Source organism: Channa argus, chromosome 10 (assembly GCF_033026475.1).
Source record: "Channa argus isolate prfri chromosome 10, Channa argus male v1.0, whole genome shotgun sequence".
NCBI lineage: Eukaryota > Metazoa > Chordata > Actinopteri > Anabantiformes > Channidae > Channa > Channa argus.
In genome coordinates, this window is record NC_090206.1 from 9423877 (window position 1) to 9567615 (window position 143739).

General features: G+C 38.3%; 10 protein-coding genes across 22 annotated transcripts in view; 5 read left to right on the top strand and 5 right to left on the bottom strand.

Annotated features, from left to right (window-relative positions):
- Positions 1 to 184, top strand: part of LOC137134119 (cytoplasmic polyadenylation element-binding protein 4-like) — a 9860-nt gene extending 9676 nt beyond the window's left edge. For all 3 annotated transcript variants that reach the window (XM_067518613.1, XM_067518615.1, XM_067518614.1), the window contains exon 12: positions 1 to 184. This exon is cut by the window's left edge and continues 2714 nt beyond it. The gene's annotated coding sequence lies outside the window, so the exon portion shown is untranslated.
- Positions 185 to 9210: 9026 nt separating this feature from the next.
- LOC137134601 (homeobox protein MSX-2-like) lies at positions 9211 to 13910 on the top strand. The gene is made up of 2 exons (XM_067519543.1): positions 9211 to 9769; positions 10397 to 13910. The coding sequence occupies exons 1-2, from the start codon at positions 9226 to 9228 to the stop codon at positions 10843 to 10845; spliced, it is 993 nt and encodes a 330-aa protein (XP_067375644.1). The 5' UTR covers positions 9211 to 9225; the 3' UTR covers positions 10846 to 13910.
- An 8112-nt stretch (positions 13911 to 22022) lies between these two features.
- On the bottom strand, positions 22023 to 28911 carry LOC137134496 (D(1) dopamine receptor-like). The gene is made up of 2 exons (XM_067519412.1): positions 28578 to 28911; positions 22023 to 28316 (listed from the first exon to the last, which is right to left on the bottom strand). The coding sequence occupies exon 2, from the start codon at positions 27981 to 27983 to the stop codon at positions 26874 to 26876; it is 1110 nt and encodes a 369-aa protein (XP_067375513.1). The 5' UTR covers positions 27984 to 28316; positions 28578 to 28911; the 3' UTR covers positions 22023 to 26873.
- A 12405-nt stretch (positions 28912 to 41316) lies between these two features.
- Positions 41317 to 43348, top strand: pin4 (protein (peptidylprolyl cis/trans isomerase) NIMA-interacting, 4 (parvulin)). The gene is made up of 4 exons (XM_067519568.1): positions 41317 to 41475; positions 41703 to 41770; positions 42242 to 42361; positions 42878 to 43348. The coding sequence occupies exons 1-4, from the start codon at positions 41439 to 41441 to the stop codon at positions 43034 to 43036; spliced, it is 384 nt and encodes a 127-aa protein (XP_067375669.1). The 5' UTR covers positions 41317 to 41438; the 3' UTR covers positions 43037 to 43348.
- A 444-nt stretch (positions 43349 to 43792) lies between these two features.
- Positions 43793 to 51257, top strand: faf2 (Fas associated factor family member 2). 2 transcript variants are annotated; one of them, XM_067519565.1, is made up of 11 exons: positions 43793 to 43948; positions 44823 to 44891; positions 45058 to 45192; positions 45594 to 45670; positions 45759 to 45897; positions 46042 to 46127; positions 46366 to 46457; positions 47643 to 47820; positions 48106 to 48277; positions 48828 to 48971; positions 50045 to 51257. In XM_067519565.1, the coding sequence occupies exons 1-11, from the start codon at positions 43886 to 43888 to the stop codon at positions 50225 to 50227; spliced, it is 1338 nt and encodes a 445-aa protein (XP_067375666.1). In that variant the 5' UTR covers positions 43793 to 43885; the 3' UTR covers positions 50228 to 51257. The 2 variants fall into 2 exon arrangements, with proteins under 2 accessions (XP_067375666.1, XP_067375668.1); XM_067519567.1 differs by lacking the exon at positions 45058 to 45192.
- A 193-nt stretch (positions 51258 to 51450) lies between these two features.
- On the bottom strand, positions 51451 to 63669 carry rnf44 (ring finger protein 44). Of its 7 annotated transcripts, XR_010915448.1 has the most exons (12): positions 63336 to 63663; positions 60076 to 60268; positions 59155 to 59377; positions 58743 to 58937; positions 58159 to 58332; positions 57854 to 58015; positions 56197 to 56312; positions 55909 to 55996; positions 55621 to 55742; positions 55430 to 55529; positions 54427 to 55345; positions 51451 to 54197 (listed from the first exon to the last, which is right to left on the bottom strand). XR_010915448.1 is itself a non-coding variant. In XM_067519558.1 (11 exons), exons 2-11 carry the CDS (start codon positions 60180 to 60182, stop codon positions 55283 to 55285), a joined length of 1350 nt encoding a protein of 449 aa, XP_067375659.1. In that variant the 5' UTR covers positions 60183 to 60268; positions 63336 to 63663; the 3' UTR covers positions 51451 to 55282. The 7 variants fall into 7 exon arrangements, 6 of the variants coding, with proteins under 6 accessions (XP_067375659.1, XP_067375661.1, XP_067375663.1 ...); XM_067519558.1 differs by having other exon boundaries at positions 51451 to 55345; XM_067519560.1 differs by having other exon boundaries at positions 51451 to 55345; positions 58770 to 58937; positions 63336 to 63660.
- A 2811-nt stretch (positions 63670 to 66480) lies between these two features.
- cdhr2 (cadherin related family member 2) lies at positions 66481 to 78875 on the top strand. Of its 2 annotated transcripts, none has more exons than XM_067519555.1 (31): positions 66481 to 66556; positions 67353 to 67433; positions 67517 to 67576; positions 67693 to 67832; positions 67939 to 67989; positions 68076 to 68165; positions 68377 to 68466; positions 68647 to 68769; positions 69169 to 69315; positions 69917 to 69992; positions 70087 to 70196; positions 71027 to 71242; positions 71340 to 71489; positions 71620 to 71781; positions 71871 to 71929; positions 72045 to 72288; positions 72489 to 72731; positions 72830 to 72899; positions 72983 to 73567; positions 73672 to 73743; positions 74268 to 74317; positions 74423 to 74574; positions 75075 to 75171; positions 75294 to 75382; positions 75515 to 75586; positions 75848 to 75983; positions 76719 to 76843; positions 76958 to 77071; positions 77167 to 77250; positions 77598 to 77661; positions 77740 to 78875. In XM_067519555.1, exons 2-31 carry the CDS (start codon positions 67379 to 67381, stop codon positions 77884 to 77886), a joined length of 3873 nt encoding a protein of 1290 aa, XP_067375656.1. In that variant the 5' UTR covers positions 66481 to 66556; positions 67353 to 67378; the 3' UTR covers positions 77887 to 78875. The 2 variants fall into 2 exon arrangements, with proteins under 2 accessions (XP_067375656.1, XP_067375657.1); XM_067519556.1 differs by having other exon boundaries at positions 77743 to 78875.
- On the bottom strand, positions 78853 to 83641 carry LOC137134614 (G protein-regulated inducer of neurite outgrowth 1). The gene is made up of 2 exons (XM_067519557.1): positions 82472 to 83641; positions 78853 to 81991 (listed from the first exon to the last, which is right to left on the bottom strand). The coding sequence occupies exon 2, from the start codon at positions 81959 to 81961 to the stop codon at positions 79829 to 79831; it is 2133 nt and encodes a 710-aa protein (XP_067375658.1). The 5' UTR covers positions 81962 to 81991; positions 82472 to 83641; the 3' UTR covers positions 78853 to 79828.
- Positions 83642 to 83790: 149 nt separating this feature from the next.
- On the bottom strand, positions 83791 to 84916 carry LOC137134620 (adipogenesis regulatory factor-like). The gene is made up of 3 exons (XM_067519573.1): positions 84591 to 84916; positions 84348 to 84410; positions 83791 to 84169 (listed from the first exon to the last, which is right to left on the bottom strand). The coding sequence occupies exons 1-3, from the start codon at positions 84667 to 84669 to the stop codon at positions 84066 to 84068; spliced, it is 246 nt and encodes an 81-aa protein (XP_067375674.1). The 5' UTR covers positions 84670 to 84916; the 3' UTR covers positions 83791 to 84065.
- Positions 84917 to 85064: 148 nt separating this feature from the next.
- Positions 85065 to 95267, bottom strand: sncb (synuclein, beta). Of its 3 annotated transcripts, none has more exons than XM_067519572.1 (6): positions 95107 to 95267; positions 94016 to 94149; positions 90062 to 90091; positions 89702 to 89787; positions 87336 to 87419; positions 85065 to 85875 (listed from the first exon to the last, which is right to left on the bottom strand). In XM_067519572.1, exons 2-6 carry the CDS (start codon positions 94134 to 94136, stop codon positions 85849 to 85851), a joined length of 348 nt encoding a protein of 115 aa, XP_067375673.1. In that variant the 5' UTR covers positions 94137 to 94149; positions 95107 to 95267; the 3' UTR covers positions 85065 to 85848. The 3 variants fall into 3 exon arrangements, with proteins under 3 accessions (XP_067375673.1, XP_067375670.1, XP_067375671.1); XM_067519569.1 differs by having other exon boundaries at positions 85065 to 85878; XM_067519570.1 differs by having other exon boundaries at positions 85065 to 85878; positions 94016 to 94146; positions 95107 to 95264.
- Positions 95268 to 143739: the final 48472 nt, after the last annotated feature.

The following is a 143739-nucleotide window of genomic DNA, read 5'->3' on the forward strand; positions in this document are numbered from 1 at the left end:
TATATTTTCTTCCAGTTTAATTTACGCTACAAACGGACATCAGTTTTTATAGTTGGTTTGTAGTATTGAAGTAAAACAAAGACCTTATGTCATTCATTTGCTGCCAACTGTTTGTAACTGTATGCATACATTTGAAGTATTTGTAATGTGAGATGTTGAACGAATAAACAGCTGTGAGGAAGAATTATAGGCATAATGGTGATTCACAACTATTGAAGCTTAAAGGTTTTGAGTAAATGAAGGTCTCAGGCCAAATGCTATTGTTGAGTAAAGGCACCTTATTTAGAATATCTGTTGAATTATCATAAATCAGGTCAGATGTACAGTACTTATAGATTTTTGTGCAGCTGTAGTGACTTCTCTTTAGTGCACATGAAAATTCAGGCATTTGTGTAACTAAACCTTTTCTAGTCTGATAAATGTGTTTTCTAATTAATCGGTAAATTTTAAGCAACAAAATCTAATGAAGCTGGCTCAGTTTCTCTCAAGTACCCTGGAACTGGCTCCTGCTGACACAGTGCTACAAACAAACTGGAGTGAAGAAGAAGAAATCCTCAGAGGTGGACACGTGGAAAAGTGTTTTGTTTTGCAGTCTGCCGTGTAGGTGTGAGAAGGGAAAATGTCTCCAGTTAAGACTGTGCATGTTCCCGGGCTTGGCTCACAGCAAAGACATGAACCTCAAGTGGACCAGACCCTGGGCCAGGCTGAGCCCCGCTCTCAGTGTCGGAGGCCAGAGAAGCGCGGGAAGAAGCGGGCTAGAGGAGAAAAAACTCAGTTCCTTTTAAAAGTGAAATTGCCAAAGCTCAGCAGTAAATCTTTGACCGAGAAGATGGACAAATCATCGCCAAGATGGAGGTTCGCCGCAAATAAAAACATCGCAACTGTGGGCGGAGGAGGAGAAACCCCGTGTAATAATGCTGTTTGCGTGTTACTGCTAAATTAACCATAGCTCATTTGATTAGCTATACAGCTAGCTGGCTAACTAAAATTTCTGCATGTGTGTTAGCTACAATACAAGAAAGCCGTTCCTAGACTGGGGGATTTACTGATAACTGAAGAGGGTACAGGATGATACGAAACACTAGCATAAGCATGTTAGTCTTATTTTAATGACTAGTTTAAGAACAGCAGAAAATTAGCTGTCTGGCTAACACTGATTTTTGACAGAAACACAGTCTGTGACATAGGCTGGGAAACATAGCTAAGACTGTGTTCCTCCAGCAGTCAGGCTATGCATCAAACATGTAATATTCAGGTCTGACTTCCTAATCAACTGAATGTGTGTAGGACTGCATAAATATTAATTTGTAATCTGTTGATAATCTTATAAGGTGCTGCCTCTGACTGTCACTCTGTCGGTGTGGATGATTTCTGCTTCTTCCAAGGACCCACCAGCAAAGCAACAAACCAGCATGATAAGGTGGGCCTCGTGCAAAGTTTATAGTATGAGCAGAAGACCCTAAAAAAGAAAAAAGAATATTTGAATACTGGTAAAATACTGGCACAATATGTGTGTCCTGGTAAATGGATGCAAAGTTTAATCCATTGTTAATGTTATCAGCTATACTGTTCCTACTATAATGAGCCAATATTTTCTCAGAGAAATTGCTTAAAAAAACTGCTACATCAGCTCATTATCACCCAACAGTCAAACATAGTTTCCTCTGTACCCATGAATGACACTAGCACCTTCTATTCTTCCTTTGTTCTTTTCTTGGGAATTTGCCCCTTATTCTGAAAAGGACAAATATTCAGTTCTTAGGACCATCTCCAAGATGCTAAAGGAGAACCAACTTATCAGACGGAGACTAGCTGCCCTCAGCCAGACCAACTAAGGCTGAAATGACTGAAATGGCCCACAGCCATAACCATTTAGCTCTATTGTAAAATATTTTTTAATAGTTGAGACATTTAGTTCCTTAAGCTGTTGTTGAAGCCTATGTTACAACAAAGAACTTTTGTGGCTCATCAGTATTTTTGCTCTATGCTAATGTGGAGTGAAACCATAATGGAATTGGCATTAAATAAGTTTGTCATAGAGAACATGTTTTTTTTTTTTTTTTTTTTTTTTACACAATGTTTAAAGGACAGTGTTATGGTATTAAAGTAGTCCAGTTTGAAACCCTTGTGCTAAATTTTTTATTTGAATTATCTCAGTTTTCACTTACAGTTAAATTACTAGGTAGTTCAGTATAGGGTCAGAGCAGTACAATATTTGGTATTACAATATCTTGTATGGTAATATTCTTTTATGTAGACATATCAGACATCGCAACAAAAATAATAACACTACAAACTGTTTTCTCAACAAAATATAGCATGTTGCTGCCACTGAACAGCACTTTTGGGATATTAGTAGCTATCCACCAGAGGGCACCAGTTTATCAAGTATCTGTGTCTATTGGGCTGCTCTGCAGTTTCTGGTCAGACAACAAAAGTTGACTGTAGCTTGTCTTGAAATCTAACCTAAATTGCCACTTTGTCAGTTTCTTGTACAAATTATAAAAAAGAAAATTTTATGATTTTGAAAGAGGGACAGAAGAAAATGTTATCGATGCAAATTTTACTTTTTTAAAATAAAGAAGGTTATGTTTTTGTTTGTTTTTTTGTAATGTAAACTCCTCATACCATAAATTCAGCTGGTTAAATGATATTGACCTGATATTGACCCAAAGATTTCGTTGATGAATCTGCCGCCTAAGGCCTAAAGTATTTTATCAGGATTTACATTAACAAATCAACTTGAGAGCAGCATATGGCTGTGATTATTTTAACTGTGAAATAACTGTTGTTAAACCATGGATGATTTACTTTAAATTGTTCTGGAGTTTCTTAATGTTTTGATCGATGAGCCTCATTGCCTCTGTGTTTAGAGGCCAGCTGTTTTACCCTTTTCTTCCCCTAACATAACATGGCAGTCTAATCAGAATTCTCACCAAAGTTCATAAAAGTGTTGCCTCTGCAAGTATATGTGTTATAATATAGAGCACTAGATGTCTTTATAATATTTTAACATTTTAAAATTACCTTGTATATTTTGAAAGAGTGTTTACACATTACTTTTACTGCACTAAAGTTAATAGAACAAGCAGCTCATGTGGACTGAGTGTGTAAAATAATCAGAAACAAATCCATAAGTGCACATTATATTGTACTCTTCAGCAATTAGAGCGGGTGGTTTTGCACCAGTAAATAGGTGGTTTACTGAGAGTGTTTTTACAGCATTGTGGATAAATGACTGTTGGAGGGGTGATTAGTAGTTAACAAGGCTTTTTAATCAGAGCTGTGGTCTGAAAGGAGACTGGCTGACTGTGGCACTGTGTGCACTTTGAGACCACACTGCTGAGCCTGATGACTGGCAGTTTTCTGTGTTGTTTACATGGATGGATGTTGTGCAGTCTAAATCAGGTTCTTTGTGTTAGGCCTGGTTCAGAAACGTTTGTAATCAACAGAAGCACAAGATGTGCTAAAGAGGAAAAAACTGAAATTTAATGAGTTGTAAAATGTAAAGTAATTCATTATGTTGCATACATAATTGTATTTGGGCCCAGCTGTGAAAGCATGCTTTCATAAAGTTGCCTCTTGTTGCAACGCTGAGATGCTGAGTTTCGTTTTGGACCCTAAGCAGCTTTCTGAGGTTAGACTGCATGCTTATTCAAATTTTGATATCCTAGATAGCAGTGGCGTGCTACTTCTGTTTTTGATGATTCGCTGTGTTTTAACACCTACTGTACCACATCCTGATTGAAATGGCTTAGTGTAAGAAACAGGACTTGATAGTGTCAGCAGATTTGACAGATGTGTTATTACATTGCACTTTGGCAGGAAAAACTCCTTTTTAGTGAGATTACCAACTATCCTGCAGCTGGTGATGAAAACTTAGTTATGACTTGTTGCATCTTTGCAAAGTCATATTCCTAGTTTCGAGTCATTTGGGGTGACTGTTAACTGTAGTTGTTACACCTTCACTGACTTAACTTGTCAAACTGTCTTAAACCAAAACAGAAGATTGAAAATCTCCATCCATCACAATTATAGAGTAAATGTTGCTGCTTTTTTTTATGGCCTCTTGGGGGCAGTGAAGTAAGCCATTAAAAACATCATGCATACATTAAAATGCATGTTGAGATACTTTAACTAAAGTAGAAATACATAAACAGGCCAAGATTGAAAGTAACAAAAATATTGATTGGAGTAGATCCAATGGTAATAGAGTAATGGAGGCTATGACCAATGATGGCAAGAATGTTTTGTCAAGGTAATGCTGTACCATTGGATCTACTGGCAACAAAGCTATGTGGAAGGCCCCAATCTAACCTCTAAATCATACTTGTGTTTTTGTGTACAGGGTTAAAGGACAGAATATATATGAGGCTCTGAAGTGGAAAAGCATGCCAAACATGCGATGACTAAAATTTCCCAGGTGTTTACATTTACATTTAGTCATTTAGCAGATGCTTTTATCCAAAGCGACTTACAAGTGAGGTATAAGGCAGCAAAAATCTAAGTCAAGGAGAAAACATCAAGCGAAGCGAAACAAGCGAAGTCCTTTCTCAGTTGTTAATGTGTGAAGTCTGAAGATGCACGAATGCAAACTTTCTCATGCCACAGCTTATTTTCAGTAGCATGATTTTAGGATAATATTACTGAATATTTTCAAGGCTTGAGTTTGCAGTAAATGAGGAATATTTTTTATATGCTTCCACACTATCAAATTATAGCAGAATGTATTTCTGCTGTATCAAATACACATTGCACATTAGCATAAAGGTGGTGGAGGTCTGCAGTTATTGGTGTCCAGCTGGAACTTTGTCCCATCTCCACAGAGGATCTCTGGAGCTCAGAGTGCCCATCGGGTTCTTGGTCACCTCTCTTACTAAAGCCCTTCTCCCCGATTGCTCAGTTTGCTCAGGGGATTAGCCCTTGGAAGAGTCCTGGTTGGGCCAAAGTTCTTCTATTTGACAATTGTGAAGAATCTTTATTGTCATCGTTGAGCACATATATTGCACATACATGTTACAATGTAATTCTTTCTCTGCACCTCTACCTCTACAGAAAGGTCCTCTGACCTCATTGCTTTTGTTCAGATACAGTATGCATTGCCAGCTGTGAGGCCTTCTACAGACCAATGTGTGCCTCTCCAAATCAACTCCAATCAATTTAATTTACCACAGGTGGACTCCAACATTTGCAAACATTTCTAAAAATCCGTTTTCACTGTCATTATGGGTTACTGAGTGTAGCTTAATGAGGGGGAACATTTTTAAACAACTGTAATATGACCAAAGAGCCTAAAGAATAATAATTATAATTAAAAACCAAAACACAAAAGAAAAACATCTGACTATCTCAAGCATCTCAGGACAAAATTATCCTCTCACACTGAAGGTGAATTCCACATTGTCCATGGAAGATTCAAGGTATAATTTTCTTCTGCATTTATTAATTGTGCAAAATTCCCTCAAAACTAAAAAAAAAAAAATTGAAACTAGGGTACTTACGTCAGTGTCCTTTTGATTGTACTTGACAAAAGATCTGAAGTGAAATTTTTATTTTCATGGCCAAGTCTAAATTATATTTCCCACCATGAATCCCTGACAAGCAAAACCGTGACACTGATTAAACCTTCATTTAAATCTTCCGAGATGGAATTGATGTTTTGTTTTTGTTTTTTCGAGGTGTGAAGTTAAAGATGTACTATTCCAAGTGGCAATGTCACACACGTTCAATCTGAAGAACAGGACTGCAGCTTGAAAAAGTGCTTCCTTACCATGTGGTTCAGCTTTGGGAGTGGTGGCTCTCAGGTTTATAACAGGACTCCCAAAGTTTGTGAAGCCATGGAAACCAAACGCATCTGAAACGTTTCTCCTCAGATTATGCAGAAAAAAAAATCTTAAGAGCTCATTTTACTGTTTGCTTAAATCCATGCTACCCTGTACTTATAACAACATTAAACATCACTTATCTTGAATTTGTTTATGGTTGTGTCTTTCATTTTAAGGGCAGTTTATTATGACTGTCTCCAAATGAAATATTGATTAGCTTTTGATTGGCCTGTAATGGCCAGAGTAAGGAAATCTCTGTATGTATGTGACAATGGCAATGTGTTTTACTCAACTTCGATGATTCTGCCAGTCCTTGGGATATCGTCATTCCTAAAGTATAAGTAAATTGTAAAAAATTATTTCCATTTGCATGTTCACTGCCACCGAGTTGTGAAGACAAATATTTTATATACACAAATATTCAGCAATATCACAGCAATATCAGTGTGAGCTCAATGGTCTGCTGCTCAATGGTCTGCTGCCCCATACAGAGACTGAGACTATCTTTATCAAGCAGGGTAAATTTATAAACGCATCTTTCTCTATTCATTGTAAATCTCCATCCAGACTAAAACAAAGCTTTGGTTAAAAACACTGTTATATCGATACACAAACGTGGTATGTTACTCTTAGAAGCAGCCAGGCTGTTTTTTAAATTTTTTATCTTGATTCACAAAAGTCTGATTTATTCTGTTTATTCTGTTTATTGGTTGGGTGTTCAGGTTATACCTGCTCTGTCAGTAACTGGTGATGAGCTTATAAAGCTTTGAGGCTTTTCCTCTCTTTGTGCTGCAAAATGTCCAAGAAGCTGATTTGAATAATTGAAAAAATATTACATTTTTTATTGCTTTAGTAAAAAGAGAGGTTATGTATATGTCAGTAAAGTAATGAATAGATTGTGAAAAAAAAAACATACATACATATAAAACCTTTATGTTAACCTTTATTCTAATCTGCAGAGGTATAGAAGACAGCCCAGTTGTACAACAGAGTTACAGAGTAGAGGCTGTGGTGCTTGTCCTGCAAATATATGGCATTCCACTCTCACCACAATATGCATAAACAATAAAAATTAATCAAGCAAACAATGCTAGAAATTTGGCATTCTGTTTTTTTTCTGTAAATGGACCACTTGCTAAACCTTGCTAAACAAAATTTATTAAAGATTTTTCTTTTGGGGGGCACATAGAGTACTCACAAAACGTTTTATATAACTGCTACTTAAGAATTCAAAGAAGCATTCAAGATATACTATAGTTAAATAAAATCTTTAAAAAAATCAAATGTTCAAGTGCAATACAAGGCATCATATCTTCTTTTCAACACAAGTAGTCAAAAAGGAAAAAAACTTTTTCACCACTACCCTTTTGTGTGGACATTGCATTGAAAATGTAGAATGACTAGGTTGTGCGCATGCGTGGGAGATGCTCGGGAACCATACAGATGTTTCAGCAGCAATCAGAACCTTATTCTGCAAGAACAGTTAAACAGTTAAGCAAAAAGTGTAGGAATTACATTTGCTTTAATTTTACCAATTTTATTTCCTTTTTAATTTGCTCTGGTCTTTACTGACACCTGTATTTAGTATCTTGACAGGACATCTGGTTATTATACTGTTGTTCCTAATTTTAGTGCAAAGAATGAAGTGAAACAGTGAAGCACTGCAGTACCAGTGACATTTGGAACCATGGACTTCATCAGTCATTTTCTTTAGATATTAGCTTTGATAAAATGTATTAAAAGTGCCACTCACTGAAATGAAACAAGCATCAGAGTTTTGGCATGTTCTGCGACTATAAATTAATTTTGTTGTTTAAGAATCTTGAACGTCTTGTAAACATATTTTTTCAAGAATGTGAACATGCAACAAATTATTGATTCATAGCTTATTTTCAAATATTTTACTTTATTTTACAGTTTCCATAGTAATGTGCTAGTTTTTGTGCACTGGAACTATATTTTACAGGTAACGTGGTTCCAAAGACATGTTTTTATTATCTATTTATTTCAAATAAGACTTTATCATGTATACCCTTCAACTTTGTTTCCTTTTAAAAAAAAGTGCATACACACTCACTTCAATGTGTTAGCACACTTTATGTACCCATCTGAGAGGAAGCACAGTGAAATGACAAATGAGGCCCCCGAAATGATTTCAATATGTTGACTGAAGAATCATCACAATGCTGTGTGAGCATTTTGTTTCATATAGAGCCTAATGATGTTGGGACATTCAGGAGTCATGCCCCTGATGCAACTGTAATCCTGGTGATTACAGAGAGCTCACAACCTCTCAAGGACTGATCACAGAGCTCTGGACAGCTACTCCAGTCACTTCACAGGTGGCCTTTGTATGTGTGGGCATCTGTATATGAGAAAGACATAGACAAGGAGACAGACTGGAGAACACAGACGTAAACTGGGAGCAGACTATGGCACAGCACACAATGAACATGTTAATTTCGCTGTGCAGGTCTCTTCTTTGCTGAATGAATACAAAATCTCAGTTAAGCTAACATTAAGCCTTCGGCTGTGAGTGTCAGCTTTTTGGCTGGTTTTCAGAACTTTACTTTGCCTCATCCCACCTGAGGCCGTGTTTAGGAAGACTAGAGCTGCTGCCGTACATCTCATGATGTTCCCTAATACTCTTGAGCCCCACAGGTATGAGCTTCAAACAGGCACGAGACGCCTCTGTCTCCACTGACAGAGCAGAGACTGGGACTAATCGCAGCGGGCGCCACACACTTCAGGAAGGTAGCAATTTTCCATCATTACTGTTAAATCCTGCTTAAAAGAACCGGATTCCACCGACCTAATTACAAGGTGTTAATAATAACAATCTAATGACAGTCATTTTAAAGCCTGCCCAAATCCATAATCCATCTCCCAACTGACTCTCACATTTAGGTGTGTGCTTACCGTACAGTGATGTCTGAAATTTAAAAGCACCCTGATGCTTATTGATTGTCATTGTGGTTACTTGCACAATGTGTGTTAAGTCCTATGGAAGTGCTTGAATTAGGAGCTTGTGGAACTACAGTCACTGATGCTTTTCAACCCCGCTGCTCCTCATGCTCTGAACACAGCCAGGCAATCCACCAGCCTAATTGCAGGATGGGAAAGGTTTTAGCAGACATTCCATTGATTCACATATTTAAGTAGATCCCCCCCCCCCCCCAGAAAATAGCAGGCCTTAATTCCTATGCATCAGTTCGGGACATTAAGACTATTTTCCATGTGCTTTGAGTGTCAAACAAAAGTTTGCCGTTCGCAGAGCGGTTGGTTGCTGTCAGTAATTATAATAAAACCTGTGAGCTATTTTCAAAAGACACTTCTCCCTGTGTAATTAAATGAGGATGCTGTGACAGCGGTACTGACGTGTTGCTGACCTGCAGTCTAGATGGGAGGTGTGCGCCACCACTGGAATCCCCAAACACACCGTCCAATCACAAATCATCTCCGGACGCTTCATTGGCTGAAAGAGCTGAGTCCCTCCCAGAGTTTTCCCAGCTCCAACTTTGGGAGAATGCTCAAGTTATTTGGAAATTCTCTTCGTGTGGACTCTGTATGTTTGCAGCGCATAAGCAAAAGTTATGTGTCCTCTGGCTTGGCATTAAGTATCGATTCCGGCCCCCCAAAAGAAAGCATGTTTTTCCCTGGAGAGGGAAGAGACGAATTCCCAGCAGACAAGGATGTAGAACCACTGCGGCTAAAGAAGCGCACGGCGCAGGTGTCCCGCCTGCCCTTCAGCGTCAGCGAGCTAATGTCGGTCCGGAGGCGACCGAGTGGGACAGAGAGAGAAAAGGGAGGAAACGCTTTCAGTGGAGATTCAGGACCCAGGCCGCATGAGATTTCCCAACAATTAGCTGTAATCAAATCAGAGCCAGAGGAAGTGGACAGTGCGTCTTGGAAATCCAACCCCATAAAGATGCCCGCATCACCTCGTAAGTGTTCTTTTTTATTTTTTTATTTTTTTGCTTTAATGACAAGCGATACATCACCCAGCCTTGAATCAGCGAGGGAGAGAGTTAGGTAGGAAGGGGGAAATCAAATTTCTCAAAGTTCATAATTGATCCATTTAAGGAGAATTCTAATACCAATAAATCAAATAATGAGACCAGTAAAGGGAAAAACTAAAAAAAATATAAAACAGTAATTTATTTTAAAAATAAATTTGTCCTTTATTGTTCAATTTTATAATAATTATAATTATTAATCACTTAATCTAAAAAAGAAAATAAATTGCCCATCACAATTCCCCAGTGACCTGATGATCAATTGTTTAAAGCATCCGAATAATCAGTTTACACTGATTTGGAAAATAGCCTTTGAATTTGCAAAACCACCATTTTGAAAAGCATCAAACAGGAAAGTTTTTAGCATTTCCCCTTGCTGGAATATTCAATTTGTTTTGATTTATTTATTTTGTCAAATAGGTTTCTGTGACTTAAGTAACTGTTTAGGCTCCTTTTCAGTGATTTTGATGTTAAACAAAGTGAAATATAATTACAGTTTAACTGTTTTCAGTTTGGTCAAATTTCGGCCTCACATTTTTTCTATTGGTCCTTCAGGGCAGCTCAGTCCAGCCGTCTGCTCCTTGAGGAAGCACAAAACCAATCGCAAGCCTCGTACTCCTTTCACCACCACACAGCTTCTGGCCCTGGAGAGAAAGTTTTGTCAGAAGCAGTACCTGTCTATCGCAGAGCGGGCTGAGTTCTCCTCCTCCCTGTCACTATCCGAGACCCAGGTCAAGATCTGGTTTCAGAACAGACGAGCTAAAGCTAAGAGGCTTCAGGAGGCTGAGGTGGAGAAGCTCAAAATAGCAGGTGGAGTTGGACCCAAAGCTGTATTCCATCCAGGTTTGTCAACTTTAGGTTTTCCTCTCAGTGTTAACATGCGGGCAGGGTCAGCAGCACTCTACGGACTGGGTTGCTCATACGGCTGCAGCCCCATTATCCCGGCCTCACATCTGGCAATGTACGCCTCACAAGTTGGCTACAGCTTGTTCCACCTCTCCTGAGGAGAAGACAGACATCTTGATCTGCATCTTGATATGTGTGTAAAAAGGAATGAAAAGAGTGATGCAGATGAAGAGCACAGTGATAAGAGACATGTCTTCAAAAGACTCGAAGTGGAGCTGAAGTTTCTTCATGATCTTGAGTTACAGGGGCATTTTATAAATGTCATCTTACCTTTTAAGAGACTCTTGAGAACTAAGGTATCAGCATCTTTTATACAGTTCTGTGCTGTTGCATATATCATAGCCTTTTGATTTGTTGTTGTATAATTCCAGCATCAGGACTTTTATTCTTGATTTGTTTGCCTTGAATATGCAGAGATATTTTAGATAATACTCCTTTTAGAGTAACAGGCTACAATTAGAGAATGGTATTCTGGGAAGTTGAAGTGTGTGCATGTCTGAAAGCCAAAGTGCTCAGTGGCACATATTTATTTGTCATGACCCTAACATTCATACATTATATGATAACTATGTTTTCCAAAGTCAGAATTGAATGTGTTGACATTAAATTAAAGCTTTTAGTTAAGTCTAGTTTTTTTCTTATTGCACTTGTATGGCATAGACAGTGGTTCATATGGGCTAACAGCAGCCTTGCTGGTATGCACTTTTCTAGTGATACACAACCCTTAATGGATGTTTCAGTTGCTTGTGACATCCAGCTGCTTTATATCTTCTCGTGCACTGTGTGCTCCACCTTTGAATTTTGTTGACATGATGTTATAAATTCCATATGAAAATGCAGCAACTCCCAACATTTGTTTCCCATGATCCTTGTGTTTTCTTATTTTTACTTTTCATAACTGGAAATGTACAGATGTTACTAAAACAATAACAATGGCGCCATTTCATTTGTGATCACCAGTAATACGTGATAATATTTTTCTGTCTGTAGTTGCATGTCAAAATCTCTTCTATGAACAAGAGCTGTTCAACTCATTAGCCTTCGATTAGAATGGATTTAGTTCCAATTCAGAAAGATTGGAACTAAATCAGTTCTGCTCCCTGCTGCACAGATAAGTAGTTTTGTCTGCCCTTTATGTTCTATGTTGTGTTCATAAAACTTTTTTTGTTAAATCTGTTGAGTTTATACTAACAAACTGTTTAGTTATCAGCATCACAACACTAAATCACTTGTGCCTACAGCACTGAAACAATCTTAAATATTTTGTATGCATTAAAAATGAAGGGGGTTCCTCTGTGATAGTGTTCTTAATCTAATGTTAATGCTAATGTAAAGAAAACGTTGAAGGCAATGTTGTATGCAATGAGTATTAATGTTAGTGTCTTTTTAAAGCCATGTATCGTCTGTCAAAGGATTTTGATTAAGGTACTTTTGAAATGAGGGACATATGCCGTGAATAACCACAACATATTAGTGAAACCACTGAAGAATTTACTGTATTAATCTGCTTAAAGCTTCGCATTGGGCATTGACATCTTGTAAAACAGTACGTCGGTCTGCAGCTCACATAAACTACGCACTGTGTGATTGGGTGGTCCAAGTTTAGAGGTGTTTCCCACTTTCCTTTAAAGATGTGAAATCGTGTTTCAAAAAGAATTTCTTTCAACTCACTCTTTGATACAACGAAGGTAAAGATCTGTGTGGCGTGAGCTGTAATGGACTCAGTGAACTTTGTAACACGGCATTAGAGCATACTGTCCCTTTGCAGTTAGTGTTTTAATTGTCCTTGTTCCTGACTCCAAAACCCTGTGAAATTATATGTGTAGATTCAGTGATAGCAGAAAGGGCATTTATATGGTCTCGTTTTCTTCCTCTCTCCTTCTGTAAACTTGGAAAAAAGCTTGTTACCATTAGCACATATTTCACAGCTCATTTGCTCACATGCATTTTGAAATTAAACCCAGCATTAAGCTGATAGTCAGGTCTTTAATAGCTTTGATTGCCCAAGAACCACAGCCTTTATTTTCAGATATTTGTGTGAAGTCTTACTGGAGGAAATGATCCAAGCCAAAAGTGGATCAGCTGACCTATGATTATAAAAAAGTCTTAAAGTGATTAAAGACATACAAATAAAGCCATGTAAAAGGAATCAAGATCAAACAAAATAGACGTACAAATTTTCTCATAATGTTATGGCAATAAAGTCTGTCATTTAACTCTAATAATATCTAATCAAGGTTTCTCAGTCAATGAATGTTCAAGTCATGCTGGGTTGATTATATCTTCAGCCAAGTGAACAAGACATCCAGAAAAACTCACATCAGACAGGTTCATATTTTTTCAGGGACATCACTGTCATCAGTGTCCTATATTTAGACATGCGCTAATCATTTCTCCTCTCAATCCTGGTCATAAAAGAGTTACCCTCATAAATGTATTACAATCTAGGAATACAAACACTATGAACCTTAGATGTCTGAAATGGACAATGCAGGTGCATCTGTGTATTTGGTGGAAATTTTGGTACTGAAATTACTCATTTTGTCTGAAAGACAATATAAAGTATTGTATGTAATGACTGTTCATTTCATTTCTGTTCCCTTTTCTTACTTCACCATTAAGGTAAGTTCAAGACAGTCAATTACTACATGTATAGCTATGGGCACGAGTTATTTTTTAAAATTATGAGTGTACATGTATTGTCATTATTATTATTATTATGTTGCATGAAAATGCTTTAATGTCAGTGGTCTGTTCTAATGAAGAAATGCTGTTTGAATTGTACATAAAGGTGCCCGAGGAGTGTTTGAAAGTCTGTGATCCCTTGGGCTTGTCTCTATTTCTGCATTAACATGACCTAAAACATGAACGCAATTGTATGCAAATTCCTCATTAATTGTAGAAAACTATATAAAATATTTTCAGGTGGCTAGTATGTAAACCTCTAGAATCATCAATTAAGTTGGAGTTAATGGGGTTTTAATCAGGTTAGAGTCTGTGAGGCCTCACTTTTTTATGAAGAGAAATGTGTTTTCACAAAGTTTGATCTTGACAGCACATGTTTGTGGAAGTGTGAACCACAGTGGTGTGCATGGCAGCGATGCAAGGAGGAAGTCACTACTCTCCAAGAACTTTGCTGCATGTCTGCAGTTTCCTCAATGCCAAATGCAGAAGTCAGAAGGCTCTGACTGAAAAACGTTCTCTGGATGGATTAAACTAAAGTAGAACTTTAAACCAGAATGAGAAGAATTATTTCTTACAATGATCAAACACTGTATTCCAGCACAAGAACCTTATCCGATCTTTGAATTATGCTGGTGGCATTACTATGATCTTTACTGTTGTCCTGGACCCGGACGGCTTATCATCATTTATGGAGCTATGAATTTTGAGTTACACAAGTAAATTTTGCCCCCCCGCCCCCCGAAATAAGTTAAGGTATGCATCTGTAACCTGAAAAAACAGAGTCCATTCTATTGAGATCCCACACTTTGAAGGAGTACTTTGAAGCCACTTTAATATTATCATTTAAAATCAATTTTATGAACAGAGGTGCCTTTATGCAACATATTAATTAAAACAAAATGCAAGAATCATAATGAAGAAGAGAAGAGGTTCATTATACGGTAAGAACAGAAGGAAATGCACAATACCAAATGTTGTTGTACTGTCCAGACCACAAAGACACACTTCATTTGTCCAATCCAGTCAAAGTTCATAATATCAACTAAATATTAAAAAGCATTTTTGCACAGAACAAGACTGTGTTTTGCAAACAAAGCTATTAAATACCTTACAATCTGCTCAGTATTCAAGCACTTGTGTATATTAATATGGGAGTCCTGTTCTTAACCTTTAGATCTTGCAGTTTGGTCATAAATCCACAAGGTGTAGCTCCCTCCCATCTGTTAATGGACTGATTTTAACAAAGCCATACACCTCCTCTCTCATATGAATAACTATTTCGGACATTTAAAGGAAATTGCAGAGCACACCTTAAGTAACAATATATTATGTTATATAGATCCGTCCTCTCATTTGTCTTAACACATTTTCACAATAATAAGTAGCCATATAATTACTTATGTTACACGGGCATTTGATTTAATTTGACTTAACTTGATTTTTAAATCAGTTCAAAAATGCATTTAAGATAAGACAAAGCAGTCAGAGCCACTGTGTTAAAAGAGAACAGCAGTCAGTTTGGGATTTCTCACTGCCCCTCTCTACTCCTGTCTCAGCCTGTTAGGCACATCTGAGATTTGGAGGAACACTTCACTGTCTAACTGCATGCAGTACGCACACATAGCGGACAGACAGAAATGTTTTACAAGAGTGGCAGTAATGTGATGTTCAAATATGACAAACAAAAAAAGAGTGGGGTTTTGTGAGAATGAGATTTGTTTTTTGTATGTTTGTTTTTACCCCACACACCTTAGACCCCAGGAGAGCAAAGCATTGACATCTGTATTGTTCGAAGTGCTGTAATTAGAAGACATGCTTTCATCTCATCTTCAAAGCTGTGGAGCAGGTGTGTGTCCCAGAACAATCTCTGCTTTATTCTGCATCTTTGTTGTGGATTTTCAGGTTTTCCATCTTTTTTCTCTGCTTTTCTGTCCCAATTTTATCATGAGTATTTATACAGAGGAGTAACAAATTCAAGGAGAAACCTGAGTAAATGAGGTTAACATTTTGTAAAACAAGTTTATACTTCTAAAAGATATCCCTTCACTTGGTTGTTGATGAGATATCTTTTATAAGAATTGTGTTACATTCCTTAAGTTCCTGAGACCAGGCGTGCACAAACTGCAGCACCAGGCTTAGATGCAGTAACAATTGACAGATTCCTCACAAGGGAACATTTGCTTAACTGACCAACATGAGTTCATGCACACACGTCTATGTTCATCATTCATGGGGTCAACTCACCCAGGCTACAGTAAAACAATATAATATTTCCATGAGTTTTTCAGAAACAAAAATTAGTGGAAGCCGAGAGAGATTAAGATATCAGTTATACAATTATGCTTTTATTGTAGCGTATTTATGTGTATTCTAGGTCATACAGTACATGTATGCTTTGCCATACAATATGATATCCTGACCAGAAGTCTAATGTAACTGTCAGTTTCTATCATATGTGTTTGTGTGGTTCTGATTCACTCAGTTACTCTATCTATGTAAAAGGCTGGGAGAACATATCCCTCCGCTGCCACTCTGGGGACCAAAAAAAAGAAAAAAAGGTGGGGTTTTGCTAAATGCACTGTAACTTTGAAAGACACAACTATATTAAATTTAATACAGTACAAAGACATACCTCTACATTTCAATATTTGCAGGCCAGCTCAAAAAACTTTAAGTACTTTATAAGTACTCCATAAGCCCTATGTGCCCGACTCTAACCCCCAAATCAACATTAAATCAAGTCATCACTTTAAAATTGAGTCTTTTAAGGAAGGTATTGTTTTAGTTCCCATAATATAAGTAGTATATGGTTTACACACACGCACATACTCACACAGAGACAGACTTCGTCCTCTGTGCTCAGAGTAATCCCACCTCTAGCAGTTCCTTTTGTTTAGTTCTTTCATCTGGTTTTAGAGAGGTTTCCCTCAGTCAGGTCGGCCAAACATGACCTACTTAAATATAAAGACACACCTAAAAGCTTTGGCTTTGAGGTCACAAAACAGAAAGCTACGTCTGGAGTTACGTCTTTTTTTTTTTGTTAAGCTCTAAGGCACTGATGAGAGCAAGGATAAGAACTCATCACAGAAATGAGAACAGCACACTCCAGGATATAATCCATTTTTATATTTGTGCTATTTAAGGCTTGAAACACATCTCTCACCCTCTTTTTGTCTGTCTCTTTCTCGGACTCTCAACCCCTGTGGACTTTGTTCCCAGGGTGGTGTTGTTGGAGAACTGCTCCCACCCCTTTAGTGCACCAGCCAGTGTGTGGTCATAATCATTTGTGTCTACTCCTGTGAAGCCCTGATTGTGAAGGCCTGAGATAAACACACATGGATTCAACATTGTTCTTGACTTATGAGTTTAATTAACAACATGAAGTTAAATGTTCTGTTTGTAGTACTGCGTATTAGCCCTGTACAAAGCTGGGGACTCCAAATTTTATCACATAGACTTATGATTTCAGAATTACAGCTCTTTCATAACAACTCGAAGTTCCATACAATTGAAGCATAATGGCACCATTTTCAGGCCTGTTTTGGCTCGAAACACTCAAATATGTGGGCACACAGCAGTTTGATCACAAAAACATCGGGGGTAGGATTGGGTAGAGTGAGGCACTAAATAAAAAAAAGTTGTGGTCTGCCTTAAGAAATCAATACTTCGTGAACAGTTTATACGACATACTCACTCATATTTCACAGGAGGAAAGTCTGGATGTAGTCTACAGGTTTAACTCACCCATCGCCTATGGATAAGGGTCGGTCTTATAATAACTGGTTGGGTAAGGTGCACACAATTTAGACAGTTTCACAGGCAACAGGTCTGTCTACCTTTGTGGCTACTTTGGTGGATTTAAGGTGTGTTTTAAAAACTGGACCTGTGCAAGACTGAAAAATTTTTTGTTTTCCCCAAATTTGTTTTACCATAAGGCTGCAAAGTAAGATACATATAATGACAGAGTCTTTTTATGGTCTGAAGTGCCTTTTCTACACAGTACACTTCCATGTCAACTGAACAAGCACCTTGCAGTGAGATCCATACATTGTCTTGTGGGAGGTTTATACCCTCCGTCTGTGGCTTTTCAGAGCAGGGCCATCTGTAGCCCTCACCATTGTTCCAGATCTATGCGGCTGCTCTGTCTCCTGAGATTCAATGAGTAATCAGTTTCCCCCATTGCCTCTTGTATTAAAGGAGCTCTAGCCCTCCAACACCTTCTGGTACTTTAATAATAAGCTTGCTAACATAAAATATGGAAGAATGCTGAAAATTCAAAGAAGAATGACAAATTACTTTAGAATTACATTGGATGATGTTTTGACCCCAGGAGTAGTTTTTGTATGGTTTAATTTTCTAGTCATCACACACGCACACACACACACACACACACACACACACACATAGTAGTGCCTGTCTGCTCAGATATTGAATTATTGACAAACAGAAGGTGAGCTATGCAGGGGAGCCGATTTTCAAAATGGCACAATTTAAAAAAAATTACCATAGTCCTCAGAAAAATCATTCATCCCTACTTCCTCTCCTGTTCAGCATTAAGTACGAAAACATCCGTTTGAAGAAAAAAAAGAAATCCCTTGTTAACATAAAGAGCTACCATTTGCCTTTGGTTAAAATTAATGCGAGGGCGGCTGTAGCTCAGTTAGTAAGGTACACAGTCCACAGTCAGTGGTTCGGTTCTCAGTTCTGGCTACGTGTCAAAGTGTCCTTGGGCAAGACAAGTTGTTCACAGTGGGTCAGTTAAGCACCTTGCATGGCAGCCACCACGATTGGCATGTTTGAATTGGTGAACGAAAAGAAACATTGTAAAGCACTTTAGATAAAAGTGCTATATTTGGGTGTATTGTCATCTGGCATTGTTTCCAGAAAATGAATTATACACACTAATATGACTTATATTAGTCATATCACTAATATGACTTATAGTAGTCATATCATTTCAACGATTTATTGAGATTATTGGTTTCCATTGCATGTATCCTAATGACTTTGGTGACCTCCTAATTTTTTCCTCTAGCTCCTCCAGCTGTTACATTCATTGCCATTAAATTTTTGAACAGATATTTATGGCCTCCTCCAGCTGAAATGTAATAATTTAATGTAAACTATATCAAGTCATTTGTATATGGCCACTTCTGTGGATTGTGACCCACAGTACTGACCTCTGTAAATTTTACTTTTGTACTGTAGTTTTATATTGTTCTAATCAACAAGTATTACTAACATTATGGCCACCTGTGCAAGTTAATGCAATCCAATAGATTGACTTTGCCATAAATTCTACTTTATAAGGTTATAATATAATAGTTTTCAATTTAAAACTGTCAGAAAAGTAATATGTCTACTATGTGTTTTTAATTGATTTCATAGTGGAGCCATACTGGTGTGCATTAAAGGAAGAAGTAGTTCTCATGATTTGGGCATCCTGTGGTGTCTTTAAACAAGCGGGCTGAACTGAAGCTGACCTGTCCTTGGACCTCTGTGTGGAGGAGCAGCAGCATAGAAAGAGTTGCTGAATTGTGAGATTTCTTTCATCTGACTGTATTATTTCCTGTTTTGTCTGCTACATGAATGTGTAGAAAACGAAGGAATGGGCTATTCTCTTGTTGTTTTCTTTGGTAAGAAAAAGGGTGCAGAGAAGTGGTCAGCCACTCTCCTAATGATATCACTGAAGGTGAGGGAAATGCCCGAGTTTTCAGCTGGTTGGTGTGGCCTGCTCAGTTAAGTGGAAGAAACAAAAGTGGTAAAATGTTTCTCAGCTCTCTGACTGTACGATTAAATGGAAGATCCAGATTTCTTGTTCCCACAGCTCCCCAGCTGTGTCTCTTATGTGTTTGTGTGAGTGTGTGTGCATGCGTGTGTGTGAGTGTGTGTGTGCCTGAGCATGTTTGCATCTGCTCTAGTGCAGTCCCATCTGAACTTTCCAGAGGGTAAAAGAGGCCCCTGCTGTGCTCTAGCCTGACAAGTTCTTTCCTGAAATAGACCAAATTGTGTCTGCTGTCTGCTTCCCCCCTATAGAATTGGAAAACAAGCACAAATGCACAGTTACAACACTGTTCTGCTGCAATAAGGATTGTTTTAAGTGTTTCTGTTCTGTCTTTATCTCCCTCCCCTCTTCTCCTTCCTGCTCTTTATCTGTCTCTCTGTTGGGGATGTTTGTTCAGCTTGTCATTGCTCAAGTGGGATGTCTGTTGCTGAGTGGTCTTCTGTAATATCCTCTCGCTGTGTTAATCCCTCTTTTCAGGTGCACAGCATTTAACCTAAAAATATACCTGGCTTCATATTGTACCAGGAGTCACCTGAACTCCTTTTTTATTCAGGGTTTTATTTAGGTTTTATTTTTCTTGCCATGTGTGTCATTTTCTCCAAATAGAACAGTATTTCATTGTAATGTTTACTGCAGTTAAAACATATCTTAGTTTCTAAACACTTCTAAGTTGTTATGAGCTATACAATCATTTGGGCAACTGGACTGGAATTTCAACTCAGACACCCCAGGGTTTGTTGCTGTTTTGGGTGACATAATATATGAGAGTAAAAATATGGAGGTGGCACAGTAAGATAAGCCAGTGAGAAAGGAATGAATTCTGCACATTCTGTGGGTGACTGTGGTGCAGGAGATAGAGCGGTCGTCCACTAATCCCCCCCCAGTTGCTGGTTCAATTCCTGCCAGCTCTATAGCAGCTCTGAGTATCAATAGGTGAAAAGCGCTACATAAATGCAGACCATTTCCATTTTTGTAAAATTGTATGAATCATCATCCCGCGTGTGTTCATCTGGCAACTGAAACTGCAAACAAAACACTTAATCATTGCAAACTATGTGAAAGTTGCTTCTGTAATGGAAATATCAAATACGTGGTAATATCTAAATAACTAGGTAATTTAGCTAATAGAGGTGTAATAGTTTCAGAATAAAAATGTAACATGATTATTATGGTGATTACCAAATTATAAAACATTATCAATTTATTCAAGTAATAACTCAGTATAACTTAGAATAAGCAATTGATATATCTATCTATATATCTATTGATATAATATTGGTGGCCAAGATCACATGCATAAGAATGTAAAAACTATACACCCAGAGCTGCATTAACCCTGTTTAACTTGGTTTTAAAATGTGTTTGAGAGATCCATTTAAATTCCAGATATGTTAAAGAGAGCTGTAAAATCCAATTGTAAAGAACCTATTTCTATTTAATTTCATTGTGTTGTCTAAAGTGGTAAAGCTGAGCGACATCCTCCACCCACCCACTGAACTTAATGAGTAACTCTGGAGATAGTCTCCGTGGCAATGCTGACACATGCTGAGGGAGGAAGACCACAAACACAATCAGATAGATGAGGTATTAAGGTCAGCAACTTAATAAATATAATAATACAGTTATTTCACCATTAGATAAATTTTACCCGCATTACCTTGTTGGTACTAAAATATTACACCCTTAATATCTTGTTACCATGATATTATTTCATTACCATGATATATTTATTACAGTGTTTTTTCTAAAACACTACGCCACAAATACCTTGCTATTACCGAGGATGATCTCCACTCAGGGCCATCTTTCCCAGACAGCAAGCTAAGCTGCAGCCCATGGACAACACAACTCATCATCATCCCTGGATTATTGTTCATTGTATCATTTCATCTTCTTTCACTAACAAAGCTTAGCAGTCATTTTACATGCCTCAGTGGTAGTTTCTATTTCACATAAAGTGACCAATATATCATATATGTCATAATTTCTCCGGAGAATTTAATGCTGCCAAAGAGATCAGATTTTTAGAGTGTAGTGAGATGTTAAATTAGTAGTTAGATAAATGGATCACTGAGGATGTTTACTGAACAGCTGCTGTGTTCGTCTTATAAGGAAGCCTGCTGCTTTTGTTCTGCTTGTGTTAATTAAGATAATTTCTTGCTTTCATTCATTCTTACTTCCTGCCACTGACAGATGGGGGCCTGATTGAATAAGCAATATAATAAATGCAGATGTGTTAACACAAGAGTGACTGAATGGTTTTATTACTATGATAATTATGTTCGTAGTTACTTCACCTCAGCACCTATGGAGAATTTTAGAGCAACATGTTAATCAGTGCTCTTCACCATCATTAACATCATCGTCACAGGACCTGTTTTTTTTTTTTGCAGAACTGTGTTTTACTTTCCAGTAAACTCATGCCTACACCAAAGCACAATGGGAGTGATTTGTAGTGTAGTCTACATGTTTAACTAACCCATTGTAGTGGAACAACATTGTACAGCCACTATAAAAAACAATTGAATGTAATTTTAAGAGGTATGACAATATTGTTGATCAGTGTTGTTAACATATTAAAGGAATAATTTAACATTTTAAGAAATGTTTTATCTGTTAAAATTTAACCTAGTGCCAGGAAATAGTTAGTTTTGTTAAGCATAAAGGAAACAGCTAGCCTGACTTTGTCCAGACGTTGGAAAATATCACTAAGGTTGCTTGTTTTATTAAATCTTTTAAATTAAGAGAAGTTAATTAAGAGAAGAAGAGAAGTTAATATTATTTTTATTAAGCACATTTACATTTAGTGATTTAGCCGATGCTTTTATTCAAAGCGACTTACAAGTGAGGTACAAGGCAGCAAAAATCTAAGTCAAGGAGAAAACATCAAAGCAAAGTCAGAAAAGTGTCCTCAAGCTACCACATGTCGAAATGTCCCTGGAGGAAGGGCATCCGGCATAAAAACTGTGCCAAATCAACATGCGGACAAATGATCCGCTGTGGTGACCATGAACTCACAGGATAATCCAAAAATAACAAAAAATTAAGCACATGCATAACCCAACTGCAACAGCTTACTCCTATTTTACATGTTGATTCAGACTAACACAAAAGATATAGCATGTTAAATAAATGAACTTTAGAGGTTCTAACAGGCAGATTTTGTTACTGTTGATCCAGTCTCACTGTTTCCCCTATTCTTGAGTGGCATTGAGCTTTTCATCTAACTCTTGGTAATAAAACTTGTGGTTGCTCATCCCTAGCTGTTGTGCCCTCTCTTCGCCCTGTGTGATAATCATATTTCTCTGCTCTCCTCTCTGTGATTCTCCCTTTATCTAAGTTCCCTTGCTCCTTTCCCAGTGGTCGGGTCAGAGGGCCTGTCCTCTCCACTGGAGCCAGTTGGAGTGACGAATGGCAACAAGGCACTGCTAGTGGCCCGCAGCACAAACAATAAACAGAAAAGAGTGTTGGGGTGTGTGATAAGAAAGAAAAATAGAGAAGAAGAGTGAATGAGAGAGAGAAATGGACGACAAACACTAAATGTCAAAAGATGTGGAAGGCAATTTCTGGCAGAGGCCCATATCTATTTTTGAAGCTTTGGCCCAAATTGCTTAGATCAGATAACTTTTTACATATATTTGGAATTTATTCCACTGTTTACAGAGAAAACTTCCCCCAACCCTGAAATTAACAAATGTTTGTGCCTTTCAGTAGTGGCTGAGGTGTAAGTGCTGTGCTGATCTCTTCTCCATCAGTTGAACATATACCTGTACCTGTTTAGTGAACACACACGCACAAACAGTATGACATGAAAAGTGCATTCACATCTGTCTGCATTCCTGTATGTGTTGATGCAGTTTGGCTGAAATCACAGACCCAGTCACTCGATTATTTTTATCTTGGTGTTTTGTGTAGTATTAAAAAGGCATAAAGCTGAGGTGTAATTATTACGGCTCTGCCAATCGTGAGTACTACATATTTCATGGAGAGTAATACAAATGCTAGCAAACTGTTTAATTGCATTTGAATTCCCCAAGATGCCTGCTGAAGTGAGAGGGCGACAAGGAAATCACTGACTAAATTAAAAATCACATGGCCAGGCCAGGCATTGCTGCACATATGCAAACAGCCTGTGACCACACATAGACAGCAGTCTGACTTTGGTGATAGTTGTAGGTTATTTACAGAAGTTCCTTTAAAAAGTTGCCATTGCTTGATACTTACATAAGACTCTGTCTGTCTCCTTGCCCCTTTCTTTCTCTCTCCCTGTCTCAGTAAATCATTTCCCCAGGGCCAGTCATTACCATCATCTGAAGTTCCCACATCTAGCATCACTTCTCAGATGTGCCAATCTAAGACAGTCTCACTTTGAGACTATTACAAGCTCCACTGGAGGAAAAAAAAAAACACCTGCAAAAGGAAATGAATTTTGCATATTTACAGAGTGCGCGTGACTTTGCAGGGACTCTGGGTTGGGCGCTGGAGCAGGTGACAGTAGTGCTGCACCAAACACATATTCAAGCACACATGCACACACCCTGTCTTATCGCCACCTCACCCATCACTCTGAATGATGTCACTCAAATTAATTGCTGTTCCCTTCTTGTGGCACGCTTGAGGAGGTTTCACAAAGCTAGGAACAGTCCAGGGCCCAGAGAAAGCAAGCTTTAAAGGACTGTGTGTGTGTGTGCGTGTGTGTGTGTGTGTGAGTGTGTGTGAGTGTGTGTGAGTGGGTGTGAGTGGGTGTGTGTGTGTGCAAGAGAAAGAAAGCAAGACTTAACACAGTATTTACAGTTTTTCAATTTTCTAATGAGCATGAGCTTTATGACATTTATGTATCGGTTCTCACTTTATCTGGCAATACAAAGCAAATGTTTTACACTGAAATTCGGTGATTAGAAACATGTTCATTAAACAATGACAAAATGCTGAATTCAACTTTTATCTAATATTTAATTTATGAAGCAGAAGGCAGATCTATGGGTAAATATTAAGCAAAAAGAAAATCTATCACACATCCTTGTCACTGCTCTGTTCTCCCTCCACGTTTCTGATTTCCCTCAACATTCATGTATCTGAATAGAATGTGCAATCTTAACCTTCTGAAAATTATTACCATCTCTTTAACCTTGTATCTTGAACGACCCAGATTTGTTTCAAGAGTTCAGTCAATCATTTGATGGTGCAAAACAACTTGAATCCAATGAATGAAGGAAACAAAGCAGTGGGGATAAAGAGTCACCACAGTGATTGGTCAATTTTATTATTCGAGGCTATTCACACATCCAGACTGGCCCTTTCACTTTACCAATCATGGCAATACATCACGGGGCTTAACACACACGAGCACCAGAGTTATGCAAGAGTGACATTTCAGATATGAGACACAGCTGGTCCAGAAAGGTTTTCTTCTTTAGACTCTGGTGTGAAATATGCTTTAGGAAGTTTGATGTGTGGAGGTCAAAGCTGAACATCCGGCCACACACACTCCATATGACAAATTTCATTAAAATGGACTAAACAGTTTTTTTTCTTTTGTATCAATAAATGCTTCCACATGACTGAAAACTCTTTCTTTAGATGGCTTATGCTGTTAACATGTGTGCAATGTTCAGAGCTCAACAACTTCATTTAAGAAGCTGTTTTTAGCCAAACACACACACACATCGACAGCTTGTGTGTCATCAATGCTCACTCGATAAGGCTACCTAATATACCTTTAAATAAATAAATAAATAAAGTGCACGAAGTTCTCTGTTTTTATGCTAAAATGTTACTGTATACTTTGCTTTATAGCATAAATTCCAGAATTTTTATCAGTCACGATTCCATTAGAAGAGCAATACTACTTTGTTAAAGTTACTGTGTGCAACGTTTTCATGTTTTCTGGAATAAAAAATACTCTAACACTAATATTAATGGGAAGAGATTTGTTGGCAGCCTCCTGTGACATAGACTCACGTAACACACTTGGAGCAGTTCAGAGATTTTTACTATAAAAGCATTTTTTTTAAGGCTCAACCTTCTGAGCACTCAGAGAATAACAATTATTTCTTCTTGATTAGCTGGTTTGATACTGAACTTGATAATAATGACTACCTTAAGGGCTGCACAGAGCCTAGCAGAAAGTAAAGCTATATGAAAACAGGAAGAGGGAAAGCTGGGAGGAGCAGAGACGAGTGATCCTGTTATGAGTTGCACACTGTCGGTTATGTGAGGAACAACTTTTTGTCATAGCGTAATTTGCAAAATGTGAATCTGTGTATTCTGAGATCTGCAAACACAGTGCAAAATTGGCCCCATTTTTTTTGTATAAAAATAGCATATAGCAATAGGTATTTTGACTTTGTGAATTTCTGACACATTACAGCAACTTTATCTGTTCACAAAAGGCAGAGGCTTCAAATGAATGCAAAGTTTATTTTACAACATAGTTCGGGATTGGTTTATGAATTTTTAATTCCAACTATATATTTGTTTGAATTAATTTTGTGCCATCAAGCATTGTTAGTTACATGTTTAGTGTGCTCACTTCCCCGTCCAAATAAAGTACCTCCAAAATGTAGGCTGAACAACAGGCTGCTTTATAGCTTATCTGATCGTGTTTCTCATCCTGTTAAATTTCACTGTGGTGCTGTCAGCGCCCACACATGTCAGCAACTCTGGTGATTACAGTTTTATCATTATTGATAGCAACACTAATGAAATTATAAAAATGTGATGCAAATTGTTATAAATCAAGTCTGTCCCTAAATAATTCAGCTTTAAAGCTAGTTTACTCAGACACAGATACACTGTTTCAAAGTTTCACAGCAGGACAATCAATGCAAAACATTGGCTCAGGTCTTCGCCTTCTCTTTAAAAAGGTTATCAGCTGTAAAAAAGATAAAATAAAAAATACAGCCCTCACAAAGTAATGTGAGACACTCATACGTAAAACACTTATAAGAAATTAAAAATAAGTAATTCATGAGGCGCCAGTTGAGTAAATTTGGTTTAAAGTAATGCTTTGACATATGAATATGATATCAATAACAATTCTGAAACCATAACAGCAGTGAGACATAGGCAGCAGTTTGACAAGCTGCATTTGTCATGTCTGCATACCTGTCCCCTCCAAAGTAAGGGTGGACAAATGTGCATGTTCATCTAATGATTTAGTTCACTGCAGGAATCACAATGAGTAATAGTGTTTCTGTGTGCATTGTGGATGCTGGGTGTTACGATGTATTTAGAGCCGAATGTTTTGACATTGTTTGTGTCTGTGCACGTGTGTGTGATGGTATTGAAGAGAGCAGTGTCTGACAGTATTAGGGTGTGTGCTGCCCAGTCATGGGATTATCTATCCCAGGGGCGTGTCATCACCGCTGTGCTCCCAGCTCCCTGGCACAGCAGCGGAGAGTCTAAATCCCCCAAATCCCCTGTCCTCTTTCAGGAGCTTCAAGACACGGTGAACACGGCAAGCTCAGTCTGCACACAGGCGGGCCACTTGCCTTATGTAAACACGGGTACATATAGGGTCACCGTATCCTTCAGTCACACTAAGAGTTAGCAGAGAGAGCAGCGTCCTCATTTAAAGCCGATCAGACCGGCCTCAACAGGAACAGTTGTACTCCTAGCATTAAGGATGAGTCAGTGCTGTGAGAGATTCATGAGTCATTTCTTGTTTAGACTGACCGTCTCTATGTTAGGGCCTCCTGGATACAGTCTATGGCAGCCCAGTAGGACGGAGAAGGCCTTACGGAAATCTGCATTGAAGGCATAGATGATGGGGTTGAGGGAGGAATTAGCCCAGCCGAACCACACAAACACGTCAAATGTGGTGGGGCTGATGCAGGGGAACGCCTCCCCTCCGCTCGGCTGCTCACAGAAGGGCACCATGCAGTTAAGGATGAAGAATGGAAGCCAGCAGCACACAAACACCCCCATGATCACAGACAGTGTCTTCAGTACCTTGGTCTCCCTCTTGAACGTCATTTTGAAAGAGCTCTCAGACTCAGCGATACTGGACCCTCCACTCATACTGTCGTGTCTGTTCTTGGCACTTTCAGCAGCTCGCTCGAGAGCAGAAATCCTCCTGATCTGTCTGTGAGCGATGCGATATATTTGGGTGTAGGTGGCCAGCATGATGGCCACAGGGATATAAAAGCTAATAAGAGATGTCGAGATGGCGTAGGTCCTGTTTAGGCTTGAGTCACAGTTCTCTGGGATGGCGTATGATGTAGTGTTTAATCCTGAGGACCCAGTGAGAAGAGTGTAAGGTTTACTTTGGGCCTTGTGCCAGTTGAGCTGAACAGGGATAAAGGAAATTAGGACAGACAGTGTCCAGGCCCCGCTGATCATTACAAATGCCACTCTGGGTGTCATCTTTCTTTCGTAGCGAAAGGGACTAGAGATGGCCCAGTAACGGTCCAAGCTTATCACACAGAGGTTCAAAATGGATGCCGTGGAACACATAATGTCAAAAGCCACCCAGGTGTCACAGAAGGAGCCAAAGGGCCAGAAGCCAGCAATCTCAGTCACCGCCTTCCAGGGCATTACCAAGATGGCAACCAAGAGGTCGGACACAGCCAGAGAAATCACAAAAAAGTTAGTCACTTTAGAGCGCAGATGTCGAAATTTGGTCACAGCTGCGCAAACCAGAGTGTTTCCCAGCAAGGTGGTTAGAATGAGCAGTGAGAGGAAACAGCCGGTAATAACACGACTCGATGGCGCCTCATCCAAAAACCCATTGTCGATGACAGTTGTGAAGTTGGTAAGATCCATTCCTGAACATGTGTGGCCTGGGGAGTGTTTTCTAAGTCATAGTGAAGAGTTCTGCTACATTATATTCACTGGGTTAGAAGATATGAGGATCCAGAGCTGCAGCCTTGCAGAAAACCCCCATCATTGTATCTTCTGCTATATGATGATGATGTTTGGAGTGAACCCTCTCTGAGCAGGACTTGCCCCCTGACTTTGTAAATTGGGTTTGACACATCATGTGAACTGCAGTGGTGAAGAGATAGTGGTAACTTAAGATGGAAAGTGTCTTAAGAGAAATGACTGAAGCTCTTAGATGTGTCCTTTTTGTATGTCCCCAACAAGTCATCTGCAGCCCTGTGGATAAAAGAAAGTAATTATATAACACTTTATATCTGTATGCATATAGAGGTAATAGTTTTAGAACAAACATTTACTTTGATTTCTTGATTATGTAAAAATATACTTGTAACCATTGCAACGGCCTATGAATGTATATTTATAATGTATAAATGAGCAGAATGTTCTCGTTTCCCATCAAGGACTCTAATCAACACCTCACAGCGTGCAAAATATTCCCCAAATGGGTTTTTAATTTAAATTTAATTTTTATCTTACCATAATCACCTCTGACACACAGAGACGAGCTCAAGCTTGACTTTATATTTCAGTTTAAATGTTGCAACGCTTCCAGAACAACTTCACCGCCAAAACTACATCCAATGCGCATTCAGCCTCCATGCGGAGCAAAACAGCCTCCAAACCACTCCGATTATATCCTAGATGGGCTCCTCCTAGCTGACTGTTGACCACAAGTAAATAATACACACACACACACACACACAACAGGATTCAAATGTCACTCTTGCTGCATCCTCCTGCAGCCACGGCGCGCGTCTGTGGCCAGATCCCGGAATCTGTGCGCCCGGGCTGCTCACACCGACGCTCTGACGTTGTCCCATTCAAGAGAAAGTGAAGTAGGAATGAAAGCACGTGACTTTGACCGCACTCTCTCTCTCTCTCTCTCACACACACACACACACGCATACACACACACATATTATTGTGATGCAGCAGGTAAGAGCACACATGAATGGCTTCATGTGAACAAATCGGTGGGTATTTCATTGTGTGTTTTTGTAAACTATAATCCTTATGAAAGATTATAAAACAGCATCGGGACAAGGGCCAAACATACAGGGCAGTGGGTTACTGAGGCCACCTAATGGAGAAAGATAACTGTTACTTCACTTAAAATCAAGCAGATGAAACAAATGAAAAAGGAGAAGAACACACAAGTGATTAAACGTTTGGTCAAGATTTTTATTAATGTACAACGGATTTTATGAATGACAGGTTTACTGACAGAATGGAGATGACTTTAAGAGGAAGGATTTTTCACCCACCTCTGCACAGTTTCATGTGCAGAGCAACGTCACAGGATTTCTCGCTGCTCTCACTGATAGATTGTGTGCTGCTTGTAATAAATCCTGGTATTATCTGACAACATACACCTCTAGATGATTTTTTTCAGGTCAAGCTCGGCTCTTGCTGAGCACCATGGAATGTAGAAAACATTTGTGACATGCCAGCTGTCACCTAACATAGATATAAGTCCTCTGACAGAACAAAAATAACAGGCTTCACCTTTTCCCCTCAGACATCCACTCATAAGACATTCAGAAAGATGCAGCTGAGCAAAAATAAATGAATAATACACGATTAAAGAAAGAAAATAAGTAAGAAAATAACTGTAAAGATAAACTATATCTTACCAAACATAAGTTTAGTTTTACTGATAGATAGATACTGACAGCCAAAAGGCAGTATTCAATTATTAAATTAGGACAAACTGATATTAATCAATTGTTAACAATTTACAATACCTCAAAATTCGATTTTTTATTTTTTTACTTTCTTAAACATGTAACGTGTCAGCAAATTGGTTAGCATGCTCTGCTCTCCATCTCCCTCCAAAACATCTTTTAAATTTCACAAAATCTGCAAATTATTCAAAGATCATTTTGTTAGTTCTTCTTTGTACGGTCTCATGTTCTTCTTTCTTTCATTAAGTCTATGTTCCTTCCTTTTCCCTGGGGCTTTTTTGTGGCTCAGCTTCTGAATGATGCCTTGCTACAGGGACATCAAAGACCTGGCAGCTAGGCAGGTTCAAAGGTCAGTGGTGAGACCACAGGTAGACAGGCAACCTGCAGTGCATTGTGGGTCCACTTCAGAGCATCTCTCTCCACCTCTGCTGGTCTTCTGTGTTCAAAGGTAAATCTGCTTTCCAGACATTGCCAAACCTCTGAATCTGACTTTTTGTAACAACATAGTGAGTCACAGAATGACTGCAATGTTCGAATAGTAAGAAGTGACTAACGCATGAGAGCAGAAAGTCTCATCTGCAATAATTTTTCACCTGTCAATCATGTGGCTAGAGACGTGAGCTGAAAAGGATTCAAATTTGCTAAAAAGCTTCTAGAAAAGAGGTTCATATCATAAAAATACTAATTGTTTCTTGTATTATGTAGTGTGAAAAGTGCCCCGTGACTCACAGAACACAGAAGTTATAAGTAAGACAGCTGTAAAGACAGCAGTAAATGCTGAACTAAAGTGAACTAAAACCTCAGGCCACATACTGTGGTTCACTGCTGTTACTGTGTGTGTGTATATGTGTGTGTGTGCGTGTGTGTGTAGCCCTGCGTGTTGACATGTTCATGTCTGTGTGGTGGTGCATTGGCATGCACACATTACAAGTCATCCTGCTCACCTGATGGGTAGAACTGATACAAGTGATAGTCATTCACTTTAATTCGTGCCTGACATTTGTGTTTCACTCCACTTCATACTTTCACAGAGAGCCTCAAACAGGGGGTGGGGGACTTTGAGTGTTTTCTAATTGTGTCCGCTCCTATATCAGCACTTCCTCTTCCCCTCCCTTGGCCTGTTTTGGTGCTTTATTTCTATGTAGCCCACACAATTTGTAGCTGTCTGCTTTACAGGTACTGTCTGGTACTAAGACCAAAAATCAAATTTCAAAAGTGTGAAAGAAATGTTGTCCAAACAGACTTCAAAACACATTTACAATTCAGAAGAAATTATGAAAGTAGTTCATTTATTTCACATCAGCAGCCCAATATTTCTCGAAGGAAATAATATTGTGAATATTCTGTTAAAGTATCCATTTAGTTGAACTCATGACATGTCTGAGAAAATACGTAGTTTCATATAAGTTATTCATTAATTAATTAGATAAATAAATAAATAAATAAATACATTGTAAAATAAATATGCATAAATTATACTATTAAATACACAAATTTCATTTTTGGAAATAAAAACTGTAAAATGTCTACCAAATACATTCACTGGTCATGTCTATATTTTTTTTAAGTGAAACCATTAAAACAAGCCTACAGTCAGAAACAACTGAAGGTCCCCTTCAGGTCCTGGGAGTCGAGGTAATGGGTCTCATGCTGTTTAGTTTCATGAGGAAATAACTGTACTGCTTAAAAGGCATCGAACTCTTGGTCATTCGGCAACGGTGGACCTGAAAAAGGAACAGAAAAGGTTTGGATTTAGCTGGATACCTGCTACCAACACGGCAGCGATTAAGCAGACAAATTCTCATCAAATCAGTCACAAAATGACACTTACATTTATCCCATCCTCTCCAGGAAATTTCATTTTTTGCAGGATTTCCATAAGTCCTTCAATGTTTTTGGAGGATGAATGCCCTTTGACTTTCTCAAGAAGCTGATACAGGTGCTTGATAAAAACACCCTCACAGTAAAGCTGCAAGAAAAAATTGACAAGGCACATTAGGATATCATATGTCTGAGCTCAACAAGAAGAGTACCAATGCCAAGCGTTGACCATTCAGACAGCAGATAATGCAAATATAAAATACTTACAGCGTTATTCTGCATTTCTCGTGATGGAACATCCACCTGTTTTTATAGGAATAGAATATTAATATAGTTATTTCATTTGTCACTAGGTGACTATTACTAAGATATTAACAGTTACTGTGAGCAAAGTATGTGAAAACCAATACATGACCTGTAATGAAAATAAAATAATGTTAGACTGCAATAATAATATCAGTGCATCATACTTACAGACGGGGGGGGGACTTTATTTTCTTGGAGTTTCGTCAGTGCACTTTTAATCTCCTTACTCAAGTTCATGCCTATGCGCATGCTGTTGCAGAGAGGCAACAGGACAAAAAAGGCAAAGAGGAACTTCATCACTGCAGCGTTGTCTCTCTCTTACGCTCTGTCTTACTTTCTTAACAGCGTCTTGTTGTAGTCTTGTGAGATACTGATAATGATCAGTGTCTGCCCAATCTTTTTATAAAGAGGTCTGCAAGGAAAAGGAAGTCACTGATGACAGCAATATACACCTACCTGGAAATGCACATTCTGCAAATTTTATAATGTAACGTGATATGCATGTTGGCGCAGACTAGGCCATTTCAAAGTTTTGAAGTTTCTCTTTCTGGCAAAATATTGGGAGACCAATGCTAGAAGGTATTTTCATCACGTGTTATAAAGGACTTCTAACTATCATGTTTCACTATATACTGTAACAAAGCAATCTTCGTCTCATAATAACATGTCAGTGAGGACCTAAGGGAACTTTGTTTCTTTGTCTCGGCAAAAATTAACACACCCGTGTGATTTAGATCAATAAAATATCTGAAAATAGCCCTGTAAGATATCAGCCATCACTTTATTCATCCCAAAAGAAATTACTTACATAAAGACAGCAGTTAAAATTAATTCACACCAACAGCGACAGTAGCACTAAATATAAGACAATATTATAATAGTAAATAAATGAATGAAAGAATTAAACTACCAGTATAACACAGTGTGTGTGTGTGTGTGTGTGTGTGTGTGTGTGTGTGTGTGTGTACATGGGAGGGTAAATAACATAGTATATCTACCTAATTATATTATACTACACAATAATTACAGTAAAAGTAAGATACTCATAATGTCACTGAGTGTTTAATTTTAAAGTTAGGTTTACAAGTATCCTATTGCATTATAGTCTATGTTATAGTAGAAAATGTCAGCTTTTTTTATCCAGAACAGGACACCTTACACTCTCTGTCAAACACACACACACATGCACAGACACACACACAGACATACAACCACACACACACACACACAAATACGCAGACATACACACAAACACAGACTCACAAATACGAAGACATACAAACACACACACACACAAGTGTCATGAAACCCCTGTCGTTTTTCGCACTTAAAGAAAGAAGTGACGATGTAATCTATAAATATTCAGTGATCAGTTGCACTCTCGTTCATAGCCTGGACTCACTGTGGTAGGAAAGTGGGTGTAGTTTCTGCTAAACTTTTCAAAGTTCATTTTTTATTCACGAGTCAATACTGGAGGCAATTAATTAAGTGAATACTATACTTATTTGCTACTAAAATTATTACAAATTACTGTGACGAAGCATCATTGAGAACAAACTGTAATGCGTTATCTGAGTAAAATGGAAAATGTGAATGTAACAGATGGACAACCCTTTTGCTTTCCCTACATCATCCTCTTCATGACTCAGTTTCTGTGGTCAGAAAAAAATGCAAAATGTATTGTTTTAGACTATTACGTAATTGTTTCTAGGCTGAATTTGTATGTTACAGACGGAGGTCTGAGGGGAGAATCCCACTAGACTGAACTGAGAAAGTTCCACAAAACTAAGTATATGTTCAGTGTGTGACTATTGTTACTTGAATTAATATTTTTGGATCAGGTGAAAATGTGCAATATGCTTTGCTTCTTCATTTGAACTGGTGTTTGTAGACAAATTCATGTGTTATACGTATTTGTATGTCTCATACATTGTTACACATTAAAACTGAGATGAATGAAGCTTTGAAAATAAGATAAGGAAACTCTAATATTTATTACTTTTTATTTTGTCTGCTAACAACAAACTCACATAGGCCATGACATACAATATACACTTAATAGTGCCATTCATTGCTGACTAAAAGGAAATGATGTAGACCTTACCTGTTTACCATGTGTTTCACTTGCCTCCAGCTAGGTCGCTAGGGCGTCACGATCCTCTGGCACTGCATGCTGTCCGTAGACACAATGTTTTTTAATATCTTTCTCCTGGCACGAAAGAAAAATGACATTGACACTTCACACAATTATATGACCATGAGGTCCCATTGATGTGACTTTAGGCTGTCAAACTAAACATCTGTGTGAGTTTACTGCTTTTCACACTGTGCAAGGTGAGTCTAATGAAGTCTTCTGCAGGTGAGCATATTTTGGCCGGTCCGCACAATTATTAAGGGCTGTTGGAGGGTTAAGTCTAGGTTATATGGTTAATGTTATTATTAGGATTTGGTTAGGATTAGAGCTTTAGTAAAAACTAGGGTAAGAAATGCAACATGTCAAAGTCTTCTTGCAGTCATAGAAAGACAAGTGTGAGTGTGCCTGTGTTCTGTTCCCAATCTTTTAACAATGATAATAACATAAAACTGCCCACTGAACTCTTTCATTGCCATGGCAGGAGTCACACTGTCAGATCAGATCAGTGGCTTTCAGCTTGTCCCTCCAGGGGTCGCCACTGCAGAACTTGTTCCACACATTGATTTGACATGAGTTTTTACACTGGATGCCCTTCCTGTCACAGCCCTTTCACTTATTTCTTTTTTTATCCCGGCTCAGGATCGGCACCAATGTGGCCCTTGGTGGCTGGTTGGGATGAGATTCGATCCCGTGGCCTTCTGTATCTAAACCTGATACTCAGAAATGTCAGAAATGTACATTTCTGTTGTAATCTTGTCACAATCAGCATGTCTGTTTAACTCAACATTCATACAAGCCCACATATGCTGCTTCTTTAAGTTAGGTTGATGTCATGCTCATGTATGTCATCACGTGTCAATATGAGCTTATAGAAACTTTCCTCGTAGAGTCAAACTCTGTTCAAATTTTAAATGATGCTGGGCAGAAAGTATAGTAACAGTAACATAAAAATATAAACCAAACCTATATTTGCGTAGGACTTCAACAGAATTCTCTTTACATTATTCTCCGACTGAATACTAAGAATGGCATCCTGAAACTAGGACAGAAAAGGTTAACATGCTCAAAATATCACTGTCAGTTTCAGGCCTGCTGGAATAGAAGGCCATTGGTCTTTGCTAACCAATATCTCCAGAAGGAAGGAGATTTTAGCTCACATCCACAGCAAAACATAATAGCTTTTAGTTCTTGACCTGACTTGATTCAAACCAAATAACTTTATATAGTTTGCTTGTTGACCACAGCTGAGATTAGAAGTGCTTTAAGCCAAACTCATAGGTAAGGTAAAAATGACGCCATCGTAGGTCGGGATAAGACACAAAAATTTAGTGGATGTATTAAATGCATGCTTTCAAACAATCACCGTGTACTGATTGGACATAGAAAAAAAAGACAGACTAAACTGAAGAAGGAAATTCTGCCCTCTGATTCATCTCTGCACACCTGAAGAGAGTCTATAGTGGGTGGATATGGTGGTTCACTAGGTAGACACACTTTGGCAGCCTCCTCACATTGTGGTGGGAGGGGGCTTTTTAGGTACTTTTTCAATAAAATTAAATTAGGAAAATGTATTTGTAGTAGCAAAAGAATAATGCAAATTACACAAGTTCAGTAAGAGGATATATTTTGGCAAATAATAATAATATTATGGCATTCTTATTAAATATTATAACTGCCATATATCAGCGTGGTAGTGTGTCCTTGTGATCATGTTAGAATGAAACAAACATTAGCATTAAATAGACCAAACTGAGGGAGAAACTTCAAGACTTAAAACAAACAAAAAACCTGTTTCAGTGAAACCCAAAATGTGGTCTCTTACAGGAGATAAGAAAGAAGCCAGACGGTGCCATACAGAAAATGCTGTCATTCATTTCATAAACTATGAAAGTTAAAACATAATGTGAATTAAACACATTTTAACTCAAACCCTCCTCTTTGTCATTAGTATTGCACTAAATTGAAAACAAGGTCAGGATGGGTCATTCTGAGGGTTGCTGTGATAAATAAACCACAGCTTGAGTTGAACATTACCCTGTTTCTTAATTAAGAATAATGAATAATCTACCTAATGCATTTCTCCTAAATGTTACCTGTAATATCTTTTAGATCTCCATGGACATGTAAATGCATGACTCACACTGTATCTTCTGTGTCAGTGTGGTTGCAACATTTTTGCAGCTGTCATCATGGAAGTTACTGTGATGCTTTGTCTCTAACACCATCAGTCGATCAGAAGTCAGATGAGTGTGCAGATGCTAATGTGAGGAGGGCTGATGGGAACATCACTGTTCTTTTGCACACCCAGGGGAATCTTTGCACTGAAGGAAATTCGCAAAATGGTAAAAAAAAAAAAAAAAAAAAAAAAAAAAAACAATGACATGAGAGGTGTCCCAATGGCATCATTGTTCCGACACCTTCCAGGTGAAAATTTTTGGCGGAACCTCTCCTGTCATATCCCACCGAAACTCGAGTTTACAGGCTTCGTCAGTGTTTGGGACTGTTCAGTGACCTATCCATGGCAATGGCTGTGGACAAATATTGCCCAGGAACATCCCCATCACAAATGCATGATTGACGTTGTATGTGGTTGGACTTTCTGTTCATCTGGAAAACACTGCACCTGGTTTGCCCGTTTGGGCTGTAGAACTTTACGAAGGAAAACATCATCACAGCGATGTGTGCAGTAACAGCGTATGGAAAAATGAATGTGTGTATGAGTGAGCTCTCGGAGTGGGGCTTATATTTTGTGTTGCTAGTAAATGTAATGTGGGTGAACATGAGACTGCTGACAACAAGTATGGGAAATCTTTGGTCAGCTCATGAGAGATGGCGTGTTGATAAAATGTGAATCTTAAATTTCCGTTGTGACAGCCTTAAACTTGAACTTGGCAAATGCGAACCCTAACTTACCAGTATATATACACCGAAAATGCAGGACTATAAATGTGTTTATGAGAAAATAGAATTCTTGTAAAGTCTGTGTCACACCTTACCTGTCTGGTGTGTCACAAAGTACCGTGACTGTGCATGTGTGAGAAGAGTACAATAACATTTTTTTCTGGGAAATTGATATTTTGTTAATGAAAGAACAAAAAACAGGTTTTCGTTCAAACTGTAGTTGCATTAGGGGTTCGGATCTGATAATGTGTGTATAGTTGCTTTAAATAGAACACTCCATTTAACAAACAAATCTGTTAAAAGAAAAACCAAAGGCCAAACCAGTTATTCTTAAATTGGGTTTTGTGGTTTCTAACCAAAATAAAGTACATTGGCCAAAGATTCCGTCGCCACAAATGGAATCTGAATTACCACCTTGTGGTAGCAGGCCTTGGGCAACAGTCAAGTTGCATTTTACATGTATGTCTGTCCAGATTGTAATCAGTTCATCGAGTGTTTGTGCAAAAGCAAGTTTGTGCCACATGTAATAAAAATTCCCTCCAGCCGTTAGATGATGAGAATGGTATAGACGTAAGGTCACAATGACCTTTGACCTTTGAGAACTAATGTTTGGTATATACATAATCTTAGACAAACCAATTTCACAGTTTTACAGGTGAACATTTTGTTAAATGCCCAGTTTTTAATTTTGCATTATTATGTTATCAAAACATCTTTGTGGTGAGCTGCAATTACCACATAACGTGTCTTGCTTTGTGCTCTTATCTCAATAAGAGGCAAAGATAAAAACGAAGACGAGGAGTTTCATTTTAGGTGTAGGTATAAGAAAAAATGAAAACAATATGAAACATTAGGATATGCAATCTGAAGAAGAAACTTTCAATCCAAATTAAAAAAACTGGTAAGTAGTACTGGTTAAAATCGTAATGCTTTTATATCATGAGGTAATACATCTAAGATCAGCAGCTTCCAGCTTGTCCCTTCAGGGGTCGCCACAGGAATAGGGTGCCCCTTGGTGGCGGGCCCATGCCTGTTGGGATGGGCTTCTAACCCACGGCCTTCTGCATCCCAACCCACTGCTCTACCACTGAGTCACCAGGCCCCCTATCATGAAGCAATACATTTTATTCAAAAATAAAAAAACCTTTTGCTCCTTGCTTTTTTATGATAAGAATCCAATAAAACAGTAAATATATGCATATATATGTTTATTTTCATAATAAAAAAATTTTCTATTCATATCTTTCCTTTATTAGGTAGCTTTAGCTTTCCTCAATGCCACCAACCATAATGTTTATGACGCAAAGAAACTGGAATATTTACATCACATGCACAACCGCACTGCAAACGCTGAGGTGTCCTCTGGGAACATTGTATGAGAGAAAGAAGAGATGTGTTACCTAAGGTACCAACTTTGCAGGCCTTATTTTCTAAAACAATATTTAGACATTCATGTTAAAAAAAGTATCACATGGTCATTGCACTCAAAGCTTGCAGAGATTGCTTGAGTTACTCCTAACAGATCTATATAGAATCTCAAAATGGTTGTTTTGCCTCAACAACAGTCCACAATTCAGGATAATCAAAGATAATCCACAAGAAAGAAAATCAGGCATTTTTACTAAGCAAATTATTTATATGTGTAACCGGTTTTCAGAGTAGTTGAGTACTTGTCAAATGTTTTCAGCAGTTGTCTACACAGCCTCCTGTATTTTGATGGCATAAATGGTAGAGTAGTTTTATGATTTAATATGGCAGGAACATTAAACTGTAGGAAATAATTCTAATTTTGTTAACATTGTCTTTTGACTTAATGTTTCTTTTCAGATAGAACATTTTAAAGCACCCAATGTTATTCATAAATAATACTGCCATTTATAAGAAGATATTTCCCTTTCCATTTTAATAAGAATCTTCAGTTGATGAAGTCAAGACTGACAGAGGATTATATATGTTTGGGGTAGTTTTATATTACTTAAGTTTCCACAACAATTTAAAATATCAGAAATAATACTTTGATACTAGCTACCCATTGTTGTTGATATGTCTATATTCTACAGTTGCTGAAGTCATAGTAATGATATTCTAAACTTTATTATTATTATTATTATTATTATTATTATTATTATTATTATTATTATTATTATTATTATCATTCTGGCTTCCATCTTCAGTGCATTTTTGCTGCCTAACTACTTCTGCATACTTTCAGCTAGTAACACCGTTCAAACTTCTTTTATGCTTTTTAAGATTTTTATGCTATTATACAAGTTATTTCAGCAAAAAAAACACTTCAAGTTTTTTTTTCAACTTTCATAAAAAGGAGCATTCAGATTGCATTTCCTTTTTGTTTTTAAATTTTTTTTTGTTTTTTTTTTCAGGAAGAACTTTTAGATAACGGCATATTTTATCATTTGTGGTATTGTTACACAAGTGAAAACTCTGAGAAGGACTTCACTCTACATATCTAGCACTATATTACCAGAAAACTCTTCATTGGCGAACCCAAGTATTCACTCTGTCCATCTAGAGATGACAAACTTTTTCCTTTAGGAAAATCCTTAGGGTAGAGAAAGTTGCTGTAGTTTTGTTCTCTGGCACACAACACACCACGATCCTCATCCTCTACAACACTGATAATGGCCTCAATACTGTTTTCTGTCTCTGCCCATGTGTGTGACTGATTGAGAACATTTGGGGCCAGTGTGTTGTCCATGTCTGTGTTATTTATTTCTATATTAATGTCACTGCTCTCCCCTCTGACTTCAGTCCCAGGTTGTTACCCTGGGTTTAACAGTGACCTTGCATGTAGGCACTCTTAAGTATACAGTCAACCATTGGCCTATTTTCTGGGTTGAGAAAAAGATTGCTTTGTATCAAAGAGGAAATGAACATGTCAGGGACAGGATCGTACTCTCCGTTGGTGATCTTGTAGAACAGGCTGAGGAGATTTGTAGTGCCCAAATGTCACACTTGGAGCTGTACAGTACATCCTGGCAAATCTCTGGACTGAAAAATTCCTCTGTCTCTCATTTTCTTTGTCATCCAATGTCCCATCATCATAATAGTTCATCACAATGTAAATAAAGCCATCGTCAGAGTTCAGAAAGGCATCACTGCATTTGACTATTGAAGATTTCAGCCTCTTGGAGAATTCCCCTCTGTCTTTTGTTGTCATTGTGTATAAAAACAGTGTTGAGGTTGGGAGCAAAGAGATAAACAGGACAGCTGTAAACACATGTAGCTTATGTGTACGTTCTAGTTGCCGTGGTAACCACGATACTGATGCCTTGACATCGAGTAGTAAGATTTAAAGTAATAGATTATTTTTGTGACTTTTGTAAAATACATAAAGAATCTATCTACCTTAAACTTTTTTTCACTGTGTATAATTTAACTAAATCTGAAATTGATATGCAATTTGTTCAGAAGAACATTAAATACATATACACAATATACACACTAATATATTTTACATAATGTTGTATTTGGTGGACAGTGGAATGTCGATGAAGATTTCCGATAAAGTTGATTGATCACGGAACTTCTTAATGGACTCTATGCACCCCGGGCCTTTTCAAAGTTTGCATTTTTTGTTTGTTTGTTACACCTTTGTATTATATTGGTACGCATTGGAACCGTTTGTTATGAATAAAGATTTGTTACAAAAAAAAAAAATCTACCACAGTTAAAATCCTGATACTTTTCACCCGAAGAGTCGACATCGTAAAGGTTAGTTTTGTTTTTCAGTCTCAGTGAGTTGGAGGCGTATTGTCGAGAAAAGACGAGGGCGTTATTCGTATCCTATAAAGGTGTTTAAAAGACCTGCTAGGCCGACTGGTGTGAAAGGCTAAGAACGACGTTTTCAAAGAAATATATCATTCCATAAATGTACTATTTTTTATCCCCGTGTAGCATCCCAGTCTCACAAAAGAAAGCCTGGATTGTTAGTAGCTTATTTATTTTCATATTTATCTTGTAATATATTCCACAGCACTAAATAATAATGCATACTTCAGACATTTATTAGGGCTTTCACTTTGCATTTTCCGAAACAGTTTTAATTTGATCTACTTTATGGTTATTATGGCACGACATCTGTTCAGGGATTAAGACATTTTTTGACCAATGTTTATTAATGCACATGCAAAATAAATCATAAAATATACAACCTCCATTGTAACAGAGCTAGTGACATGAAAAAGAAATGACAGGCAATCTGTCGACAATATAATACGATACGTACTGGTCACTTTGTTCTTATTTATAGAAATAAATAGAAGAGGGCTATAATACTGAGGAACCGTACTTTTACATGTCGCACATTTTACACTAGGTGGCAGTGTGGACGTTCACTGCCTGTAATCAGCCATTAACGAAGAACCGCTGGCGCAGGTTACTGCGCATGTCGATCACAACATAGCATGGAAGCAAGCTAATAGTTTTCATTCTTCTCTTTATTCTCCCAATTTCACTTAACGCTACTCCAAAATGCCACCAAAGGGTAAAGGTGGCAAGGGTGCTAAAGGTTAGTGGCCCATTAGGTGTCAACGGTTTGTCGTGCGTTGTGTACGTTTAGCTTAAACTTTGGTCACATATTTAGCCCGTGGCTGTAACTGTAGTGCTTTAATATGTCTTATCAGTCCAAGTCCTTATAAGTTATGGATTTATATATTCATACGTAATATATTATAAATATAATTGTTTGTTGCGGATTAATAGTTGGTTTAACAGTTGAACTTTGACACTGTGTAGGAGCTGCTTCAGGAGGTGCAGATGCCGATAAGAAAGAAAAAGCACCTAAAGGAGGCACTGCTGTGAAGGTAACATTTACATTTCCTTGCAGCCCACATCCATGCTACCAAAAGAGGATTTATTTGTTGGGTCCACAGCCTGACAGCCTTTGTTAAGTGGGTGGTGGAGTAGGTGACTGAGGATTTTTCACTTGAACATTGATTATAAGTAACCGAAAAGATTAATGTATAGACACGCACATTGCTGTGTTCTGCTTGAGAACAACTTCAGCCTGTTGTCACCTTAAAATCAGTTTCTTTTTATGATTGATAACAGTTTTAATCCTAAAACATTTTCAGAGCTACAGGATGAGCATAATAGCTTCACAAACACGAGAGCTAAGTCACAGACAGGAGCACTAGTATCCCAAAGTTTTGGGCAGTTATCTACATCATATGTACAGAGGATATACTATTGGGAGGCTCTTATCATGTCTATTAAGTATAACAATACAGTTCCTAGATGTCTTATCTGTGTTTTGATGATGTGCTTTTCCCCAGGTCCGACATATTCTCTGTGAAAAACACGGAAAATGCATGGAGGCAATGGAGAAGTTGAAAGCTGGAGTCCGTTTCAGTGAAGTAGCAACACAATACAGTGAAGACAAAGCCAGACAAGGAGTAAGAGCAGACATTCATCATTCTGTGTGTTTTTGGTCCGTTGTTGAATTTATATATTTGTATGATTTTTGTTAGCTCGTGTTAGTTCATTCAAATCTTTGGAGTTTGTGTTTTCCCTTTTAAGTGTGGCTCTAGCTCAGGAGGTTAAATTGCCTGTCCACTAATTGCACGGTCTGCAGTTTGCTTAGCCGGATACTCCTTTCCGCACTTAATGTAGTGTAAACGATTTCTTTCCTGTGTACTTTTAAAGACTTAAGAGAATAGATATCAGAAATTGATTTTTCCCTTCCTATTCACAACTGCCCCTGAAAGCAACACTTAAACTGGTGCACTCTCAGCTAATGTGAAAAATACTCTTTTTGGTCAAGTTGAGATAAGCCTTTTTACTTGTTGGAATTAACAAAAACAATAATGATAATAATTTCTATTATTATTATTATTATAGAATACTTCTCTATCTTCATACCCATATTAGGACAAGGTGCATGCAATATGTATCTGTTTTGTCCATGACAGGGTGATTTGGGATGGATGACCCGAGGATCAATGGTTGGGCCTTTCCAGGATGCTGCGTTTGCCCTACCTGTCAGCTCCATGGATAAACCTGTCTATACAGACCCTCCTGTCAAGACAAAGTTTGGGTACCATATCATTATGGTAGAGGGGAAAAAGTAAAATTCCATGGTCTGACACTGGAAATTATAACATGAAAATTCCTGTTTAACATAAAACTCATTTCCAGATTTTGCCTTTTCATGCAATGCTTGCTTTTGTGTTTGGCATAAAGCTTAAAAACAAGAACATGTCACCTCAGAGTAAAGTAGTGGCAGGGTTAACTTTGTTAAATGTCCACACACAGTGAAAATACCTGAAGGATTGTCTTTTTATAAGCTTAACATGTACATTCACGTAACTCACTTGATTTTCAGTTTGATAAAGTCTGTAGAACTGCCCAAATAAATGCATTTTCACTGATGATTTACAAAATATGTAGAGTTAATTTTTGTGTGTATGAGAGTGGCAGAGAAAGTTGTTGTGGAAAAATTATTTCTAATGTTTTGAAAAGGGATATGTTGTCATTACAGTGCTGTCTTATTCTGAAACTGAAGAAATAGAACTAATATTTGCAACAATATCAAAACCTTCAACTCTGATGACCATTCACTTACCTGTGGAGTTACTGATTCTGTTAGTCTGTAAACTAAGTGGCTAACATCTGTTCAAGCTGGTGAATATGAGCTAAATCATCATTTTGAATAAATATGGCATTTACTAAGTAAAGGTGTAAAAAATTGGATGGTTACTTCAATTGTTGCAACTAATGATTTTATGAATTATCAGTTAATCGGCCTATTATTTTCTAACCTTGACCAAACACCTAGACGCTAACGTGCCGCACAGAATCTGGGAGCGTACATCCACGCAGCTAGTCGGCAGTGTCCCGCAGACGTCGTGACAGAACAACCAGCATCAGGAAAAGACAGTTGACGTTGTTACGCTTTGCTAGATGATTGGCGAGGTAAGATGGCGGCGCCAGAGGAGCCAGAATTGTCTCAGGCGCAGACTGAAAAACTCCTTCAATTTCAGGTAGACAGACAAAATGTAAAACTATCAAGGCTCTGTTTGACACGTCACGTGCTAATGCGTTATCGTTGATAGGGATTCAGTGTGAAGAGGTGGGCTCGTGCGTGCTTTCATGCTTTTAGCGTAGTCAACTTCGATATCGTCCCCGTCAACTTCAGCCACAGCTAACGTTAGCAAGCCTAGCTAACATTGATTAAGCTAGCTAAGGGGTTAACGGTATTTAAGACCCGCGGGCAGCCGTAAACAGATTAACGCTTGTCATATTTTACTCAAAGACGCATACCAAGTCGTACATTGTTAATTACCATCACTTATGCTACGTTTTCATGCATTTTTTGACTTTACGCCAACTTAGCTAACCTTAGGTTTCCGCTGACGCTCCCATAAACACTTAGCAAAGCAGTCATGACCCAGCTGTCACTGAAGTTTCTCAGCAATAAAAAAAAAATCTTTGCTGTGGAAATTGAAATTATTACTTTTAGGACGATGAGACAATCCCTTTATTTGGAACTTGGTGTCGCTTTTACTAATGGCCCTCTACACAGCTAGCCGTGAAAGTGTGTTATTTTGGAGAGCTAGCTTAGCTAACCTGTCATTTTGCTTGGAGTACAGTACCTTCAGTGTATATTGTGTATATATTTTTCCTGTTGACTTTATAGCATAACAAAGGAATTGCTCTGATATCCATGTGCTAGCTAACTGTCCACCGTGAAGACTTGGTGACAATCAGTCAAAACTAGCTAACTTCTTTCATGAGGAACTTGGCACAACAATCCAGCAGCATAAACCAGTAAAATGCGCTATAACTATATGCAGAAACGTGAATTTCCGCTTTAGGAAGAAACAGCCCTGTCTGACCTTATTTTATGACTAACAGGACCTAACTGGCTTGGAATCAATGGACCAATGTCGTCGAACATTAGAGCAGCATAATTGGAATATAGAGGTAATGTACTTTTAACTCCCAGAGGATTTCCCGTGGATTTTCATGATCCCATGGTTTTATTTTTGTCTATACTCTGTATGTCAGCTTCCCCTTATCTGCTTTTCATTTCTTGTACTTATTCGGGACAATTGTTCAAGTATGACAGGCCTAATCTTACACGTTTCAGGCTGCAGTACAAGACCGACTTAATGAGCAAGAAGGAGTCCCCAGTGTGTTTAATCCTCCACCCTCCAGACCATTACAGGTCAATACAACAGACCATAGAGTATATAGTTACATCGTCTCAAGGCCACAACCCAGGGTAGGTCTGGAAGCTGTGATGTGTGCTCTTCAGGATGATATCACTGGATTGCTGTATAATATTTTCACGTAACCAAATTATATGTTTTTACTCACAATAGTTATTTGATTTGTAGCCATATTTTGTCTAGATTTTCACAATGCACTAAATATGTATTTATTGGTTGCGCTCAGCTACTGATGTAAGAAAGGATGTACATTTTGTACATTTTAGAGATCTTAAAACTAAGTTGTTGTTTTTTTTGGGGGGGGTTTGTTTGGTTTTTTTTTGCTAGGTGATTTCTCATTTTCAATTTCCTTTTTATGGCACTAAATGTAAAGTTGCTCTCACTCAGGAACTCTTTGTGCTTCTGTTTTAATTATAATATGCAGTGTTGGTTCCGGTTTTGTTTTCTCTTTTAGGGATTACTAGGATGGAGTTACTACTTAATAATGCTACCTTTCAGATTTACATATTACACACTTCTGGACATATTCAGGTAATCAAAACACATTTACCTAACCTTGTAGCTGCTGGATGGAGGAAGGTAATTGATCACTGAATTGTAACTTTTTTTCCCCTGCAAGGTTTGCCCTGCGGTTCATCAGGCCAGATCCCCGTGGTCGTGTGACTGACCCTGTAGGAGATGTTGTGGCTTTCATTCATAGTTTTGAAGAGAAGTATGGTCGGTCACACCCTGTATTTTATCAGGGAACATACAGCCAGGTAAGTTCATGCATACATGTAAATGTTCAGAGACTGGGCAAATACCCAATTAGAAACACATTTTTTTCTGTTCCGAGTCAACTTCAATTTGCTCATTAAACCTGCTTTGTGATGCACTGATTTTGTTTACTTTGGTATGTGTAGGCACTGAATGATGCCAAACGGGAGCTCCGCTACCTATTAGTGTACCTTCATGGGGATGATCATCAAGACACTGATGAGTTTTGCCGGTATATAATATTCATATTCCTATGCTACCTTGGTGTCAGAATTTGTAACGTAACTAATCATTTTTAGTCTGTGTTTGTTTTCACTCAAAGCAGTTTGCTTGGTTCTGCTACAAGATTTGATGGCACAGAGACTTTATTGTGTATTTATAAATGTTGATAATTTCTTTCTGACTGTGCACATGAAAAATGACGACCTGGTAAATGGTTTGTTTTGTGCTACTGATCTTTCACGTCCTAGCTCCACGTTATGTACAGAAGAGGTCATAACCTTCCTCAACACGCGAATGCTCTTTTGGGCATGCTCAACCAGCAAGCCCGAGGGGTACAGAGGTATGCGGATTATTTAATTCACCACTTAATACACTTGTTGTTAACGAAACATGGCTATTTGTGGGCAGCTATGGCATACGAGGTAGAGCAGTTGTCCACCAATCCCAGGGTTGTTACTTCAATTCGTGGTTTCACGTGCTTAGTGTCCTTGAGCAAGACATTGAAACCAAAGCTAGTTGATTCTAGTGAGTGCAGGCCATCTACATAGCAGCTCCTCATTGGTGTGTGAGTGAGTGTGAATGGGTGAATAAGAAGCAGGGGAAGCACTTACTGGCCACTTTTATTAGGTGCACGTATGCAATCCAATACAGCAGCTCAATACAATATTATATTTTCTCACTTTTTAAGTTGAAACTGTCAAAAAGGTGATAATTCTACTTCTAGGGTCCATTATATTAAGAGATGGCTCTAATGTTTTGGTCCCCTCATCAAATTTTATTTGGTTGGACAAAACATTAGAACCATCTCTTAACAAAATGGACTAAGTAACTAACTCCACCACCCACTATGATCTCAATAATAAAGAGATAATAGAATTATTATCTTTCTGGCAGTTTCAACTTAAAAACTGAGAAATTATAACATTGTAATAGTAGAATTCATGGCGGAGCATTAGTATTAGATTGTTAGCATTAGATTGTACAGGTGTACCTAATAAAGTGGCCGGTGAGTTAACTGCAGACCAGCTTCAATTTAATACGATCTTGCATGGACATTTTCTGTTTTAAAAGGTATGAGACAAACTCAAATGGGAAGATTAAATAGTTTCCCTCCTTATACTTAAACTAATGCAAGACAAAAAAAACTAAAGTGAACAGATGCTGGTCTTTCACTTTTTTATATTGCTAAATATTTTATGTGTTAAATAGAATAAAGCAATCCAAATGGAAAGTCTCATGGAATATATTTAATAACCAGGACAGTATTTCTAGAAAGTCATGTTGAGTTTCTTGAATCTTAATTTTCAGATACTTTGTGTGCCACATAGTAATTCTACTCACTACTATTGGGTTGGGCTAGAAGAAATATAGAACTTAATATTTTTGGCACATAAGACAGAAACTATTTGCATGCTCCCTACCACTAGTACTAAAATGATTAACTGTGTGTGTGTGTGTGTGAGTGCGTGCCCAACCGCCAGCACAATGGAAACAATGAGACTTGACTGTATTTGGTGTGTTTTAGTTTCTCAAGCCTTGCGGGAGAATACCTATCCATTCCTGGCCATGATAATGCTGAAGGACCGAAAGATGACAGTGGTGGGAAGACTCGAGGGCCTCATTCAGCCAGAGGACCTGATCAATCAGCTCACCTTCATCATGGATGCCAACCAGACATATCTTATGTCAGAACGTCTTGAACGGTAAAAGAAATCAATAACTTGTTTTTAAACTATACTCTGTTACCTACAGACATTTTATCTCCCTTTATAAAAGGAAAACTGGATTGAAGTTTAAAAATGTTGCTATGGGGCGAAGCTTAAAAGTGTGGCAGTACAGGACCTGTGTGACAATCTGAGTAGATGATTAAACAATTCAGGTCATTTTTAGTCTGTTCCAGTCCAGCCCTTTGTTTTAGTACAACAATCTGCTAGTGCATCAGAAGAGATTAATAGTGCCAAATTAAAAATGTCATGTTTTTGTTTCAGGGAGGAGAGGAACCAGACTCAAGTGCTAAGGCAGCAGCAGGATGAGGCCTATCTGGCCTCCCTCCGTGCTGACCAGGAGAAAGACCGAAAGAAACGGGAGGAGCAAGAACAGCGGAGGCAAGAGGAGGAGAAGGTTCGGATGAGTGCTCTTGCTGAGGAGCGAAGAAGAAGAGTGAGTCTTATTTTATTTATTTTTCACATGCTAGTCTGCACTAGTTAAGCAAATGTATAGCCAGCCTTAGGACCCTGTGTGCGCTGAAGATTCCTTTAAACTATGTGACCCTAGTGTACTCCGCCTTATTGGAGATTGGCTTGTTGATGGGCAGGAACCTCGACCCATCTATTTCATTCTTCACCTACTTACAACACCCACCAGTAATTAAATTACCAACTACTGTTTCTAATGAGTACAACTCAACACATGCATTGTGTTGCATTTGGATGTGAATTGTGAAATTTTGACACACAATTTGCCTGCTTTCTTCATCTACAGCAGCCTCCTTTTTGCTTTTTAGACTGGTTCAAAAAGTCGATTATAGCGTTACAGAGCAACAAAGCAAATTATTTCGGCTTGCATGAATACGACAGAGTAATTGCTGCACATAGTCTGCCCCACCTTTTGAGCTCACGTGCGACCCCTTGGTCTAGCCCTACAGACCTTGCTCTCTTGACATGCATAGAATTCTTACTTTTCATGTTGTGAATTTTTGTTGTGACTTCAGACACTAGAAGAGGAGAAGGAGAGGAAGTCAGAATGTCTTCCTCCCGAGCCGCCTGCAGATGATTCTGAAAGTGTTAAAATAGTGTTTAAGCTGCCCAACGATACACGAGTAGAGAGACGATTCCTCTTCGAGCAGTCTCTGACGGTGAGTACCACAGTGTGGTATCTGATTTATCAATCCTATGCAGCGCTTTTCAATAGTTAATATCGGAGTTGGTTTAAAAAAAAAAAAAGCGAGTCACAAGTGGTTTTCATTCCATCCAAACACAGCATTAAAATAGCGAATAATGTTTTGGATTGGAACATATTCCTTAATTGTTTCTCTACTTCTCCTCCACATGATCTGCCATTGATAGTTTGCCTTTGGCACCCATTATATTAATATGTAAGGAAATATTACTTGAAGGAAATTTGTGCATTAGTGAGTTGTCATACTCTTGTAACTGTTGGCAGATCTGTATTATTAACTAGTCTTAAATGGTCACTATTTACATTTAAAAGGTAAAACATCCGCTTAGACCAGTTGTCCCTAATGTTAATTCAGTGATTATATTGTCAGGTGTCTGCATCATTTAAAATGTTATTCATGAAGTAAATAAATCAAGCAAAATGAACAGCTAGTTTTGAATTAGGTCCTTCAGTATTTTAATTGGGTGGCTGTTTGAAAATAAGTGTACCACATTCAGTAGGTTGATAATGTCTTTCTGTACATATGTAATAAAGAACTGTTCTCGTATTTATTTACATTACTATTTGACAAATATTTCTGTAAAAGGTTTAGTTCAGTCTGGTTGCTTTGTTGGGTTATATATTCAGGTTGTGAACATTGAGCAACCACCCAACTCCCTTTTCAACCTATACATTTTTGAGTTTTATACCAAATTTTAATACCTTTCATAAGTTTAACAGTAAATATAAGGATGATTCAAATTACTGGTCAAATAAGCACATTGTTAATTTATATTGGATAAATAATTGTACTTCTAATTGTTTTTCATTAATGAACACCAGTTTCACAACAAATTAAATTGGCTAGTAATTGATTTGTCTTGTCTAGAGCATTGGTGTAGCGCACTGCTTATGTTCCACGTTTCAGGGGAGATAAAATTTCACCTTCGTAGACTCACTGGTTTGCAACTTGGTATTTAAATATTGAATTTATACACTTTTATTTTTTAGAATTTTCACTAATTATCTGCATTTCTTTGTATTTCACAGGTAATATATGACTTCCTTTTCTCTTTGAAAGAAACCCCAGAGAAATTTCAGATAGTAACAAACTTCCCTCGCCGAATCTTGCCCTGCCTACCAACTGAAGAGCAGCCCAACCCTCCCACACTGAAAGAGGCGGGACTCAGCCGCTCCGAGGTCCTTTTTGTTCAAGACCTTACGGACGATTAATAGATGCCTCCTCCACATGAAAACACATTTTCCTCCAGTACCCAACCACACCTTTTTTTTTAATTTGTTTAATGGCCATTGTGCACAAGGGATCATTGAGAGAAAATCCTAACCATCCTGCATCCAGTCCTTGTTTGGTTGTGTTTACAGGGTTCCCAATAACCTGGAAAGTCTTGAATTTTATCAAATAAATATTTCTTGGAAGTCCTACCCTGTACTCATCTTTGTATCCATGTGGACACAGAAGTTTTATCGTCAGTACTTGCTACCAGTTAATTCTTGTCCTTCCTAATCAGCAATTGTTGCAGCAGATTAAAATCTACTCACGTATGGTGTATTGAAACATTAGCATACCTTTGTGCAAAACCAGAACCATAACCCAAATTAACCGTGTTTAGGCAACTAAGGAAGGTTGTAACAGTATTTACTGTTACATACAGGATGCAGCATGGAGAAGTATGGACTTTGTGATGGCATAAATGCTAAACTTTTTTGTCAGAGACTTAATGTTTTATCTGTTTGTTCCAATCCAACACCCTTTTTGGCTTAAGCTTACCCATGTTTTCTTGACAATGACTGACAGCACAGAACTGGTCTCAAGGTGGATTTGGTACCGCTGTGATCGTTTCCCCATGTTGTGTTGAGAGCACATGCAGTAATTCAGGGAGCAGTCTGGTGGATTTGGACATAAAGGAAATATGGGAACCCTGTTTTTAATGAGCCATGACCTGTACATAAGGTATTTAAATCCTCCAAATTTACCTGAATTATAATTTTTTTGATGTGTCATTAAGTGGCCACATGCAGATTGGTTACTATGTAAAACAGACTGCCTCAAGCTTGTTAAGTTTAAAAAGGAAATATTTAACACAGGCCACAGCTTTTATATGTGGCTTTGTCTAGTATAGTACAAGTCTGCCCATAGTGTGCCTGTGGTTACTTATATAGATGCCTGTTTGCCTGTAACATCTAAATGGGCTCATGTAAAGATGTAATTTTCCAACTATAAATTAAAAATGTTTTAAAAATGTGGGTTTGAGAATGTACAACACTTCCTTATAGAATGTGAAGCAATTTTTTCCCTGCTCTGTAAATTGAGAAATCAACAGAAGAGAAACTACTCTTTATGATAGGTGATTTTAGTAGTATGACACCTAGTGGCATTTTAAATAAATTTTAAGTGGCAACTTTTAATAGCGTCAAGTAAAATAAAGCAAATGTGGTATTGGTATACATCATACATTTATTAGTGAACAACCCTCTCAAATCAGCCACAACAATAAAAAAAAATATGATTGCACTACTTGGTAAAGCATAACTAGCAACTTTCATTTAAAAAAAGTACAAATATTAAAAATTTTAAACAGTATACAGATGTATATATAATACACTAACTAGTTGTGTTAAATGCTACAAACAATGATTCCAATGGAATGAAAAATTATAACATTAATAACCATTTTCTATATATAATATATATTAGTTGTTTTCTCCCCCCACCCCCCAATACAAACATGGAAAAAAATGAGGTAACCGTAAATGTGCAAGTACCAAAGCAAAATATTTGCCTAACACAGAACACATGCCCCTGGCTCTGTTGGCGGGTGGGTACTCTGGTGTTCAGGCAAAGACCCCTAGTGGCCAGGGAGAGTAAGAACAGTAAACCCACCACAGCAAAAATCATTGGTAAACAATAAATGGCGTCTACAGAGCAATCAATCACAAACCCTAAATAAATTTTAGCTGCTTATTGGAACACATTTTTGCACCACACAAGCTGTGAGATTATTCATCAACTCTTAACAGAAAGACTACAAGACTCTATTCTCAGTTGTCATAAAAATTACCTCATTACCTAGGCTTTAATGGGAGGTTCTTTTTATTTAATAGGGTAGCTGAATATTGTCAATTAAATATTTACTCCAAAAATAACAGTGCTAACATTAACATGAATTAAGGTATCTATATGTGAACAATACATTTTAAGATATTAATACACTGAGAGCAAGAGCCTGATAGGCAGGTACAGTACTACACTGAAATAAGTATGACAACACTTTATTCATTTTTTTTTAATCCCTTAAACTATATTGATTTTCACTGACATTGTTTAGGGCTATTAGTATAACATGCTTTAAGAATACATGGGATCCATGACAAACTATTGCATTCACGCAAGTGAGTTTTCATACCTAAAAGCAGAACATCTAGCACCTTTTCACTATGGCTTTTGATAAACTACAGTAGTTTCAGAGCATGTAATTTTCAGTCGTTAGGGCAATAACAGTAACACAATGTATGTAAGAAGTTCTGGATTCAAGACCAGCTTTTTTTTCCTATAAAATGAAGTTAGCGCAATAAAATCTTGTAGTCATTCAGTTCTATTACAAATGTGTGCAGTACAATGCATGGCAGTTATCAGCTGAGCGTTAAGATCCAAACCCCCAGAACCCAAAGCCAACTAGAATTAAAAATCAGTTGGGATCTGGTTGACAAGCATGCATATTGTGCACCATTAAATAGGTCCCCACCAGATTTTGAGATATCCTCCACTATAACACACTTGTTTTACTTTTTTTTTTTTAAAGTCATGCAAACACCTCTGGCGTAGATTTGGGAGTGAATTAGGTAGGATAGTGTGCACTGTGGCACATTTAGAAATGAGTTCACAACTGCTATGTTTCAACATATGGTTTGAGTACAAGAACATAAGTCAAACAGGTCTGAGTAACACATTTGTAATGAGTTGCAGTGTACATTGCCTCTTTTCAGTGAATATTAATAACATATTTACTGATCTTTTTTCTTGCATGCCTGTCTTTAAAATGATATCTACTATTTCAGACAAAACTGAATATTATAATTGATTACATTAAATCATGGTCTGAGGAAAACAACCAAACTAAAGTCAGATATACCCTTTTCATGGCATCCTTTTCATTTGAAATGGACTGTTCTCCTCTATTTTTTAATATATCATGAGGCCCTGAGTGATATTTTTTACTTACAATATATGCCAGCGAATAGATATGTACACATAGGTTAATTCTCAAAGCTGTGGGTTTAACTCATTAAATGGCTTCTTTTTTTCTCTTAAAGGTGGCACACATCAAACACTCACATTCACTTAAGAAACAAAAGTAAGGAAAAAGGCAACGTACCTTTACATATAAAAGCAAAGGTTACAAATGCCTGTTAGTGCTTACTGGGATAGTTAAAAGACAAGAATGAATCCAAAGTAAGGGTTCACTTTTTGTTCTTTTCCCTCCCACCCGAAATATATCCTGTTTTAGTGTGAACACTAGCAGGGAACTAGAAGTCTAACAGTGTTTCTACACTACTGAACACTCCAGCTCGGCTGATCACGGTGGGATACAGACAGTGGGTGCGTCGTTGAGTATCACCAGTGACTTCTACAGGTTTTTTTTTTTTTAAAAAACATTCTTCTGTCTTCAAACGTTTATCTAAAAGCATTCACACTGAAGCTATACATTTTGCTCTTTTACAACACCATTACCATGGCCTAAGATAGTGACCTGACCAAGTTACCAGAATATAACACATACCATACACAAGCAATGTTAGTGCTCCAACTGTTTCCTTCAATGTATTTTCTCTAGAAGATAAAACCAATAAATAAACCTTTTTTTTAAATCGCATACTTTTTAAACAAGTGGAAATGAGAAGGTATTTTCAGGTTTAGTAATAGGTTTGTGCTTGTCAAGGTCATAAGAAGGCAGAGCTGAAATCTTGAACAGTAGGCTATATCTGTATATTTGATTTAGCTCACAAACAACGAAATAAAAAGCCCAGTCTTCCTTAAAAGGGGAAGAAAAAGTTCATTTAAAACTCGCCACTCACTGCACATATTGCTTTCTGCACAGGCCTCAGCACAGCCTTCAGACGAGGACTTCCATCCTTAAATGCAGTCAGGGTGGAGCCACATGCTAGTCTTCCCTCATGGCGCTTTCTGAATAAGCAAGCAGTTCTTTTAGTATGCTTCTTCGTCTCTTTTTTTTCTTAAAATTTGATCATTTTGGTGGCAATGCTTGATTAAAATATTGCTAGTCTGAATCAACAGTTCATGCAAATCCTAGCATGCTGCCCTGTATCCAGTGGTTACACAATGCATTGGCTCTGTGAACAGGACAAACACAAACACACGCATCTCACTCACACTCACACACACAAACACTTGCCAGAGGAACAATGCTGACGTGAAGGGTGGATGTAGCACTTGTGCAGTTATGCCAGATGACCTCGAAAAGATGCAGTCGTTAATCCATGACTGCTTTTTGTACAGATGTGTGTTCCAGAGTGGATTATCTAGGGTAGAAGTTCCCCCACAGTTGCATGTCCCATCAGGTGCAGTCCACAACTTCAGGCTTAACAGAATGTGCATTTATCCAGAGCAAGTCACACTTTCACAATAGCATTGGCAAAATTTAAAACAAATAAGGGATAAAACTGTTGAAATTATCAATACATTATTGCAGAACCTACATTATTAACAAGTCACTTTGCCCAACACCGACACAAACATGCATCTATGGTCAGGCGTCGCCTCCAAACATAGATACCCACGTTGTATTCCTATTATTTTACTACTAATTGCACATGGTGTCCAGCCTTTCATCCTCCAGACTCCCGACTCACCTCTTCAAAAGCAGAACTCCTACTATTCATGAACACCACAACCAAATCCACTAAACAAAAATGAAACCCTGTAAACAAAAGCAGCAAATAATGCATTGTAGGGAAAATCTTTGGAATCTGCAAAGAGGGGGCAGAGAAAGAACTGGCTGGCAATCCCAGAACTCTGGCTATAGGCTGCATTAGGCAGTGGGTTTCATGAGACTTGAACTATGAAGCACAGCAGAGGTACAACAGGCTCCAGAAACAATCCTGAATTACTTATTATTTAGGAAGAGGACAGGAATAGTGGGTTGGTAAGCTATATTTACTGGAGGACGCAGGTTAGGTGGCAGGTGTCCCCAGCTTAGGGGCAAGCCTCTGGTGTGTGCAGCTTTCCAGTTCAGCACTCAGAGACAGTTCTCACTCCACCTCACGGTGTACATCCGAAGCATCGGCTCGGCAGATAGGGCAAGTGCGATTGGTCTGAAAATCGAGAGAAACGTCAAGTGCAGTTCAAATGCATACAAAACAGTGTAAACACTAAAGTTAAAAGAGGCATCAACTTACCTTTAACCATTTATCCACACACTTGGCATGGAATTCATGGTTACAAGGTAATACCCGAAGTAGCTGCCTACACTCGAAGTCACTAAAGCACACAACACACCTGAGAGAGGAGAGTATGGAGTAACTAGGGTGTAAAAACATCTGTAAAGACTTCATGTAAATGATTTATCAAAAAAGTAATAAAGCCTTACAATGTTTGTTCAGATAGATGATTCTCCGAGTTGAATCTGTAGGACGGCAGTTGCTCTATGTCGGCTTTTGTGAGTCCACGTGGTTTCGCTTCACCCAACCGCTCAGCCAGATTCAGTAATGCCTACATACACAGAACAATCCTCATTCAATGTCTTTTGTCTGTCAGAACATTTATTACTTATAATGTACCTATTGGAATGAATGGATGATTCTCAAGGACAACAGTCACTTTAGTCAGTGAGATAGCACACAACCTAGTTTGGTTTTCCTCCAACCACCACACTAACCTCATAGTTCTCCATCTCCACATCATCCACATCCAGGTCAAGACTAATGGCTGGGCCCACTGCTGTTGGAGGCACAGGAAGCATTGACCTAAGCAGAAAGAAAGATAACCTGGTGAGCAAATTGTAACACAATCACTACAACCTGTTCATTTTTATAAAGCAGAGATACACAAGCCCTAATGGCGTAAATTCATTTTTAAAAACAACAATAGCTTTCTGATATAGTGGAACCCTCGGCCTTCGAGGGTGTGTTTTGTACTACAGGATGCTTATACTGTAGTTACTCACAGGAAGTAAGGGAGGAAGCCTGGGTAGTAAGACGGAGGAGGCGGAGGAGGAGGGAGCTGCTGCTGCAACCGGTATCTCTGTCCATTCACTCGCCGGGGCAACACGTGGGGATATGGCTGAGGAGAACACACAGATTTATAAAATTATGTAAACAAAGGCTTTTAATTTAAGCGATCCATGTTCTTTCATTGTTACTTCATAATGGCAGAAACAAAAGCGATCGAATATTGAATGACAGAAAGTTCAATAAAACCAGCAGCATTGACCATTTTCCCAATACAGCTATATTGGATTATGACAGACCAGTGACGCTGGAGGAGGCATTATTGGGTATTTTTGGAACACCCCTGTCAAAGCTAGCTGTGAAACACTAAGACTAGCGAGAAAAATGTGTTACCTGGAAGGACCTGGAAAGAACATTACTTTTGACAGTTGGCCACTTTAATAATTTAAAAAATGAAGATGACAGCGTTTTAGATAGTGATATTCCCATCAAACATCAATATGAAGATAGTTTTATCAAACATCAGGCTACTCCCCTTAAATAAAGAACTATGTTAATGCTGATTCCCCTCTGTAACCCCCCCAAAACAAATGTAATAAAAAAAAAAGCTAAATATAAATAACTATGAAATTATGTACAGCAATATATGTACAACAAAAAAATTCATTAAAACATTTTATCATTTATTTTTCGTCCTTTCATCTTATCCTGAGTTCAGGGTCGCCACAGTAGATCATTTTGTCTGCGTGTTGATTTGGCAGTTTTTATGTTGGATGCCTTTCCTGACACAACCCTCCCTAATTTCTACCGGGCTTGGGACCGGCGCTGCATGGCTGCGGATGGGGATGGGCTTTTGGAGGTTTGGTGTCTTGCCCATGGACGTTTCGACATGTTGTCGGGAAGAGTGTGAACCTCTACCAACTGAGCCAAAAAATGTAAACGATTATTGTGTCATATTGAGACAGTTGTCTTTATAGTACAAAGTCGTTTTTTCCTTTTTTCTACTTTTGTTTTGATGTGTTATATTTGTGCTTAGGCTCTGAAAAGATACACCGATCAGCCACAACAATAATACTACCTGGTGGGTTTTATATTAAAAATCAGTGTTTTTTATAAAAATAATATGGACCAATAAAAGCTGACGTATCACAGGTTAACCACCTATCAGGACATAAAATGGTTAAAATCAGCTCCAACTTTAACAACCCTTATTTCTTAATCAAGCTGCAGATCAAATATGCCCATTTCAAATTTAATCTGTCAAATTTTAGAACTATCTATCTTTTTCAAGGTACTTATAAACCATTTCTCCACCTGTCTCACAGTGCTACACAGCTAAATATATCTGTGAGGTTTCCAAACTTTGCATAATGTATCCCATAATTTACATCACTGCCTTGTCAAAATCTAATACTGTCATATTTGTAAAATGGTCTATCGACAAGACATAGGTTAGTTTAAAAGGATAAGCTGAAAATTCCTAAACTCAGTGCTCTTTTAGAATGTTCAAGACCTGAAGATGCCCTGGGTACTGGATCGCCTCCAGCTTTCTAAAAGGTGTGAAAAAAAGGATAAGGAAAAAAAAAAAAAAACAATTAAACTTTAAGTGCACTGTCATTGTACCTGGGAAATAAATATCTGAAAACGTCTCACCACTCCAAAGGGAAGCTCCTGATGCAGAGGTTCTTGAGGAAGATACTGTAGGGGCAGAGAAGGAGGCAGCGCTGGTGGGTGATGAGAGGGAGAGTAGGAGAAGGTCCCTAATGGGTGCTGGTCCCCCCTTAGGTCAACTTCATTCTCTACCCTCTGTAGAGGCTAAAAGTGAAAAGGTGGCTGTTAAAACCGATGTAAAAAAAATAATTGTGTGTGTATACAGTCACATATATATATTGATTACTTTCTAAACCCACTGGACTGTGTTTTCATCAATTAATGTGTACATAGTATAAACTACCTACCATGCGAGGGTGCTGAGGCTGTAAAGGGACAAACTGGCTCAAAGGAGTAAGGTGCGGCGGCTGGTGGGGGGGTACAGATGGGGTTGGGTGCAATACAAAATGTTCGCTGGAGATCAGCGGTGGAAAGGCTTGATAAGACACTGGCATATGCTGCATGGTACATGCCTGTATGAGCTAAAGAGAGAGAGACAAGAAGGGACATAAATTTATGCATGTCCATTTCCTATTTTGATTTTGGTTTCCATCAGCATTAAAACACAAAGCTTTGAAGCAGACTACACCTAACCAAAGCAAATCTGCCCCTTACATTCACAGTTAGGCACTTACAATGAAATCAGGTTATATGCATGTAATGAACAGAAATAAAGAACACCTCACTATCAGTCTCATGATCGTCTCCACAAATAAAAGAGGAAATGTGCAACACAATCATGTTTTAGTTGCTTAACAGGTGTTGCTATTAACTATACTAACATCAAGACTACGTTAAAAATCCTGATACTTCAATGCAGCAGCTTGTTTGTTAGTCAGTAATAGTGACAGATTGCATGGCAGGTATGGTGTGCTACATGAATTCCACTGACATTTGAGCTCTTCCTTTTCAAACTCACAGGAGGAGGAAGGCAGCAGAGCAGAGAGAGCTGTCCGCTGAACATTACCGAGCATGCTGGGAGCTGCTGAGTGTTGCACCCTGGAAGGGGCTGCCCGGTGTGGATGGGAAATCCGTGGGTTGTCACCGTCGTAACAGTGTATGATATTGGAACGGATCCCTGGTGCATCTTTAAGAAAAGAAGTGGGAAAAGGGAGATGGGGTGAATGCGCAATCTGTCTAAAACCTGGTTGTCAGAAAGATCTAATCACAAATGACTATTCAACACCTGCGTGTTTCATTTTAAATATGCATATTACTGAGGAATACATTTAGACAGGAAATACAGCAAATCAAACTTCATAAATGTTACAGCTTCTTTACCCATCAGTTAGTTCTTCTTTTACCTGGTCATGTAGATCCACCATGATGGGGCTCTGCTGGGGCATGTGAGCAGCAGGGTGAAGCATGCGTGGTGGTGTGCTGGTGTGGCTGTATTGTCTGGACTCATCTAAAGGAACCTGTTGGTGATGTTGGGAGAAAAGCAGATGATGGAAATTCTCATCCTGGCCCAGGGACGTGTGCAGTACAGGTCTGTCTCGTCTCCCCCACTGGCGTCTCACTGGCGGGCTACAACATAATATAGAAAACATATAATTGCCACAGGTGGTATAATGTATTACATCCTCAGACAGACCCTTTATAATTATAATCTCTCACGTTGATAATTCTGCTATGTGTTTATTGTTGATGTCAAAGTCGGTAGTGGAGTCATACTGAGGTGCATTATAAGAAGAGGTGGTTCTAATGTTTTGGCCCCCACATCAATTTTAAATAACGTGATGGTGTATTCTTTCCCTAAACTTTAAACAAGTCCTACTTAGAGTTTGGATACATACTGGGAATAATTTTGTATGTAGCAATATCATAGCTGCATGTTCAATAAATGTGATGTTGATGTAAAATCATTTACATAATTGCTATCACTGAAGAGCCACTGATTTAAACAAAGAGCCAAAATAATTAGTCATTATTAAAAACTTGCAAGGAAAATGTAATATAGGCAAATCTTTAACAATATTCAAATGTACTACCTTTGTTATGAACTCTAACAGGTAGCTACATTTCTAAATTTGCATTTAGGAAAAATATAAAGGCTTTGTTTTGTTTGCTTTGTAAGCCAGTATGAGTCACACACAAAGTTTACATTTAGGTCCTATTTTAAAAGTATCTCAATCCTATGTTAAAGCATCTAAGGCAGATATTACTAAATAGATAAAACTCCTTGTCACTAAATGTGTTCAGAAAAAGCAAGGCAAAAACAGTACCTTCTCCTGAGATGCACAGGGGCGTTACAGGGCTCTCCAAAGAACCTCCTCGGGTTTAAGGGGGCTGTTGGTGGCAGCCTATTTACTGCTATTTCCCATGGTCGCATTGGTGACGTCGTGCAGACGAGTCACACTATGGGAAAGGAAACCGTACAGTGGAGGCACTTGTAGGTTGCCTCTGATTGTCTCAACCCTGCAGAAAACATACAAACAAAGTTAACATTACCTATGGAAAATTAGATAAACAAAATATCATGGCAATTATTATTACTCTCTCTTTTCAAACAGGAATATCAGACATCAAGTGAAATGTGCACCGTTTCACTCACATTTTAAAACAATGTACCCAAAACGTACAGAGATTTTCGTAACTGGGTTATATGACTCCCCAAAGTGGGATTAGACATGATAGTGCAAACCAGAATTTTATACAGTAAAATAGGGACTAAAATCAATGAAGTTACCCTTCATTGATTTTACTCCCTATTTATTGAAGACTCTAAAAGTATGATTTTAAACATAATTTGATAAAATGTTTAATAATCCATCTTTCAGCTTTTCTTTTTTCATATTTATTGGAAATGACTGAAAAGTGCCTCACCAATTAATTAAATAATAGATTTAAGCAAGACGTTCAACAAGTGCTTTGTGAAATAGAACTTTTATTAGAAACAGTTTGCACTGTTAAACCACACGGGTCAGTATTCACACCAATTACAACACAAATTACAGTGTGTTGTCTGCTAAAAGTACCTACATAGAAGTAGGCAATTTTTATCAATATTCGTGTAATGTGAAATATAGAAAATTTCATAAAACTCGGTTGAGTTTTACATATTCTTAGTGATATATTTGGCATTAGGATAATATAACGTTATGGTCATTACCGTTACATGGGCTGTGTAGAGCTGAACCAAAATGCTAATGTTTTGTGTATTTGGAAGAAAAGAGGCAGCATAATTAATGCGGCATATTCGGAGAACAGAGTAAATAGGGGTCGCTGCAGCTTGCCTGAACAAAAACATGGAAAGCCATGTGCTCAAAAGACAAAGCAACAACAAAAGATGTGGTAAGCAAGCGGGACAGCTCGCTGCTGCACAGTTTAAAAGGCCATCGTGCCGTTACGCTGTTGCTTATATATATTAGCAAATATCTACACATATCGCTGCAGAAATAAGAAACATTATCGCCGTGGCAGCCGTTGGTTCTTTATTGCCAGGGCAAATTCGATGTCCCCTGTTGAAGGAGAGCAACTAGCTAACTTTAGCCATGCTAGGCTAACGCTTTGTCCAACATAGCAGATCTCAGCTGCAGATCCGTTAATAGTTAACGTTATGTAGCTAACGTGCTAATACGTGGTTAGGTCATCTGTTCAGTTACAATTACATATTCTTATTTCACGTGTTAAATCACAGACAGAAATATGCGTTGCACAGACAGGATTAGCTATGCGACTTGGCCACTAATACAATCAACATCTTACTTTCTTTGCTAGTTTGCTTGCTCGGAGAGAAAGAGAGATGGCAGGTGTTTCAGCCTCCAAAACGTCGTGTCCCATCAAGTTATCGTTGCGTATAAACGTCTGTCCTCACCCAACGTAAACTAACTGAAAACCAATCGACTGTTTCCTCCGACAGGTTTTTAACAATGTCCCCTACGGAGCTGCTTTTTTTTTTTTTCTTAGCTCGCTAACGCTAGTCAGCTAACATGTAGCTAACAACTGCTGCATAGGGAAATTAGTTTTTCTCGAGAAACCGTAAAAGACTTATCCGTTTTCATCAGCGTTTACCTGAGCATGAACTACAGTAAAAGACGTGAAAAATAACGTTAACTAAACAACGACAGGAAAACATTCCTTGGCGCGTGTGTGTTCCTTGAAATGCATTGTTATGACGAAGCCCCGCCTCGCGCTCTGAGGAGCCAATCAGTGCGCTGCAAACACAGACAGCAGCCGTCCAGACGGTGCTGGCTGCAGTGTATCATAACAAGCAGCTCCCGTTGTAGTTTATTAACAAAAGGCTCCCCGAGAGGTTGCAGGTTCACCACATACTTGCAATAAAACCTCATTTAACTAAACATACCTAATCCTAATAGTGAGCTTAATGACAATATGAATCATCTTAGTTATATACTGTCCTTATTTTCACTTAATGAAGCTTAATCAGGGAGCTTATAGAAATAGTTTTTGTCGATGCAAAGTACTGTATAACTCGAAAGAGCTCGCAAGTCATTCCGTTTTGTACTACTTTTATACAACAAATTAGTATGTAACGTGTCATTCATGTAACGAGTTTGCATATTATAGCAATTTCTAAAATATGATGTGCATTGTTATGGATTGAACTATCCAACAGCAGAAGTTCCAGACCTAGAGAAAACAGTTTAAACTGTGGCTCAACCTCAAGGTGTATTACACTTACATGTTAATGCATTAATAACATTCATTCAACAATAAAGTTGCTTCTAATAAAATAATGTAACACTCATCCACTGATAGCTGCTATAGGCACAAAACAATTTGTACGGATCTAATTGTTAACAAACTGAGCATCATCAACTTATAACGTTTGAATGTCCCAATTTGTGTCCATACAAAAACGTTAGTAATTATTTATTAATTTATTATATTCAGATCACCAACAGTATATGTTAAGGGTTTTATTTTGTAGAACACACTGCTTTACCTACATGTAGGTATATGCCTTTATTGTGGACCATGGTGTGTTTTGACTCTAACTAGAGGCCACAGTGTCCTACCGTCGGTTATGTAAAATTGTACTTGCATGATCAAGTGAGAAAAACAATTTATTAGCTATTATATGGATTTCATATAGTTAAGTTTTTAAGCGATGCAAAATATTCCATTTGATTCTGCACTTGAGAATAGTCAAGCTTTATTGGGCCTTACATGGGCTACCATTCAGGCCCAATTTGTCCTGTAAGAGTTAACAAATAATGTCTTAGTCTGTTTTATATGCTTCTCTATAAAGCGCTGGAACATGTAAGGTCTTTTGAATGCATCCAAAATGATGCACCTATGTTGAAAAGATGACTAAGGAGAGGAGAAGCGGTATGCAACATAGGCTAAAGGTAAATATTACAACATCGCACTCGGTAGCAGCAAAACAAGGAGGGGCTGGAGGTTGAGCAGGATGACAGCTAATGATAATAGTCCGTCTAAGCACCTCTCTTAAACACGCGCCGTAAGAGTCCAAAATCTAACCGAGACTAAGCAATAACAAGAGGATGATTGTAGTTACCTGATTGTTAATAAGCAAACATCAGATCACTGATATTTTCTTGTAATGTTCACATCTCGTTAGGCTAAGTGCGGCATCCTATGGTCAGCTGTCTCGGTGTGGAACATTCCGTGGATTTCACCACTGTTGTAAAAAAAGGTGCTAAACCCTAGACTCGCACATTAGCAGCACATACTGTCCAAATATTGTGCAGTCTAATGATTTGCAATCCCCCAAATTACTTCCATAATCGCCACTCTTTGGTTTTCAAGATGGTAATCCAGCCTCGGGGTTGTTTTGGTTTTCTGCAGTTCCCTGTTACACCCCCATTTCTGCGTATTTCGAGAGCAGACAGCACACGCCATGCTGCCATTTTTACCGTAATGCACCGAAAAAAAGTTCTTCAGCTTAACTCAAAAGATCATTTATAAAAGTTCCTATAAAAAAAACCCTTCATTTATGCAATGGGATGCAGTACCTGGAATATTTATTTCAGTAAAATTAGTAATACTACACTTTAGAACAGTCCTGCATTCATTATTTAAGTATGTAGAGAATCCATTAGGCTACGGGCAAAGATGTACGCTAAATTTCAAGTACAACAAGTTACATTAGTTCTAATGCACAATTGCCATTTAGTACTAGTGTAATGTTATAGCTCATGTGTTTTTTAAACTATAAAGAGCTGTTGTAGCATGTTGAGGTATAGCTATTTGTAGCTACTTTACTGCAAAATTCAACCAATAATATGTTGTGTTGATCGTGTGTTTCTATGTGAACTCTTATTACAGGAATTCATTACTTCTCGCTGTCAAATAAATTAACTTGTGTCATTTCCCTCTCAACTCTACCTCAATACAGGCAGGGTTATGTACTTCTGCTTTCCACAACTGTTCCTCTGTAATGTGTGTAGTTGATTATCTAGACAATGTTTTTTGTTTAAAGAAAATATTCTTAGGATATATCTAACTCCCCTTATTGAGTAAAATACATGATTTCCTCCATAAATCCCAAAAGTGAAGGTATTAACAGACGAAGGAAGAAAGGTTAGATTTATGTGAGCTTATGATTTATGATATATGATTTATGTTAGATTTTATAAATGATATTAGTATTAGCACATATGTGAGGGCTCCCAACATCCTGACATATTGACATGAGTTTAATGAAATTAATTTCATTTTCACCCCAAAATCATATTTCCTCATTCAGAAGCCATTGTGCATCACTACTTATCAGGACATTGTTTTATCATTTGGACTCTGTGGAAAGACAACACCCAGTATATTATGTTACAGTTATGTTTCTGTTTACTGGAATTGCTATCGCAGTGTTTTATTACATCCCCACCCATTTATATATTTTTTTATTCCTGGGTCAGAAGTGGCAGAGTTGTTTCCACTGCTGTAAGTCATAAACCAAAGTTTAACTGCACGTGTAAGATTATGTGAACAAAGTTCTGGAATGTCTGCCATCAGTATTCAGACTGGCTAAGCTCTGAATGATCATATCCCTGTGGTTTAAAACACATTTCTGTTGTTGTTTCCCCCTCAATAACCTGTTTAAACACCTAGTCGTACACTCAATTGGGATTTTTAGAGGTAATGAAATATAACTTATTTATCAAATATCTGACCCACTTTTCGGGCACTTGACACATTTTGGTTATGTGAATCCATTATAATAAGAAATGTATTAATACACAAAAGGGACACCATCATAATTTAATTCTCATCCAGCAGGTCAAGATGAAAGATTATCAATAACCCAATAAGTTTTTTGATCCTTTGATTTTAATTCAATTCAATTCAACTTTATTTATATAGCGCCAATTTACAACAAAGTCATCTCAAGGCACTTTACATAATAAAGTCCAGAATACACAAGTATGTAGAAGCAACCCAAAACATCCCCCTTGAGCCAGCCCTAGGCAATTTGACTATGGGAATGTCAGTGTTCCTCAGCACACCACTTTAGTCCAGAAATAAATATTTTAACAGTAACTAAATGGATTGTCACAATTTTGTAAAGATAGTCAAGGTTCCCAGAAGATGAATAATACTTAAGCTTGGTGTTCCCTGACTTTTCCTGTATATTTCCTATATATTTCCAGGTATATTTTGTGTCTGATGCTAATTAGAAAACATAAGCATGCTAACTTGTTCAAGTTAAATGGTGAATATCTAAACTAAACCCTAAAACTATCTTAGCATGTTTGCAGAATTAGCACATAGCACAAAGTGCTGCCGTGTTTAAGTCTCTTTGAGCTGCTACTATGGCTGCATAGTGTCTTATTGTGTTCATGTTATGCAAGATTTTTGAATTAAATTGATCAAATCCAATTGCATATATGGGGATGGAAACTTAACCCTAAGCCCTATTTTAGATATAATTATGTTAGGGTTAAGGTTAGGTTTGCATGTCCTTATAAGCCATTTCGTTTTACATTGATGGAAACTTTTTTTGTGTAAATATTAACTTACTAACGTGTGAAATTAAAATGGTGACCTTATACCATCAGCATGTTAGCATTTGTCTCAAAGCACTGTTGTCCCCATATACAGCCTCACATTTCAGCTTTTGTTTTGAGGCAAATGTCTGATTATGAATGAGGCCAGTGTGTGATGCCCTTTAATTTAGAGTGCAGGTCAGACTGGGAAGGGGGCTTTACTGGGAGGCGTTCATTAGGGAGCTGCATGGCTCTCTGCTTCCTAAAAAGAAAACACTGGACCAATGGTAGTTCTAATGAGATGTTTAAAAGGGCCCTGATCAAATCATGTTTCTTAATGAAAGCAAATGCGCTGCTGTTGTTGCTAGGACAACAGAAGAACCCATTCAGACACAAGAGCAGTTCACATGCTCCTGGGGTTTGGGTATATACACTGGTGAGCCACTATGGCTCAATGCCATGTATTACTAGTGACAGGGCTGGCCAGCCACTGATGGAGAGAGATGTTTGCTGCATGTGTTCTGTCTCTCATTACTGTCCAATTATGTAGCTGTGTGTGAGAGCAAAGAATAGTTGCGTTTGGAAAAGTTGATTGTTTTACATTTTGCACTCAAATAGTCTTGCTAGTCTTTGGTATTTCTTTAAATGCTGCCTCACTGGCAGTGCATGTCTTGTACGTATGTGTTAATCATTTATATTTACAACTGTGCGATGATAATCACTAGGAGGTACAAGAGCCAAAGGTCTCATTCAGATGCCAGTAACTGCGAAGCTTCTCTGTGATTGCCATCTGGTAAGTCTAACGGCTGCATTTTAAATTATATTTGGCTTTGTAAAGTATATGTATTACTGTATGTATTTCTTTTAGTCACTATATAGCTCAGTTACTGAACACTGAATCTACCTCTTAATATATCTATTTCTACTGTAAATGTGCTGACAATGAAAGACAGGAAATGTGTCACCCTCTTCGATCTTATGTTGTAAAAGCTGTACAGAATACTTAATAATGTCTGCATTCCATTTTAGTAAGCTTGCAGATACTTAAGAGATCTTCAGGAATCAGGCATTACAAATCGGTGAATTCTGATATTTATCATAAATTGAGTATTGCTCATACCTTCCAAAACCTGCCTCAAGTATTCATTTCTGTATTTCAAATTAAGTACAAACAACTATAGTAGAAAAAACATTAATAATAAAAGAACTAATATATATGTGTGTGTGTGTGTGTGTGTGTGTGTGTGTGTGTGTGTGTGTGTGTGTGTGAAAATATCGTTACAAAAAAGAACTTAGCAAGAAGTTAGCAATATCTTTATATGAGTATATACACACGTATTGTCTCTTTATGGGCTTCTCTGTAAATGAAATACCAACATGCAATGTGGGACAATATCCTGGCCAACATTTATACTACCATGAATGCAAATGAACACTCATTGTAACTTTACAACTAATGACAATAGCAGGATGATATTATTTGTTTAGTTACATGTCTTGAAAACTACTGGATGAGTTGCTGAGACGTTTGGTTAATTTATGGTATATAAAGTATTGATTCTAATGGACAAATGATCTGTTTTTCTTAGCGGAGTTGTCTATATCATTTGCATACATGGAGAAGGTAACAGGACTTGTAATCCTGTTGTGCCTTATCAGTTTAAGTAGTGGTAAGTATTCCAGTAATTTTACTATATTTTGTCCATATCATTTTACTTCACTACCTGAATCTCAAATACTTTGTGTTTTAAAGGTAATAGAAGTCCTGAAATTGAAAGTAAACAGTATAAAGTGTGTGAAGACACCCCTGTAGGTATGTGGATGTGCATGCGTGTGTAAAATGCTAAGAACTACATTATTTCACTTTTGTGATATTATGCCTTAAGAAATACTACACACATTTTTACATTTTCTATATTTCTCTCATAGGTGATGACGCATTTACTATAAAAGCATCAGACCCAGAAAATGACCCACTGGAATATTTAATTTTAGGCGTCAATGCTGTATACTTCTCTGTAAACAAAGATAATGGTACTGTCAAAGTCAAAACAGAGCTAGATAGAGAGGTATGGTATAGTGGAATGAGAGCACCTTACATTGTCAACAAATTCATTTTAGTTGTCTGTGTATGTCTATTATCTATTTGTGTGTTTTAAAATATTTTTATTATAGGCTGGTGATGTATTGCCCCTTGATGTTCAAGTCTCGGATGGTTTCACTTCTGTAAGTAATATTTAGGGTCAGTATGAATCTTTAATTTTGTATTGATTTCTGTATTCTGGTCTGTAATGCACTGTAATGTTTTTCAGACATCAGCAAGAATAATTGTATTATTGTTGGATGCCAATGACAACAAGCCCAGATTTGAGAAGGCTTCATATGATGTCGAGATTCCAGAGGTGAGTTAAACATATTCAAGTTTCCTTGTTGTTGATTTTTTACCTAATGTTTTACCCCAGTTTGTCATGTTGTTATGTACACAATTATGGAAAACAAATTATGACAAAAAGTTGCCAGTCCATAAAAATGCTAAGATTAGTTTACAGAGCTGTCAATGCTAGAGAACATTCATTTTTTTTCTTTTGTTCTTATCCTCTACCAACTCAACAGGATGCTACTGTAGGTACAACTCTGTTTAGGGTGCAGGCCACTGATTTTGACACTTCACAAGCAGGTGCCGTTCAATACACTATTCAAAATGTAAGTTTACTCAAGAAATTAATTCGCATCTTATTTTGATATTATCCATCATTCCATTATTTGTCACCACTTATCCTATGTGGGTCTCAGGGGGGCCAGAGTCTATCCCAGCTTTCATCGGGCTAGAGGCAGCGTATATTCTGAAATTACATATAGTTTATTAACTTTACTGTTTCTTAGGTTATTCCAAGGGACGGATTCAATTTGTTTGGCATCGTAAAGACAACTGGTGTAGTCACATTACAGGGACATCTGAATTATACTTCACTGAGCACTTTCTATCAACTGACGATAAATGCATCTGTAAGTATAATATTTGAGTTTGAGTCTTATATATTTTATACTATTATTACCTTAATGATTAATAATAAAGAAAAAATGAAAGTAGAGGAAGAAAAACATGATTTCTCGAATTCACAGCCTTTCCCTTTCCCCCCTAATACTCAGTTTTAAACATTTTTTAAAAATTATGCAGTGAGTGGAGTTATGGAATTAGGGGGTTCTCTTTCTTTGTGAATGTGATCAGTTTGAAATTCAATCAATTTCATACACATTTCAATTAATATAAATTAAAGTGTGACATAATTTTTAATCTCTGAATTGACAATCAGTAAAAATTAGTAGTTTTGTAACGTATAATTATTATTGTGTCAAACACAGTGCAAGTTTTAACTTTCAATAACCTTGTGTGTACCTAAACAGGATGGTGGAGGCAATTGTTATTATTCTGAAACCAAATACCAATCAAGTGTAGTTAATTCCTTCATTACGGTTTTGGACATCTCAGACATGGACCCACAGTTCATTGGTGTCCCCTATGAAGGGAGTGTTGAGGAGAATTCTGATGTGGTAAGTGCCATACTCAAAAGGTTACAGAAATTGTGCTTAAACAGATCAATGTGTATTTTCAAAAAGCGAATGAGATTTAAGTTTTATTATTAATAATATAATTCATTGTATTTCAGCATCTAATTTAAAAAAAAAAAAATACCTTTGAACTGTCACAGTTCCTGTATCTGCTTTGTGGATGAGCTTAAAAGGGCTGAAAAAGACCACAAAATTATACTACCATGCTCTTGATTAGGTCTGTGTCTGTTTTGCATGTAATTAGTGAATTTTACAAAACATAAACTGATGACAAGGATTAACATTCAAAGTACAGACTAGTATAGACAGTGATATGCTGTCTAAACAATAGCAGAAAAAAAACAGAGGTACAAGTAAAACAATAAAAACATTTTAAAATGTTACAGGATTTTGATAAAACATATTTACAGTGACTCTGTGAATGTTAATTTGACAGATAAAAATGATATATTTTCTACTAGTTTTGTTGTCTAAGAGCTGAACCTTTCATATCTAAAAAGCCTGCCTTTAGTTGCCATATTGTCTGCATGTAAGAGAGACTTACAACTGCTTATGGATTCAGAAAATTCACTTGTTTTGACAGGGCCAGACTGTGTTGAGAGTGACAGCTATTGACAAGGACACAGGAGTCAATAATGACATCATATATAGCATTGAAGGTGAGCTTCAACGTGATTAAAAAATTAAGTTACAACCCTATTTTTTTGTAACAGGAGCCTAAGAAATATATTTTATCTTCTAACTGTTTGACAGGCTCAACAGCAGATGGCCTGTTTACTATCTCAAATGATGGTGGCGTCATTTCTGTTTTCTCACACATTGACAGAGAAGTTACTGGTGATACAGTTACCCTGACTGTAAAGGTACAGTAATTTGACTTTAGTCACTCTGATTTACGTGAAAGTTCTCCTGTTCTCAGTATAAGTATAACAAATGTGCACATACTTGAAATATAGATTATGTTGCTATAGAGAATTTGAAGTTGTCAACATGCTGTGTAGAATTTGTTTGCGCACAATGTTTGTTTAATGAGATTTTAATGGTCAAATAATACCACTTCCATAAAAGTCCACTAAACATGAAGCTAGCAGACACTTAGCTTACATAGCATACAGAGTGAAACCATGACTCAGTCCAAATTTTGAAAAAAGCTATTAGTTGTTTGGCAACATTTTGATCTATATCTTGGCCAGAAAGTAATAAATCATATTAATCATTCATTAAGGTGTTTTTTAATTACAGTGAAGGTTGAACAGTAAGGACATTTTTGAAATAGGGGGTTGCACACAAGGGGATGAATGCGAAGTCAAATGGTGTTTAACCCCACACACGGTGATTGTCATGGTGAGGATCCCAGAGAGTGAGGCACAGTATTAGAGCAACGTCTAAATGAAGCTTTGTACTTTCGTTGGCCCCCCGTCACTGTTTTAATGATACAGAACAATGTGAGGAAGGATTAAAAAAGGCAAAAAAGAAACTCCAGTGATGTTTGTGAAATAAGCAAATACTCATGCTGTGGCTAATGTATAGTCTCTCCTAATGATCAGATGTGCATTAACAAAGTTTGGCTCATGAATTTTGATGAGTCAGTGGTGTAGTACTGTACACAGGGGATATGACATTAATTTGAGAAACTCAGAACATATATTTTTGTAAAATTAAGAGGCAGTAAAATTATGCTGTTCTATTTTAGGCTAAAGAATCGAAAGAAAACAATATGGGTATGGAAGCCAGTACCACTACGAAAGTTCAGATCAACATCATCGATGTAAATGACAACAAGCCAGAGTTTTACAGGTGCGGAGAAGATAAGCTCTCCTGTGTAAAGGCGACTGAATTCACAGGTGAAGTTTTTGAGCACTCACTGGGGTCTATTAACATCAACATGACCGTCAGAGATCTGGATAACGTAAGGAAACATTTTTCAACTAAACAATGACGTGTTACCATTTGGAACATGCTCTGAGTGACATTAATAAATAGTTATCTTTCTTGGTTTTTCTCAGAATGCCCGCACTGAGCTAATTCTGGAAGGACCTGACAAAAACGTGTTTTCTGTAGAACCTAAAGTTACTGTGTCCGACAGCACCATTCAGCTTCTGGTCAAGCAGCCACAGGAACTGGATTATGAAAAAACACACATGATGACTTTACATGTAAGAAAAATTAAATGTAGGACATGAGCCTGTGACAATAATATTATTGTTTGCATGTTGGTTATTGTATTTGTGACTTCTAACCGTTTACATGTCTGAAGGGTTTGCTGTGCTCGTGTATTGGTTTTAGGTGATTGCCATAGATCAAGGAGAAACCAGCTTCAGTTCCACTGCTACAGTTACTATATACATCAAGGACACCAACGACAACAGCCCCACATTTCCAAAGGAAACGTATAAGTTGACGGTGAATGAGAATTCTCCTGATGGGACCATAATTGACACAATAACTGTAAGTTCTAAATGATCTTTTTCCGTATATATAGTTTAAATTACAAGTCAGAAGCTTTTGAATAGTACATAAATTGTATTTTTCCCCAGGCAGAGGACCCTGACACAATGGATCAAAACATTACCTACACGCTCCTTCCAGAAAGCATGTATGTCTAAGTTTCAACAAAACGTTAGTTCTTTGGGTTAAGGCAGCCCCTGTGTGCTTTTTGGTGTTTGCTAAATGAGACACCAATACTAAAGAATCTGTTTTTGCGATTTCAGACGACTGCGTTTTGATGTGGAGCCACTTACAGGCACAATTTATGTCAAAAATGGAACTCTGCTGGATCGTGAGGTCAGATCTCTGTATCCAGTGACACTTCAGGCCAGAGACACAGAAGGCAAGACTGGCATCACAATGTTAGAGATCACCTTGACTGATGTAAATGACAAAAAACCGGTCTTCAACAGAGACTCTTACCTGGTAGTGGTTAAAGAGGGCCAAGAAGTTGAGGTTAAGATACAGGTAACTATGAGATAATAATAAAGGATTAGTTAATTCTTCCATCTTACAGATTTATTTAACAGAATGTCTGTTTGAATTTATTCTTTGTTCAAAAAATGGTTACATTTATAGAGCATAGGCCTGCTTTTAATGTGTCAATATAAAGAAAAATGTAAGAAAATGTTTTTTTTTTTACCATTCCTTAATTCTAATTTGGACAGGCCACTGACGAAGATGACCCTGATGAACTAAACAGCCATATCGTGTATGGAATCCCGCACACAGACAAGTACAGTGATAACTTCACCATCGACCCTGACACAGGTGTGTTGAGAAACAAGGGTGAACTGGACCTTGAGGCCCTGGACCCAGAACTGGATGGAAGAATAGAACTCAATGTCACTGCAACAGACAAGGGAACTCCCCCATTGTCCTCTACGGTCACAGTTATTATAAATTTACAAGTAAGACATCTGAAGAGTATAGAAAATGATAACTTCTTTGTTGTTACTCATACTGCCTCCTGGTATAACTGACAGTGTTTCATTCAAATCTTTTCTAGGATGTCAATGACAACACACCACAATTCAGTGCCTCCTTTTACAATTTTGCTGTTAGAGAATCAGACAAAGGTCAGTACTCAAGATTACAAATGGGTTTGTAGTGCTCAGAACCATCTGGCTGGATTTTAACTGTATTTCTCCATGAAAATCAGGTGCATATGTGGGGTCTGTTCATGCTGAAGATTTGGACCAAACTTTGGATTTTAATCGCATTACTTTTAGCTTTGCTAAAGGAAGCTCTGGAAGCTTCCTGATTCGCAGCTTTGCAGAGGGAAATGGTTACAGTGGAAACATCACCTTAGACCCGGAAGTTGAGCTGGACTATGAAAGCGGTCGCACACAATACAAGTTGCAGGTAGTGGCAGCAGATCTGGAGCAGAAGAAATCTGAAGTGACAGTAACGGTTGACGTGTTGGACGTGAACGATGAGAGGCCTGAATTCAATCCAACAGATCCTGTGACAGTGAATGAGAACACCACCATCAGTGAGGCTATTGGGAGATTCACAGGGAAGGACAAAGATGGAAACTACTCCCTGGTCTATAAGCTGGAGTCCATCAAATGCAGATGCAACGGCTCTTGGACACCCTGTGACAAATTTATTGTCGATGTAACAGGAGAAGTCAGAGTCAACCCAGATATCACATTGGACTATGAAGAATGTGACCAGGCACAAATAGAGGCTCAGGTGGTGGACGAATTCACAGAGAAGGGACATAACAGCAGTATCACCTCAGGTCAGGACTGATCACAGATAAAACAGTAACAATATACAAAAATCAGCTACACACCTACACACACCAGTTATTGATTTATTTTTTCAAATTTCACTCTATTTCAGGAATTATGGTGATCAACATAAAAGACATCAATGACAACGGTCCAGAATTCATTCCTACAGATTCTGTCTTTGGTGAGTGTACGTCTGAGATTAAGAAAGATCTAAAGCAGCATTTGTTTTGTTTTAGTTTGTTTCATTTGTGACCTTTTAAATCAGGGGCTTTCAACACTTGACCCATTGCCACTGATTTTGACCAAGCAATCTCAAAAGGGCCCACGTAAAAGTAGTTTTTGGTTTGTTTTGTAAGAGCTTCAAACTAGCAGTCTAAATCACTAAACAGGGAAAAAGTTTGGTGTGTTGTCATAAACATGGATGTGTTAAGTAGCTGTTCTTCTAGTGTAGAGAAATGACATGCAGTTAGGTTAATTCGCTAATCTAAATTGCCAATAGGTGTGAATGTACTCTGTGAGGGAAAGACCTTTACGAGGTGCTCTGTGTTGGTTACATTTTCTGTTGGACTTTAGGCAGCCTTCGTTTGAAAAACAAAACGCCATCACCCCATCTCCCACCCTGTTTATGATCTCGCCTTTCATTCGAGAAGATTGAATGACATTTAGATGTGAGTTTAACACTGATTTCCAATCTTTGTTTTTTAGTTGTGGTAGCAGAAGGCGCAAGTAAAGGGACAGCGGTTGCAAAAGTCAATGTGAGTATAAAAGAAAAACAAATACCTGACATGATATTAACTTGTCAATGAGATATGTGACATGTAAGTTCCAACATTCTCGATTGTGTCTCTTGCTGCTCTCAGGCTACCGATCGTGACTCTGGAATACACTCACAGATTGAATTTAAAATATCATCAGTCCAATTTGTAGACACCAACAATGTTGCAGTTCCCATGAGGATGCTCTTTGAGGTTGTCACCACACAGCAAAAGGACAATTATGTTGGGATTGTTCAGTGAGTATAAAGCCATCTGTAAGCATTACACTGTTCTGCTCAAAATGTGTTTGGGTTTTCTCACAAGATTTGATGTTCAGAGCTGTTCTCATGGATGTATATTTTAATACACTGTTTAACTGTTACTATTTGTTGTATGAAACAAACACAAAGAAATCTAAATGACAGGTGTCACCTAAAACCATGCAAAATGGCACCAAAGGAACAGCTAAAATGGCTACAGAGGGAACCTGAAAAGTGATGGCAATCACTAAAAAGAGATTTAAAATGCACATAAATAGACACACATGGCTATGTGGCTAATCAGGACCCAATATTAGCATATACACACAAAATGTCTACAAAGATTTACAATATTACCACAATGTGACTCAGAAACAACTGGGCAAGAGACAGATAAGAGTCCAAAGTTTGTATCTAACATGATCCTTAAATACAACAAAGACAACCATAAATTAACTGCAAAAATGACATAAAATGATGTTTTCATGTTTCCACAGAACTAGTGAAAAGCTTGAACTGTCACTCAAAGGGAAGTATTTGGTAACAGTAACTGCAACCGACACTGGTGGCCTCTCCAGTCACACCGTACTGGAGGTGAGTGACTGAAATCAAGCGTCTGAAATTTACATTCAGTCAAGCATTATCTTGTCTGTCTGTGTAAACAGTACATAGACAATAGAGACTGCAGCTTGTTTCTTTTCTTTGTTAAATTGCAGATTTTCACAGTGGATGAATCGTATAAAGTTGAACTTCAGTTTGAACGACCTGTAGAGGAGATTGAACAACAACGAGATAAAATCACTTGGTATACATTTCTCCAGGTTTAAGTTACATCCAGTGACAGAGAACTGAAGCATTCTTCTAGTTTCATTGTAGTTAACCTCATCTAAGCCTTTTCTCACTGAGGAATTTTTTTCTCTGACGTCTGCATTTCTAGGGCGCTTACTGCTGCCACCAAAGCTGCTGTTGAAATAGTTTCAATCAGATCTGGCACTGATAAAGCATCCAGGTAGGTTCTTTCTGACGTCACATATACATATATCACACAATCTGTGACAATATGTAGCATAAACAATTGGCTGGTTTTGACAAAAATTTTAAAATGAGATGATGACCACTAGGTGGTGCCAGTGTGTCAGTCTGTTGTTGAGAATAAACGATGGTAAATGATTGCTGTAATTCAATAAGGTTTAGATTTTATATCCACACACCCCAATTGTTGATTTATATTTATTACTATAAAGGTGTCTACTCTGTATCCTTTCATCAGGAATGCAGATGCCACTATCATGGTGGCATATTTCGTCTACTCCAACGGTACAGCTATTAACTCTAATGAGGTCGAGAAAATGCTCGCTGATCCAGAACATTATGCTGCACTGACAAACCTTGGTCTCATGTACATTGTAAGTTCAAACAGTTTTAAAGGTTAATTTTCTTTTTCTTTCACCCTGCTTTCTTCATATTGTCAACTTTCTACTCTAGTTGAAGAGACTTTCTTGTCAATGGGAAAAGTGAGTCCCTGAAGAAAGCAAACAAACAAACATACAAAAAAACAAAATCAGAGTAAGAAGAACTATCATAATGGTACCTGCAGCAGCATGTCAGTCTTTGTTCTTATGTAGAATCATTAAATCAAGTGAATTATAAGAAAATTTCCCCTGGAGATATTTGCTGCAGGAGACAATTTAGAAAAATCTGTTTCTCTGCAAGATTGTTGCTAATGTGCAACACAATGAGCCTCATTGGAAGCCTCATAATTAACGATGGTTGCTTTAAAATTACAAATAATGTATTTCATTTAGCGTTGAGATTTATTTGGATTAAATGGTATTAAGTCTATAAAATTTTTAATACACCTACAGAAGACTTTATTAACCATGTAAGGGAAGCCAAAACTTAATTTTGAAGCAATAAATTTAACTTTTCAGCAACTTCCATAACATTAACATTTTCAGTTAGTTAAGTGTACATAACAAGTACAACTTAATAACAGATATATATGTGATATTTTTATGTATTGACTATGTGTCTAAATGTTTGAAATGTAATGTTAAAAATTTTTTTATCATACAACAATAAAGATAAAATTTAGAATCATAAACAAAACACTAACCATAGGGTTCTTAATTTGTTTTCAGGGCAAAGGTAAGGTGAATGATGAAGAAGGAGTCAACATGGTACAGTACATCCTGCTGGGTATGGTGGGAGGCCTCCTCATTGTGCTGGTTGTCCTCACCACTTCACTGTTGTGCACTCGCAGGAAGTAAGAAACAAGATTTAAGATAAAGTTAGACACAGGTCAAAAACAGCCACAAGTCCCAGTTTGTTATAAGTTAAAACAGGCTCTGATTACATATCAACTTACTTCACACTACAGCTACAAGAGGAAGCTGAAGGCAGCTAAAGCCATGAAGCCCACATCTATGGCAGATTCTGGCAACCAGAAAAGTGGTCCTGTGGTACCTGGAACCAACAAGTACACAATGGAGGGGTGAGAAAACATCACCTGCATTCCCAAAGGAATTTCTAAATGAATGAAGAATAAGACTTCTTTTTGACTCTATGTGTGTTGTTACCCTTTGACAGGGCTAATCCTGTTCTCAACCTCAACATCGACTCAGCCTTGGTTCTGGACTTGGACGAGCAGAGCTCTGACGTGGACAAAGTCAGGTAAGGACAGCCTAACTGTGACCGTCTCCACCATTTCACAATAGCAGCTATTTGCTCAGGCACCACAGTTTGACAAGACTGTGGCTCACAGTGACACATGACCTCACCCGCTGTGTAGCCGTGCTGGTTAATCAACCGGGATGGTTTCCAGACGAACATTTTGTCACAGTTTGCTTACTGCTACATGCTGTGACAGAGAGCAGGCTTTTGGTTCCCAACAAAACCATGTGACTTTTATTTAAACCAAAACACTGATCTGCAGATAAAACAAACAAAACCCCACAGATTTCTAAAATGATAACTGTTAATTTCAAGATTACATTGATCTCTTCCCTTTTCCACCCCAGCCTCAACTCTCTGGACTACAGCGATGACATGAATATTTCCGAAAGGGATACAAACCCTATTATGGTGAGATTAAAAACCTCATTGTCCTTTTAAATTTCTTAATAGAATATGGCATAATTGTCAAACTTTTCCTCTCATTAGCAGGTGATCCAGGAGGAAGAGGAGGAAGAGGATCGGCCACCAGAGTACACTGAGGCTCTAGGTGCAGCGCTGGCCCACCGAGGCCAGAAAAAGGAGAAGCACCGGGTGGGTTTTAACAACCCTGCTTTCAGCACCACAGACCTGTGATGGAAATGAACAATGGAAAGATAGTGTCCACAGGCCTCAGATGAAAATGTATAACTTTTCTATAATCAGGGTGACCTGAAATCATATATCAAATATTTATAGTTTTATTTCTAGAATTGAAAACCTTGTATTCAAATAACCTCCTGTTCTGAGATTCTAGTATGGATTTTGCACAATATCCATGGAACCTAAAGTAATAGATTTGTTATGCCTTAACTTTTAATTCAAAGAAAAATGAATAATGAAAAAACAAAACAGAATGTGTTACTTCAAGAAAACAATATGTTATCGCAACATTACTGATTTCATGAACTTATTTCTATGGCTTTCAAGCACAAAGGTAGAGTTACTTCTTTTATATAAGTCCATCAAATCTGAAGCTACAAGCAGGAGGTGGTAGGCTTAGCATAAAAACTGGATGTGTGGGAAACACAACACACAAAAAACAAAAAATAGCTTATCGTATTGCTTGCTAAATAACACATATAGATTGTAGGATGAACTCATCAACTTCACATAAAGACCATTCAGACTATATATAGATAATTTTACAAAACTGTTCCAAAAGCAAATAAAGCAATTTGTTGCACATGTAAATTACTTTATTTCATTCGTATATAAAGCAGTGATTAAAAAACAGCTTGTTGCATTTTTTGAATAAAACTATAATTGTCGTTAACACATAATGGTAATATTTGTTGCAGCTGATGCTACTAGAAAGAATAAAAAAAAGAGAAAAATAATCTTGCATAATGTAAGTGTATGAATAAAGTCATCATTAACGGCTGCATGTCAGCCTAAAGGTTTAGTCTTTAGTTTAATTTGGTAGTGCTTGCTTTGGGTTTGAGATGCTTGGTGCTGAATTAAAACCTCATGCAGTGACTTCCAACTAGAGGAGATTGAAAACATTATTATTTCAGTGTCTACTGACATCTCAATGAATGTATCACAAGTGCAATCTGTAAATAAAATCGTCTTTTTTAAATGTGGATTTGATCCCACTGTTATGTACGAGTCAAGGTATGAACACCAACATCACTGACACTGTAACAACCTCTGCATTAAAACACAGTTAAAATAAGTTTCAGCACACACTTTACAACTGAATCACTTTTCATGGCATTAAAATACAATAAGAAGTAACGACTAAAAACAACTTCACATTTTACTTTTCAAAAATGACCATGATTGTGCTTGTACATTTTAAATCTTTACACAACACAAATGAGTCAAAACAGATTGTGCCAAATGTAAAAGCTGTATATTAGACATACAAAAGCCTTCACTACTCATAGAGACCCCTTTCTCACACAGACCACAGCCACAATTATAAATACAAATTTCCAAACATCCGGGGAAAAAAATGGCCCCCAACTTTTCTTGAAAGACCACAAGGCCAGAAATCCCAATCCAATGCTGTCATTCTACTGTCATCTCTCTTGGTCAAAGCTGTGCTAAGCTTGTTAGCAACCAGGAGAAGGAAAGCTGGTTGCCATGGCTTCATTTTATCTGAGGTGCGTTAGAAAAAAGCAACAGCTAAAATGACTCAGTAAACAACTGAATGGTCTAGGTGCAAAACATTAAAGGGGAAGAGGTAACAATGACTCTGATATCTCACCCTCATTTTTCCACACATGGAGTCAATTAAACTATAAAAACAGCCAGTACAGCAAGAAGTTACAGGAGATTTGTGAAAAAGAGAAATCCAAGGAAAAAAAAGACAAAAAACATGTTGTATGGCTGATTCTGTGTGTCCTCCATGTTACAAGTTGTATATTAAATGCTTTTGTGCTTGTTTATCTTGTGTGAGAAGATGATTTGATTTTCACACTTTAAAGACAAAGTCATGTCGGCGTAAATCAGTGAACGCACTGTATTATAGCCGCAAACGTCACATGTTACGTCATGTTTTCCCTCTGGCCAGACATTGCGTTCCCTCATGTCACTCAGTGGTGTGAGCTCTGGAGCAACAGTGTGGCTGCTGCATGTTCTCCATCAGTAGACGGAATGGGTTTCTTCTGCGTCGCCTCACCTTCCCATCTTGCTCCGCCCTCTTCCCGGCCTGACCCTTACCCGACCCTGAACCCCCCTGACTGGACTCCGATGTGAGGGGTGTGGCTGAGGGGGTGAGGGGAGGAGGGGGAGGCATGGAGGGTGTCTTCTTCTGCTTCTTCACCTGCTTCTCCAGGTGTTTCTGGATGGCAGAGCCCAGCACGGCCACCTCCACCACCGCGCCGTACACCTCCCATGTCATCCCTTTCTCATCCCAGTTCAACTCCTGCACTGGCTCCTCACATTTTTCCTCTCCTTTCTCCTTACAGTTTATTGCCTCGTTTACATCCTCTTCAGCTGTTTCCACCTTCTGTTCGGTTACTTTCTCTTCCTCTTTAATCCCTTTCTCTTTGTCGTCCTCAGGCTGCTCCTTTTTATCCTCTTCCTCCTCTACAATCTTCTCCTCTATGCTAGTCGCCTTCCTGATCTCAGGAAAAGTCGTAGTGATAGGCGTTCTCGGGGTCATGGGCGCTGTAGCAACAGAGCGAAACTCCACCTGTTGACCCACCTGCAGCTCAGCGTCTTTAGTCCCGCATTTTCCGAAGGAGCTGGGGAAGTAAAATGCTTGTTCCCCTTCTGGGGGGGTCATGGGACTTGTAGCCGCTGACTGACACTGCACAATCTCCAGGCTCACCTGTGTACGGATGTTGTGGCAGCCAAAGGGAGCTGGAGATTCAGGGACAGGAGGCTTTGTCGCATCTTTTAACTCCTCACGAACATTTTTGTTTTCTTTGACCTCTGAACTGATTGTTGGTTGTTCCCTGGCAGGAACAGATGACTCCTCAGTTTTCTTTTGTGGAAGTTTTGTGTTTGAGATATGATCAGGTGCAGCCCATTTTGCTGAGATAATTTCCTCTCGATCTTCCCTTTGTACATCATTTTTGTTTTCATTGAGTTCCTCACATTCATCTATTTTAACCATCTCTGGCTCAATGGAATAAAGAGATGATTCGGCCTCTTCCACTTCCTCCCCATTGTTTCCATATTGGGTGACCAGAATTGTAATGTCTTGATCCATACTTCCCATCCTCTGCTGCTTACACTGCTGATTACTATCCTCCACAGTTACTTGTGAACTTTTCCCAGCAGCCATGCAGCTAGCAGAGCTCTCTGGAGATGAGTTTGTCTTAAAGTCTTCCGTTAGCTCATTCAGTGGTTTAAATTTCAATGCTTGGGTTTTCTCTGACTCAGCCTCTGCCGGACTTGTTGTGTCAGGGCAACTTTCTTGCTGTCCACTCTTCCTGTGCTCCTCACTTTGTTTCACTGTCTCTCTCCCAACAAGCTCTGGGAAAGCTGTGGTCGATGGGGTTTTTGGGGTCATGGGGGACGTGGCAACGGAGCAGAATTCCACCTGGTGACCCACCTGTAGCTCAGCATCTTTAGTGCCAGTACCCACACCTTCAGATCTCCCAAAAGAGCTTGGGAAGATGAAGGAATTTTTGCCCTCAGGGGGAGTCATGGGGCTGGTGGCTGCAGAGCGACACTGGACCACTTCCAGGCTCACCTGAGTGCGCACATGATGCTGTCCGAAAGGAGCTGGGGAACGTGGGTCAAAAGGGTCTGGAGTTGATGGCACAGCCATCATAATACTTTCGACATCTTTTTCTCTTTCCTGAGCTGTGCTTTTAGACTTTTCACTCTGAATTTCAGAGTCTCCTTCAGTCAGGAACTTGCCAGAGATAGTTGCATCACTGTGTGTAGCTACTGTTGTTTCATCAGCTTCAGCTTCTTGTGTTAGAGGGATGGCCTCAGCCTGAGCACAGTCTTTGATTTGTATAAAGACAGTGTCACAGCCCCCTGCTGAAAACATTTGATCTTTGGATTTTGAATTTTTCCCTGCGTCGTCATCATAGCTAGCATTCATTTGCAGCTTTGGCTGGCAGTCCTCTTGACTAATGTCTTTCTGAGGTCTCTCAGGCACAGCGCTGTCTCCTGAGCCACCTGGATGCTCTCCATCATCCGTCTTCTCACAAAGCTGGTGGTCCTCTCTAAGACCTTTCATCTCATCCTTAAGACTTCCCATTCTGTATTCGCATTAAAGTGGTAGAAGTACCTGCAGAGCATAACACAGCACCGACACACTTTCAGTTCAGTTGTGCAATTTGTAATCCGTAACTATAAAAACAAGCCCCAGCATGAGTGGAAGATAAAATGACGGCTTGTTTTTGTGATAAAAATACTATACCATATGATACGATATCAGTGTCAAGTATCCAGCTACTGATATGTTACATCACTGCTACTACTAGATAGAAATTATTCTGATGCTGATTTTGGTATCATATGGTACTGCAATCATACGTACTATCATATAACTGCATTTGAAATCTAAAATTTCTGATTGGATTTGGAGCATTTTCATGTTTAATTACAAGTCAGATTTTTCTCATTTAAAATCATAATTACATGGCTTATTTGGAAGTTCTGTTTTAGTCCATAATTAAATAAGAGCAAAAGCATGCACAGGAATGCAGCATCAAATTTCAACTATGAAAATAAATATGATAAAACAAATCACGAACAACAGACATACCTCAGCAGTTCTTGTCAGACTGAAGTCTTTCCATAACTCTCTCTCAGATTTGGGTCAAACATTGCAATTCTCAGCTCTGATCAAGACCCCCACATCTGTCCGTACATCTCCCCTGTTGATTGATACTGATTGCACAGGCTACAGGTTTGTCTCCAGAAGAATCTATCTTAGGCAATCCTCGCTCTTTAAGCTGTGACTGTGTCTGTTGAAAAGCTTCACATTTCCAGTTTCCCTGGAAACCACGGTCGGGTTCTGGCAGAGAGTGGTAATGTAATGACAAAATCTCTGTTCAGCTCTCTAATCATCAGTAAATCATAGTAATTAACTACAGGTTCTCATAGCAACACAATGGCAAGCTGTGCAGTGAGATAAACCTGTGAACCGGTGTACTGGCTTTACTGGAGACATCTGAGAAGAGGTATAAATTGATGATATAAGCTTTAATGATCAGTGTGAGTGATTGTCAAGGGACAGTAATGTATGCAGACGAGGGATTCTTAATGACAAATCAGTGAGAAAGCAATTTGTTTGTAATGGCCAAATTGTTCTCAGTCTAAAAATAATAATAGGCAATAGTAGTAAAATGCAGAAAACTATAATAAAATGCACTACCTTTCAATAAAATATTTGATTTGTGGATGAAATTGTCACATACTTATTACAGGAACATAAGCGTGTACAGGTGATGGAAAGTTCTTGCAATATTAGTGCAGATTCTGCAACTGTACTTGAACAACAACAGGGGGATATCAGCTGAAGGAGCCTGGAGGAAGCAGCACTGTGCCTCCCACACAAACAAACACTTGTAAACCATCACATCTTTCACACTCAGTCTCCCTTTCAGCCTCCCCGCTTTGTGACACGTCTTTCTTTAGAGCCTCAATAATTCCACTCGCCTTGAATAATAGTGTGGGACTGAGGATGTTCATATGCCTTTCAATCTTTGAGAACCTTTCATTTCTTGGTTTTACCATAGTGGTGGGCAGCAGCTTGGCCAGAACACTGTGTACTGAAAGAAGTATTTTCACCATTAATTCAAAGGCCTCCACCAATCCCAGACTACCATGGAGCTCTGTTGCCTAGCAACCATGTAGTGTGACGGAGGGAGGTGTGCTGCTGAGGGCCAAGGCAGACGGCTCCAATCGCATTCTCATCAGCAGCTACCAGCGTGCCAAACCCCATCTCATCAGAAATGTGTTGGTAATAATGACTGTGGTAATTCATTGATGATCGCTCTCCACAGACACAGTGTTTCTACAGTTACTAACAGTGTTATATCTACTGTACTGGCAGGATAGCACATTTTATAACACCAGAAGTAGTTGTTATCTGCTTTTATTTCCCAAAACAGTCACATATAATGAACTCAATGAAACACAAATGGAAAAAGATGAGAGGGAATTTTAAAAAAGAGAATCTTTAAAGCTTTCCTTTGGAATATTTGTTGTATGGAGATATAGGTTATGTAAATGATTTATTCCCCAGGTTTTCTCACGCCAAAACTTCCACATCTTCAAATACTTATTTTCTTTAAGTTTTGGATGATCAAACAAGTTATCTCCAAGTTCAACTAGAATTGTTCACATTACAGGGATCATTTACTCCCCAGGTTTTGTCCAAACTCCTTGATGGTGTCTGTGGCCTTTTCTGCAGCTTTTTCTATGGTTTCTTGGGTCTGTTTGCCAGCTTCTTGAGCAGCTTCAAAGAGTCAGAGTAAGCAAAGAAAACAAATATTCAGAAAAGGACAACACACCATCACTGTTACACTGCAAAACCTCTGACAGCTTGTTTATGCAACTCTTCTCTGCTCAAAATACTGTGATATATACACTGTTATATCACAAAGCTTTAAAGATACAAGATTCTTCTATATTACCTAGGTTGACTGTTTCTTTGGATGAGTCTGCCACCTGCTGCACAGCTTCTTGAGCTGCCTGCACTGGAAACACATCACAAGGTCTTCATTAGTGACTAACCTCAAAAGGAAAATACTTTCAATTGAATTCGATTCAATTTTAACCTGTTGTGTAAGGTAAAAAATTATTTATTGACAGATACATTTTTGCAGGATGCAAGATGAAAATACGACCCGAATTTTCTCACAGCTATAGATTTGTACCTGCAGTGTCTGTGACTCCTTTTACAGCCGTGTGGCTTGTGCTTTTCATGCTCTCAAAGGACTTCTTGAACGAGTCCATGGCTCCTGTCTTTGTCCCTGCAGTGTCCACACATCCATCTGCACAGTCTGCAATGGGAGAGGCTGTTTAATACCCGCTGTTTGAGCCCAACACCACCGAGCATGCACGTTCCAGGCGGATTAAACCGAACAAAACGTGCTCAAAGGAGACCGACCAGACTGGTATCCCAACTATGACAGTGTCCTGCCAGGAGCCAGAGCCCGCTCAGCAGATTCTACACATCCTGTAATCAAACCCCCAGACAAGAGTTAGTAAAAGGGAAAACATGCAAGGATGATGCACAGTAGATCCTCATTTAGGCTCAAATAGGCAGAAAAAAACAACACAATTCATTACAAGAAGTTTAAATATAACAATTGATCAAATTCAAAACATTATCACACAACACTAACAAATGGTTTCTTTTTTACTTTTTATTTACAGAGGATTTGTATGTCTGGCTTAACACAGAAACCTTTATATTGACAAGTCCTGCAATTTAAAGCACATATTGATATGACAACCATTATGATTTCAAGACATAATATACTGACTTTAACTTGTTGAAATCTTTAGTACACACAAACGCACGCACACAAAAACAAGTATACTCTGTCCATTTCTAACAGATTACTGGAATGATTTCACAAGCAACTACTGTATAAAGATACAATGTAAAAAACTCTTACTTCAAAAATGTTTAAATTAATTTCCATTTAAAAGAAATGCAAAAATAAAAATAAAAACCCACAAACAGGCATTGTCGACACTGAAGAGGATATTATTGTATTCATATCTGCTTGCAACCGGACATATTTATTTTTTCCACTCCCAATGTCTAATTGGAAGATGGTGAACATCTATTGCACATTTCTAAATACAGATACACATAAGTACAAAGTCACATGCCCTTGATCTGGTCTCATTTCATTGGGAGGGAATCAAAGAAATGAGACTGCGAGGACAAATCCTACATTTCAATAAATACCTACATCCAACACATTACATTTATAACATGACATTTACAATATATAATAAAAGATTTGTCTTAAAGGAAGAACATTTTCAGTGGGAATGCTTGTCTTTTTAGTTGTTTTTTTTTGCAACGGGGGTATAATTGTAATAGTTTCAGCATTTGTCCGTTTTATTATTAGAAATATTATTGTGCTGCTGGTCGGATGGTGGCTTGGACTGATGCTTTTATGCTTCAGGTTCGTAGTCCTGGCTCTCCTGGGAAAAGAAGATCAAACTTAGAGACTGGAATGTCACATCTGCTGCACACAGTAGCTCCAGGTGTAAGACTCTAATTAAAACTTAATTAAAGCTTAAATTCAACTTAAATCTGTTTAAGGACTCTATATATGACAGAGGGCGTCTGGGAGCACATGATAGGTGTCTGCTGAAGTCAATGATGTCACTCCTTCACATTGAGCTCCTCTGCTGGTTCGGTTTCTCTCCAGCCTGCAGAGGGCAGCACAAGCCTACAGTAGCTTCAAGGACGTGTCGTGAGCACATTCCCAGCATCCTTGTAACCCTGCACATCCCTTCTCATTTCGCATGATCATAAAAAATAAAAATATAAAAAAATACATAACACAACCTTCCTGGAGGCTATACTTTTTCTGTGCAACAGGTCATCTGATGTATGCACAAAACCAAGTGTGATGTAACTGGGATGGATTTTTATTTTCAAATACACCCTGTAGCACTGAGACTCCATATTTACAGCAATGCAGGGAGACCCTGACATTACCCACAAATCATGGAGGCAGAGCGCGTCATCACCACACCCATTCAGTCTGAGCTTGCACATCTCTAGTGTAGCAAAGGATGGGGGAGGGGAATGAGATGTGGAGTAGGAAAGAGAGATGGAGGAAATAGATGATGGAAGCTACAGCATCTGAGAAATACCCTTTTAATTTTCATTTAATTTCCTTGAGGGATTAATACAATAATCCACTGAGGGAGGCTGTATGTGGGAATTAAAAGAAAAACTGACCAAATGCACTGAACAAATTATTAGCGATCATGTAAAATCTCACACTGAACCTTTCTCCAACTAAAGCTGCAGCTTTTAAAATTCACTAAAAATAGAACAGCAACAACGTTCAAATCATTATACAGCACACACCACATTATGTACACAACTGTCCTTTCAGCATGATATGCATTGTGTTTCTTAAACTAGTATAGCTACTTCAAAGGTTTTTAAAGCAATGGGTTCTGCACAGTTTGTCTCGCCCCTGATAGCCAAATTCCAAAAATAACCATCTGTGTCAGACACACATCCTTCTTACACACACACACACACACACACAAATGCCCAGTGTAGGTAGGTGGTGCTATATTCATTGCACTTGTTATATGGCAGTTGGCTTGTGTAGCCCTCTGTTTTCATTTGCAGAGAAAAGGAGAATTACCTTAACATAAGCTGAAGTGTTTGTGTGGGACAGAAGTAAAGGGCAAGTGCCACTGAAATGCAATACAGCTAAAATGTTTAACCATACAGAGCTGCTGAATAGTGATGAGCCTCCAGCTATACTGCAAGTGAACAGAGCAATCCCTGACTGCCGTCCACAGCAGACTTTATGGAAAACATAGAAAAACATATTAACAATAAGATCATATAGTTGAAAACACAGAGCCGTGAGACACTGTATGTGGCTTGTGTCGTGTAGGCTGATTACCTGCTGGGACTCATATGTCTCCCCTTCTGGTTCCAGCATTGCCTCTCCCTGACCCTCCATGGCCTCCTGACCATACTCCTCAGGCTGCAAAGAGAGAAGAAGACAGGAAGATGAAGACAGGAATCCACTAAAATAGAAGCACCTTTACACATTTGGAGTCATTGGAAGTTTTTTAAACCTGTTTCTCAAATTGCAACTCTATACCCTATTCAACAGAGCATGGGAAAAAACTACCTATGCAATTCTTTTTGTACAACACAAACAAAATATGATCCCCTTCTTATGCTAAAAATATATAAACGATAGAAAGTAATGTCAATATGCATATAAGTGATAGAAATCTGGAAGAAGTTTGAGTCAAGGTGTGAAAATTGAGCAAGGACAAAAATTGCTGAATTAGAATTAAAAGTGCAGTGAAATGGCCTTGTGGGTTTTTACCCAGACTGCCTCAATAGACAGCAGTGTTGCTTTGTCTGCTACTTCAGTTTCAACAAATAGCTCAGCATCAATAAATTGATTACTTTGAACTTTGAAATTTTCTGCTAATTAGAAAACGCTAGCATACTTAACTGTGCAGTAGTTTTACTGCAGGTAATGCAAAAACCGGAGAACTTTAAATACAGATAAAATACAACTAAATAAATGTGTTGTTGTTTCTTGATATGATAAAACAGACAGCAGTCCATCATTGCTGCTCCTGCTACTATGTGCAAGCCCTGAAAACAAAGCTAGTGGGTCACCACACCTTTATTTTTAAACCCAGCACTAATCAAGTCAATTAGGTCAGAGAAGAACAGACCATAATCCCTTGTGCTGTATCAAGCTGGTGGTATCACTGTAAGCCCACTGACACGATTAGCATGGCCTTAAGAGCTGCACAATGGGAAACCACCACACACCTAATCTTTGCCCAAAGAAAAAATGAACAGGAAAAATGTTTGGGATTATGGTGTAACAGAAAGGAAAGATAAGTTGTGTGCCTGATTGGTCACATGGTTGGGACAAGCAGTTTTACTTGTATCTTTTTGAAAGAATCACTTATGTTAAGTTACATTTTTAGTTACAAGGGTGAGTAACGCGCGCACGGCCTCCCTTAAAAATATCCGCAGCAGCTGTGTAGTGGACGTGTAGCCTAGCACAATCTGAAACTGACGCAAAAGTATTACCCATCTAATAACAAGGTTAAGATTTTAACAGCCTGTTGTCGGGGTTGTTGAAATGAGTCATTTTATCACTCAGTTGGTGCCTTTGAGAGAGTATTAGAGCAGGCTGTCAGATTTACTAGATTAGCCAGTCAGTGGAGAGGGTCCAACTCTGAGGGATGAAGGCTTAGGACACGATGCCGACCTCCTTGTTTTGCTGACACTCTGACTTAGCTAGACGAAATATCAACATACTGATGTATGAACTTCAGAGCAAAACAGTCAGTAGGCTACTATAACACTGATTTATGTTTGTTAATAATAGTTGAGACTTTTCCACCTCTCTTTTGGCATCTCCAAGATCCCAGTGATGTGAGTGGAGACTGTGAACTTAGCAGAGGTCATCAAGGGAGCAGGGTACAATAATGGAAAAGCCTTGTGTTCCATAGAGCTAATAGTCCCAGTGTGAGATTGTCCAGGTCATTTAAAGGCAACAGAAGATTCAAACAGACTAAAGTTGTATGACACAGTGAAGGCAGCATTATAAATATTGCAGCAGACTGTGGGGACCAGCCATTCCTCAAGAACAATTAGCCCACTCAAATAAAACAGTGTAAAACAAGGATTCAATACATTTACTTATAACAAAGTTTAACTGCAATAAAAGCAGTCAATCAGAAGAAGCGTATTTATTTTTAAATAATATATAAAATAGATGAAATACAGACCAACTCAATTTGTGAAAAGGCCTGTTTTTTTTCTCATCTCAATCTGGCTCTGCTACAACCACGATCCTGCCCACGCTTTAATGAACTCAACTAACACAAAGTTGCCAACCAAGACTTGGATCTGAAACAGAAGTTTTGTTTTTCTTTTGTTCTCAGGCATGTGTGCAAGTTGTTGTAAGTTAGTTCTATTGTTGCACTGTATGTAGGCAGTTTTTCTAGTCATTTTGTTTAATGTGTGTAACTAAATGGACACCCCACACACATTTTACCTATAATGTCTATTTTACTTTTCATAAGGAAAAAAAAATCTCTGTCATCTTTGTAGCTCTGGTTGAAGATGTCTGAGAAAGTCTTTGAAAATAACCCCGATAATGTCACAGGTTACTTAAGTGCATGTCAAATATACATAGAGCACAATGTGTATAATATAAAACATTAGTAGAGTTAATCAAATGTGCTAGTTGGGTGTTGATGGTGACTGTAATAGCATACATACATTGATGTCTGAGGGAAATTCGTCCTTTTTCCCCAGGCCGGTGGCAGCAACGATGTTGCCCATTGCTCCAGTGGTCCTCTCAGCCACTGCAGAGTCATACACACATGACCACACACATGTAACAGTATCACCACAGATTCAGCAGACAGATTAAAAGCATGCATATGATCTTAGTTCTCTTTTACTTTCCAATTGGTCAATGCACATAATGACCACTTTCACTTACCCGCTGCAACACATAAACTCTCTCCCATTATCATAATGAATTTGCCATTTTCCCCTCAGCAGTTAATGTATTGTCACTTGAATCTAAGCTTTTCACTTTTACAGTAATGATGTTAAGGTTTGACTAAAACTCACCTGTGCCCACACTGTCTTTGGCCTTGTTACCTGTGATAAAAAAAGAAGCATGTTCCTTTGAAAATCAAGTTCCATTTGACATTTTGCATTTTTAACAGTAGTTTTCTTTTGTGTGGGCTACTGTGTGTTCATACAGGCACTTCACAGAAATGATCCACTACTACAATTCATTCAGAGTGAAATGTACCACAGGTTCAGTTCATGCAGTCTGAATGTCAGGCAGCTGTGTAGCTGGTTAAAATGCACCACTTCACAGCTTTATTACCATTGCGATTCACTAGACACTGCTACTACTGTAGGCTGACATGACCAGAGGCTCTATTCATTTAAAGACACATCATTGCAGTCTCCTGTTCATAACTGTTCAAATGATGTGTGAAATAAAACTGCAACTAGTGTAGAGCCACCACATATATACTGCTTTTAACCAAAACCACTGTATTGTTCAATTCTCTGACCACTGGCAGAGCTCATCCATCCCCAGTGTACTATCTGTCAAATCTACTGTTTCCATTCTGATCTCTCAAGCCTTGTCATCCTCCCTACTGTGCAACAGTCATACGCCTTATTGGTCCTTGAGGGCATTTAAAAGCCAAGAGGAGAGACTAAATGTTGAAGGAGTACAGAACCATCTCCAGGAAAAGGCACACCTCAAAGCAAAATGTACATCCAAGGGATGCATCCATTCAAGTGTCCGTTTTGGTGTAGTGCAGCTGCTGCTCATCTAAATAACACATCTGGACTATACCAGCTGTAGATGTAATAGCCCAAAACAGTGAGACCATTGTTAACAAATGAGTATTGATTAGTTTAGGTTTAGATTTCTCTAGAAAAACAACTTTTTTTGAAATGGTCAGAACATTTTCCTTTAATGACAACAGAAATGTGTTTAAGGATTTTTGTAATATTATGTTTAGAGTGATATGCGTGTATATGTAAATTAAATAGAAATGTTTACATTTCAAAAAGAAATCTTATAAACCACCTAAAAATGTTACAGAGTTACTCTTTTTTTCCATAGAGTATTTCCATACTCAATTAATGTTCTCTTAGCAGGCACATACTATTTCTTATCCTTACTGACTTTTAAATAAGAACAAACATTAGCTGCACCAACACAAAATAGTTTGACATGAGATGCCTTGCATTAATATCTTTAATTATATCTTTAATTAATTACATATCTAAATATTTATAATTTACATACATCACATCATAGAAATGTTATAATTGAAATTACAATTTCAATATCACAGACATTTTGTAATGAAATTTCATGCTACAGCTGTGCTTTTGCAAAAACTGCTTAAAATGATGATCTGCCATAATAGTAGTATTTTGTATCACAAAAGGATTTGATTCTTTTAAACTAAAACTGCATAAATACTCCACCATTTTAATAATGGGGTACAGAGATGCTCTATGAATGAGATTGTTGTGACATAAAACAGTCAGCATCTACTAGGGTTTCTCTTTTCCGCCTCTCCTTCTTGCCTTACTCATGCTGACTGCTCAGCCCAGCTGGGTGGGCGGTCTGCAGCTGCAGCAACTGTCAAAAGACAGGCCTATCACAGCACTCTTACCCCTCCTCCAAAGGGGCCAAACTGTTTTTAGGGCATCACCACACTCAACAAGCAACACACAGAGGCTCAGAGATGTCACATACATGCTCTTTTCCCTTTCCGTGTACAAGAAATGAAAGGCAACACAATATGAAGAGGACAAAAATGAGCCTGCACATGTTGTGACAGCAACCTGACATGCTGATGAATGACAAGGTGCAAAATATGTGGTGATTCCATCTCATTGCAGACAAATGTGACAACACTCTCTTGGATTACTGGACATGTACACATAATGCACCCAAAACGCACCATCACCGAATTAGTGGTACGACCTGGTGACTATAGACCTACCAGCAGCAGTGTCACTGGATATTTGGGTATCTGATAACAGCTCAGCAGCTTACAAAATAAATTTTAAATTGCTGACAGGTTTAAGGGCCTCTATCCAGCTCTGGGCCCCCTGACCTATCACCTCCCATTGACAAGCTAAAGGGTATTGAACAAAGCCTATTGTGTATTAAATATAATATATAAAATCTCATTAAAGGCAAAGAAACAATCTGGCATATTTACATTCAAGTGATACATTCACGTAATGTTTGTTAAGATGCACTGTCCCCTTTAAATGAATAAATAAATGTTCATTATATTTATATAACTGTGTAGTATATGACATATTTACTGGTGTAACATTTATTCCAGAAATAGACTTGACCGACATAAAATTAATTAGGCAACTCTTAATGCATCTGAGACAAGATTATACTTTTACTGGCTCCCTAGGGGAAAACTCTGGTGTTACAACAACATATCAGAACAGATAAAAAGTAAAAAATACTAAAATAGAACAATAATAAAAAGAGAAGAAGAAAAATAAAGCTATGCAGATAGACAAACCATTATTTAGCTATTGGGTTAATGAATTTTTTTGGAGCAATGAAAATAGTGGAGTTAATAGTTAATAGTTAGTTATTTCTTAACTCAAACTTTAACTACTTCAAACCTCCCAGTCTTGAGGATTTTCTGCTTCTCTTCATTTCATGTAACTGTACATAGCCAATCTTTGGGCTTTGGATTGTTGGTGGAACAAAACATGTAATCTGAAGATGCCACGACTGACTCTTCGAAATTGGGAAAATCATTTTTTACAGCTTTTTTCATTTTATCTGATATTTTTATATATAAATATGAATCAAATATTGAAAACCTCTTTAGATTATAAATATTGAAAAAAATAATGGGCATACTAAAACTAAATTAGATACCACACAGTAGTTGTTGGCCTAAATGGTGATTGTATATTTTTGTTCTGAGTATTTGTTATTATGACATTAAAATAATGATTTGACACCAATAAAAACATTATGCATTGCTGCCCCAAAACACAGATGCTTAAATGAAGCAAAGCACTACCTCTGTGAGTGCAGCACAACAGAAACTGGAATATAACGATTTTTCTAATGTTTTAAACTCACATAGACAGGACAATGTTTCCACTCTTAGTTCCCAGCTGTGTATAAAACTTCTTTCAGGTGCCGATGCTTCTATGTCATATGGTTTAATTTTTACAGTGATCTAAAGCAGGGGATATAGACTGCACCAGTAAGTCTGAGGCACATACTCAGAACTCCACTTAAAACTCATGAGACAGAAGCACTAATCTGTGCAGATTTACACAGTGGTGCCTATTACAAATTAAGCTACATTAAAAAGCACAAAAGCAGAGCCTATCTAGCTAATTTATCTTCAGGAGGTGACTGAAGCCTGCGACTGTTTCAAATTGGCTGCCGTCCAATGCACGGACATGTGGCACGAGCTGCTCCTACCGTCCTGCTGCCCCACCCCCACTCCTGTTCCCATCTTCTGCCTGCCTCAAGTCACCAGCTCCCATAAGTATAATCACATCCTCCTATCACATCATCCATCCCATAAAAACTCCTTTTGCATTTCTTTCTAAACCACTTATAGTTGAGTAAATGATAGATTGTTTCGTTTTGATATGATGGGTAAAATAGCTGATTAATCATATACTGCATTAACCTGCATGTGAACAAAATGATCAGCCGATCGGCTACTGTATATTACACTTCCTTTGAATTTACCAAAGGAATGTTTGAGTTGTTGGTTCACACATTCAGTCGAGTAAAATACACCATGAAAGTGTATTATTGTCACCTGTAAAACGGTGTATAACAAGGTAAGAAAAATAAGCTATACATTTAGCCTGCAGTTTAATCATGTAAGACAAACTGGATTCTATATTTCGAGCCAATAAAATGTAGTATTGTGTAGTTAAGCCATTGTCGCTCTTGCACAGAGCAAAGACGTTACCGGTGTAAATGGGTTTGTGTATGATTTCCATGCAAACAGAGATTTATGATTATCTTACCTACAAACATCACTCCTTCTTTGGTCTTTTCAGCTGCAACAGCAACTCCCTCCTTGGTCTTCTCTGCAGCCACAGCCATCCCCTCTTTTGCTCTAGACAAACCTTTCATAAACACGTCCATCTTGGCCGAGCTTCTGTGGACCAGAGTACTGCAGGTTACCATCACTGCTGTGATTGTACCCACATGTGGGGTTTAAGTTATTTATAGTAAATAAGTTATGTTCAACATATTTTTTGTGTGTATTTCTACACAGATCTGGATTTCAGTCTAACACAAGTGCATACCTTATGGTAAAGAAGGGAGCACTGCCTCCTGTGGTGGACCCTGACAGATGCAGTTTAGCCATCAGGCTGTAGTAAAAGACTCGCGTTCACTCATGCATTTAACCCCATTTTTATACCCTCTAGAATGCATCAAATATTTAAAGGCAAAAAGATTTCAATGAAATGGTTAATTGTGGCGGCGCTCATTAATTATTGCTCGCCTGTAATGCTACTCTTCAGTGGCAGCGAGATGTTAGGACGGCGCCTGGGGGAAGCACAGGGCTTTTTTAAGGGACAGTACAGCATATTGTATTAGAATGTGTCATTTATTAAAAGACTACACACCGCTGGGGAAGCAAAGCACGATGCACTCCAAAGCTGCACGCATCGCGGCTTTAACGTAGAATTATGTGGATAAAAAGTGAGCTGGTCTGATCACATGCATAATAAACCATTCAAGGCTACAGTCGAATGCTTGCTCCTATTCTTGCTTTAGACACGAAACCTTCAGAGTCCCATCCTGGATGTTGCAGGTCAAGCCTTTCATTACTTTAGACACCAATTTCCGATGGCGCCCATTTCTCACGTTTGCGTCGGCGCCTGACTTAACATATTTGCATTTGCGTGATCTACCCAACTATTTACAACCCGAGTCAAAATGCGAAAACACCCCATTATGTAAAACCGTGCGTTCATGGTTTTTAGGTATTTTACACGAGGTGCAAGCCAGTGCCTTCCAATGACGACGCTCATGCATGGTGTTGACCTCTATCTGCTTAGAAATAACGACAAAAATGCATTGTAAGAGAAATTCAATGAAACCTTACCTACTACTAGCCTTTGACTTGTCCTTATGATTCAGTCACTCGGTCGAGTCAAACTATCGTCTAAATGAGTGATATCTTGAAATGATCACTAGGTGGGCCTTCCTCGGGCTGATCTCCACCAACAGGGACGGCCCCCTTCACAGTGCGGCTCAGACTATCACGTCCCCCCTCCTCCTCCTCCACCCCTCCCCTCACATCTCTCTCTCTCCCTCTACTATCACTGGCTCCCTCCACTATTGATCAGCCCCAGAAGTCAACTGGTGATGCAAAGGAAATTAGCTTACACTCCATCATCTTGTCTCATTTTTATTGCAGCAACGAAGCCCTAGATATAGCCGCAGTGTGACTATGTGAAAAAAATAAGAAATTAAATGATTTGGTAGTGGACAAGCAGTCCCACTACATTTAGTTAAGTAGGGTGCAATTATTAGACCGTTTTTGCATATTTTATGAAACAAAAATTAGAAAAAGAAAAGCGCTTAATACCATTCATCACTAACGTTTAGTGTGCAAAAAATAAACACTTATAACAGCAATGGCCAAAAATAAGTGTGACCTAAGGGTGATACCATTTGGTATGAGAGATAGGGGTGGGTTGATTCAGCATGGATTCGGCAGATTTAGTGGAAAAAAGTTATTCGGTGCTTTGAAAAAGATGCACAGTATTTCGAAATGATTGTTTTCAAAAATCTTTAAAAATAACAATTAGTTACTTGCTATTGATTATTACCATCTATTTTAAACACTAAATATTGAGAAAAGTAAGCAGGAAATTTCCGATCATCCTGGACTGTGGGGGACTGCCTCAACCAATCGGAGCAGAAGATGAACTCGGATCGATTTCCCAAAACCGACCACAAAATCGCATTAATACTGCTGTCGCTGGATATTATACGTTTTCCCACGTTTCACTGAGCCGATTTACACCCTAGACGAATGCTTAAGTACCACCCCTTCTTTTTTTACCCCCTTTCTGACGTGTGTGCAGTGACGTCACCCGCGATGAAGTGGGCGCGTGATTGCGAAATCGTCCTTCATCCCCTACCACCCCCTCCACATTGAGGAAATCCCAGTTAGCTACATCTCCTTGACTTGTCTCATCGTCTCAGTGAGCCTGAGTGCTCAGTATGTGGCTTTGGGGCAGCCTGGATATGGGCTTTAGTGCCAGGCCATGTGACTAGGTAAGGTAGTAAAGCTACTACCAAGTATTTCCAAAAAATTAAAAAAATATTTTTCAATATTTTTTTCAACGAGCATGAACTTGATGATCGTCCCCTCATCCGTTATATAGTGCTATTTGGGGGCCATCACACACTTATTTTCACACAGCTTTGAGCAACGAGTAAGCGTCATCCTCTTCTGAGCCCCAATGGAGACGCTGTCCCTGGTCCTGAACTGAAGCGGGTCTCTGTCCCTGGTGCTGAACTGCTTCAGTGGGTATCAGACAGAATAGGGTGGAATATCTTCTACTAACACACTGTAAGTTAACTTATTATACAGCTAATCCAGTTGTCTTTTAAAACCTGCTGTCTGCTCAGGGGTACATAAGAAAAATTCCTTTTCTTGGTTACTTCAGAGACAGCTTGTAATGGTGCGTAAGAGAGATCTGCCCTCTTGTGGCCTTCTGCGGTAACTACATGGTAACCCTTTTTTGCATTGACGACATCCTTTACTGGATATATATGTTACTACATGCAAAATTCTCATTATGTTTTAATAATAACAGAGATATGAATTTGATTTAGAGCAAAAGTGTGATGCTGCCATTTTACCACATCTTATTAAAAACAAGATTATTCAAAGCTTTATCAACCAGGACAAAATATTCATATCAAATCCAACTTAAAAGTATTCCGTTTCGACTGAGAATATGTGGCTGGACTTAAAATTAGCTGTTTACCCCGTTGGAGTACTTTTATTTATAAATTTAGAGCATGTAAGTAGTACTTTGACATAAATAAAGAATTTGAAGTGGTATTTGTACTTGTACTTAATTGTAGCGGAGTAGTTTTTTAGGCATGCACTTGTAATTTCACTTGAGATTTGACTGTTTACTTCTGTCACTTTTGAAATTGCCTTGTCTAGATCTGAAAAAGTTTCAATTAACAATACTACTATGTTTATAATTGGGTTCTAAGAATAACCAAGTATGCCTTGTTTTTCTGCAAGTCACTATCCAATTTACACACTTTAGCATGATAAGCTATTCTCCCTGTAAATAAAAAAAGAGAAGTAATCACAATTATTTATCATTTCTGTAAAACTGTCACTGCCACTAGACGTAATGTAACTTGCAACATATAGTTGTTAATATAAAAGCCATTTCCTGGGGCAAAAAAAAAGGTAGAAAAACCTAGAGTTATTATATATATTATATTTTTTCAGTTAATGATCAGAAGTGATACACACAAATGCATTGTGGTCCCAACAGCCAGGAGGACTGAAGTGTCATTGGTCAGTAGGCTGCTCTCTTCAAAGGAAAGTACATAATGTAAGGTCAGAGCTGAAGTTCTTAAATGGGTCTGAAAAACTGAAAAACTAAAAATTTAGAGAGACTGTTGTTAAAATTTAAAAATAGAAAGGCTATCAAATCATTAAAAAAACATTTCAACACACTTCACTTAAAAAACAATGCACCTAGTGAAATAAAACAAGTTAAACACGAAATTAGCTTCAGACAGCTGCTGAGTCTGGCTATTCATTATGACATATAGATTTAGATATGTCATAATGAATAGTCAGACCCCAGTTATCTGCTTAGATAAGAATTTTCAGGTTTAGATGATCACATTGTAAAAATTCAAATCAGAGCAGCTATGTTGTGATGTGAACAGCCCCATTCAGATCAATATTCATGAAATATTTTTCACACTGACATGAGTAATGACTGTGGAGAGTAGGTGCTGAAATGGACCCAAAGGATTAGGATTTGTCAGTCAGCTATGCATGAAAAGCTACATCATGTAACCCTACGTAAACTATAAGTAAGTTACAGTGCCTATAAAAAGTATTCACCCCTTTTTTCCTTTTTATCCAACATTGACTCACAGTCTAATTGAGCATTTTCGACACTGAGAAATAAATAAATAAATAAATAAATAAATAAATAAGAAAGAAATAAGAAACTCACATTCAAGACAAATGTCAGACAGATAAAGTAATGTAAATTAATCTAAAATACAAAACAGAAATAATAGACTGGATTAGTGCTCACCCCCTTCAAAACAGTATTTAGTAGATGCACCTTTGGCAGCAGTTATGATGTAAGTTTGTGTGGACAGGTCATGATTAGCTCTGCACATCTGAACATAACAATTTTTTAATTCATCCATTTTTGCAAAACCTCTCCAGCTTTGCAAGTGAATTAACAGCTGATTTCAAGTCCAGCCACATATTCTTCGTCAAAAATAAGGCTGGGATCTGACTCAGCCACTTCACACAGTTAAGATAGTCATTTGTAAACATTTGTGTTTACCCTTGGCTGTTGGAGTCATTGTCTTGCTGCAATACAATTTGCAGACTGCATCAGGTTTTCCTCCAGGATTTCACTGTATTTTGCTGCATTCATTCTTCTCTTCACCTCCACAAGTGTTCCAAAGCCTGCTGTGGGGATGCTTTTCGCCACCATTTGTAAGAGCCATCCTCATCCTTCACAGTGGGGGCACAGTATGTTTGTGATGATGTGCAGTGTTTGGTTTACACCAAACACTAGTCTAGTGTGATGGCCAAGAAAAATGTCAGAATCTTCCACATGCCTTCTGATAAACTCTAGCTAAGATTTAATAAGAGATGTTTCCACATTTTTCACTTTGTCATAAAACCTTGTCTGGTGAAGAACCCAGGCTGTATGCCTGTAAGTCTCTCCCATCTCAGGTGCTGAAGCTTGTAACTTCTTCAAAGATGTCAAAGGTGCCTCTGTGGCCTCCCTCACTAGTCTCCTTCTTGCACTCTCTACTATTTTGAGGGCGACCTGCTTTTGGTAGATTTAGCCATGCACCATATTCCTAATGATGGATTTAACTGCGCTTCAAGGAATGGTCAGTGACTTGAAAATGTTCTCACATTAATCTACAACAGCGGCTTGCAGTGTTCTTCTGTGGCAGTGTAGTTTTATGCCAGGATACTGACACGCTTGTAATGGGACCTTCGGGACCCGTGAGTATTTTTACTACAATTGTTTGAAACATATTCATACACAGGTGATCTCCCTTTACCCAACTGTGTGTCTGCTTTGCCTGCACGAGTGATTATATAGGGGTGATATTTATGGATTCACATATTTCCTGTCTTATATTATTAATTAATTTAGTTTACTTTGTAGCAATAGAGATAAAGCTTGAAATTTGCAGAAAAACTAAGTTGAGCAAACGCTTGACTACTATTTCACTGAAACACATCAAACAAATAGCACTGAAGTAAAAACCTTGGCCAAAATTAATTATGAATGAACAAATTTTAATGACATTTATTCTTGGTAATGTAATATCAATAAATTTATTACTGACATTGTGTTTTTCTGCTTAACTGCTTCTAAGATTGTTCTACTAATGACATGTTTCTGACTCACTTCTATGTGGTGGTTGATGGTAGATAGATACTGTACATTTTGGTTCTTTTAAAGATAAAGTTTATAGATATTTCCAAAAGCAATTAGCAAAAGAGTTCATAACAATGTCAGTACTTAAAGCTTATACAACTTTAAATGCAATAAACACATCGCAGTTGGACTTGGTCCTGATTGGCTCCCCTTGGAGAAAAACTTCTTAAATCCTTCCAGTTAACAACTTTTAAACTGTACCTTGTAAAATCTCCTCTCAGCAGGTTTACCTCATTTGAATTATGAGAGAGGTTTCTGCTAATAATTATCTAGTGTTCTGTGGATTTAGTTTTCCAATCCATTTAACAAATTTCCTACTACATTACCTTGCACCTTTAAAGAAACACCTCTCGCCCTGAGCAGTACTTAATTTGATATAAAAGTCTTAAAAATTGAACACTGCTATTCCCTCCAACAGTATTTGAACAGCACAGCCAATGTTTGCTGTACACTGAAGACGTTTACGTTTAAGATGAAAAAGACCTTTGTCTTTCTCATCTTTGTCCTTTGAACCTTTGTCTGATGACTAAAAGATAAAGGTTCAGAATTTCATCTTTCATTTCCACATCTACATACATTTAACAATATAGAACATAGACCCCTCTAATATTCATCTTTTAATCTTAAACCCAAATGTCTTCAGTGTTCTGCTAAGACATATGAACTGGCCTTTCAGTTCCAATACTTTGCTTTTTAACCATTATCTTTTACAGAATATATGCTCAAGGAAATAAGTCAGATGATTGTGGCTGCACAAAGTGCAAATGAGTAGCATAACATATCTGAAGTAGATGCACCGTCCACAGACCAAGCAGACCAAAAATAAAGGTGAGTCACTATGCATTATATTCTAAGACATAAAGTGTTCCCTGTGTGCTGTTCCAAAATCACTTGGACAGTCAGATTTCTCAGCCTCAGTTGGCAGCGTTCCTTTCAGCCCCCTCAGCGAACCTCTATCATGGTTTCTTTACAACCTGAAACCTGCATGATGCTTTTCCCTTTTGAAGATCCATTGTGTGGAGTCAGTCAGTCACAGAAGGTATTATATAATTCTAATCAATCAGAGTTATAAAATCTTGACATAGGCTGAGGTCGTGCTACAGCTCAAATTTACAACTATTTAGATTGCATTTTCCCAGTGGCATGTGCAAACACACTGCGTTGGCCTTTTGCAGCTGAGTGAAAATAAAATGCTGGCTTTGAGAGACTTCAAATGTAATGTTTACTTCCTCTTTCAAGCAATCATGAATGATTGGTACATTTACCGCATCAGACTGCATTAATATTCTTTAGTCTGCCATAAACTGAAAAACAGGGAGGGGTAGTGCTCGCTGCAGGTCTTTCAGCAGAATACATTCCTGACATTTTTAAGAATGATGAATAAACCAGCAAAATAAAGTTGCCCTTAACACCTCTAGGTGGCAGCAGAGACTGTTTGTCTTCTGCAGGGATGCGATTATTATTCACAGCACTGACTGAGGTACATATCAGTCTTGTACATGCATGGACCCATCCAGTTTCAGAATTAAATATTCACTTGCTTATGACACTGCTCTCGAGCTTGAGTGTAGCCGTTTTTACACATAACAGATAACAGATGCTGCCATCACCTTGATCAGTCTTTGCTTCCAGTGTCCCTATGCATGTGTTCAAACGGCAAGTTCAGCATCCAAACCCCAAATGGCTTAAGAAGAACTGCTGTCTCACTATTAAGATGCGAACAGAAAAGCAAAATCCCCATATGTGTTTTCATTGCACATCCTGTAGCCCAGTCTCACTTTGACAGTTAACAGCTCTTGGAGTGGATTAGTGCTCTATTTGTTTTTGTTTATTACACATGCCTGTATTTGTCATAAAGAATGTCGCTCTGACTTCTCCGTATCTCTTAAGACTACACCCACGCTTTTGATAATGTGTGTTAATTTATGTAACGTTTGTTAACATATTTGTTTTGGTGATCCACTATATAAATTGTATACACTGTAGGGATGTCTATAGGATGTATATAGCTGATGGAACTATCCTTTGGGTATAATAACGGATGTACTAAAATTAAAGACATTATGCAAATTGTACATACAAAGTGCTCTAAGCTATTCTCCATCTTCTTTATGCATGCAGGCTTAATTCAATGAATCTGTGCAAAAGCACTTTCACCAATGATTGAACTCAGTATACAGCACCTGAATGTATGCCAAGCTATACAGATTAACAATGTGACATACTGGAAGCAATATCACAATTATGTCATAGCAATTTGTTAAACAGTTTCGAGGCTGACCACATGAACAGAAGGATAACTTATGATTTTTGTGTGCCTGTCTCTCTGTGTGTTTGCCTGTGAATTTGCTCCTTACAGGAAAAAGCTTGCTCATTCCTCTTTTATTTGTCAATTTTTGGCAGTTATATAAACCCATCCCAGCTGGCTGGTTGCCTGCACAATTGCCTGCTATTAATGTTGATGCATAATTGCATTACATAATGTGCTGTTCTGTCTTTTAAATGAGTCAAACAGCTGTGGCTATTGGCTGTTTCCGATGTGCACGGAGTCAAGCACTTATTTCTAGAACACAGCGTAATCATAAATGAGAGCCCTCACAGGTCAGTATCAATTTTAAGACCTATCGATGGAGCTTTTGTAACTGCTAAGCACAGTAAATTTTGTCAATGACTTGTAAGATTTCCAGAGAGATCTTATACATTATATTCTTTTATCAGGCGGCTGAAACACAGTAGTTGTACAATGTCATCTGTGACAGACAGAGAAATCAATCTCTGTTATAGGGAGAGAGGCAGAGAGAGAGAGAGAGAAGAGGAAGAGCTGTAACTGTTTCTGATGGTGGGTTTCCCAGCAGAGGGTAGTGCAGCATCGTGGGGAAGCTTCTCTCAGAACAGGATGAAAATGGTGCAGGAGACGCACTGTCTCAAAATTAACGCTGCAGTATGAACCTTAATGGCATATTAGGGTTCTCTCTTGCCTACACCATCACTGTGCAAGGCACATTCAGACCAGTATTAGTGACTATGAAGAATCCCAAATGACAGCAGTATATCTTTCAGCATCCCCCATATGGTGTACCCAGGGGACGATTAAAAGTAGAGCACATTGATAGCCAGAGTGCAATGAATGTATGTGCACATGGCTGCATTTTTGAATCCAGTCACTTACGTAAATGAATCCAGGATTGAGTGCAATCATAGTATTAAAACTGCAGATTAAATATGTGATGCAGCAGGAGCAAAGACATTCAGCTGGGTTTATAGAAAGCAAACAAGGAGGACAGCAAATATCCTATGGGCTGACATGTAATAAGTCAAAAGGGCTTCATTTGCATCATAAAGAGCATATTCCACAGGAGGAGTTGTGATTTTTGTGTCATCACACATTTCTTTGTTGTTCATAGTGCTGACAGGGTGATATTACAGGTATTCTGATGTCAAATTTAAAACACTCTACTTGTTGCAAGACTGAAACACTTTGGCCTTTTCAATTTTGCCATGCAGTAAGTGCATGTAGAGGCGAGATCAAACTGGCTGATTCATCCGAGTTTCCAATTGCCTCTGCCCCCAAACACAAAGTCAAGTATTGTTTCTGTGCTGTATTGCATGCCGTTTGGGAAATATCTTGGATGTCTTTTAGCTCTATATTGGATGGGCACAGATAGATTCACACTCTCAAATGTACTTGAAGAAAGCATGGTGAAGAAAGTTTGTCACACTGTGGCAAAAACACAAAATAGACTCAGAACAGCAAGTGGCCATACATAATGATACAGGACACGAAGAGAAGCAGAAGACTTCCATTTAGGAATTTATGCTATGGTGATGAGAGTTTAAGGCCAAATTCATTAACAGGCATAGATGAGGTTTTAAGGTGAAAATTATCTTGCCATGCATTTCTGACAAAATACGTCAGTGCCAAAAACATCAGCCACGCTTTCTAAGGCACAGACGTATTCTTTGAAGTCATGTGAAATGACTCTCATCAGATGAGAGCTCTGCAGAATCAGACATCCAGCATATAAAAAATGCTGTGATTGGAAACCCGGTAAGCTAATGAGTTTGCACTTCTATCTTCTCAATTTGTACAGGCTTTTGTGCCAAGGCCTTTGAGGCTTTTCTTTGCCAAGTCTTGTAATAGTGTTCTCATTGTTCGCCTGAGAATCTGACACTTTTTTTCATGAAACTTAGGGGGGGACTCCATCTCCAAACTTTTTTCACATGGGAACGACAAGGAGGACGGGAAAATCACTGTGAATTATGAAGATTGCTGCAGTAAAATTAAAAGGGAAGAGAGAACCCCGCTTTATAAGGATACAAAGGGTGGACATTTCACGACAGCATCTGAGCTGCAATGCGGAGTCACAACTCGTAAGTAGTTCTTGTTAAAAACTTATGAATATTGCTCACTCCTCCCTCTCCTTGTGTCAGCCTGAGACACTGAACTATTGCAATGTTATAGGCAATAACCATCTGTAACTGTTAACTATTGGCCCCTCAAATAATGTGTATATTAGAATCTCATTTGTCCTGTAAGAGTTGTTGCTGTAGAAATGAAATTATTTAAGCCTGGACATATGGCACCCATATACCTCCCCCACTTTTTTTTCATCTCTGTCTCAGCAAACTACATAACTATCTAATAAATAAGCTACAAGTTACACAGTTTTTTTTTTTTCAAATGATTGGGAGGGCAGCGACCACAGTTGCAGGCTGTTGAGATTTACTCAGAGGAAATCTAGAGGCTGGTTGAGTCTTCAGGCATGTCCATTCCCGTTCATTCAACCATTAATGCCTGGAAATAAACGAGAGGAAACATTACAGCCCTCAGATCATGTCTGAGGCAGAGATGCCAGGGTCCCTTTCCTCCTCAAACTCACTGGCTTCTTTTGCCCAGCCTTGGTAAAAATTCAGTAATTCTTACACATGACAACACAGTGCAGAGCACTCTCCGTATCCTGCTCCTCACCATTTTACTACTATATGCTAAGCAGTTGTTTTAATATTTACTTTCAGTCTGATAATCAGCTGTCTGGGGGTTTTGGAATAAACACAGAGCAGTGTACAGACAGAGCATATTAAACACTGTAGGTAAATAGATGTTTACTCACAAATATTTTGTAGATCAAACCACTGAACAGAAGGATCTTGAAAAGAGTTTAATGAGATATTGAAGAAAAAATCAAAACAAATACCCTCAATATAAAAGTGTGAATCACTTTGTACAGTTTAGGATTACAGCATAAACATTTATTGCAGCTCACACTCTGTAATTCTCTCTCTCTCTCTCTTACATACACACACACACGCACACTCACACACACACATACATACAACCACACACACACACAGTAATTCTATGAGGCTCAAGGTTGTCGTGCTTATTGAATATATCAACTTAACCACTGATGTCATTGATCAAAAAGCCAATTCCACTTCTATTATTGTGTTAGAGGGTAAAACAATTGGCAAATGACTTTGTGAGGTGCACTCACTTGGTAAACAGATCTGGGATCCATTAAGGCCTTGGAGATTATCAAGCCTCAGTCCAACAATTTGTGGAGATTGCTCTAAACACCTTGCTGGTGACCTTCCTTGTCCGGTTGAAAGTCAATGGGAAACGTGGCAAGGAGCCCACGAGCACCACCAGCGCACCCCGCACGTTAAGACAATGCACCTTATTGACTGGCTATTTCCTTGTCCCCTCGCCTCTCATGTATACCCATGTGCCCCTATCAATATCTCAGACCGTGGCATCAATGCTAATGTAAAGACTTTGTTCCATGCTGTGCTTTATGGTCTATGTACCTGTGTCTTTCTGACCTCTGAGTGAGGAGCGGATGTTTTCCATGTGTTTTTAATCATAATGCACAGTGCCTGCTTCATTGATAGTTTAATGTACCCAGGAGGATCAATGCAGTCTCAAGAATGTCTAGTACAGCAGACATTTGAAGGTTCAGGAAAGGCTGTAACAATGAGTGCAGCCTGTCTATGTTAGGATCTCAATTTGGCTTGATTAAATTGAATTGTGTAATTCTGGTGACCAGTGTGATGAGTTGCTGCAGATAATTGGTGCAGGAAACTGTTCTAAAGAATGCAAATTTAAGAGCTCATTAAGAGCACATAAACACTATTTTCTTCAGATTTGTCAAAACTTATTTCTAAAGATCAGCGTCAGTTCAATACATTCTGAAATTCAGGGAACTATAATAAATATTTATAACCTATGGAGTCCTAAATCAGGTTAAATTGAAAGCTGTCTTGATATGTTTTCCATCACAGTTGTAGTGATATATAGAAGATTTGAAGATCCGAGCCAGATCCCTGAATAACACTGACTGGCAAGGGATCAGCCGTCGAAGCATTTTTGTACTGGTAATCTGCATAAAACTTTAGGCAAATCTGCACAGATAAAATGGATAGGCTTTTTGACTCACGCGGAAAACTCAATAATTGAAAAACAAGTCAGAATCTATTTTTATCCCACTGTGTAAAGATAATATTTTCTGTGTGGTGTTTGTATGGAGGCTACACAGAGTACAAACGTGAAAAAACGTTCCTTTAGCTGTTTTCTCTTTTGTAAATTGACACCTGGGCTACAGTATCTTTGTCCTCTGAAGGGGGAACCCTCTCACATGGATATAGAGAAAAACATTTGCTCCCAATTAATAAATAATGAAAGGAAATGAGGTGCTTGCATTCATTTGCAAAGCATTAAATGCAGAAAGTTTCACAGAGTTTTAAGACAAGGTTTCTGAGGGATCATTTACTTCAGGGCATGGTGTTACAAATATAGCAGTACTTTGGTGTGGAAACTTTACAAATGCACTGTAGTTGACAGTAAATTAAATAGAAAACATTCTACAAACCTGTTTTTTTTAATGCACTAGTGCTAAATCCAAACATAAACTTAAAGTAATTACAGAGGATGATTTAAAACAGACTATGATCCAAAAGAATTCATATATTATGTGGAAAAAAATATAGGCCAATCGTCTCATTTCCCAGTGACTGGCAAGATGGAGATTTATGGTCCAAGAACTGGAAATCTGCTGTCTTTTCTCAGTGTAGACAGAAAAGCAAACACAATCATGTGCCAGTGATTGGTCAATGGTCATTTATCTTTAGAGGACAAGCCGTGTTGTAAATCCAGCTATAAAGATGTTAAATTAGAGCTTTCACTAAACAGCTCTGCAGAATAATAATTAATATGTAGCCCAGAGCTTGAGTCTTAGACCCACCTATGGTGCTTGCACAAAAAATGCCCCCAGGAGACCTGAGTTCATTTACATCCAGTATTGCGTTATCTCGCTCTGAATAACCAGCTTTGTTCCTGTACTTCAGTGCTGAGGAATATCTTTCTTAGCACTGCTTGAAGAAAAAAAATTGTGATAATGTAGGTAAACAATTTTAACATCCTTTTTCTTGGCAAGAATTTGAGTGAGCAGAATAAATACTAAGAGCAATGATCTGTCCCACACCGAAAATTATTTGTGACTATGAAGTATTACATCACTTAACAATAAGACTTAGGAAGAAAAAACTTAATTAGCGCCTCCAGAGAGCAGAAACAGATCCAAGATTTCAAGGGTAATACTCAGCCAAAATCTCAGCCAATATATTATCTTTCACATTAGTTGGGACCAGCTGCAACAGAGCACTCTTTTAATTTTGAGCTATATAATGTGGCAGGCGCTGATGAATAAATGTAAGTCCTGGTGATAAGCCCAAATATTTTCTATGTTTAATTAACCAAGGCGCCATTAAGCTACTTATATTCTCCTTTTACCTGAGCCAGGCTTGTATCACACAACCATTATGGGGGTGTGGCTTCATTTTGAAACAAAAAGTCAAGAAAGACAGCATCTTTGTTTTCCATTCCATTATTTTCAAGGGGCTGACCTTTTCCAATAGGGACTTCTAAGGTTTAGATGTGTTTCGAACTCGTGAAATACAACTGAGCCATAAAGCTCCTGCTGGGAGACAAAGGTCTTAATTGGCATGTAAATGTCTGTCATGAGTCATCACAGGAACGCTGGGTTTGTTTTTCAATGTCACTCGCTGTGTGCAAACACATGGATCCAACAGATGGCAACATTGTTCCTTCTTCACCAGAACAGGTTACTTGGCGATCTGCCAGTGAGGTATGGGTGCATCGACAAACCCTTCAAAATAAAAACAGCCATCAAATACAAGTGTGGGCGATGACGATGTGACTAATTGTTGCCATGGTGATCTGGTCTTTGAGATAACGTCTGACGGTAAGGGAAAAAGGAGACGATCGTACAGAGAGCAGAAGAGAAAATGAGAAAGGAAAGGAGAGAAGATTAATAGGGTGAAAAAATGAGCACTAATATTTAATATGGAGGAAGAGAAAAGAGAGAAGTGACCCTGATATAAGGTCATTTTAATGGAATTGCTCAGAAATAGAGTTTAAAGATTAATTATGTTTATGGAATACCTGTAACAGTAAGGGAATGTAGGCCTTTCCATAATAATGAAAGTGTCACACAAGTCTTAAAAAAGTAAGAAATGATGTGCTTATGTATTTTGATCCTAGAAAAATGAATTTTTACATGTTATGAACTGTAGTTTGCAGGAGGTACTTATCCCATCAATCACCTTTCATCAGCCAGTGTCTACAAGCGAACCTGGCTAGTGTGTGTGTGTGTGTGTGTGTGTGTGTGTGTGTGTTTGGTTTGCTCAAGAAGTGTTACCCCACAGCAAGTGCCGAGTCAGTGTCTGCTGAGTTTATATTGTGCCAAGGAGAGACGCTTGGCCGCAGACTGTTGCATCAGCCCTTCCTTTTGTTTAACAGCACAATGAACACTGGATTCTAGTAAAAGCAAGCGCAGAAAGAGAAGAGGGAAAAAATAGAAAGCATGGAATAGAAGAAGCTCTTTATTTTCAAAGTATAACATCATCTCACTGCTTTGTTAAAAATTTGAATAATCCAGTTCTCCCTGTGGTCAAGGTCAGCTCTTTAATAAGATGGTTCTAAATCACCACAGGGCTCATATTTCCTCTCAAAGCTACTGTATCTGAGACCCTGCAGTACTGTTATGTTTTATCACATGGGAGCTGCCAGTGGTGTGGCAAACTATGCTGAGCTGTGGTTGTCACAGCACTGTGTGTCATATGACAACCTGATACCTGGCAATAGTTTTCACTGGGGCTGAGCGATAAGAAGGGTTCTGCAGATAAGATGTCTCCTATTCTGGATGTGCCAGGAGCCTGTGCCATTTACAAGGCAGGAACGCATCATTTTTAAAGCCGCGTGGGACTGCCAGGACTGTTTCACTCTTCGTACCACAACACAAGCTGGATTTGTTTTTCACAGCATGAAACAGCCTTTGTAGTGTGCTTGATGTCACTCACCAAAAATGTCATTAATGGCAGGAATTTCGAGTTGCCATTACTGCCATCTTTTTTAGTGATGACTGGTGAATAGCAGCCACCACTGTATGTGACTAATCATTACTCACGCCTCCGACTGCAGTGTGCCTGATAACGACGCAGGAATGTGGATTTGTCTTCACTCCCACACAGGCTGTTGCTAAATGACAGTGAAGTGACGAGTCCTGACGATTCTGACATGATACATGTCGCCTTTTGCCGAGCGAAATTCGTCAGTAACACTCGTCACTGTGCCACTTGTCACGGTGCTCCTGCTACTCGGCGCGGCGCCTGTCACTGTGATGTTACAACAAAAAGAGACGACCCCATTCCCCGTTCCCCTAATTTTTTGGGGGGAGAACTGAAACACCCCATGTCCCATATAATATAAAAAGCTGCTATTTTGTACACTTTCCAATGCAGGGAAATGTTTGCAAATGTTTTTATCTAGCTACATTGTGGTGAAAGTGAATGGTTCTTTGTCATGTAATGGACCCTTGGGTGTCCTCTCTGCTGTCTGCTTATGTTTACAGGACAATTTGTTTCTGCAACAACCTCTCAGCAGGAGTGTGTTAAATTAGCGGGGCGTGTGTGTGTGTCTGCAGGCTTGAGTGGGCACATGTGCATTAGGCGGTTCTTCTGGGTTCTTCTGTGTATGTGCATTTCTTGTGTGCTTCACATAAGCTTCAACTAGGCGGGTGCAAAGAACTCCACATAATAGCAATCAACTAAGGCTTCATTAAAATGTAAATTCTACCCAAGCCTCTTGCGAGTCTTTACAGTGCTTCCAAAATAACTGTGCGAAGGCCTTCTGGGGACTTAACGTATGATCTAATCTGTGTGTCTTATTTGAAACCTCCCTCTCTTCCAATGCAAGCAGAATTGGAGCGCCCCGTCTGATTTGAGGGGAACAGAACACTTAGAACCGATGCCTGGCCGCCTTTCAGACTGTCCCGCTTTCGCTGTTTGTTTGCTTTTCAAGAGCAGCACAAAGCTAATTAGACAGCTGGTGTGGAGCCAATTTGTGTCCCTCAGTCTGTTGTTTACCCACTTTTTGCATAATTCAGACGTGATTGTTGACATTGTCTGATGTCGCTGCATGGTCACAAGTGGCCATTTGGTTTATTTTGTTTGGGGTAGCCTGAACGGCAGAACGTGGGGCTTTCTTGGTGTGGGGAGGCACACGTGTCGATTGTCTGTTCTTGTGTCCACTCATCCATTTGCAATTAAGATCCATACGCAATTAACCACCATCCAGAGAGATTACACAGCCCTTCTAGATAAAGTGTCCACAGGAAGCCTGCTGACCGCACCGCAGTCGCATACAGCTCGAGTTTAAATTAGCCAGTTTTCCTTTTTTTAAATTAGAGCTCACTGAAAAACTTGTGGATTTCAATTAACCTCTTTTAAATGTAACAAAATGAATTAAAGTGTAATTTACATACATTTTGCATCTTGGAACTACAATTTTAAACTTTCATTTGAAAGACAAAAAAAACAAAAAAAACCCACCAAAACTCCCCAACATGCTATCCATTCAGAAACTGTTATAAACTCATTCATAAATATAGAGCCATATGTTAGAAAAGCAAATTGACCAAAATCCGTTGATCTTTCATTCTTGATATACTGCCAATGAATACAAACTATTGGAGGCAGAATAAAAAAAATCTACCACAAGGAGCTAACACATGTACAGTTGACAAACACATTCACACTTATATTCACATTCACTACAGGCAATTAAATCTCCAATTCACAAGATCTGCAGGTACGAGGAAGACATCCAGAGCTCCACAGAGAGAGGAGCGGGCTGTTACTGAGGCGCAACAACAGGCAGAGGCATAGTTGGTTAGTCTAATCTTTTAACGTGTTCAGTTGAAAAATGAGTTAAAAATAAGAGGGTGAACTCAACAAATATAAGTCATAGAGCATACAAATTACATTTACAGTTACACTGACTTACATTTTTGACCAAAGCGATTTACATGTGAGGTACAAAGCGAGTAAAAAAAAGAGAAAACATTACAGCACAGTGCTATGAGAAGAAATGCTTCTGTTTCATGAGCCACAAGTCTAAGATGGGACTGATGGAAAATGTTTGTTTTCAGAGGCAGACTTTACCATTAGGCAAAGTAAGCATTTGCCTGAGGCCCCCAAATTAGAAGGGCCCCAAAATCATACATTCACTGTGATGTTTTTATACACCAGAATGCTTTCTTGCTGATGGACATCCACACCCACTCGGAAGGACCTGACAAAAAATACTCAGAGCACCTCATTTATCACCTCCCCCAGCACACCACCCCCACACATTACACGAAAATAGACTATTCCTTATATGGCAGGTTTGAAAACGGCTATCAGCATTTCATATCACCTGTCATGAACAAGATCCGAACCCCTTCTGCATAGCCAGCCTGAGTAGTTTTCAGCTTCACTGTTTCTATTAACATAACACAAGAGTCTTCTTTGGCAAAGAAGAAGCAAGTGACAGAGACAAATAGATTACATTTGTCATTTTCGCTTCACAATAAATGATGACTCTGTGTTCGCAGAATGAAATGCTTTTAATCTGAAGGAGAACAACAGGAAATGTTTGGTTAACATTGACTAGCAGAGAGACAACCATAAATATGGGACACTATCCACACTAAAGCTTTTTCAGTGTGTTTAAACTCAGATTAATATTACTGGAACTGAATCATTGTCGGCTGTTATCAGCAGGAATTTGACCAAGGGGATGTTAAACTGGACCAGACTGCAAGTTAACAGCCTCCAGGTGAAAGAAAAAAAAGTAAGAAACAGCACTGAGAAGGGAGTAAACCATCTGTAGTCTAGTTTTAGCTCAGTCCACACCAACTTTTCTAACTACAGTGTGTTTTAAAATTCTGGGCAAACTTCTGACAGTGGGAAATTATCCACCAAAGACAAAAAAAAAACAAAAAACATCTGGTTTAAGATAAGAGAGCTCAGTTAGATCATGTTGATGGCTGATTGTGGTAAATGTTTATTAGGCTTAGTGATCATAGCTCAGTAAATATCAGGTTCTGTAATGTTATAATGATCTCAGCATGGTTTGGTAGCTGTCAGTGGTGATTGAGTCTGATATCGGCTGCAGCAGCTGTGGATGGATGGCTGGTGTTTATATGTTGCTGAGTTGGATTTTTTCGACCTATGAAGAATTGGTTCATTTACTGTCAGTCTTGCCAGAAATAACTTTGGACCTTGCAGTCAAATGTGCAAGTTATTTTTGCTGGAAAGTGGCAGGAATTTATATTTTATTGCAAAGTGCTTCTTTTCTTTCATTCAAATATAGACATTTTGTTGTTAAATTAGTTTAACAAGAAAATATATAATATATTGTGGATGCAACAAGTGTTTCAGCTCCTCACAATATTTAAATTAACTAATTTGTTTAAAAATAATTTATGTCTCTATTTTGCCCTGAAATTGTATCAACATAACACAGGAATAGCTTGTGAACCATCATTTAAAAAAAATGCTAAAATCATAACCTGAAGGGAGGTTGAAGCATTTGTTTTAGTTTTTTAGGGACATTTAAAATTCAAAATACCCCACTGTACACATACATCAAGACGAAGACCCTAGTTAGAGAATTGTTGAGATTGGAACATGCGTGCCCCATATCTGGGTTTGTCTGGGGCCCACAAATCAGTACATCCGCCCCTGATACAAATGCATCAAAACAACCTAGAAAATACTGCAATCCTGTGTGTAAAAATTTAATTTTCATTATTTCTAAGGTTTTTCTCTTTACCACAAGTTGCTATTGTTGGACATTGTTGGAGCCTATGGTGGAGAAGTACAGCACTATGTATGTCATCGTTTATGACAAAGGAGTCATATAGGACACCGATCATGTTATACCATTTAAGGTGCTTGGCATGTAACAACATTTCTTTCTAAAAGGATAAACCATTATACAGTATCTGTACTTTATCCACCCCCTCAATGACAAACTGGGTAGAGGCCTGAGTGTTTTCGATTAGAGGAGGACAAAACTTGGGTAGAGGTCCTGTAGAGCATACAAATGTTCGCAGAGAGAAATGTTGTTAAGGGTTATAGCACTAGCTACTCAGCCAGAGTGATTAAAACAAAATTTTTGGTAGTTTGAAATTGTAACAAATATAAATTTCCCTGAGATTATTCCATTCATTCACCATAATGCAAGTTTGTCATATTATAAATACATGAAATGAATACATTTACGTTTTGAAACAATTTTAATGGTTTGCAGTGACCTCCAAAGAATGAAAGAAAAAAATGCAAAAATCATTGGAATTTGAAGTAGATTTATTACTGCAAATCTGTGTTGAATTAATGTAACAGCTTTCAATCATGTTATACTTCAGGTGGAGATCTCTTAAGAATACTTCAGAAACGAGATTTAGGCCAAAGAGGGAATGAATGAGAACTGAGAGGACTTTAATAACATCACTAATCATGTGGTATGTTTTCTTTCACAACTATGACCATGTATACTGTCAGATTATATACATTGTTGCTCATTAAGTTCAAATCAGATATTTATTAACCTATTCTCATTAAAATTTTGTGACAATGTGATTTATTCTTGAGAGATAAAATGTATATTAAAACTTTGCAAAAAAGAGGAATTTGTCTGAAAAAAAGATTATTCCAACTTTATGGGCAACAGTGTACATTTCTCTACTATTTATACTATTAGTAAAATAGTATAAATAGTAGAGAAATGTAGACTGTTATAAATATTGTAGTAACTCTCTCTTTAACATTACTGCATGTACTATAGAGCCAAAGTGAGGAATGTTATATTTACGTTGCCATGTTGCAGAACTTTAGATTTTATAGAGTTTGATTTATTTACACACATTCTTGTCCTGTTATTTTATTCATGTCCTCATTTCATTCATGTCCTCAATTTATTTTTCAAAAATTCATATCAAATTCTGGCTCAAGAAATAATTTAGATCTTTTAACTTACTCCATAATTTATTTGTGCTCTAGATTTAGTTTTAAATAGATACATGACCATATATATACATATATATATAGTATATATATATATATATATACTATATATATATATATATATATATATATATATATATATATATATATATATATATATATATATATATATATATATATATATATATATATATATATATATATATATATATATATAATTTATTCATTTACTAAACATTTGTTGTTACCCAAAGTTGGAAAAAGCGCCCTGCCACAGTTACTTTAGCTGGCCAATTCTAACCACCAGCATCTGCTTACAAATTTAAAATTCTATAATCTCACAATCACTAGAGGGAAAGAGAGTGAGAGAAATCACAAGTAACAGAATAATATTTGCGGTGTGACTGTAGCATAAGGGCTGGATATTTAAATATCACATTTAACACCCAAGACAAACTACAAGCAAATGGGAGTCATATGATGTTGGGGTAAAATAATAATTTATTATAATTGAAAAAAAAAAATTGAATTTCAGTGTCCTGGCACCAATAGCACCAATGAACTTCCTCCAGCTACTCCCCCTTCCAGCCAACACAGATGGTGTGGAACCATTTGCTGTAGTTGTTCCAGTGAACCCACACCAATCTCTCTAAACTCAGGTGGTTTGCATTGGCCACACTGCCAAACATCTGGCTCCTTTCTTCTTTTCTGAGCAGTATTACCTGCTCACAGAAAGAAGTACAGCATAAGTTAGGTAGCTGATTACTTCGGGTGGATGCTGTGAGTCCATTGGATGACGAGGAGGAACTAAACAAAACATAGGTTGAGGTCTGAAGTTGAATACAGTAGCTGTATAAATAAGATCATCATGGTTATTTCTACCTAAATGTTAAAATGTGGTCTTTTCGTAGTGCTAATATTAACCCATCAATCCTCTCTAAAAAAGCACTAATATTAGAATATTTGTGGGTTAAATAGTCGTAAATGGTAAATATTATATTATATAGTGCTTTTATCCAAAGCTCTTTACAATGTTGATTCCCATTCACCCATTCACACACGCAGGAAAAACTTGACAGACCTGCAATATTTACTAAAACTTCTATTCTCAGTCTCTTTAGCAGATAGAAACATGAGATAAAAATATTTGATAGCTTAAACATTTGGCTTAAACAAATGAAAGAATAAAAAGGAGACCCTATTTAAAATGAATGAGGTGGCCAAAACATTTGAACCACCTCTTCTCATTATACACTTCAGTATGACTCCACTAAACACTTCGACCTCAAGAATATACAGAGAGAAGAATTATCACCTTTCTGATAGTTTCAAGTTAGAAATTGAGAAATTATACCTTGCAAAAGTAGAACTCATGGCAGAGCTGTTGTATTGGACTCCGTTACATTGTACAAGTGCACGTAATAAAGTATCCAGTGAGTGTACATCAGGGAATAAATAACCGATTTCTTGTTTTTTTTTTTAACTAAGTGATAAAGGACATCATTTATTTATTTATAATAAATGTTCTTTCATCCATTTGCAATTTTATTTTATTAATAAACCAGACACACATATGAAGTGGACTAATATTATCTAGTAGTGCAGAATAGCTATAGATAGGTATCCTAAAATAACGATTATACTAAAATATATATTTCATGCAAAATATACTCTTTTGGTTAGATGGAAATTGCTTATGACTGGATTACTATAAATGCTCACAGTAAAGCAGACACCATTTCTCTTCATAATTTTTTCATGATTTCGCTCTCATTTGTTCAAAATGTGTCAATCAAGTTTGTTTAAGCTTGTAAGACCCTCCCTGATGTGATGGATAAAATCATCCACACAAACAGACTGTGGACAGATTACAACTTGTCTGTCCTCTCAATTCCCTCTCTGGTCCAAAGCATAGTCCTAGTAGTGTTTTCAATCTGCTAGTATTATCTGTTAACATTAGGTGCTAGCAAACTGTAACTATGGGTATGTTAGTTTTAATTTCTGTGTAGCATGAGTGGGTGGCGAATAAATAGTTGATCCATTTAAAACATGCTGCAGCTTTCCCAAAGTGGGGAGGTAATACTCAAAAAATTAGCCCTTCGCGGTAGAGAAGAGAGTAAAAGTGCAGGTAGCCCTAAGTTTAGGCAGATGGCCACCCACCCTGAGCCCGGTTCTGCTGGAGGCTTTTTCCGTTAAAAGAAGTTTTTCCTCTCCACTGTTGCCTAGGGCTTGTTCAAGGGGGGAATTGTTGGGTTTTCTCTATACATCTCAATAGTCTTGACTTTATTCTGTAAAGTACCTTGTGATTACTTTGTTGTATTATACCAAACATCAAAAACGTTGCACATCATGCGATGTGACTATCGCACATGACTATTACATCACTATGGAGTCAGACACAAGACAAGACGTAAAGCAGTCTTTGGGGAAAGGGGGCACACTATGGCCCCCCATAATTCACGCTGATTTCAATGACAACTTTAAACTACCTTAAACCTTACATAAAAGTTGCACCAAAATGTATTAAGAAGGGTTTTGCAAAAAATGTGCATAATAAAACATGTATACTTGTTGTAGGGCATCAGCTATTTAGAGATGATCACTCATTAATCACTTCTTTGTCTATGTTTGCCTTTTCTTTTGAATGTGTGTTATGAAACCAAAGAATTTTTCCCTATGTTCTCAAAGTCTTTCTGATACTATGTGGCAGACCCAAAACAGGAGATATCTGTCTTTCAGGGGTGGTGGATCTCATGGTGGTGTCTGTCTGCTCCATTAAAGTCTGATTGTTTCCAAAGTGGTCAACCTTCCAGCAGGTTTCCTCTCATATTTGCAGACCACTTCTCAAGCTCTGTAAGAGTGATGACTTGGTTTAATGCCTGGTTACTCAACTGCATTGGTGAAGTATTGCATTTCATTGACGTAAATTTGGTCAGTTGTAATAACAGCAACAATATTTTTGAAACTTGAAACATTGTTTTTATTATTTGGTGAAATACAGATAATTAACTTATAAAAGCAGAATATTATTAGCAATGCTAATAACCTCCCGCACACCCACTGAGATCATCTTGCCAGACACCACTTTGGTAGATGGTTTAAAAATTGTGAAATTTATGAAAACCAAAATAAAGTGTGCATACACAGTTTTCCCTAGAGAAAAGCTGCACGAAGGCAGATCAAGGAGATTCTTTGTCTCAAAGGGTTTCATTCTGCAGACCATGAGAAGCTTTTGAAGCTTTTTCTCTTTATTTGCTGTGGAAATAGTACTACTACAATTGTATTTTCCATTCCAGTGTACAGGACAATATTTGTAACTTAATTTGCTATAACTGTGATTAATGAAGCATAGTGTTGTACACTTATCATCCCATTATGCAATATGCTGCATGAATACACATAGTGTGAGAATGCCGAATGTATTTACTGCATGCTGTAGGTTGTCTCCTGACTCTCCTGCAGGACCAAATGAACCAGTTATGCTACTATGTCAATTGTTTGTTTTTGCATCACTGGCCAGAACACAAAATCGCATTTTCACATTGCTGCATTTAACACCTCTGTGTTTTCTAATTGGCATTTTCTAATTCAATTGAAGCAAAAAGCAACATTTTGTTATGCGTGAGGACCTAAAATGTGTAAGATTGAAGTAAAAGAATCAGAAATAAATAGTTAAATTGTGAATAATGACTTCCCTGGACCAAAGCTTGCTTAGATAAAAGGCTTATTGAACTGCAGAAAAGCTTCAGACATGGGGGTAATTGGTTTCATTGGGACATATGGCAGGGTGTCAGCAGAAAGGTTACAAGAGGCCATCAGACACAGAGCTCCCCAGTGACACCAATGACAAATTTTAAGAACCCCTCATCATGTCCCATTCACATCATGTTGATCAAATAGCATGGGAGAACTTAAAGCCCATGTCCCTTGCTCCCTTCCTAACTTTCACTTTTCGATTTTATATCTGATATAACAGCATGCAGCATAAAAAGATCAAATGGAAACAAAACAAGTGCAGTGCAGAGGAGGTCAGAGGCCAGTGAAGGAAAGAAAACGCAATAACCCAAAAGTAATAAAGGATGCTCAGCTTTAAACCTGGGTGTTTCTTGATTTGTTTTTGCTTGTGCTTCTGGTGTGTAGAGTACATACAGAGCACGTGTGCATTTTTCATCCATGCTTTTCATAGTCAAACTGAATGAGATGAAGCCTGTTTGGATGGCAAGCTCTTTGTTTAAATGTGACTCTTTATTTCCTTTGTCAGAGGGCCGTCAGATCGCGACCCTGTGCTTTTGTCAGTCATCGCTTCAGCCCAGAGGGGAACAGTCTGTCTCCATCACACAGGGCTTCCATCTACTGCTCTCCTTTTGTTTCAGACTCTATTCATAGATTATGAAAAGAAAGAAATCTTTCACATTTCTCTCCCCCTCCTTAATCCTATTTTTGTCCTTGTGTGGCTTGATTAAGTTGTCATGTGCAGGGCTGTATCGTCTCCCAGCCTATTCATCCTTACAGTGTAATAATTATCGGAATGGATACGTCTCATACACACACCACCCCAGGGGAGGCTACAGGTGGGGCATTCGTGTCTGTTATCATCAACAAACAAAATCCCTCAGTGTTCCCAATGAACGTCCTCTTATCAAAGTTTAAACTGGGCATTGTGCGATACAGAAGCATACCAAAAATGTCTGTGTGCTGATGTTTGCACATGTGTGCTCATGTCGGTGTTTACATTTGCCTGGTTGCATTATATGCCTGTGTGAGCCATGTACAGTATCTGCTCCCAGAGTACTTAGCCAGAGGAGCTGTCTGCTGTTTGAATAAGGGCAGTCAGTCACCGGCACTAAAGAGAACATTCATCAAGCACTTTCCCAGCTTACACCTGTTTCTGCTGGCTAAGACAGACAAGCTGGGGCGGCTGCAGTGCCACATCACTCTCCACGCTCTCCCAAGTGTTCCTGAGGGGGCTACACACACATATTGTTCCTAGTGCTTTTTGCATTAGCCTTATGCAATGACCATCACCATTTATTGGTAAATAAAGCTAAGCTGCCTCGGCACGACAAGCGGTGAGTAAACAAGGACACAGTTGTTATTAATGTCCCTAAATCACAAATTCACTTGCATCCCAGCAGTGGCAGTGCATTTCAAACAACATTACAGCCCTGTCATACCTCACACTTGACATACAGGGACTGCTTGACTTTACTGAGGGGGGTCTTACCACACACACACACACACACACACACACACACACACACACACACACACACACACACACACACACACACACGCACACACACACGCACACACACACGCACACACTCACACACCGCATGCAGTTTGATACATTTGTTTCCAGTAACAGCAGGGATACATACCATGCACAACCTTGTTAAACTGTACAACTATAGCACAGTTTAATTTCCTGCTATAATGTGACAGCTGTGTTTTAATCATGATGAAGCGCTGCCTGTGATGCATGAGGACCCAGTGGCCTCACCTTGGTGCTCAAAGCAGTGCTCTCTTTCAGTCTTCTGCTGCATCAAACATAATTGTCTAACTCTGTTCTGACATGGCCACTCAGTGGAACTGGGCCTTTTCTAGCTTCACGCATCACACTCCTCTCTTTGCTGAGGTGTGTGTGAGTCTGTCACGATTTTTTTGGTGGTTACTTCAGTGTGCATTTCCTTATATGGACAGGATATGGGCATTATTAGTGTGATCCATCAGAGGATAAGCGTCACTCCTTCATATTTTCTTTCCTCACGCCCTAGGATTTGATATTATACTCTTATCTTCCTGGTGCCCCTGTTGTCTGCTGTGTGAAAGAAAAAAAAAGGTTTTCCACTCTTCTTGTACACAGCACATATTCACGGCTTTATCAATTTCCTTTAAAATTGTATTTGCAGAAAACAGGAAGAATGTAGGCATTAATATGTCCTACTCTCTGCAACACCTGGTCTGGGGTTGCTAGGTAACAAGTTGCACGGTGGTGTTTGATGCGCGTGTGCTCTTTGCAAATGGCTTTGATCCTTAGCACACTGACAGACTCTCCACAATGTTGCCTTCCCCTGGTAGTTTTGGCATCTCATCAGGCTATGGAGACAAAAATGTATCTGAAAGCAAAGTGAAATGGAATACCTACCTTGTTAGGCAAAGTAGAAGAGGGAAGCTGCCCGAAAAAGTTTAAGCTTTAAACTCTTTTTATTCAGAATGCTGCTAGACAAGCCAGGCAATGCAAGTTATGAAGTCATGTGACAAGGGAAATATGACTTCACTAAGTGAAACTGCATTGTGTTCCGCAGTCATCAAGGACTAAAAATATATTGTTTAACATAATCAATATCTAAAGGAACCCCCACGTGAAAAGCTTCTAATTAATATACACTGCAGTTGCGTTCACAAAGGTCAGGTGCATTAATGACGGCATCCTTTAAATGTAATGAGATGTTAGACTTTCCTATGTTGAACGTAAATCATAATTAATGTTCTCCAAAACACTCGCTTCATGACATTTCACTTCTACACCGTGGCATTTTATTTCTTCAGTGGAGTAAACCCACTCTCGTCCAAGCACAGGAAAATGCTTTGTTAGGGAAAAAACTTCTTTTATAACTCACTTCACTGACAGAGAAACCTGTCAAATTTATTGCTTGAAAAAACACATGCTGTAGCGTCTGTGGCTGACGGGTAGAGTTTTACTAGAAAACCATTCAGAAGATAATCAAATCTTTTAAATGCATGATTTACAAAAATTATTTTCAGTACTGACATACAAATTAGCATATAAAAGAGTCCCTATCTCTCACTGCTGCTGTAAACAATGTCAGTCTTGAAGCTCCCAGTTAATGTTACATTTTGTTTAAAATATTTTATTCATTGTTGTTAGTGAGTAAAGTGTAACTTTTGGCAAAACAAACTAAATCACATATAAAATATGGGAATAAATCTAATCTCTTTTAATGGTAAATGGTCTGCACTTATATAGCACTTTTCTACCTATTGGTACTCAAAGAACTTTACAATGCTTCTTATTCACCCATTCACACTCACACACACCGATGGGGGAGCTGCTATGCTACTGGCCAATGTCACCAGAAGCAATTAAGTTGGGGTTCAGTGTCTTGCTCAAGGACACTTTGACATGTGACCGGAGGAGCAGGGATTGAACTAGCAACTGGCAGATAGGTGGACGACCGCTTTACCTTCTGCGCCACAGTCGCCCCAGATGTTAATGTTAGCTTAATGTTAACAAAATGTCACTTTACTACAATGTCCAGTCATGTGAATTAGGTTGAAAACTTTAGTTTCAGGTGAGCATATTCTGAGGTCAAAAAACCAACCATTGCCACTTGCACACAGACCGGCACAACAGGAAGAGACGCCGAGAGAAAGAGAGAGAAACGAGCAGCGGCTGCCCCTGCACACCGGAGCATTCAGGTTGTGTGAGGTTATTACAGGTTTGATTATTAAGTTCCACAGGGCAATTGGCTCAAATGAGGGCTGACAGCTTTGGAGGGCAGCAAACAGCTGGGGAGCTCATCTCTGCCAGCAGCCATATTAAGACCATTTCATTCCCAGGTGCATCAGCTGCTATGATCTGTGATTAAGGCATAACTAATGAAGAGTTGATGAAAGTAATCAGGTGCCATAGCATCTGCAGATGCTTTCAGGGTGCTACAACTGCATCCTCGTAGCTTTTAGAGAAAAAATTTTAACAGGAAGAATTTTAATAATGAAACTGAATTGCGAATTTAAGGTGGAGATGTACAAGTTACTTATTACTTTGTAAACGACACTTAAAAGAATAATAACGGCACATTGAGCATATTTATCACAGCCACTTAAACAGGTGCCAGTGAATGTCAAGGCAATGTTGCACAAGGGTTACTCCACCTTATTTGCTAGTTAATATCTGTAACCTAGCAACTAATAAACAGTTGTCAGCCTGGAAACACAAACTAACCATCTTCATTGCTGTGCTCCTCGGTGTGAAAACATTGTTCATGGCAGTACCTCTCATGTCATTTTCCTTAATTGTTAACTTGAACTCTAACGGAACTCTAAACTGCAGTCCTAAAATTGTCTTTTCACTTATTTATTAGCAGTGGATTTGGTTTTGGCTGAAGTCCAGGCACATCAGTTTTCGAATGTTAACACTTGTTGCAAAACGATGACAGAGCCTGGTGGAAACAAATTGAGATAATCTAGTGCATGAGTAACCACTTACTGTGGCAAAGCCAAATTTTGCCCAGTGTAATACAAAACGGGTGGGTGTTTGGGCCCCTGAGCAAGTTGTAATTGTATTTCATACTTTCTTCTCCTTTTCACACGCAGTATGAGAGATAATGGTGTGCTGCATACAAAGGAAATAATAAGGTATTTAAAAAGTTCAAACGTCCAGGTGGTATTTCAACTGAAATTACCACTCTGACTTTGATGTAACCAAAAACACAGATCCACAGCAGCAGTAGGTTTCTTTCATCGTTCAACTATTCCGAGGTGTCTCATAAAGCTGTCACCTGTTGTGCTGACAGTAAACAAGAATGAATGATGAATTACAGAATTCAATTAAGTGACAGCAGCTGTCACAGAGGCTAGTTAAACTATTTGCGGTGCTAATCCTGTGAACGTCTGCAGAGAGTTTAGGGCTCTGTTTTTTTCAGTCTGGCTTGTGGTTTAGGCTCCTGTTGACAAATGCAGCATCATTGTAGAGGACAGGAGGCTGAATTGCATCTCAAGGCTGTTTCCATGTAATATTCATTGTCATCTGAGAACACAGCAGCCTCTAGTTTTAGATCAAAAGCTTTTCTATTCAACAACAAGGGAAAGTACTTGTGTGCGTGGAAGAGGAATTCACAAAATGTTGTGGTCTTTGATATTTTAGTTTTCTATCTGACCTTCGCCAGCAAAGGACTACGGTAAATACTATGGACTGTCATGTTAATAACAGAGAACTGCATCTTTGGGGAGTTAAAACATCTCTTTGGATGAAGATTTATAATTCATCAGTCAAGCTTGGAGTTATTTAAAGTAGTTCTATGTTCTGCACTGAGGAAAATTCACATTATGTGAACATGAGACACATTTATTTCAGGTAAATTGTGCTTATTTAAGACAATTTCTTCACACAGAATTGCTTTCAATAGTCTGAATGGTGCCATCCACTCAGCTAGTGATACAGTTGAGCATTTCACACATAGCTGTGTTAAAGCCAAACTCTGTTATTGTGATCTTAGACAGCTAATCAATATTTATGAACAGGGGCAATTTCATCCCCCCAAAAAATAAAAGACTAAAAACCTCATAGCAGTAATCTGTCACAATACTGAGAAAGAAAAGGGGTGCACTAACAAGTGACATAGTGATTTAAGGTGAGCAGTCATTGTTTATTATTTCTGACATCATATTTCATTTTGCATCATTGCAATATGTTATACTGTTATTTTGTGCACAATGTCAGTCACCCATTCACTGTCAGCTGTCATCGAAAAGTGCCATTCCTCAGAGCCGTCTCACTGACATTTTCAAGAGAACCTTAGCTCTTTTGCCTGCAGCTACAAGTGGAGATATCTAAATTTAGTCTACAGTATGCAATAATCATTTGAATTATGGGTTTAAATTGGTTGCTTCTTTAATGTGTTTACACTAACAAACATATAAGTGACTGTATTCCTCAACAAATGCAAAATCTTGGCATTATGGTCTCAATAGTCCTGATGATGAGATAAAGCTCATTTCTTAACCAACAGGATTTTCCTTTTACATCCTCCCACATGTGTGCACATGTTGAAGTGATATATTGAGGCCCGACCAGTCCATTAAATATCCATTTGTAATTTCCTGAGCTTGTACAGATAGCCGGCCTATTACATATTTAGTTGACTCCAGTGCTGCACAGCATAGAAATCAATCTGCAGCCAGATACAGAGTGCAGTCAATGTGAGGACCCTCCTCGCCACATTTATACATATTTAATTACACTTCACTCACATTTGATCAGGAGCTCTTCTGATTAGCAATCAGAAGACATATTTTATATTAGTCAAAAAGGCACCAGGAGTTGCTGACACCGATGATGAATACTTAGGTTCTGTAGTGTTATGTTACAGAGAGACCCCAGCTCAAAGCTCAGCTAAAGATCAAAAGTCTCAGTATTCTAATGAATCTACACAGGGATCCTTCACTCTGGACATTGGACTTGTTTTTATACAACTCTAAAAATACTTTCACATTTGTGTACTTTATCCTTGAGGGTAATTTATTCATTTTTCAAACTCACAATAATGACGCAAACACTGCTGTTTGACATAGTGGTCAAAAAAATGCTAGACAATCACGAGAAGGCATTTGCCAGGAGCAAACAGCCTGACATCATAGCAAACGATGGCAGCATTTTCACAAACCCATGTTTAAGCTCAGGATACACACTGCATGCTCCACAGCAAGAACAGACTAGGAGAAGACAGCTATACACACATTCCTTTTTATCTTTTGTGCATGCCCTGATTTGCATTTCAAAGGAAATATTTATTTTGAGATCCAACAGTAAACACATTCTACAGCAATAAACACGAGTGTTCAGCTCCTCTGAACACCAGCACAAAGATCTTGTATCATAAATTAAAACATTACATTAGGCATTGTATGGCACTGGTGTGAAATTACATGCATTATTCAACAGTGGCTTTACGCGAATAGGAAAATATATGACAAAGCAACAGATAACATGTAGAGAAATATGTCTGATGGTGAACTAATGAGAAACAAGAAGCATTATCATGATTTAGCTTCTGGAAAAGAGAGTCAATTCTTTTGAGCTACCGAGGACACCAAGGTCTAAAGTACTGATGATACTCCAAAGTGATTGATAGGATACTTGTTCCCTGAGTGAAACACATCATTTATAACAGCCTGAGTACAGCACATCCCTGACAGCACAAACTCACCTAATAATCCTCGAAACCTGGGAATGAGCCAGGCTTTATTTATTTTATTTTACAGAGTTACTTTTCCACAATACATTTATATTTTTACGGTATTGCTTCAAGGAGTTATTTCTATTTTCTAGATTATTTGAATTCAGTTCGAGTGAGGGTGCATCCTTCGGACTGGAAACTACATGTCTGTCAGGGGAAGCTTGGTTCTTTTTGTGCTGCATAATTATTTCATGTAATATGCTTACTCCCTGTGTTTAATTCTGCACTTCACCAAGTCCTCAGGGATGGTGGAAGGCCAAGTGTTGTTACATCTCACTTCTTTCTCTGTGGGGAAAGTGGGGTTATGTAGATAAGCTTGTGTTCCACTTTGGTTGGTTCATCCAGTGTAACGCCAACTGTTTGGAGGATATAAAGTAATATCCTGACAGACCCTGGCAGTGGAGCTTAGGGAAGAAAAGAAGTTAATGGGTACCACTTGCATCCATGTGCTAGAATCCAACAGCTGTGTGAGGGTGAAACATAGTTATCATCAATGGCATCTCTCAGTGAAGGTCATTTAAAAAAATCCAACATGCAGTTTTACCCCTGTGAGAGCAAAAGCAGTAAAGGCTGTGGAGATGGCACTCATGATCCAAAGGGCCAAAAACAGAGCTGGATGCACAAAGCAAGACAACAGCTGGTTGCATTAGTCAAGAATCAGGTATGTGTCTTAAATATGTAGTGTATGCACAGGTAAAAAAAATCAGGTAAAATCAAACCCTTACTCCAGTGGTGACTGACACAGAAGGTTAGAGGAGCATTTAAATCGAATACTATTTTTTCAAGTAGAGAGTCAAAAACAGGACAATAAGATACTGCTAGCAGAGCCGCTGAATTCAGTCGGTCAAAAGGGGCATTTCTATGGTGCATCTACCATTCAGGACAGTTCCCAAGAGCATGTGATAGCAGTGAACTGGTGTCAGTCAATGTTTGCCTTTTACCCAAGGCCTCCTCTGGATGACAATCAATCAATACCAATAATTCAAAAACAGGTAGTGCTGAATAAAGTGTCCTCTCTTGTTTATCTTATGGCAGATACAGTAAGAGGGGATTGATAAACAACTTCCTGTAATATGACAAGGCTAATGGCAAATTATCAGTGTCAATCAGGCAAATAAAACATACAGTGAAGACAGGCTAAAAACAGATTATAATTATGATCATAACAAATCTTATCAACTTATCTTAGACAAAACTGTTTAAATCCAAACCTTTAAATCATCTACTTTCAACTTGAATTTCCCATTGTAATAAATAAAGCATCTTACTATCTCTCCATCAAAATTAAATATCTATATCTATATCTATATCTATATCGATATAGATATAGATATAGATATAGATATAGATATAGGTATAGATATAGATATATGCAAAAGTTCTGTACAGTGTTTGCAATATACTGTTAGGGTAAAATAACTTGAGCTATTTAAACTACTCTATGGCTGAAAATACAGCATTAAAACACAACTTTAAATTTAATGTTTTTTTACTACTTGAAATTTTTTCAGTCCTAAATTTTAGATGCATTTTGCACCTTTAACTTTCTTACATTCAACAGCTATAGCTGCAGAAATGACCTATAATTAGCTGAAACAGGTTTTGCTTAGTCAAAACTTTAACCAGTGGTTCCTAAAGTTCTCACTTTGAAGATGCTTATTGATACATTTAATTTTTAAAGCCAAAAAATGATCAAACATGAGTGAATCTTTTAATAAGAAAACACTTTCAAATTTGTGTAGTAGTATTTTGTATTTTCCTGCAGGCTTCCTCAAGGTTAAAAACCACTGAACTAAACTACTGTAAAGCTGCATTCATGCATACGATAATCTAATCACATGTTTTTATACATGTATACACTGAAGGGCCATCTCTCCCTTTTTTCACTAAAGTGCTTTTACTTGTGACGCTGTGGGTAAATGTTGCTGGTAATAGACTCCATTGGACTGTAAATGCAGCACTGTTACTTGTAAAGGAGAACTTTGTATTACTGTATTAGCGGTTTCCATAAGTACAGAATGTGCACACTTTCAAAACAGTTAACCACCACTGCAGAGAATGTATGTTGTTCCCATGGTGTGCTGAGCACAAATCTTGACTGTATGTCAAAACAGTCCAACTCTGCTTGTCGGTGCCGGGATAACAATGGTTGTGCTGATGCCAGACTGAGGGGATGTCTACAAGAGAATGTTTAGTTTTAGATGTGTGATGTTGACAAGGGTACAGAAGCTGTACCAGTCGATAGATTTGTTGAATGACTATCCAATGAATTCAAATCCATATAGGGCGAAAAACACACAAAGAACTCAAAATAACAGCAGCTAGAAGTAAAAGTTTGAATTCTGCAGAGTTCAACAAAGAGTGAAGCTATGAGGGGAGGAAATAAGCACAGGACATGTTTGCTGCAGCGTTAGACGAGACAGCCGGCCGAGATACCTTGAAGGAATTCACCTCTGCAGCACAATGACAAAGATAGGCCGCGCTGCCATCTGCAACTTTTCAAGAGTCCTGTGTTTCTTTGAACCAGATAGGTTAAAGCTCTCTTGTCAAAGGGATCAGAACCTGATTCAAGCAGGCCTGTCAGCTGAATTGGGATGGGACTTGGGATGAGCTGTCACTGTGAAAGCAGGCTGTGGACTGCACAGAGGCTGGTGTGGTCAAAAGAGGTGAATCTAACTTGTCTAACATTTCACTACAAGGGGAGCTAGCTCTTTGTGCATCCCCACACTCACACCTCTCAACCAAAGAAAGCCAGCTGTGGTGTTCAGTGCTTCAGAAAAAATATCAAAGCCCTGCTGTAGGTATTTCTTTCTTGTGTGGATGCAGGGGGAGTGAAAGGAGGGGTTACCCACAGCTTGTTGGAAACTTGCCAAGCTGACACAGACCGGGCAGATGGGGAATGTGCCCAATGAGAAGAGGCTGAAGTAACAACCTGAACACAAGCTGCCTAAACTTACTAGTGCTGCCTGCATGGAGAGTCATACAAAATGACACTGTTGGCTCGAAGCAAACAGCTAAACACAGCAGAGCATCTGCAGCAACAACAGGTCAGCTACAGAAATCAAATACTTTCTGATGCAGCTTTCAGCACAGCTGTAAATAACACTGAGAAAAAAAAGACAATAAAAATAGCACCCAACCATTAGTTTAATTAGAAAATTAAGTATTTAATTTATTGAAAATGCCATGAAACTCTGAAAGATGCCCATCAGTGGTAAATGTGGCCTTTTCATTTGTATGTTTTTGCTTGTTGAAAAGTAAAAGAAAAATCAGTTTCTCACATTTAAAATGTTTATTTAATGAAATTAAATTTAACTAATTATCACATGTGTTGGTTGGTTTGTACTTTAAATCAGTGCTACAGGTTTTTAGATTTCAGCTATAAGCTGTAATATGAATTTTCTTGGTAGAAAATTAGAATTTCCTCCATGTAAAACTGGTATTTGTGTCTCTTTACAGTTGAGCCTTCCCAGGAAAAGAAACTCATTTTGATCTTCACCTAATGTGTGCACATGTGTGGTTGTGTGATGCTCCCCTGGGTTAGAAAGCAGTCTATATATGATCTGTATTATTAGGATGCTGCGTTTGCCTGGGAAATGGTTCTGCTTCAGCTCAATGATTTAGCCCTTGGTAGTTGTCAATTTTACTTCTACAATGCTTAATATAAGTTTACACCACCCTCTTGTTTTCTATACTCTGCAGACTGTGTATTTGAGTAAGAGTGTGATTTTGACAGATGGGGGGGGGATCTAAAGAACTTCCCTTGGGGACAACTTAAGGGAATTCATTTCATTCTTTGACTGCATTTTCAAATAGAGAGAAATGGAATGAGCTGACACATCAAACATTATCATGGCAAGTTAAAAGTAGAGTTAAGCTCTTCATGTCTACTTCTCTGATTTGTTATTGAAACCCTCCCAGTGAACTTGTTCATGGTATATTTTCTTCTCTATCAAATCAGCATTGTCTCTCTATTGTCTCTTTAGAATCACACGTTTCACTTTAACAAGTGCCTTTAATCAGCATTATCACACATCTACAAAAACTTTCTACTTTTCATTCTCTTGAAAATGCTTCTGTTTATAAATCTGGTGACCTTGAGCTGTAACAGGAAGCAAGGACTTGCATTTTAGGGCCTCCAAAGAGGATATCAATCACATATAGTTGACTAAAAACTTGTGTAGCATCTATCTCCTTGTCAGAAAAGAAAAAGATAGAAATGATAAAGGGAGACAAACGCTATCACTGATCACATTATGGCAGGGACTTCCTCACCCTGAGGGTAAGAGGGGAATTTAAAAGGAGTAGAGATTGGAGGGTCTTAAGACAACATGCCAAACACTGAATAGAGCTGAGACATTTTCAAAAGTCAGGCAGTCAACTTCTGACTGATCTCCATCAACGTTGTTTATTTATGTGGCAGATGGGTTGCATAAATTTCATTGTGGACCTCATCGTTATAAACCTAACTCAATTAGCCAGCCAGGGTGTTAGCAGACACTTAGCCGGCCCTATCGCAGCAAATCACAATGGGCAGATGGGTAATATTTTTCATTTTTGGTGGCTAAGGCTCAAACCCATTATTTTTCCTTGTTTGTGTCAGTGCCCGACTCATTGAATAATCAGCTTGATTAATAAAACCAGTCGCCCATCTGCATAATGTTTTTGGCTCACTCTGTGCTGGAACCTGGTGTCAGTGTAGCAGAAGTCTGTCTCTCTAACACAATTTGTGTCCATACACTGAGTGATTTCTTATTGTTTGTTATTCTTTAATACAGTTTAGGAATAATGTGAGATATTTATCATCACTACTCTTTCTTTAATTCAGATTAATTTGGCTCATCACATCATGTTTTTTCCACATGTCGCCTTTTGTCTTCCCCTTCTAACTCCTCATTACTCTCTTTCACTCCTGCTTCCCATTGTCCACTTACCTCTATCCTCTTTAATTGACCTCTCTTCCGTGCTCCATAATTTCTCTCTCTCTCTCACTTTAAATATTTCTAAAGTTCTCACTTCATCTACATATCAGCATCCTCCCCCGCCTCCTCATCCATCGCTCACTTCATATCTCTCTCTTTCGCTTCCTTCTAGTGAGCCCACCCTGGCAGCCTTGGCCCTCTTAAATGCATCATTTCTTCCAAGAGATATCCTTCTGCACTGACCTCCGTGCTGGCTGGCTGCCTGCCATCTCCACTCAATGGACTCATCAATTCATCTTGGTTCTTGGATGGCCTTGATTTTATTGTCTCACACAGCCCTCTGTCATCCTGTTCATCTCTCATCCTTAATGTCATCCTTTCAGATTTTAACATGTCTGCATTTTCAGAGCACGCAGCATTTGATTACATTGAGCTGGGATGGCAGAGTCCAGGTGGGCTATTGTTGTCAAGTCCTTGCCGGGGCAACGGATGTGTGGGCATGGATGTGCCATTTTGGGAGAGTTAATTATTGGGCTGTTTAAAAATTGGATTTAGTGTTTTACTCGTTATTACAGACGATTGATTAGTTAGTTGTTTTAATGCATTAATGATTTATATTAAGCAATGTTTGCACATAATTATCAATCATGTTGTGCATGGTAGAAAAATCTATAACACTGTTAATCTGGTAAATTACACTTGCTCATCAATAAGAGGCTTAATAATGAAGAGCTATCTTGTCTACTTATGTTCTAGAAGAAGGTAAATGGTGAGAAAACTCATTACACAACTGTGCTTTTTCAGCAAGCAGAAAAACTTGATTGAGCTTTTTACTAAACAAAACCTTCTTTATTTTTTGAGTTTTGACTTGTAATTAAATTTATTTCAAGGATATAAGAGAAACAGACACATGCTCATCTCCCTCCAAAATCGATTCATTATCTATCATAATACAAAACCCTTTCAACAAGTTTTTAGTGTCATAGCAATGTACATTGATTTAACAGTTAATAGTGGTCAGTCAGGAGTAAATATGGTAACACATCAGCACTGACTTGCAGATTGTAGAGGTTCATCAGTATCATTGAAGAATTTCTTAACTCAGAGGAACAAAGTGCAAGACTTACTTGCTACAGTGATACATGCAAACCATGTACTTATTATGCATCACAAATTTCTTTCTTATTTCTTTCTGATCGTTTGTTCAAATACCCTCTCTTCTCTCCCCTCAGAGTGAGTGGGGTCATGAGGAGAATGAATAAATGCATGATCGTTGACGCCTTGTTCCTTTTTTTGCTGAGAAATGCCTTTATAAGATGACTGCAGATCAATAAGTACTCTGCCACGGTACCTACTGGACAACTTACAGGCAGGTCTGGGAGTTTTCTGTTATATATGGACATGCTAAATGTCACTCATGCTTCCCCAGCTCTCCAAGGCCATTATGTGTATTTGCTCAGCACTATTTATAGAGAGCCTCGCCATGTTTAGTCATGAAACACCTGACCCTTCAAATCAGAGCCCAGTGAGTTGAGCATTGGAAAACTGCTTGTATGATGTAGGTTTTTCACTTCCAGAGCAGCAGCAGCAGCAGCAGCAGCATAGGGCAAGTGAAATATTTAAAGGGAGGTGAGAAAAATGATAATTTTAAAAGAGCAAATTTGTCCCTGTAACCTTCACCTTTATCTCTAACCAGCCTTTCATGACATTTATCGCCTGTTCCACTTTTAAATACAACTTTCTCTTTCTACTCCCCAAGGTACTCTAGCTCCTAGCAACTTTGTCGAAACCACAGCACACACACATACACACACAGGGGCATGTGTTTGTGTTTCTCCCTCTGACCAAACCCTCAGGTTCAGACCTTCCTATCCATATATTCGGTTTTTCCAGCATCCCTGCTGTGCTGGGCAAACATCACAGACGAGGAACAGAGATGGGGGGCACACTCCAAAGAGAGCCTCCTTTGCTCTCAGCCTGATTCAAATCATGTTGACTCATAAAATTATTTAAAATGTGCTCTTGGCATTTTTAACACCCACTCTCAATTTGAATTTGACTATAAACGAATGGCAATAATAAAACTAACATATTATTACAACTCAAATGTGTTTTTTTTTTTTTGAGGGTTGCGTGCAAAATCTATGAAAAGCCAAGTTACTTAAAATGAAATTACGATTTGTTGCAGACGGTTTTTTAATCACCTTGTCACTGTTTTCTTTGTTTTTTGTTTTTTTTACCTACAAAGGCAATATTACATTTAATTGCTGTTGCAAATGAAAATCTATGTTACTGTGAATATAAATGAGCCTGCTGGTTCTCATGGTAACACAAGTAGGATGTGACGTGCTGATTGACCTTGGGGGAGTCAAGTTTCCTTTTTCATATGAATTTCGCAGCAAGGTAAGTCACTGGGTGTCTGCACAGCAACACCTCGCTGTCTGTGATAGGAAACCCTCAAATGTTTTTGTTAGCTTATTTTCTCTGTCTGCATTTGAATGTGAAGAATTCTAAATAGTTTATATAATGGGAAAACAAATCTGTCAGCTAAAGAAATTGCATTCATCTCATTCGCCGCACTTATCTTATTAGGAAATGACTGCAAGCGTTCAGGTGATCATTGTGTAATGTTTCAATTTATACAGGCAATGCATTACAATGATATGGGGATCAGTGTGCGTTGCTGTGGCAGTACGTTAACAGGCCTGCGGGGGACACTGCAGCACTTTCTCCTTCGCCTGTCGCTTTGCCTCCCTTCACTTTTTCTTAGCTCTCTCTCTCCCCATTTTCTGTCTTCCTTTTGTTCTGTGACTCTATCACTCCCCAGTCTTTCTCTCGTTCTTTCTCGTACTAATGTGCTCTCTCATCACTGCTTCTCTTTGCTCTCTCTCTCTCCCTCATACCCTTTCTCAAGTTCTTCCGCATCTTGCTCCACTATTTTGGTGGACACCCATTTTCTCTTCTTCACTTCTTCTTTCTTCTCCATCCCTTATGCTCATTTCTGTTGTCTGTCTGCCACTTTTTTGTTCTGGAGTTTTAATCAATACTGAAACCTCCACTCTCTCCCCTCCCTTCTTATCCACACGAAATACAATGTACACACATTAGTAACTAGGCATAAGTGGCCTGACCTTCTTTCTGTAGCACCTATTTGTCATTCACTGCATTTCCACATGGCAGCGGGATATAATTAATATGGCTATCCATACAAGAGCATTATCAGGTTGCTGCTAGATGAAAAAATAAATAAATAATGGTAGTCTGATGACACAGGACATTCTTTTTTCCTGTGATTTTCCAGCAAGCGATAGTGAGTTTGACGTCAGCTCATCAGTCATTCCACAGATTTCTTGTTCGGTCAATGTGTTAAATCCTTTGGCAGCTCTGAAAAGATAACTGGCCATCAAATTAAGGGAATACGTTTATGTTAAGTTGTCAGAAATATAAAATGTTCTGGATGTGTTGAGTGATATTAAAAAGTGAGCTCCATGATCCAATCTGTCCCTGAATAAATGTCCCTCTCTATTTGGGAGGACAAGAAAAGGACAGAAATATTTAATAATTTTTGCTTTTGTTGGAAATCATTTGCAGAAACAATTGCTCAGCCACAAACAATTGCTCAGCCATTTAATCTTGTTGGAGCTCTAGGCTTAAAAGTGTCTTCTCAAGTAGACAGATATTTATCTAAAAAATGTCACCGTGCCAAGTGTATCCATTCATTCCAGGAGTTGTAATCGAGTTGACAACATCTGCACTCCAGGGATTAAGTGAAAGAACAGCAAAATGCTGGGAAAGATTGGGCAAATCATATTCAATCACCCTGCCTGTGGATAAATAGAGCCTCTTTACAGTTTCTTTTGTGCAAATGAACTGTCAGCTATACCTACAGCCACTAATTTAAATCTTCTCCTTTGTCACAAATTGTACTAAAAAGTAGGCTACATTAGGAAATGGTAATTAATGATTAGCCCTCATATGTTTTACTTTGTCAGTAAATGACTGATAGCTGCCTGATGGTCAATAGCCATGACCTTGACTAGAAAAATTACCACTGGGGGGGGGCAGACCAAGGAGATAGGTTTCATGAAGCAGCCAATTCTAAATGAGTTCTATCATATCACTTTCATAGCTAATGCTTTCATGCCCCAAGAACACACAGATAATTAATTTTGAACCACTTTTCCAAGTTTAATTTTACCAGGATCCACAGACCAATGCAAATAATTCAGTTTTCAAGCCATTATCAGTTCATCTCCGTTAATAATTCAACTGATTAAAATATAACAACATAATGGGGGAGTTATGCTGTAAACTGTCAGAATAGGTACTGTCATTTTGATTTATATGGGGAGCATCAGTAAGTGGCTTGTCTATATTAATCAGATGGAATTGGAGCTTATTGTGTGCTAACCACCTGTAAGGACCACACACAAAGTGCCAATTTATTTATTTTTTAATAACAGTGATCAAAAACAGCATTCCTATTGCATGAATGGTAGATTGCAAGATTTGAGAGAGGTTGAATAATCTAGACAATTTGATTGTATTAAGATTAAAATACTGCATTTTGACAATGTAAACTCATTAAGCTTGGGTGTAATTTCACTGAAGGGCTCTGTTTGACCGTACAGTATATAATTCTAAACATAAAATATCATCAGTTTTAAATACATCTTGGAAGTTGACGTGAATGTAATTTCCCATTCAAAACCTATAATTGTTATAACACTATTAATGCAACATAATGTTTAACTACAAGCTTAATAGGAACATTGGGGACAAGCAAATTCTGAACAGGTGTTTTAGCAGCTGGGCTGGTTACAGTGAACCTATGCACCAAGCTTCAGTATGCTCATCTTAAATAAAACCAGAAAGACTCAAGTAAGATGTATAATACTGCTGTGGGCAGCAGCTATTGTTGTGTAGAGTTTTCTCCAGTTCCCTCCCACAGACCAAAGACATGCATGTTAGGTGGCTCTTCATTGTCCATAGTTGTAAATGTGAGTGTGAATGGTTTTCTGTCTGCGTATGTCTCTGCGTTGGCCCTGACATAGACTGGTGACCTCTCCAGGGTTTGCCCCACCTCTCGCCAAATGACAGCTGAGATATGTTGAACAAGAGAAGTGATTACAGATAATGAATGGATGTTTATGCTTATTAATCAACAATGTTACAATGGCACTCTGGAGACAAATCAATACTGTACAAAACATATATCAGTAAAATGTTTCCTGACAATGGTCATGGTTTTTTTTTTAGGAAAGACCCTTGCAGCACTTAATGGTCCAGTTATGAGAATAACTTAATTTGAGTACAATAGTTCATGTAATTAAGAACAAGAGGATATTTAATTTGGTAAAAAACTCACTATGGGGATGTCATTTAACTAATTAGATGCTTTCACAAATCCTAGTGATTCGATACACAGTGATCTATCATAAATCTATTTCCACAACAAAAAACAGAAAAGAAAGGGAATATTCATCATTTATATGATATAAAATGATCATTAACCACATGCAATGCTCAAATTGTAAAAGACAAGAAGCCCAGAAAATTTGGGAGCGGAGCAATTCTCCACGCTGGTTAACATGGACGAGTCCCAGAATACGGATCAACTGGTGAAAGCGTCAGAGGTGGATAATGTCCGCCATGCAGAGAGGGATTATTTTGTCGAAGCATGGATTGCCTGCCAATACACAGGCCTATACCCACATGGTGTGGGTCTGAGACAAAAGCACTGAGGCATTATTTTCAGGTTACCACTGTGCTTCATTCTGAGCTGAGAAGAAGGAATGTCGGCTCAAATTAGACGATGACAAAGTGCATTTCAAAACAGCCTCCATATTGAGCTGTTGGATAGGAAAGATTTCTTTCTGTGTGTAGCTACAGTCTAAGTTCTGTTTGATTTCGTGTGACTTTTCATCATAAGAAACATTTTACAAGCTTTTAGCTTCAAGTACCATGTCTCCCACTGTGCAGAGGATGCTGCCTTTAGAAGTAAACTGATGTTTAGATGGCCTTGATGCTAGCAAATTAAATAAACTTGAAGCAATCAGCTTCACATCTGCTTCGGTTGAGAACATTATAACTTTGCAAAATGAAAAGTTGGGGAAATTATGCAAAGGTTTAGAAAATACAGTCGTATTATTGTGAATAATGAGTTCATTCTAAACTGTAGCTATACATTTAGTCCCTACATCTCTCATACAGTACATGTTATATAATAATCCACTCACACGTATGAGAAACACACATATTTGAAGCAGACGAGGCAGGTACTCTACAGCAGACAAGTATAATCTTTTCTATAAATCTGTAACAGCTTATCCGGAATCTAGCCACATGAGTAGGAGGCTCCTTGTACAACAAAATGCCACAGGACAAATATTACATTTACCAAAATGCAGCTTTTCCTTGGCTGCAGCCTTTGCTGCAATTATATGTAATTTAAGACAGAGGTCGACTGGTGGTCAACAGAACTCCCCTTGAAATGAATGACAGTTCTAGGAACATAAAAGCAGGGGCACCATGTTGCTGGGAGGCCATTTCTTAAATAACAACTGTCCTCCTGGGCATTATTAAAATGTTTCTTATAAATTAAACACATACTTGATAATGGAACAGATTTTTTGGGCCCTGTGAATTTCTTTTTAGCCACATCTATATGGTTTGATATAACCTTTAGCCGTTCATTTTAATCCTTCCTTTTGACCATAAAAGCAGCAGCGGACTAGTTTGGTATGTTATCACGCCATTAAATGACCAACACTGTGTGCCTCTCTTTATGACTAACATAAAGAGTGGGGTGGTTAAAAGATGGGCAGCAAAACACAGGTGTTTGTTTCCTGTTTCAAAGTTTCAATGCTTAGTCTCTACAGTAGTGTATCAAACTGTAGTTTGAACTCTAACCACAATCTTAACCTTAACTTAACTGGGTAGTTTGCATAAGATGGTAACCATGGTGATGCAGGTCCAAATGATGATAACTTATTGAGCTGACAAGGAGGGGGAGGCGGCTATGCACCTAAAGACAACTGACAAGGCCATTGAATGGCAACTATAAAATTTAAAAATGCCTAAGGAAATAAAGATTTAGAATTACAGGCCCCTACATTTAACTAAATGATACACCTCAGGTACACTGAAATACATTTAACAACATTGAACTGAATGTCTTCTATTAATGGTTAGGTTTCTCCTCTCATACGGTTTGTTAGAATAAAATCAATTATCTGTGATTAAAACAATCCAGCAGCTGCCATTCCCTAAAGCAGGAAATTATTTAGAATTATCTGTCAGCTACGTTAGAGAAGAGATGGCAGGACGCCATGGTCATGTGGTGATGAATCTGGTAGAAAACCAATGGAACAGAAAACGCTACAGCTCAGAGAAAAAGAGAGAGTAGGCATATTTCCAGAGAAGAGAAGCATGCACTTTCATATTTTCTGTGCTGCACTCCAAACATCATGCAAGAAAAAATTAAGAGTTCATCAAACTTTTTTTGTGTTTTCTCTGCCCTCAGTTGACCCTCTTTGAGTTTACCCTACATCTGACATAAGAGCCAATATTCCCTGCAACCCTATAAAAGGCTGACCAGCCTCACCCATCTAGTCCTCCTCTCTTTATTAAAATTGCTGCAGCTATACCATGCTGTCATTTTTAGCTCGCATCGAGAGAAAAAACCCTTCTGGGTAACATCGTTTGAATGTGCCCAGCTCAAACAGACTCCCAGAACCAACAGAAGTGTTCGCACACATCTCACAGTCCTTATAATTGTGGAGTGGAGAGCAGCTCCAAATAGTCGACATTCTCTGCAGACCCCTGCAGCACAGTGAATCAATGAGCCAAAAGTACATAAAGATTGTTCCAATGTCTCACTACAAATCAAAGCTTTATGGCCTCATATCAACAATTTTTTTAACTAAATTGGTTGTGGTGCTCTCTAAAACTTGAAGAAGTTGGAGAGTAGGATTTAACTTTGTGTAAAATTTGAAGCAAACAAAGCACTTCATTTGATGCACGGCTGCAGTAATGCTGGCACACAAATATTATTAGCTGCTAATCATTCAGAGCACTGAGTAAGTGCCAAATAAATCAAACACCTCATACGAAAGTCTAGTCATGTTTGTTGTCATCCACAAAACAAAAAACTTGTGTTCATTCACGACATTAACGCATAGTCCTTTTGAGTCTAGCCATATGCACTGCGAGGCTGAGTTGAGAGGAGTCAGGGCTACTTCAAAGTTTAATTGAAAGAAATGTATTTCAGCAGGGCTCTTAGCTGTCCTGCCTTTTAGCTGAAAATCTGGGCTCTGAAGCCAGCAGGTAGGCTTTTACACTTCACATGGTTAGATCATTAACTAAGCTGCCTCCACCAGACAGAGCCAGAGCTCTGAAAACATGCCAAAAATCAAAGTCAGCACCGGCTAAAGTCACTTTACTGGCAGCCAGCTATACAGTATGTGTGTTCACACGGTGATAGTTGGCTTAGATAGCAATGCTGTGTTTCTGCTCAACGCCTAGTTGTAAGAGCTTCAGGCTAAATTGGCAAGCTTCACAGTAAATGTAGTGGGTATCTCTTGCATGGGAGAATGTACTCCATACTGATTTTATACAAGTACATTTTCCAGCTAGAGATTATGCTGTACCCTCCACGTCTCTGTACCATCCAGCTCTCTGAGTGGTGATAAGGAGAACTTCACACAATCCCTGACCTCTGGGTCTTTAGGTCATCCGTTTTCTGAACACTGTAAACTTCTCTGCACAGCATTATTTTCCTCTTGCAAAGCAAGATGAGTGTTTCCGTGAGAGATGAGATTTGGCCAGTGACAACAGAAGTCAGTCTGCATTTATTATGGCCACTGTAAAGTTATGTCAACAGAAAGCAGTGCAACCTTCTCAATTAGGTGGAACAGCAGAATGAATGACTGTTTAATGGCTATGACTTTCCTATCTTGTCTCCCCCCTGCACAATGAGATTTGTTACACAGAATCTAATTTATTTCAAATGTCGACCTTTCGATTAATAGACAGCAGCAAAACAATTATAATCCACACAAGTGGCGTTTTTTTTAAATTGTTGGCTGTAATGAGTATCTAGTGTCAACTGCTTAATTTGCTTTTTCGGCCACCAGGAGCTAACCCAACAAGCAGTAGATTAGCTTTGCAGACAAAAAAAAGGTGATGAGCATAATGCTTTTATTCAATTATAGGATGAAAGGAAATTCCATAAGAGACAACATCAACTTATCTGTTGACATTAAAGTTACGCCGATAGCTTTGCGGTTTGATTTTAACGAGGGTAAATTGTCCAGCTGGGAGACTTGTAATTTGCTGTCTTAATTTGTCGTGTAATTTAACAAGGTGAGGCTTCTGTCTGTGGATTCTGATTTGTCTTCAGTTGATGAAACACGTGTTAAGTCTCATTACTTGTGCAGACACTGTGCACTTGCTATTCTTCAGACAAATTTCCATCCTTAACATTTTTTAGACAGAGGCTGTCTGACCTGCGGCCTGGCCCGGACAATAACAAGGTCTCCTGTGCAGCTGGAGCAGAGGAGACACAGACAGCCTTTGTGCTGTATCTCATTATCAAATTGGCTCTTCTTCCTCTTTTCTCCCGTACAGAAGCATGTGGAGAATTTCTGTGCTCTCTGCACGATCCCTGAATGTCACTGGATCTGGGATTCTGGCATATAGGCCTGCCAGTTATGCTGTAAGCTAAGGGGTCTCACTCATTTCCCACTCAGTAATGCATACAATGACTAGCAGTGGCCAAAAGCATACAATGTGTAGTAGTGGCCAAGTAGTAAACACTTTCAAGACAAAGCCTTGGAAATGTTGACTCACTTCTAGTCCAGACATTATCACAGTGCCCACCTCTTTTATCCTGGCAGTCCGAGGCACCGCCAGGACTAGAATAGCTTACTGAGAAGTGGCCAAGAGTGATGGAAAAGTCTCAGTGGCACAGTGTGTTTGTATTGTCAAAACAAAAAGCGAAATTGATGAAACGTAGGGGCAAAACAGAACAATAGCCAGTCCTTAAATAAAGCACATTATGAGAAGAGAACAGCTCATTAACTGCAGCGGTTTGGGATGTTCAAAACAATGTGTCATTGCACGTTTCAAAATGACATCCTGCTGAGACAAACAGACAATGTTTCTCTCCCGTCGCTGTGCTGAAGCCAGAAGAAGCATAAAGCCATACAGACAGCATAATCTTCAAGACTTCAGGAACTCCTCCCGTCCGAAAAGTGTTTTTTCCTTTTCTTTTCAATAGATGTAAGCACTTTATCCGTATGTACGTGTACAGTGCTCGCATAAAGAGCTTTAATTCAGCATATTTTTTTATGTGACTGAGGCAATTAGCATTTTACTCCAAACAAGCAAGAAAATAAATAAATAAGCGGATACCTTCTGACTAGTTCAAAGCACGGCTTTCTAACCAGCACACTGATCGAGGAACATGAAAGGGCCCCAGGAGACGGAGGGTTTCACATACCAGCGTGATTTATGGTCTACCATAACAAATCAACAAGTTTAACTTTAATTGTTTTCTTTGCGATGGGAGGAGGGGTAGTTAATACAGGGCAATGATTGATGGCACGGGGCACCATGTTTGGCTCGGCACTTTGTCTTTTGCAGTGCAGCTCAGGAATTGAAACCAGTTGATAGAAGCGATTATTTGCGTGGGTGAGGTGGGGGATTTTTTTTTTCTTTAAGGAATTATACAGCTTCAAAAAACCTCCCTCAACTGCACCATGTATATGACTTCTAACAGTTAATGTTCTTCCAGGGATTTTTTTTTTTAAACATTTGAACCTTTAACATTTTGAAAGCTAGAAATTAATAATGACAAAAATAATAAAACGAAGCACAAAGTGATTAACTTGCGTTTCCAACTGTAGTCATATACATTTGAGTAAAACTTCGTCCAAATGGGTGACATTTCATATGGTTTAATAAAGTTAGCTTCTGTTTAAGCTACATTAGTTTGCTAAGTAATTGAGGCAACCATTTAATTAAACGCTCTGCTGATGATGCTTCTCTTGGAATAGTGGCTGTTAACCATTAATCAGTGGCGCACCCTTAATTTACAAGGACAACAGTGCAAGAACGGGGCCTACACAGGAGAGGAAATGGTCACGCTGTTACATTAAATCGCCATTAGTAATTAGTGAAGCTGGTGAAACCAGAATAGATTATGATTACACCAGATTACAGGTTGAAACAACATATACAGTATAACTGACACTGTATGGCAGCTGATCGGCACTACACAGATCACAGTCCAGTGTTTCAACCACTCTCTCTCTGATAATTGCAGCTATGTGGTCTAAAGGTGCCTCTGAGCGTTTCACAGAGTAATCTTGGAGCTCCTGCCAGTAACTGAGGCCATGCCACAGTAGGTCTATTTATTTTTTGCATTTGTTCCAGCCTGCTGGCAACTGATGCAATAGACTGTAGATGATTTACTTCTGGTGATTATTGAATTATGGGAGAAGAAAAAAAAAGCCTTGCCCAGAAATCTACGTCTGAGTTTTAATTAAGTTTGGACAAAAACTGGTCTTTCCTCAGTCAATTCATAAAAATGACCTTCATTGTGAATTACAGTAATGAAATATGATGAGCACAGCTTGGGCACGTTGATTCTACACCACACAGAGGGGCTAGGAAAAAAAAAAGCGATTATAGTTCAGTGAGTAAGGCTGCACAGAAAGTTCCTGTTGTTACAATGGCTACACAATCCATGCTGAAACTGCAAAGACAATAAATCAAACATAATTGATTGCAATACTGTCTCAGAGTGTTTTTGTAGGCATCAATCACATTTACAATGAATTACAAGGACTGCTGTAAATGCTTATAATGCAGAGCAAACCGAGATAGACTCACCACAAAAAACAAATTATAGTGTTGTGCTTGGTACAGGGAAGGTGAACAGCATAAGATGTCCAAATTAATACAAATGATTAACACAATGAAAATTAGTCATGCCATCTGATTAAACAGATTGGCCCAAAATTAAACCCAAGGTTCTCATTTGTCAGCGTTTATATATTTACCATATGACACTAAGATAAAGCAAATAATCGGTAAAAAACTGAATATTTTTATGAGACTTCTGAAAACAATAAGTTCTAAACCCAGTGACCCAGTCGACTTTAAAAGGTTTACAACCTACAATTTATTTTTAACATTTGATGAAATATACTTTCTTGCAGATTTAGATGAGAGTGCATCTGTAGAGCAAAGATATATCCACAGCTAGCATCTTCTTATCTAAGTGTAACTTTGGCAAAAACTGGAAACAGTAGGAAACAAAATTCATCAAACATCAGTCCTCGTTGATTTCAGTAATTTATTTTTGTTTAAAGCACAAATGACAAATTGTTATTTGTGTCAGGACTTTTAAGATGCCAAAAAATTGTTTGATACAGGAACAGTCTGTGTAATTACACAATCAGACAGCCCTTGAGACACTTTGTGATAAAAATAAAGTGCCCGGCTATGTCAACTTATTGACTAGTTGGATTGCATCTAATCACAACCTTGGACTAATAAACTTTATTTGTTATGTGGAAATATAAATGTTAAACTGCTAATCTTCTACTTATTGCACAGATAGTCATCATAAATAAGTTTAGAATGTACAGTACATGTGTATCTATTTCGGCAGCTGCCCGTTGCCCTGACTGTAAGATTTAGGTCTGATATGGACTGAACAAGTTTTGGACCTGCTCTATAGGTCACACTGTGAGGATATTCTGAATGGTCCTACTGCATAATAAACTTACTGCAAAATTTAGTTAGGATACTGGGAGAGCCCAGCATTATGCAAGACATGAAATCTCTCATCAATAATAAGAAGAGGTCAACAAGCGCTGAGGACAGACAGGAGGTTAAGTCCACCCACAAGGAGAAGAACTGTAAAATAAAGAAAAGAGAGCATGTGTGAGGAGAATTGTCAGAAAGAAAAGAGCATGAGGAAGGTGTAGAATGACATCTGGAAGATTTTCAGCTAAAGGCACAAAAGGCCAGTCAGGGGTGGAAATGCACATGGACAGTAAGAATGAGTTTTTACCTGTTGGAAACCTTGTTCTTAAGGAGGTTTGACATTAAAAGCTCAGATGATTTCACCCACTCACACCCACACCCTGACCAACCTGATGGGACCTCTATTACCAACATCCCGACCTAAAAGTCACACTTATCTTGGCTCATCATGGCCACTGACCATCTTTCCTCCCACCTTCTCCTCTTCACCTGCATATCTGCTTTCACCAGTTCTTTTGCTGTAAATCATTCTAGCTTCCCAGTTCAAACATTTATTCCGGACGCCACAAACAGTGCTTCTGATCTATGTCTAAATTCCCCTGTTTAACACACATAACTTTATACATATTGCAGATTATCTTGATTATCTTTAAATAAAAATTGTGCAAGTTTTATGCATTTGTTTTGTACAAAAAACTGTAATACGAATGGGATACTACCAGGAATGGTAGTTTTATATTTGTAATGCACATTTTAGCCCCCTTCACCTCACTGTTTAGAGCATATGGACCTCAGGGTTATTGTATTGGTTGACTCTCCACTTTTCATAGTGGTGCTTCTAAATAAATATGACTTCAGTCTAGTCCTACAAGTAGATAAACGGAGCCCAATCATATAAATGAAACCAAATAACTCTTCATTGATTTATTTATTGTGGATAATTATCCAATCGTAAACATATGTATGTGGCATAAGTATGTGA

Bases quoted from the DNA above. Each gene is read 5' to 3' on its own strand.
- LOC137134601 (XM_067519543.1), top strand. From the start codon at position 9,226: ATGGGAGGTGTGCGCCACCACTGGAATCCCCAAACACACCGTCCAATC. The intron at 9,770-10,396 runs GTAAGTGTTCTT...TTGGTCCTTCAG, and splicing joins AAAGATGCCCGCATCACCTC to GGCAGCTCAGTCCAGCCGTC.
- LOC137134496 (XM_067519412.1), bottom strand. From the start codon at position 27,983: ATGGATCTTACCAACTTCACAACTGTCATCGACAATGGGTTTTTGGAT.
- pin4 (XM_067519568.1), top strand. From the start codon at position 41,439: ATGCCACCAAAGGGTAAAGGTGGCAAGGGTGCTAAAG. The intron at 41,771-42,241 runs GTAACATTTACA...GCTTTTCCCCAG, and splicing joins AAGGAGGCACTGCTGTGAAG to GTCCGACATATTCTCTGTGA. The intron at 42,362-42,877 runs GTAAGAGCAGAC...TGTCCATGACAG, and splicing joins AAGACAAAGCCAGACAAGGA to GGTGATTTGGGATGGATGAC.
- faf2 (XM_067519565.1), top strand. From the start codon at position 43,886: ATGGCGGCGCCAGAGGAGCCAGAATTGTCTCAGGCGCAGACTGAAAAA. The intron at 47,821-48,105 runs GTAAAAGAAATC...TTTTTGTTTCAG, and splicing joins ATGTCAGAACGTCTTGAACG to GGAGGAGAGGAACCAGACTC. The intron at 48,972-50,044 runs GTGAGTACCACA...TGTATTTCACAG, and splicing joins TCTTCGAGCAGTCTCTGACG to GTAATATATGACTTCCTTTT.
- rnf44 (XM_067519558.1), bottom strand. From the start codon at position 60,182: ATGCGACCATGGGAAATAGCAGTAAATAGGCTGCCACCAACAGCCCCC. The intron at 56,313-57,853 runs GTGAGACGTTTT...TGTTCTCCTCAG, and splicing joins AGGAGCTTCCCTTTGGAGTG to CCATATCCCCACGTGTTGCC. The intron at 55,530-55,620 runs GTAAGGCTTTAT...CTCCTCTCTCAG, and splicing joins CATCTATCTGAACAAACATT to GTGTGTTGTGTGCTTTAGTG.
- cdhr2 (XM_067519555.1), top strand. From the start codon at position 67,379: ATGGAGAAGGTAACAGGACTTGTAATCCTGTTGTGCCTTATCAGTTTA. The intron at 68,166-68,376 runs GTGAGTTAAACA...CCAACTCAACAG, and splicing joins ATGATGTCGAGATTCCAGAG to GATGCTACTGTAGGTACAAC. The intron at 69,316-69,916 runs GTAAGTGCCATA...TTGTTTTGACAG, and splicing joins TTGAGGAGAATTCTGATGTG to GGCCAGACTGTGTTGAGAGT.
- LOC137134614 (XM_067519557.1), bottom strand. From the start codon at position 81,961: ATGGGAAGTCTTAAGGATGAGATGAAAGGTCTTAGAGAGGACCACCAG.
- LOC137134620 (XM_067519573.1), bottom strand. From the start codon at position 84,669: ATGGACTCGTTCAAGAAGTCCTTTGAGAGCATGAAAAGCACAAGCCAC. The intron at 84,411-84,590 runs GTACAAATCTAT...ATGTGTTTCCAG, and splicing joins AGGAGTCACAGACACTGCAG to TGCAGGCAGCTCAAGAAGCT. The intron at 84,170-84,347 runs GTAATATAGAAG...GACTCTTTGAAG, and splicing joins CAAAGAAACAGTCAACCTAG to CTGCTCAAGAAGCTGGCAAA.
- sncb (XM_067519569.1), bottom strand. From the start codon at position 94,136: ATGGACGTGTTTATGAAAGGTTTGTCTAGAGCAAAAGAGGGGATGGCT. The intron at 87,420-89,701 runs GTATGTATGCTA...CTCTCTTTGCAG, and splicing joins AATTTCCCTCAGACATCAAT to CCTGAGGAGTATGGTCAGGA. The intron at 85,879-87,335 runs GTAATCAGCCTA...TTCTTTTCCCAG, and splicing joins AGACATATGAGTCCCAGCAG to GAGAGCCAGGACTACGAACC.